General features: G+C 46.4%; 9 protein-coding genes and 1 pseudogene across 18 annotated transcripts; 3 read left to right on the top strand and 7 right to left on the bottom strand.

The window, feature by feature from the left end:
* Nucleotides 1-893: 893 nt before the first annotated feature.
* Nucleotides 894-3,221, bottom strand: LOC133359497 (aerolysin-like protein). The gene is made up of 2 exons (XM_061577912.1): nt 3,147-3,221; nt 894-1,844 (listed from the first exon to the last, which is right to left on the bottom strand). Exons 1-2 carry the CDS (start codon nt 3,219-3,221, stop codon nt 894-896), a joined length of 1,026 nt encoding a protein of 341 aa, XP_061433896.1.
* Nucleotides 3,222-7,947: 4,726 nt separating this feature from the next.
* LOC133359648 (aerolysin-like protein) lies at nt 7,948-8,890 on the bottom strand (annotated as a pseudogene).
* Nucleotides 8,891-15,155: 6,265 nt separating this feature from the next.
* On the bottom strand, nt 15,156-16,097 carry LOC133359729 (aerolysin-like protein). Its single transcript, XM_061578254.1, has one exon. It carries the CDS (start codon nt 16,095-16,097, stop codon nt 15,156-15,158), a length of 942 nt encoding a protein of 313 aa, XP_061434238.1.
* Nucleotides 16,098-19,052: 2,955 nt separating this feature from the next.
* On the bottom strand, nt 19,053-20,009 carry LOC133359622 (aerolysin-like protein). Its single transcript, XM_061578093.1, has one exon. The coding sequence runs from the start codon at nt 19,992-19,994 to the stop codon at nt 19,053-19,055; it is 942 nt and encodes a 313-aa protein (XP_061434077.1). The 5' UTR covers nt 19,995-20,009.
* A 7,215-nt stretch (nt 20,010-27,224) lies between these two features.
* On the bottom strand, nt 27,225-29,031 carry LOC133359621 (aerolysin-like protein). Its single transcript, XM_061578092.1, has 2 exons — nt 29,012-29,031; nt 27,225-28,207 (listed from the first exon to the last, which is right to left on the bottom strand). Exon 2 carries the CDS (start codon nt 28,196-28,198, stop codon nt 27,257-27,259), a length of 942 nt encoding a protein of 313 aa, XP_061434076.1. The 5' UTR covers nt 28,199-28,207; nt 29,012-29,031; the 3' UTR covers nt 27,225-27,256.
* A 5,585-nt stretch (nt 29,032-34,616) lies between these two features.
* On the bottom strand, nt 34,617-51,439 carry LOC133359395 (B box and SPRY domain-containing protein-like). Its single transcript, XM_061577801.1, has 8 exons — nt 50,371-51,439; nt 46,446-46,499; nt 46,014-46,080; nt 44,024-44,131; nt 41,410-41,523; nt 40,390-40,469; nt 38,914-39,232; nt 34,617-38,079 (listed from the first exon to the last, which is right to left on the bottom strand). The coding sequence occupies exons 1-8, from the start codon at nt 50,425-50,427 to the stop codon at nt 37,550-37,552; spliced, it is 1,329 nt and encodes a 442-aa protein (XP_061433785.1). The 5' UTR covers nt 50,428-51,439; the 3' UTR covers nt 34,617-37,549.
* Nucleotides 46,477-78,373, top strand: LOC133359393 (uncharacterized). 6 transcript variants are annotated; one of them, XM_061577795.1, is made up of 17 exons: nt 46,477-46,574; nt 51,996-52,237; nt 55,125-55,241; nt 57,632-57,708; nt 60,742-60,983; nt 62,569-62,613; nt 63,388-63,463; nt 66,058-66,189; nt 66,792-66,905; nt 68,933-69,046; nt 69,729-69,784; nt 70,697-70,834; nt 71,446-71,496; nt 72,006-72,324; nt 73,794-74,315; nt 75,234-75,629; nt 76,460-78,373. In XM_061577795.1, the coding sequence occupies exons 5-17, from the start codon at nt 60,936-60,938 to the stop codon at nt 77,005-77,007; spliced, it is 2,559 nt and encodes an 852-aa protein (XP_061433779.1). In that variant the 5' UTR covers nt 46,477-46,574; nt 51,996-52,237; nt 55,125-55,241; nt 57,632-57,708; nt 60,742-60,935; the 3' UTR covers nt 77,008-78,373. The 6 variants fall into 6 exon arrangements, with proteins under 6 accessions (XP_061433779.1, XP_061433781.1, XP_061433784.1 ...); XM_061577797.1 differs by lacking the exon at nt 46,477-46,574 and having other exon boundaries at nt 50,453-52,237; nt 60,804-60,983; XM_061577800.1 differs by lacking the exons at nt 46,477-46,574; nt 71,446-71,496 and having other exon boundaries at nt 50,453-52,237.
* Nucleotides 78,374-83,663: 5,290 nt separating this feature from the next.
* On the top strand, nt 83,664-106,852 carry LOC133359664 (tumor necrosis factor receptor superfamily member 6-like). 4 transcript variants are annotated; one of them, XM_061578149.1, is made up of 13 exons: nt 83,664-83,957; nt 85,541-85,585; nt 87,095-87,170; nt 90,395-90,529; nt 92,106-92,219; nt 93,209-93,322; nt 93,595-93,705; nt 94,748-94,861; nt 96,307-96,365; nt 99,501-99,819; nt 101,221-101,742; nt 103,063-103,458; nt 104,398-106,852. In XM_061578149.1, exons 1-13 carry the CDS (start codon nt 83,910-83,912, stop codon nt 104,943-104,945), a joined length of 2,601 nt encoding a protein of 866 aa, XP_061434133.1. In that variant the 5' UTR covers nt 83,664-83,909; the 3' UTR covers nt 104,946-106,852. The 4 variants fall into 4 exon arrangements, with proteins under 4 accessions (XP_061434133.1, XP_061434134.1, XP_061434136.1 ...); XM_061578150.1 differs by lacking the exon at nt 93,595-93,705; XM_061578151.1 differs by lacking the exons at nt 83,664-83,957; nt 85,541-85,585; nt 87,095-87,170; nt 90,395-90,529 and adding an exon at nt 90,551-91,244.
* A 7,452-nt stretch (nt 106,853-114,304) lies between these two features.
* Nucleotides 114,305-122,609, top strand: LOC133359616 (E3 ubiquitin/ISG15 ligase TRIM25-like). Of its 2 annotated transcripts, none has more exons than XM_061578086.1 (6): nt 114,305-114,905; nt 116,112-116,207; nt 116,451-116,684; nt 118,442-118,464; nt 119,660-119,775; nt 121,689-122,609. In XM_061578086.1, the coding sequence occupies exons 1-6, from the start codon at nt 114,597-114,599 to the stop codon at nt 122,270-122,272; spliced, it is 1,362 nt and encodes a 453-aa protein (XP_061434070.1). In that variant the 5' UTR covers nt 114,305-114,596; the 3' UTR covers nt 122,273-122,609. The 2 variants fall into 2 exon arrangements, with proteins under 2 accessions (XP_061434070.1, XP_061434069.1); XM_061578085.1 differs by lacking the exon at nt 114,305-114,905 and adding an exon at nt 115,017-115,201.
* A 5,980-nt stretch (nt 122,610-128,589) lies between these two features.
* LOC133359617 (NXPE family member 3-like) lies at nt 128,590-139,150 on the bottom strand. The gene is given in 8 exon segments (XM_061578087.1): nt 128,590-129,122; nt 130,401-130,613; nt 132,382-132,392; nt 133,559-133,606; nt 134,934-134,941; nt 136,348-136,941; nt 136,944-137,057; nt 139,055-139,150. Coding segments are annotated over 8 exon segments (1,602 nt in total). The 5' UTR covers nt 139,136-139,150.
* Between the last annotated feature and the right edge of the window lie 4,564 nt (nt 139,151-143,714).

The following is a 143,714-nucleotide window of genomic DNA, read 5'->3' as shown; positions in this document are numbered from 1 at the left end:
ACGTTGTGGTTTTAGTTGCCACGAAATGGCAGCAAGTGCAACTGTGGGATTGGTAGTGAAACTTGGTTGTGCAACTAATAGAAGGTGCATATTCACACCGAAAGTATTAGTCGATGTTAATCTCGTCATTTGACCATTGCGAGCATTTAAAATTCCTAATTGGTTAAGAATTGCAATCCAAATTGACGTGCACCTGATCACGTGACCATGTAGAGGCAACCGTTGTAAAATGCAGTAGACGTATTTATAAAGGTAAAAGTGTCAATCCAGCGAAGTTACAATTTTGAGCAACTAATGTAGCAACTGAAGTGTAACGCAGAGACAATTTTTAAAGGGAGAGTCACCATGCACTACATGACAATGTCTCACGTCAGGGCACAAGGTCATAAGGCAGAGCTGTACATTGTTAAAGAACGAGCAATGTTGTTGGTCATTCTTTGAAACCGCTTCCCTGCATAATTATAAATGAGACCTAGGAGCAAGAATAACGAAATGCCTTGTGACAAGTCAATCTTTACTATTATCCACCAACAGGCAGCCATTTTGGAATGTATTGCTCATCTCTAAATACAATCCTATTTTATAATGGTGCATAGCATGGTCATTTGACAAAGCAAAAATCCAGTGGCAATATACCATGCCACTAACCCACCATTTCAAGAATGGGGAACTGGATATGAAAGCTCAATGGAACTACAAAATAAGCCCTGCCAAGAACCACAGCAAATGGTGAAATAAAGGTCTGAAGTAGTCAATGAGTAAAAATGTAAAATCCTTACATGCAACCACAACCATGCAGAGAAAATTGCAGTGCAATGCAGAAGGCTTTTATTCGCAGTCAGCCACAATTATTCTTTCAGAACATCGGATCAAAAACGGTACAAAATGCTGCTCTATTTCTCAGTAGCACGGGCAGTCATTTTGGTGTAGGTGAGCCCCTTGTAGACGCCACGCAGGGGAACGTCAAAGAGAGCACCGTTCATGCAGGTGATGCGCAGCAGGGCCGTGTACGGGAGGTCGATGTTTGCACGCCCGATGTTGGCGACAACGGTAACAGTCTTGTGCGGAGGAACAGAGACGGGGAACGTGAGCGTTTCCATCCGCTCCTCCGTGTTCTCGATCTTGTACGTGCTCGAAGAGCCCACGGTGAAGCTGAAGCCCGTCTCCACCTCCACGACCTCAGGGATGCCTGCCGAGACAGTCAGGCTGAAGGTGAACTCGATGCTGTTGGTTGTCGACCACGATGACGTTTTGGTTATCTTCTTGGAGCTCTGGAAGGTGTGAGACTGCATGATGCTGGTGGCGTTTATGTACTCCATTTCTTTAATCTCCTCCATCTGCACGTTAGGCAGAACCTGGTGCATAGTTGGGTAGTTCATGTTCTGGATCACCGACGATTTTATATCATTGATGAAAAGGAAGCCCATGGAGTCGATGTCAGCCCCCTCTCGGCCCACAACACCCAAGCAGACGCCAGAGCCCACGTCGATCTTGTACTCGGTCTTGAGCCCCCAGTCCGTCATCTTGGCAAAGAACTCGCGGTTGCGGCTCGTTCTGAACTTGATGGCACCCAGACGCGTGCCGGCCCCATTGCCCCACAGGGAGAGCTGCGACATGAACTCGCCCGACTGGAATTCAAACTGCTGAGCAGAGAAGTCCACGGTGCCGAATGTCTGCCTACGCCCGTCAGTCAGCCACACCTCCACGCCCCTCACTTGCCAGCCTCCAACGCTCACGGAGAGTTTCTGCAGCGTGGCGGCATTGCTCCTCCCATCAAACGTGAACGCATTTCCACCTTGGCCTCCAATGATGTGCAGCGTAAGCGGGTAGGACATTATGGCAACCTGGAACAGACAAAGGATAGAATGGCAAGAATGTTTAAAGCCCAACGACATTATGGTTGTCCGAGTATAAACAAGCATTAGTACAGTGCGCCATAGAACGTACTATTTTCAAAGTTGAATATTTTGCAATTCAGGTCTGTAAACCATTGGGCACCATATTAATACCCAAAAGACATTCCTTTCGTGTTCATCATTATAGTTGTGGTTTCGCAATTTGGAAATTAAAATAAGCAAACTTCAGGTCAACCATTTGATTGTTATTTTGCTTATGCAAGATTGCTCTGCACAAAGTGCACGCGTGTGATCCCACAACTGAGCAATTAACAGTTAAACTTCAGCACAAGAGTGCATGCTCATGGAATTGTGGGGCATTATTGGTGGCCAGGAGTATCAAAAAGAATTAACTCTACCTCGTCTTCCTACATTAACCAGCAGGATATACAGTACAGGCCCATTCCACAACCTTCAAGCCACACGGCCACAGTAACCCATCTAGCATTGGCAATGTAAGAGGGCTGCACGTGTCACGTACAGAGCAGTAGCACAGATACCTTTTTCTTTCCACGAATAATCAAAAGCTCGGAGACGATCCAGGCACTTGGCTGCAGTCGACCTACACGGGTTGTAGCAACAGAAGCAGATGGGTTAAGGTGGGGAGGGGGGAACCGGATTAGTCCTATAATATAAGAACCAAATATCAATACGCAGATCGCCCAGACAAAACCCATCCTGGCTCAAAGATGCCTAGTAGAGGTCTTTTAGAGTGTAGGCACAATCCAGACCAGTCATTTAGGCATCGAATCAGATTAGGGTTAAGGCAATACAAGATAATACGGTTTGTAAACTTGTCAAATTAGAAAGTCTCAAACATTCAGGAGGCAGACCACAATTCAAAAAACGGAATTCGGAGAACTCCCATGAACTGCAATTCTAATGTTGCAGGGTTTTTAGCTTCCTCCATGAAACCCTCAGATTTCAGGTCAGTTTAAAACAAGTTTCCCCAGTGGATAGGCACACTATGCAAATGAACCAAATTACAGCAGATTCTCAACCGCGGAAATTATCCGTGGTAGGTGAGATTTAGAAACGGTACTGCAGGGATGGTTAGAGAAAAATGCAAGGAGAAAAACTGCGAATTTTTTAAAAGATCATGCAAACCATTAAACGGCAAACAGCACCCAGTTAATGTGTCTAAAGACAAAGAGGAGCAACTTACATTTTTCGTGAGCACTTTACAAATGGGTTGAAAAGGTCAAAGCAACAACTGCACCAAAATCGTATTCAGCGAGGCACCACACCTACCTCAAGAGTCAACTCCGTGAAGCGCAGATATTCTGTGTTGGTTCTGCCCTCCTTTATATACAATGGAGCACACATCACGTGGTACAATCACGTGGGCGTGCCTTCCCATCACTGGCCAATCGTGGGGGTGGGAGGGATAAGGCAATTATCGCGAGCCAATCAGCGCGAGGATTCACTAATTGGATGGGTGGCGCTTCCTGCACGGCGCGCCCATTTTGTGTGGGCAGCCGTTAATAAGCCGAGCCACGCGCGCTGACGCCTCATGAATGCAATCACAGTTCGCATATGAGTCTGTTGAGAGTCCATTGAGCGAGCTCATGTCACGTGGCATTATTACGCACGCGTTCCTCCATCCATCTTCCTCTCCAGGCCAATCACTGCGAGCCAATTACCACGAGGATTCGCTCATTGCATGGGTGGTCGTTCCGCGCACACGTGCCCATTGTGTGAGCCGCCGTTTATCAGCCGAGCTACTTACAAGCGCCTCTTTAATGCAATCACGGTCCCGATACGAAGCCTTGGTAGTCAATTGATTCAAGTTATTTTTAGAGTTTTTGTTTAAACTTTTTAACATGGCCCGAAAGTACAAGGTCAAATTAGCCTCACTATCATCGCCATCTTGAAATTCATAGTGTTGATGAGTGACATATTAAGTAATGACCTTAGAACTGTACGTGCCTTTGGTCACTTTATATCGTTACTAGTTTAACGTGTAGGCTTTCGTGACCAATACCATCCATATACAAGTTTTTTTTATTAGATTGCGTAAATTTATAAATGCGTCATGAAACCTGCCAGCATCTTACAAAGCCAATTATTAAGGTTTCTCACGTGAACACAACATGCCAATTCGTTACTCGTACAGCACAAAGGTGGATTGGAGAGCAACGCCACAACATTTACAATCCGAGTACAACGTTTCGCCAATCATTATAACTAGCTGCATCAGGCTGCCAGACAGATTTGTGGATAAATCCTCTTGTTTCGTTCCTTAAATAAATAGGTAGATGTGATGACATCACTTGTGAGCTCTTCTTGCGCGAATTTAGGGGGATGGGGTTAGGAATGCGTATAAATGATTACGGGTATCCATTACAAGTTGAGTTATTTATCTGCTACTCCACGTACATTAAGCATGCTGTCTATGCAAGCTCATTGCTCTTGTTCCTACTGTCGTTTGTGTGCACTAAATAGATGTCCCTGTTATTGTTCATCGGTGATCCCCGTTGAAGTATGGTGACCTGTATCGGCATGCATTTAAACAATGTGTTATTTGATTATTCGCTTCCAAGAAGCACTCAGTTTGTAGCTATCCGAACGGTTAAATTATTTTTACTTCTATCAATCTCTATAGATTCTTGAATTAGTCTTGGCCAGTAGTAACTAGTGTTGCACTCTTTTAACTAATTTGTCCAATTGTGGAACACTTTGATATTGTCTGCCGGCCGAGTTTCCCTCGAAAAATTAGTGGTGTTAAACCTTTATTGCTGGGATAAGTAGGCCACGCCCTTCAGGATAGACAGGCACGCGATTCAATTTGCAGTCACGTGACCACTGGACGGGGACTTTCAGGAGGAAGATTCTGTAGAAGGGCCAATCGTGACACCACCGTGTCGACATTACAGGAGTCCGTTGGTGTACTCGTGTGCCTCACAAATGGACAGATGCCCTTTCTGGATCCTCGTCAACCTCTCCAAGTCCTGGTGTGCATGTGGCCAGTGTTGGGAGCGAGAGGCATATCGCAGTTGATAAGATCACGCAGCAGAATCCGGGAAAACAAAGCAGAGTGCTTCCCGAAACGTTTATATCGTCAGTTGATGACAACCATGTCCTCAATAACAATTGCAGCCAGGAAATATCAAGGCACAGGTCACAATAGCCTGGTAAGGAAACCTGGTCACACTTACCATTCTAAAAGGTCAAGCATTGGAATCCCGATTGACGCGACCCCTGATCGTGACCATGGAGAAGGAGTCATTTAAAAAAAAAATGCAATCACTACGTTAAGCTCTGTACCAAGGTACTAATCCATGCGAGATCTATTTATGGAAAAACAATTGAGCAACAAATATGGTCAAGGTTGTAGGTAGAGGTGGTGTTAATGCCGTAACAATTGGAGGGAGCTCGATGCATTCTATACGTGCCTTGTTCAGACCTCTACAGGGCATAAGCCAGAGCAACTCAGTGTCAAAAAGCAATATGTTTGGTCGCCCTTTGGAGAAAGTATTTCTTTGCACAATTGAGACACGCATTGCTCCCCACAGCAAGTGTGGCCTCATAAGTCTTGCAAATGTTTGAACAGCGACGGTCCCATTCATTCTGTATGGTTATTTGCCAGGTGGGGTACAATGGCCGGCGACCGTTTCGTAATTTAATCCCGAGCTCCAAATGAAATTCTATTCGATGCTCTACATAGCATTGTAATTTGACAATACTGAAACCTAGTGGAAATACACCATGCCAAACCAACCCAGGTCAAGAATGGCAATGTGGGAGCTTGTGAGCAGCGTGGACCTACTATAGGCCTGTTGGCCAGTGAAATGCCCATGTCTGTAAACCCTTAAACCGAAAGAAAAAAGCAAAATAAATATTCCTTACATGGAGACCAAAAAACACGAAAAAGGCAAAAACTGCAATGCAGAAAGCATTTATTCGTAGTCGGCCACAATTATTCTTTCAGAACATTTGATCAAAACCTGTACAAAATGCTGCTCTATTTCTCAGTAGCACGGGCGGTCATTTGGGTGTAGGTGAGCCCCTTGTAGACGCCACTCAGGGGAACGTCAAAGAGAGCGCCGTTCATGCAGGTGATGCGCAGCAGGGCCGTGTACGGGAGGTCGATGTTTGTGTAGGTGATACGCGCTGACAGTAGGGATCGTGTGGCAGTGCGTGGTGATTGGCTGTGTCGGTGATGCGCGCTGACGGTGAGGGATCATAGGGCAGCGCGGGGTCATGGGTTATGTGGTGGTGATTGGCTGTGTGTTGGTGACGCGCTGACAGGGAGTGATCGTGTGGCAGCGCGGGGCGATTGGTTGTGTGGTGGTAACACGCGCTGGGAAAACAGATCGTAGGAACAGCGCGTCGTGATTGGTCGGCTAGTGGGTGCTCACATCGCGGTCCGCATAGACTCCGTCTCCTCGGGAGCGGAGGGCTATATAATGCGGTGCGCGCGGGCGCTCGAGGAGTTGGTGACCAGTGAAGACAGAAGACGGAGAAGGAAGAGGTAGGGCCCTGAGACCCCTAGTCCCGCTGTCCTTGTAAGGGCCGGGACCCTGTGTGGCTCAGAGGCGGGACCTTGGGACCCGGGGCCGGACGTCCGTGTGAGGGCCGGGCCGCGGGACCCAATCCCAAGCTGGGGTGGGTCTGTAGGTTCCCCTGGGAGCTACGGGGCTGGAGAGCCCGTGTGTGTGTAGCCGGGTGGAACGTGTAGCGTGAGCTGTAGTGTCCACACGTGTTATTGTGGCAAAGGAAGAGCTGTAGTGTTCCACACGTGTCATTGTGCCCAAGAGAAGAGTTAATAAAGTGTGCTACCCGTCAAGTGGTCTCCCGCTGTAATTTACAATACTACATTTGCACGCCCGATTTTGGAGACAACGGTGATGATCTTGTGCGGAGGAACAGACGGAACGTGAGGGTTTCCATCCGCTCCTCAGTGTTCTCGAACGATCAAGGAACAGAGGGCAAGGGTCACAATGGTCTAGGGTTAGGAAACCTGGTCACTCCACCCTTGCAAGAATTTACAATTCCTAACACAAGTTAATCATTGGAATCCAGATTGACGTGCACCTGGTCACAGTGTAGAGGACTAGTCGACAACATGACCATGTAGGGGAAACTGCTGTAAAACTGCAATCGCCATGCTAAAGTAACGAAGTGTCTATCCAGCAAAGTTGCAACCCCGGAAAACACAATTGCGAGCAACTAATGTTGTTACTGTGAAGTTTAACGCCGCGAAACATTTTTTTTAAAGGGCGAGTCCATGCACTACATGTGCCCTGACACGAGACCTTGGTCAAGGTCACAAGGCAGAGCTGCACATTGTTAAAGAATGAGCAAGTGTTGGTCATTCTTTAAAACTGCGTCCCTGCATAATTCTTAGCGATACATACATTGCTACCTGGGAACAAGAAAAATGTAGTGTGCTTCGTAACATATCTGTTAAATGGTTGGACATGGACATTTCAATCGAATCTGTACTGTTAACCACAGCAGGGCATGATAGCAGGCGGACGCTGAGAAATGTATTGCCCATCTCGAAATACAATCCTTTTTAAAAGGTGGTTGCATAGCATGGTCATTTGACGATCCTAAATCTAGTTAACAAGTTCCTTTGGAGTAGGCAGGTAGGACCTCGGTTGGATAGCGCATTCGTGCACGGCAGAAAGACAAATAATCCCTGGTGGGAAGTGTGGAACCTGTTGTTTCTACCTGTAAATCATACCATGCCACTAACCCACCGTTTCAAAAATGCAATGCAGAATAGAGGATATGACGCTCAATGCTTTGGTTCTTTCGGCAAAGTCACGGTGAAAAAAAAAAAAAAATCCAAAGAGTATGGATCCTTGCAGTCACGAAAACGTCTAATCTAGAACGATATGAAGCTCAATGCAACTACAAAAATCACTGCCAGCAAATGGTGAAATATCCATGTCTATAAAGATTAGAATCTCGTAAAAATGTAAATTCCTTACATACAAAAACACGCAAAGAGAAAATTGCAGTGCAATGCAGAAGGCTTTTATTCGTAATCAGCCAAAACTATTCTCAGAACATTTGATCAAACACGGTACAAAATGCTGCTCTATTTCTCAGTAGCACGGGCAGTCATTTGGGTGTAGGTGAGCCCCTTGTAGACGCCACGCAGGGGAATGTCCAAGCGAGCACCGTTCTTGCAGGTGATGCGCAGCAGGGCCGTGTACGGGAGGTCGATGTTTGCACGCCCGATTTTGGCGACAACGGTGACGGTCTTGTGCGGAGGAACAGAGACAGGGAACGTGAGAGTTTCCAGCCGCTCCTCAGATTCCGCCAATGCGTGCGTGGTCTCCGAACTCACGGTGAAGCTGAAGCCAGTCTTCACATCCACGACCTCAGGGATGCCTGCAGAGACCTCCAGGCTGAACGTGAACTCGATCTTGTTGGTTGTAGACCACGATGACGTTTTGGTTATTTTCTTAGAGGTCAGGAAGGTGTGAGACTGCACGACGCTGGTGTTGTTTGTATACTTTAGGTCTTTAATCTCCTCCATTTGCACGTTGGGGCGAACCTGGTGCAAAGTTGGATAGTTCATGTTCTGGATCACCGACGACTTTACATCATTGATGAAAAGGAAGCCCATGCAGTCTATGTCGGCCCCCCCTCGGCCCCCAACGCCCAAGCAGATGCCAGAGCCCACGTCGATCTTGTACTCGGTCTTGAGCCCCCAGTCCGTCATCTTGGCAAAGAACTCGCGGTTGCGGTTCGTTCTGAACTTGATGGCACCCAGACGCGTGCCAGCCCCATTGCCCCACAGGGAGAGCTGCGACATGAACTCGCCCGACTGGAATTCAAACTGCTGAGCAGAGGAGTCCACGGTCCCGAATGTCTGCCTACGCCCGTCAGTCAGCCACACCTCCACGCCCCTCACTTGCCAGCCTCCAACGCTCACCGAGAGTTTCTGCAGCGTGGCCGCATTGCTCGTCCCCATCAAAAGAGAACGCAGTTCCACCTTGGCCTCCAATGATGTGCAGCGTATATGGGTACGACATTGTCAACCTAGAACAGACACAAGCAAGGGAGAGCATGACAAGCATGTTTCAAGCCCAACCCATTATGGCTGCATTACTAGCATTTAAATAAACAGAATTACTGCAATTTACTAGCAACTGGAGTTCCGTGTACCAGTTTATATATTTAAATACTTTTGAAAAGTTGAAAAAAAAACTAGGGGGCACCAAAGTGCACAATAGCCATTTCACATGTATATCAGAGTAATTTATTGCATCAACTTTTTGCACGTTTGCAAAGTAAACCTAATTTTAACATCGTCAAAATCATTACCGTTCTAGATTTAATAATTTGTGTAAGCAAGACAGCAAAGTGCATCACAATTAACAATTAGGCCTTTCAGGCACAAGTGTGCGTGCTTTTGGAAGTGGGGCATTTTGAGGCAGGGGAGTAGCTAAAAAAACACAACTGCATCTTACTTTATAATCTACCTACTACAAAGTGGAATATAAATAAGTATAACCCGTAAAAACAAAGTTTTTTACTATAAATCCTTTATATGCGTGGCAGCGAACTTAATATAAAGGATTTAAAAAATATATATGCCTGTGGAGGACGCGGGGATCGATCCCGCGACCTTTGGCATGGGAAGCGAGGGCGCTACCAACTGCGCTACTCCGCCACGGCCTGTGGAGGGGTTACGCTCTGGGCTCTTATACTGTGACGTTCAGCCAAAGTGATAAATGTGTTATATTTGAATATATGTAAAATATTTTTTTTTGCCTAAAAAGTATACAATTTTGGGAATTTTTTTCACGAACATTGTCTGGCACAACGAGTCTGTGGAAAATGTCAGCTCGATTGGATCACGGGAAGTGTGTTAAAAAACGACCGAAAGATTTGCACGGTCGTAAGCAAGCGAACTTAATATAAAGGATTTAAAAAAGGTATGGAACGTTCCACACCACCACAGTAGGCCATCATGCAGAGGTGGCAATCCAAAAAGGGCTGCACGCATCTCATTGAAGAGTGGTAGCGCAAACCTTTTTCTCACTCCAAAAAACGAAAGCTCGGACAGGTGACCCAGGCACTTGGATGAAGCGGACCTGCATAGTTCGTAGGCACAGAAGCAGTTGGGTTAAGGTGGCAAGGAAACCAGATTAAAGCCGACAATCTAATGACAAACATAGAGTTGAGAATTCCCAGTAACTGTGAATCAAAGTTTAAAGGGCCGTCAGCTTCTTCCATACAACTCTGATGATTACAGGTCAGTAAAACGGAAATAGTTAAGCAATATTCTACGAAGCCATCTTTTTTTACATTAGACTGAACAGCCGGAATTATGGCAGGTGAGAATTTATAAACGGTACAAAATAGGCATGGGTATAAGAATATTGCAGGGAGATGAAACCGGCTAATACAAGAAAAATATATCGTGCAACCGACACAAGCCCACCTGTTGATAGAAGGGAAAATTAGGTAAACAATCGTTTCAATGCAAACTTTATTTGGCACAAAGTAGAAAACGTACCGACACCAAAATTAAAATCAAATGGTGTTTAAAAAGTGGTTGTCTTGCATAAAAGAAAACGTCGAAAAAAGGTAGGTGTCATTAATTCGTGTACATTTTAGTTTAACTGCGATAAGAGTACAATGTGCGGGACCTGGACAAGGTTTTTTTTTAAGGTAAACTTGAATAGTCATGCGCGCCGAGTGAATGTAGACATCTTCAGCCCGTTAGGCTTCAAAGATCAGAAGATACTAATGCTCAGTCAACTAAAAAAAAAAAGTCCATAAAAGACAAAACAGAATAAAAGTTAGAAAAAAAAGACAACCCACACGATCCCAACATGGCCTGAAAAGGGGTACAACTGTAAAACCTAACGCAAGCCGCGCACTCTAGACGCCCCACCCACCACTTACCTAAGCAGCCTACCCCGTGAAGAGCAGATTAAGCGCGCCATCTGCTCCGTCCTTTATATCGGGGAAGCCCACGTCACGTGGTACAATCACGCGGGTTTGCCTTCCTATCACTGGCCAATCATGGGGGTCGGAGGGAGAATGCAATCATCACGAGCCTGGCACTTTCTTCACGCGTTCCTAGTTTGCGTGAGACTCCGTTAACGAGATGAGCCACGCGCGCGAGAGCCTCATAGACGCAATCACGGTTACCATACGAGTCTGTTGATAGTCCATTGACGGAGCTCACATCACGTGACATAATTACGCGCGCGTGCCTCCGCCCATCTTCCCCTGCAGGCGAATCACCGCGAGCCAATCGCCGGGAGGATTCGCTCATTGCACGGGTGGCAGTTTCGCGCATGCGCGCCCATTGAGTGAGGCGTCGTTCATGAGCCGAGCTACTGGCACGCGCCTCGTTAATGCAATCACGGTCCCGATTCCAGGACGTGAGTCAATTGAGTTGTGTATTCAAGTGATTTTAAAGTTTGTTTCTCTTTAACATGGTCCATACGAAAAAGTTCAAATTAGCCTCGCTACCATCACCATCGATATTTCGTGTAGTTGATAAGTGCCTTATCGATTATAGACCTTTGAACTAAACGTGCCTCTGGATACTTTTTGGTAACTCATTTGTTCAATTGTGGATTGCTTTGATATGTCTGCTGGCCGAGTCTCCCTTGAAAATGAGCTTCTGAGTCAATGGGCTATTTTTGAAAATAAACTTCTCGTGCTGATTTGATGTGTTTTCTGATATCAAACACCTTCAAATGGAATGACATGAGCCAAAACTCCTTAATGAGGACGTGTGAAAGGTGTGTCCATCTTGAATGGATGTAATAGACGTAACAGATTAAACATACGATAATTTCTGGTCTAATTTATTGATTAGAATATGACTTTATAATGTCACTGTACTATTGCCTCCGCCCCCCTCTGTCTATTTAAGGCCACCCCACAGAGACGATCACCCCTCTCTGTACCTGGGTTGCTCTCTCTATGTATCTTGGTGATATCTGTCTGCTTATATGTCTGTCTATAGTTTTCTGGTTAGATTCTATGTCGCTATTTCATTATACCTGATGATGATTGCTTGTGTTGCAATCGAAACGTCGTATGCTATTATTTAATTTATTAATTTATCTTTATACGTGACTTTACCGAAAAAAACAAAGAATAATTCCCATAATAAAGCTTAATGATGGTTTCCTGTCTGAATAGGGTGGAGCGGGCATTCTTCACACCAACATGCAGACAGTTAAGGGTTCCGGTCCCGTTATTACACCATCACACATTGCTCCACTCGTTCATGTAAAGTTATCTCTCCATCCACAGCGCGCTCCTCTCTTTACTCTTGCCGGCGGCCCCTCTTTCATTCCCTCTCCTCACACGTCTCCTCAATCCCAGCCACCAATCTCCTGCCTTCACATCTCGGAGTAAGTCTCGGTAAACTCGGTACAGGTATTGATGTCAATGTTATTTATAATTAACCGCAATAGTAAGAAAAATACTATTCTTGGTTCTTTCGGTAAAGTCACGTATAAGGGAAATAATAAAATAATAAAAATATAAAACAATACAAATTCTCACGACGTTTCGACTGCAACACAAGCAATCGTCATCAGGTGTAAAATCCACAGCAAAAACTTTTTTCAAATTTTCAAGAAACGTTTTTCAAATTTTCTTGCTGTGGATTTCACACCTGATGATGATTGCTTGTGTTGCAGTCGAAACGTCGTGAGAATTTTTATTGTTTTATATTTATATTATTTTATTATTTCCCTTTTACGTGATTTTACCGAAAGAACCAAGAATATGAATCCCTGCAGTCACGAAAGCTTTAAATCAAAATTTTATTAAAAAATAATGTTCGGTCCCTTTTCGTTTGTGGGCTCAGTTGCCACTAAATGCCCGAGAGTGCAACTTTGGGATTGATAGTGTAACCAGTGCGGTTGAGTAACTAATAAATGGTTAATCTGAAATATTGTTAGTCGTTGTTAATGCTTGTGAATGTTGCTGGGTTAGGATTGACAGAGGATAAATGGGTGGTATGGCTAGGCCACGCCATTCAAACTTAGAATAGGCAGGCACGTGATTCAATCGCAAGTCACGTGACCATTGGACAAAGATTTTGAAGAGAAAATATCGGTATGGGGTAGTGGGCAATTTTGATGCCTGCACATCGATATTATAGGGGTCCATACTCTTTGGTTCTTTCTGTAAAGTCGCGTCGGTAGAAAAAATATACATCACGACGTTTCGATAGAAACACAAGCAATCGTCCTCAGGTGAAACAATACAGCAGAGCTGCTGAGGCAGGAGAAATGTAGCAAGAGAACTGCTGCAACAATAGGTTATACAGGTAGGAACAGTTCCACACTGCCCACCAGGGATTATCTGTCTGTCTGTCGTTCATAGCCACGCCCTCGATTTGTATTTCATAGAGTGCTTCGGGCGGGCTCAGCACCACGTGACACGCCGCCCCAGGCAGCTTGTGCCGCGTGACACGGATCGCACGAATGCGCTGTCCAACCAAGTTCCTACCTGCCCACTCCGAAGGAACGTGTACTCTGCTACAAGAGTGGCCATTGTATTGCGAGAGATTAGCATGTCAATCTGTTAATGCAAGATTAACCTGTCCGCTTGAGAAAACCGGGTGCCAGCTGAGCCTTGAGGGTGGCAATTGTGTTGTGAGAGATTAGGGATTAATTTCAACCGAGAAGATGGGTACAAACTGAGCAATCATTTGGAAGGACATCATGAACCAGGTAAAGTCATAACTCCGTGACATTTTCATCCTAACTTAGCCACCACTGCTCCCTTTTCCTCGATGAGGCCGCAGCTCACGTTTGTTTAATCGGCTGAATGTCTCACTGGCACAGCCACCGTTACATTAGTTATCTTGCGTTGACATGCTGGTATCTCAGTGCAGCGACCAACGCTGCTATATATTTTTCCACGAGGTGGCGTTTTACCCGTTTTTGTTACACTGATATGCCAATTTTCTCAAACAACTGCTACTGCAGCCGTCTCACATTTACATACTAATCTCTCAAACACAATGACCACCCTCACGGCTCCGCTGGCACCCGTTTTTCTCACACCGACAAGCTAATCTTACATTAACAGATTGACATGCCAATCTCTTGCAATAAAATGGCCACTCTTGTAGCAGCGTGGTCGTGGGGTCTTTATAACCTCTTGTTGCAGCAGTACTCGCTACATTTCTCCTGCTATATTTTTTCACCCGAGGACGATTGCTTGTGTTGCGATCATAATGTGATCAATAATTGTTTCTACTCAAGTGACTTTACCGAAATAACCAGAGTATAGATTCCTGCAGTCACAAAAGCTTCAAATCAAGATTGCAGAGGTTCGTTGGCATACCTGTGCCGAGCCAGACGAACAAAAATAAAGACGTGACCGCTCAACCTTTCAAAGTCCTGATCTGCACGTGGCCAGTTGTTGGGATCGAACGCCGTCACATTTGAGATCACGCAAAAGCAAGCAATGCAGTGCTACCAATACTGCCATTTTTCGATGACCACCCTTGTGGTTCTCTAACGCTCAAGGAACAGGGACCTCGGGTCACAGCCTGGTTAGGAAACCTGGTCACTCCACCCTTTCAAGCATTTACAACTCCTAACACCGGTTAGGAATTTGAATCCAGATCGTGAACCTGGTCACATGACCATGTAGAGGCAACCGTTGGTGCAATGAAATCGCCACTCAAGAAATGTAACGAAGTGTCAATCCAGCAACGTTGCAACCCGGGAAACCACAATTGTGAGCAACCAATGTAGTTCCCATAAATTGGAGCTGGTCAACGTAGAGAATTTAAGTAAAACTACCATGCATTTACAAGTTGTGACAGACCTACGTCAAAGTCATAAGGTTGAGCAGCACATTCATTTTTAACGAGACATGCATTGCTGCCCAGGAGCAAGAATAATGAAGTGTGCCTTGTGACAAGTCTGTTAGTGCTTGGACAGGGACATTTACATTCAATATGTACTGTTATCCACCAGTAATTCATTGCCCATCTCCAAATCAAATCCTATTTTAAGCGGTGCATAGCATCGTCATTCGACACCGCCAAAATCTAGTTGAAACATACCATACAATGGGGAATTGAGGATATAAAGCTCAGGTGAAAACACAAAATAAGCCCTGCCAACATCAACAGCAAAAAGGTCAAATAACCACATCTGTCAAACAATATAACCTATGAAGTAAATTCCATACATGCAAACAGAAAATTGCAGTGCAATGCAGAAGGTTTTTATTCGTAGTCAGCCACACTTATTCTTTCAGAACATTTGATCAAAAACGGTACAAAATGCTGCTCTATTTCTCAGTAGCACGGGCGGTCATTTTGGTGTAGGTGAGCCCCTTGTAGACGCCACTCAGGGGAACGTCAAAGAGAGCGCCGTTCATGCAGGTGATGCGCAGCAGGGCCGTGTACGGGAGGTCGATGTTTGCACGCCCGATTTTGGCAACAACGGTGACGGTCTTGTGCGGAGGAACACAGACGGGGAATGTGAGAGTTTCCATCCACTCCTCAGTGTTCTCTAGCTTGTGCGTGCTCGAAGAGCCCACGGTGAAGCTGAAGCCGGTTTCCACCTCCACGACTTCAGGGATGCCTGCCGAGACAGTCAGGCTGAAGGTGAACTCCATGCTGTTGGTTGTAGACCACGATGACGTTTTGGTTATTTTCTTAGAGGTCAGGAAGGTGTGAGACTGCACGATGCTGGTGTTGTTTGTATACTTTAGGTCTTTAATCGCCTCCATTTGCACGTTGGGGCGAACCTGGTGCAAAGTTGGGTAGTTCATGTTCTGGATCACCGACGATTTTATATCATTGATGAAAAGGAAGCCCATGGAGTCGATGTCGGCCCCCGCTCGGCCCCCAACGCCCAAGCAGACGCCAGAGCCCACGTTGATCTTGTACTGGGTCTTGAGCGTCCAGTCCGTCATCTTGGCAAAGAAATCGCGGTTGCGGTTCGTTCCGAACCCGATGGCACCCAGACGCGTGCCGGCCCCATTGCCCCACATTGAGAGCTTAGATATGAACTCGCCCGACTGAAATTCAAACTGCCGAGCAGAGGAGTCCACGGTGCCGAATTTCTGCTTTCGCCCGTCAGTCAGCCACACCTCCACGCCCCTTACTTGCCAGCCTCCAACGCTCACGGAGAGTTTCTGCAGCGTGGCCGCATTGCTCCTCCCATCAAACGTGAACGCATTTCCACCTTGGCCTCCAATGATGTGCAGCATAAGTGGGTACGACATTATGTCAACTTGGAAAAGACAACAGGGAGAGCATGGCAAGCATGTTTAAAGCATGAACCATCATGGCTGCCCAAATAGAAACAAGCATTAGTACCATTAATCTTAAAGTCATACATTTTGCAATTCAGAAGGGCTGAAACCATTGAACACCACATTTATACTCAATAGTCCTTTTTGGTCATAAATTATGGTTTCACATTTTGGCAAAATAAGCAAACTTCATGCCAACTATTTTACATGGAGCAGTCTTACACCAAACAAGTTCACTCTAGTGAACCCACCACTGAACAATTAAGTTACTTTTTAGGCACAAGTTGTCATGCCCATGGAACTACGGGCCATTATTGGTGGCCAGGAGTTTCACAAATAATTAACTTTACCTTCCCACATCAACCAGCACGATCTACAGTCCAAACCTCAATCCACACGTCACAGTAACCCATCGGAGCATTGGCAATACAAGAGGGATGCATGCGTCACGTTGTATGGAGTGGTAGCAAAAATACCTTTTGCTTTTCACGATCAAAAGATCGGATAGATGATCCAGGCACTTGGCTGCTGTCGACCTACACGGGTCATCGTAACAGAAGCTGTTGGGTTAAGTTACCGTGGGGAAACCAGAGACACCCTACAATTCAAGAACCACCAAGTACCAAAACATTAAAGGCCACACCACAATTCGGAGAACTCGCATGAACTGCAATTCAAAAGTTGCAGGGCTTTCAGCTTCCTCCATAAAACCCTCATGTGTCAGGTCAGTTTAAAAAGGAGTTTCCCCAGTGGATAGGCACACCATGCTAATGAACCATATTACGGCAGAGTCTCAACCACGGTAATTATTCGTGGATGGTGAGAAACATAAACAGCACAAAGCAGGAATGGATTAAGAAAAATGCGGGGAGAAAACCTGTAGTTTTTTTTAAAAGATAGTGCAAACCATATAACGGCAAAAGTGCCCAGTGAATGTATTTACGGACAAAGAGGCACAAGTGTAACTTTTCGTGAATGCTTACGACGTGGTTTGAAAAGGCCGAGGCAACAACTTTACCTAAATCGTATTAAGTAATGCACCGCATTCACCTCAAAAATCGACTCCCGAAAGCGCAGATATTCTGGGTGGGTTCTGCCCTCCGTTATATACAAAGGAGCGCACATCACGTGGTACAATCACGTGGGCGTGCCTTTCCATCCCTGGCCAATCATGGGGGTGGGATGTATACGGCAATCATCCTGAGCCAATCATCGCGAGGATTAACTAATTAGATGGGTGGCGCCTCCTGCACGCGTTAGCGCCTCATAGACGCAATCACGCCCCCCATATGAGTCTGTTGAGAGTCCATTGAGGGAGCTCACATCACGTGACATAATTACGCGCGCGTGCCTCCACCCATCTTCCCCTGCAGGCGAATCACAGCGAGCCAATCACCGCGAGGATTCGCTCATTGCACGGGTGGCAGTTCCATGCACGCGCGCCCATTGTGTGAGGCGCCGTTCATGAGCCGAGCTACTGGCACGCGCATCGATAATTCAAACACGGTCCCGATACCAGGCCGTGAGAGTCAATTGAGTTGCGTATTCAAGTGATTTTAAAGGTTTTATTTTTAACATGGCCCACACGTAAATGGTCAAATTAGATTTGCTACCATCGTCGGCTTGTAATTCCCATTGTTAATGTGCCTTATTGAGTATAGACCTTTGAACTGTACGTGCCTCTGGATATTTTTTTTGTTCAAGTTGAGGGGGAGGAGAGGGGGGGGGGCTCATCAGAATGTGGTAGCCAATGAATGGAACGTATCGGGAGGGAGGGGGGGCGGGGCTCCCGATACGTTCCATTCATTGGCTACCACATTCTGATTAGCTCCCCCCCCCCCCTCAACTTGCTTTTTAAGTGATTACATCTTGAATCATTGCCTCACTTGATGCAGCTAATCCGGCTGCGACGGTCCCACCTGATGACGGAGACTTGTGTTGCCTCCAAAACGTCGCGATTTTTGTTTTATTTATTTTTATTAATTTTGATGATTTACCTACGTGACTTTACCGAAAAAACTTAATACAAATCCTTGCAGTCACGAAAGCTTCAAATCTAGAATTTCCATCCAATTTGTAGTGTTATCCGCTAGGACGTAATGGCAAAAAAGCCGTTCAGGAATTTGTAGCCTCCAAATTAAATCCTATGTCAAGTTGTGCGTAGCTTGGTTATTTGACAATGTTAAAATCTAGTGAAAACATACAATGTCACTGATAGTTTCAAGAATGGCCATGCAAATGGTAAAATAGCCACGTATGTAAAACATTAAAGTTGAAGAGCAAAAGTAAAAACGTTAATTCCTTACATGTGTAGTAAGTATGTAGGAGGCTTGACGACAGGATCGGAGGCACACTTGTTTATTACACCAACTTGTGCACACAGTAATTACGGGTCACTTGGCTACAGGGATACACAACAGCTAACCCCGCTAACCTATGCCCAAGTCCTCCACTACGGAGCTAGGGGAGGCTATCTATCCCAGCCCTGGTCAAGCTGGGATCCCGGCACCCTGAGTCTCCAGACCGGCTCGTCAGTCTGGGCTCTCGGGGCCACGCCACCGGCTTGCCCTGGTCAGCCCTTATAAGGACAGCGAGCCAGGGGAGCTCTGGGGCCTATTCTAGCAGGTCTTCCGTCTTCTCTGGTTAAAGCTGAGCCCCGACCGAGCCCTCCGGCTCACCACCTTCTATAGGACTCTGGGCCCCCCCCCCGGGAGGGGCCCGTGGGGGATGCAGGTGCGGACGTCGGTGCGAGCACCTCCCCAGTGTACGGCCGTAACCCCGCCCCTTGTGTTTGTTGGCCAGCCACAATTACACCACTACACATGCAACCACAAAAGAGTAAATTGCATTGCAGAAGGGTTTTATTGCATAGGTCAGCCATAATCATTTCAGAACATTTGATCAAAAACGGAACAAAATGCTGCGCTATTTCTCAGTAGCACGGGCGGTCATTTTGGTGTAAGTGAGCCCCTCGTAGACGCCACTCAGGGGAACGTCAAAGAGAGCGCCGTTCATGCAGGTGATGCGCAGCAGGGCCATGTACGGGAGGTCGATGTTTGCACGCCCGATGTTGACGACAACGGTGACGGTCTTGTGCGGAGGAACACAGACGGGGAACGTGAGAGTTTCCATCCGCTCCACAGATTCCTCCAATGCGTGCGTGGTCTCAGAACTCAAGGTGAAGCCGAATCCGGCCTCCCCCTCCACGACCTCAGGGATGCCTGCCGAGACAGTCAGGCTGAAGGTGAACTCGATCTTGTTGGTCGTAGACCACGATGACGTTTCGGTTACCTTCAAGGAGCTCTGCAAGGTGTGTTCCTGCACGACGCTGGTGTTGTTTGTGTACTCCATTTCTTTAATCTCCGCAATCTGCACGTTAGGCAGAACCTGGTGCATAGTTGGGTAGTTCATGTTCTGGATTACCGACGATTTTATATCATTGATGAAAAGGAAGCCCATGCAGTCGATGTCAGCCCCCGCTCGGCCCCCAACACCCAAGCAGACGCCAGAGCCCACGTCGATCTTGTACTCGGTCTTGAGCCCCCAGTCCGTCATCTTGGCAAAGAACTCGCGGTTGCGGCTCGTTCTGAACTTGATGGCACCCAGACGCGTGCCGGCCCCATTGCCCCACAGGGAGAGCTGCGACATGAACTCGCCCGACTGGAATTCAAACTGCTGAGCAGAGAAGTCCACGGTGCCGAATGTCTGCCTTCGCCCGTCAGTCAGCCACACCTCCACACCCCTCACTTGCCAGCCTCCAACGCTCACGGATAGTTTCTGCAGCGTGGCCGCATTGCTCCTCCCATCAAACGAGAACGCATTTCCACCTTGGCCTCCAATGATGTGCAGCGTAAGTGGGTACGACATTGTCTACCTGGAAGAGACTGAAGGATGGGAGAGTATGGCAAGCAAGTTTAAAGCCCAACCACATTATGGCTGCCGTCGTATAATAAAAATACATAATTATTACACCAGCGCGTGTAACTGTAGTCAAGTGTCCCATTCGTGTCTTAAAAATGTGGCCATTCAAACACTTCGGAAGGGCTGAATATAGTGGGTTCCAAAGTGCACAATTGCCGTTTTACATGTTGTTAAATCAGAGTAAATAGCGTTTTAAATATTTGGCAAGTATTCTAAAAAAGTAAACCCAATCCTCGTCAAAATACCGTTTCAGATTTTACATTTGTGGAATCAATAATTACAGCTGAACGTGCACTACAATGAACTTGCTACTGATCAATTAACAATTAGTCCTTTATGCACAAGTGTGCGCGCTCATAGAAATGCGGGGCATTATTGGTAGCCAGGAGTATCGAAAATGATTGAATTTACTTTTTCCTCACAACAAATAGCAGGATGGAGTATGGCCCATTCCACAACCCTCGATCCACTTATCCACCATAGACCATCCAGCAGTGGAGAAATGCAAGAGGGCATCACGTGTCAAGTAGCGGTAGCACAAATACCTTTTTCTTTCCACGAACAATCAAAAGCTCGGATAGACGATCCAGGCACTTGGCTGCAGTCGACCTACATGGGTCATAGTAAACAGAAACAGTTGGGTTCAGGTAGTGTGGGGAAACCAGATTAACCCTTCAATCGAAGGCTACAAAGTTTGCATATGCAGATCACCCAGGCAAGAACCATCCTGGCTGAAAAATTCATAGCAGAGGTCTTTTAGAGAGCAGGCACAATCCAGTGGTCAAGAGGCGTAGAATCGTATTTAGCGTTGCAGAAATGTATGAAAGAACGGTTTGAAAAATGGCTCAAATTCGTTCGTCTTAATATCTTAAAATATTAACAAATAAAATGAATTGAGAATTTACATTAATTGTGAAGGTAAAGGGGCTTCCAGCTTTCTTCATACAACCCTCAGATTACAGGTCAGTCAAACGGAAGTAGCCAGGCACCATGCTAGGAACCCTTTTTTATAACATTAAAGTTCAGCCAGAATTGTTTAAGGTGAGAATTTGAAAACGTTACAGAAAAAGCATGGTTTAAGAAACTTGCAGGGAGATCAAACCTGCAAATACGGCGAAAATCTTTCGTTCAAACCACGACATCGGCACAAGCCAATTGTTGACGTAGGCAAGGGAAAATGGCTAAACAATTTTCGCAACGCACAGCAGAAAGTAGTCTTGATCCCGAAATTAACCAAATTGTGCCCAAGTAGTTGGCTTGTACAAAATCTAATTTAAACATGTCGCAGAAAATGTTATGTTATTTTTCTAGTTAAAACGCGATTAGTACAACGTGCAATAGCTGGACAGGGTTTTTTTTTTAAGGAAATATCGAATCGTCATGCCCAGTGAGGGAGTGTAAAAATGTTCCTTGTTAGGGCTAAATTCTAAAGATATTAAATCAAAGACTAAACAAGTAAACCCGTAAAAACTAAGTTTTTCACTATAAATCCTTTATATGCGTGGCGGCTAGAGTCTTCTCGTCCTCTGGCTTGAGATGGCTGCCACCTATGGGTCAGATGATTGTCTGCCAGTATTAAGCAATTGGTAGTTAAATATTAAATTTGTTTTCCCTAAACAGTGTAAAATTTTGGGAATTTTTTTTCACAAACATTAATTGTCTCGCACAAAGAGTCTGTGGAAAATGTCAGCTCGATTGGATCACGGGAAGTGGGTTAAAAAACGACCGAAAGATTTGCACGGTCGTAAGCAAGCAAGCACGCAAGCGAACTTAATATAAAGGATTTTTAAAAACACACACAACGAAAGCTCAATAAAAGTGTAAAAAAACGCAACCAAAACGTTCCCAACATGGTCTGAACTGGGGGCACAACAGCAAATCCTCCATCAAGGTGCCAGCCACAACTCACCACTTCTCTACGCAGTCAACCCCACGAAGAGCAGATGCGGTGTGCCGGTCACCCCCTCCTTTTTATCGAGGGAGTGCACGTCACGTGGTACAATCACGTGAGCGATCCATCCAATGTCCGGCTAATCATGTGGGTGGGGGAGGGGGAGGCAATGATCGTGGAGGATTCACCAATTGTATGGCCGGAGCTTCCTGCACGCGCGCCCATTTTGTGTCACCCACGCGTGCTGGCGCCTCATGAATGCAATCACCGTTCCCACACGAGTCTGTTGAGAGTCCATTGAGGGGAGCTTAAAGCCACGTGGCATAATAAGACGTTTGCGAGCCTCCGCCCACGTTCCCCTCCAGACCAATCAGCGCGAGCCAATCAGCACGAGGACTCGCTCGGGAGTGGGTGCAGTTCCGCGTGAGCCGCCGGTAATGAGTCGGCCTAGTGGCACGCGCCTCGTTAATGGAATCACCGTCCCCATACGAGTTCGTGGGAGTCGATTGAGTTGTGGATTCAAGTGCTTTCACGTTTTTTCCCCCCTTCAAACTTGAACATGGCCTCCTCGTACAAGGACATTAACAGCCTCGTATTGATGAGTACCTTACATCCAACAGGGTCTGAAAAGAGAGCACAACTGCAAATCCTAACGAAACCACTGCAACGTAGGTACACCCACCCCCCCATGAAGATGTATCCAGATTTGTGCAGGGGCGGTTTCTTCATTAGGGCGATTGGGCGACGCACCACCAATGGCATTGAACCACAGAGTCACGCTAGCCGTCACTGTCAGCCTCTGGATATAGTCCAATCAGCGTCATGTCACGTTCTGTGGAGTACCGCCTCTTTTTGGGCGATTTCACTCCGGCTGAGAATCGCCCCGAGTGGCCCCATAGACTTACATTGAAAGATGTTTTTTTCGAACGGGGGCGCTGCAATGCATTCTCTATGGCTTCCGGGAGGGCAAGCCCTAACGTGCTTACGTCATCATACGTGCTAACGTCATCATACGTAAGCACGTTTCATCCAACAATATAATTTATCGCCACCTAGTGGAATCTTCTTTTTGGTTCTTTCGGTAAAGTCACGTAGAAGGGAAGTAATAAAATAATAAAAAATAAAACATAATAAAATTATTCTCACGACGTTTCGGCCACAACGCAAGTTATTCTCACGACGTTTCGGCCACAACGTTCCACTCACTGGCATGGTGCAGTGTGCAGAGTAATGTATGGTGTCGTAATTGTATAGTAAATATATAGCAGTGTGATACACATTAGGGTGGGTAGAATAATACATAGTGTTATATTAAAATGGATAAGGCAGCAACTGCAGCAGCAGCAGCAACTGCAGCAGCAGCAGCAACTGCAGCAGCAGCAGCAGCAACTGCAGCAGCAGCAGCAGCAGCAACTGCAGCAGCAGCAGCAGCAACTGCAGCAGCAGCAGCAGCAACTGCAGCAGCAGCAGCAGCAACTGCAGCAGCAGCACTGCAGCAGCAGCAACTGCAGCAGCAGCAGCAGCAACTGCAGCAGCAGCAGCAACTGCAGCAGCAGCAGCAGCAACTGCAGCAGCAGCAGCAGCAACTGCAGCAGCAGCAGCAACTGCAGCAGCAGCAGCAACTGCAGCAGCAGCAGCAGCAACTGCAGCAGCAGCAGCAGCAACTGCAGCAGCAGCAGCAGCAACTGCAGCAGCAGCAGCAGCAGCAACTGCAGCAGCAGCAGCAGCAACTGCAGCAGCAGCAGCAGCAACTGCAGCAGCAGCAGCAACTGCAGCTCCCTTTGATGCTGTTAATCCTGCATAATGCACATGCATATGCAGTACTAATCACATTCCCGCATTTCCCATAAATATGCTAAATTCCTCTTGATATGCAAATTCCTTTGTCAAGGCGCCCAGCTTATATATATGCTCCAAGCTCGTGTGCTGTTTCATTCAGACTCTGTCGCCTCGACGGACCTGGTTTTCACCTGAGGACGGCTGCTTGCGTTGTGGCCGAAACGTCGTGAGAATAATTTTATTATGTTTTATTTTTATCATTGTATTACTTCCCTTCTACGTGACTTTACCGAAAGAACCAAGAAGATGAATCCCTGCAGTCACGAAAGTTTTAAATCAAAATCTAGTGGAATCTTTAATAAAATAAACTTGAGTGGTTTGTTTTAATAGTGAGTATAGAAACAAACAAGATGTATTGTAAGAGTCACTTTATTTTTCATTAATATTAAAGAAGTGAAGTTGCCTTTACATGCTTAAGCTGTTAATTTATCCATTGCATGGGTGGACCTTATCCTTATCAATCATCCAGACATTTGCCCCCCCTGAGAGATTTTGCAGGAGCCGCCACTGGATTTGTGGATACATCTTTCTGTTTCGTTCCTTAAATAGATAGGTAGATGTGATAACATCACTTGTGAGGCCTTCTTACGCGAATTGAGGGGGGGGGGTTAAGGAATTCGTATAAATGACTATGGGTATCCATTGTAGGTTGGGTTATTTATATGGTACTCAACGTACATTGATAATGCTATCTATGCAAGCTAAATGTTCTTGTTCCTCCTGTCGATTGTGTGCACTAAAATAGACGTCCCTGTTATTGCTCAACGGTGATCCCCGTTGAAGTATTGCGACCTGTATAGGTTTGCATTTAAACAATGTATTATTTGTTGATTCGCTTCCAAGAAACACTAAGGCGGTAGCTTGCCGAATAGTTACAATTATTTCTATTTCTCTATTTTGATAGATTCTCGAATTAGTCTTGGCCAATAGAAACTAGTTTTGCACCCTTGGAACGAATTTGTTCAATTGTGGAATGCGTTGATGTTGTCTGCCGGCCGAGTCTCCCTTGAAAATAACGTGTCACCTCAGGGTGTTTTACTCGGGAGCTAACCAACTGATTCAAATGTGTTTTTTGACATAAAATACATTCAAATGGAACGACATGATCCAAAATCGAAGTATTGAGGATGTGGGAAAGGTGGGTCCCTATTGTATGTAGTTAATCAACTAAACAGATGAAACATACTTTCATGTCTGGTCTCATTTCTTCATTACGTGACTTTCTAATGTCACTGTACAACAATTGCGAAACCATAATGCGTAATAATCGTTTCCAGTCTTAATGGGGTGGAGCGGATATTCTTCACACCAACACGCAGAGACAGGGAAGGGTTAGTCCTTTTATTCCACGACCATCCCACACAGCTCCCTCCTTCATGTACCGTTCTTACTCAATCCACAGATCTCTGCTCATGTCACTCTTGCCGACATCCCCTATCATCTCCATGGCCCCTCATTCCCTCCGCTCACACCTCCATTTCTCAGCCACAATTCTCCGTCTTCACATCTCAGGGTTTAATCTCTGTTAAACTCGGTACAGGGATTGACGTCGTAGATGCGATTTATAATTAACCACACCAAAAGCAGTCGAATAGCGTCCCTTTTTAAATCCTTTATATTAAGTTCGCTTGCTTGCTTATGACCGTGCAAATCTTTCGGTCGTTTTTTAACCCACTTCCCGTGATCCAATCGAGCTGACATTTTCCACACAGACTCGTTGTGTCAGACAATGTTCGTGAAAAAAAATTCCAAAAATGTTACACATTTTAGGCAAAAAACATTTATTTTACATATATTCAAATATAACTCATTCATGGCTTTGGCTGAACGTCACAGTGTAAGAGCCCAGAGCGTAACCCCTCCACAGGCCGTGGCGGAGTAGCGCAGTTGGTAGCGCCCTCGCTTCCCATGCCAAAGGTCGCGGGATCGATCTCCGCGTCCTCCACAGGCGAATATAGTTTTAAATCCTTTATTAAATCCTTTATATTAAGTTCGCTTGCTTGCTTAGGACCGTGCAAATTTTCCGGTCGTTTTTTAATCCACTTCCCGTGATCCAATCGAGCTGACATTTTGCACACAGACTCGTTGTGCGTGACAATTAATTTTCGTGAAAAAATTTTTCCTAAATTTTACACTGTTTAGGGAAATTTTTTTTAATATTTAATTACCAATTGTTTAATGCTGCCAGAGGACGAGAGGACTCGCCGTCCCGATGCCACGCATATAAAGGATTTATAGTGAAAAACTTTGTTTTTACGGGTTTACTTCTTAAATCCTTTATATTAAGTTTGCTTGCTTACGACCGTGCAAATCTTTCGGTAGTTTTTTTAACTCACTTCCCGTGATCCAATCGAGCTGACATTTTCCACACAGACTCGTTGTGCGTGACAATTAATGTTCGTGAAATTTTTTTTCCAAAATTTTACACTTTTTACGTCAAAAATATTATATTTAATTACCAATTGCTTAATGGTGCAATGAAATCATCCGACTCATAGGTGGCAGCCATCTCAAGCCAGAGGACGAGAAGACTCTAGCCGCCACGCATATAAAGGATTTATAGTGAAAAACTTCGTTTTTACGGGTTATACTTGCTGCATTTAATTGCAACTGAGCCCACAAATGAACAAGCGCAATGGTGGAATTAAGTGTAACCAGCGTGGTTGTCTTGTATTTTGCCGTCTTTTCTTGGATTCTGTTTGCACTTAATCACATATTCACTTTAAGATGTTTTCTTGTTCATGTTTTTTGCGGTTGCACCCGATTCAAGAGCCGAATGGCTCACAGGGCTATACCTAATAAATGAACTTGTCTTACAAAACAAGTTCCTTCGGAGTGGGCAGGTAGGAACTTGGTTGGATAGAGCATTCGTGCACGACAGACAAGTCCCTGTTGGACAGTGTGGAACCTGTTACTACCTGCATAATTGTAGCGTAGTGTCGTGTATAGTGTAGTGTGTAGGTTAAACGTCGAGTTTTATAAGGGCACCACGGGGTGAGTTTTATAAGGGCATCCCTCCCCACCCAGCCCCACCCCTCACCAGACACGCATTGCGCACACAATAAATGTCGCTTGGACACCTTTGTTAATGCTTGAACAGGGATGTTTCCATTTAATCTGTACTGTGAGGTATTGCGGGCTATCGTTTTAGAATCGACTCCCGAACACAATCCTATTCCAAGTCTTGCATAGGATTGTAATTGATAATGCTGAAAATTGTGGAACCATACTATGCCACCAACCCAGTTAAGAATCGCAATGCAATGGGGGAGCATGTGGGCACCTGCCAAAGGCTTGCTGACAAGTGAAATGGCCATGTCCGTAAACCCCTAAACTGAAGGGGAATACAAAACGCAAATCTATTACATGCAACAACAAAACATGGAAAGAGAAAACTGCAGTGCAGAGGGCTTTTATTCGTAGTCAGCCACAATTATTCTTTCAGAACATTTGGTCAAAAACGGTACAAAATGCTGCTCTATTTCTCAGTAGCACGGGCGGTCATTTTGGTGTAAGTGAGCCCCTTGTAGACGCCACTCAGGGGAACGTCAAAGAGAGCGCCGTTCATGCAGGTGATGCGCAGCAGGGCCGTGTACGGGAGGTCGATGTTTGCACGCCCGATGCTGACGACAACGGTAACAGTCTTGTGCGGAGGAACACAGACGGGGAACGTGAGAGTTTCCATCCGCTCCACAGATTCCTCCAATGCGTGCGTGGTCTCAGAACTCAAGGTGAAGCCGAATCCGGCCTCCCCCTCCACGACCTCAGGGATGCCTGCCGAGACAGTCAGGCTGAAGGTGAACTCGATCTTGTTGGTCGTAGACCACGATGACGTTTCGGTTACCTTCAAGGAGCTCTGCAAGGTGTGTTCCTGCACGACGCTGGTGTTGTTTGTGTACTCCATTTCTTTAATCTCCGCAATCTGCACGTTAGGCAGAACCTGGTGCATAGTTGGGTAGTTCATGTTCTGGATTACCGACGATTTTATATCATTGATGAAAAGGAAGCCCATGCTGTCAATGTCAGCCCCCGCTCGGCCCTGAACGCCCAAGCAGACGCCGGAGCCCACGTCGATCTTGTACTCGGTCTTGAGCCGCCAGTCCGTCATCTTGGCAAAGAACTCACGGTTGCGGCTCGTTTTGAACTTGATGGCACCCAGACGCGTACCGGCCCCATTTCCCCACAGGGAGAGCTGCGACATGAATTCGCCCGACTGGAATTCAAACTGCTGAGCAGAGAAGTCCACGGTGCCGAATGTCTGCCTACGCCCGTCAGTCAGCCACACCTCCACGCCCCTCACTTGCCAGCCGCCAACGCTCACGGAGAGTTTCTGCAGCGTGGCCGCATTGCTCCTCCCATCAAACGAGAACGCATTTCCACCTTGGCCTCCAATGATGTGCAGCGTAAGTGGGTACGACATTACGTCTACCTGGAAGAGACAGAAGGGCGAGCATTGCAATTAAGTTTAAAGCTTAACCTCATTGTGGCTGCCTCAATATCATGCAAAGGCCGATGTATTACTACAGTTTACGATCTACTAATTCACGGTGCCATTCGGGTCTTAAAAACGTATATGTTCAAGTATTTCAGAAGGGCCGAAAACACATTGGACACCAAATTGAAACGCAATAGCAATTTCGTAGCATGTTAATCATGAGTTTCCCATAAACGCTGCATTCCTTGGGCGAGCAGCCATTTTTGGCAGCATCACGGTTGTGGAATTTCCTACTCTTGGAAATTAATTTATCCGACAATGCGGATACGTTAATTAATCGTAATTCACAGCAAGTCGGTTAAAACCTATTTAGTCTTTCCCTTGACCTTTCCCCTTATCCTTACCAGGGCACCTTACAAATTTAAAATTTATATTTACGGCAAAGAGGCGTTTACATTTTAGCAAAGATACAAAATAAGCAAACTTAATCCTAACAAGGAAAACGCCATTTTTTTATTGCCAATTTTGCAGAAGTAAGCGAATAAAATGCACACATACAATTAACCCACCACTGAATAATTAATAGTTAAGCCTTAGGCACGATCCGAGTTGCAGGGTATTGTGGCAGAATAGAAAAGCAGCTTCATTTTTGCTCAACACCTGTAAAGCCACATCAACAAGTGGGATATAAAGTACGGTCCATTTCACAACCCACACGGCCACAGTAGGCCATCATCCAGCAGTGGCAATAAATGAGGGCTGCACGTGTCAAGTTGCAGGGAGCGGTAGCACGAATACCTTTTTCTTTCCACGATCAATCAAAAGCTCGACTAGACGATCCAGGGACTTGGCTGCAGTCAACCTACAGGGTTCGTATGAACAGAAGCAGTCGAATAAAAAAAGTGGGGAAACCAGATTAACCCAGCAATGCAAGGTAACCAAGTTAGCAGACGCAGATCCCCATGCAAGAATCAGCGACTGAAAAGTGCACAGCAGAGGTCTTAAGAGCACAGGCACAATCCGTATGGTCTTTAGACGTTGAATCCGAATAGGTTTGCGCTATAGGATGGTTTGCAAACGTGTCACAAAATACCCATCCGACAAGATTCTGGCACAATAAAAAATGAATCAGAAATTTGCCATAAATTTAAAAGGGCGTTCAGATTTTGCCACAGGACCCTCAGCTTTTGGGTCAGTAAATGAAAGTAGTGATCCAGTAGTTAAGCACACTATGCCAAGAAGCCAATTACACCACAATATATTTATCAAGCCTGCGTACTTAACCGTGGCAGTTGAGAATATAAAAAAACGCTACCCAAATTAGGTACTATTTAAGAAAAGGTTGGGAGATCAAACGCTATTGTGCAAACTAATGCACAACGGCAGAAGGGTACACAGTTAATGCAGGTTAAGAAAGAAAAAAAAAAGACGCAACCAAAATGTTCCAAAAAAATAAAACACGGTCAAAAAAGGATCACAACAGCAAATCCTATAGACAGCACTGCGATGTAGGCACACCTCTCACCACGTAAGCAGACAACTCGATGAAAAGCCGATATCTAGTGCAGCTTTGCTGCTTACTTTATATAGAGGGAGCACATGTCACATGGTACAATGACGCGAGCTTTCCTTTCCATACCTGACCAATCATGGAAGGGGGGGGCAATCATCGCGAGCCAATCAGCGCGAGGATTCACTAATTGGATGGGTGGCGCTTCCTGTACGCGCGTTAATAAGCCGAGCCACGCGCGCTGACGCCTCATGAATGCAATCACGGATCCGTTATGAGTCTGTTGAGAGTCCATTGAGAGAGCTCACGTCACGTGACATAATTATGCTCGCGTGCTTCTGACCATTTTCCCCTCCAGGCCAATCATCACGAGCCAATCACCGCGAGGATTCGCTCATTGCACGGGTGGCAGTTCCGCGCACGCGCGCCCATTGTGTGAGGCGCCGTTCATGAGCCGAGCTACTGGCACGCGCCTCGTTCATGCAATCACGGTCCCGATACCAGGCCGTGAGAGTCAATTGAGTTGTGTATTCAAGTGATTTTCAAGTTTATTTTTTTTAACATGACCCACACGTAAATTGTCATCGCCATCTAGAACTTCACTGTGTTGATAAGTGACGTATTACTGGTAGGAACGAAGTGGACCAGACCACCAATAGATTAATGTGTCCGTCCGTCCGTGTATCAACATCGCCCCCTACTGCAAACACTTGGCATGACCTTACAAAAACCTTTAGACTCAGTGACGCTATCCTGTCTAAACAAGTGTAACATTCCGTTATAATTCCCTCAGATAGCTTTTAATTAAAACATTTAAATTAATGAGGCTTCCCTGGCTAAACACGTGTAACATTCCCTTATAATTCCCTGAGATGGCTTTTAATTAAAACTTTGAAATTAAATAAAAAAACTCACAGCGCCCTAAAGCCTAAAGCTAGGCCTAAAGCCTAGAACTAGGCCTGAAACTCTCCCTTCGTATCGTACCCCCGCGTGTGTGAAAGGGAGTTATGTTTAACAATGTTACATTCCCTCATGTTTTTAAATAGAAACATTTAAATTTAAAGCTTTTACATAAATCATTAAAACATTTAAATTAAAAATTAACTCACAGCGCCCTAAAGCCTACAGCTAGGCCTAAAGCCTAGAACTAGGCCTCAAGCTCTCCCTTCGTATCGTCCGATTTGGTGTAGCAACATCGCCCCCTACTGCAAACACTTGGCAGGACCCTACAAAAACCTTTTGACTCAGTGGGGCTTTCCTGGCTTAACAAGTGTAATAATACATTATGTTTATTATCTTTGGTTATTCGTTCCTACCAGCCCACCCCGCAGGGTCCTGTTATGTGTAGACATTTGAACTGTACGTAGCTCTGGTCACTTGATATCGTAACTAGTCTAACACGTAGGCTTTCGCGACCAATGTCCATAATGCATGTTTATTTTTTTGGAGAAACAACCATTTGAGAATCCAATCATAACCATCACTTTACCATACATAACAGCTGTTAACAAAAACATTTCCCAAATCTTAAAACAAACACAAAATCCAGGTCTGATTTAATAAAGTACACAAGATCCCATCTGTGAAGGAGGTCATTCCTGACATGCAATACCCTGCCGACCGAGTCTCCCTTGAAAAAAATGCTTCTCAGCTTAATGTGCTTTCCTCGGAAAATAAACATCTGATTCTATTAGAATGTTTTCTGACATCAAATACCTTCAAATGGAACGACACGATTCAAAGCAACGATTGTGAAAGGTGTATCTGTATAGCACGCATTTATTAGACTTACAAGATGAAACTGGTCGCATTTTTTATTTGAAGCGTTCGTGACTGCAGGAATCCCATACTCTTTGGTTCTTTCGATAAAGTCACGTAAATAGAAAATGAAATAAATCACGACGTTTCGGGCGCAACACAATCGTCTGCTTCTGTTCCTATGATCCGTGTAGGTCGACTGCAGCCAAGTGCCTGGATTGCCTGTTGGAGCTTTGCTTTTTCGAAGAAAAAATGTATTTGTCCTGCTTGTCACAAATGTAGCGTGTGGCCCACTCGTTCTGCCGCTACTGAATGATGACCTACTGTGGTCGTGAGGGGTGTGGAATGCACCATGCTTCATATCCCACTTGATTGTTGCGGCTTTTCAAATGGGGAGCGAAAGCAACAAATGAAGCTGCGTTTTGCTGCTCCTCTGCCTCGCAGTTCCAAGAGCATGTGCGCACTTGTGCCTAAAGCTTAATTTCTAATTGTTCAGTGGTGGGTTGTGACGTGTGCACTTTTCTCAAATATTGCTATAAAGATATTGCCAAATCCTAAAAGGCATTTGATTGTACTATCTTGGCGTGGAGTTTATTTTGCATACTTACAAAAGTGTAAAATCACATTTATCACGATTAACTTCTAGAAGGTGCCTTCCATTTAAGCTCAGTGGAACAATAAGTTCTGCCAACAGCAAATGGTAAAATACCCACGTCTGTAAAACATTAAAAGGCTAATTTCTTACATGCAACCACAAAGAGAAAATTGCATTGCAGAAGGCTTTTATTGCATAGTCAGCCATAATTATTATTTTTAAAACATTTGATCAAACACGGTACAAAATGCTGCTCTATTTTTCAGTAGCACGGGCGGTCATTTTGGTGTAAGTGAGCCCCTTGTAGACGCCACACAGGGGAACGTCAAAGAGAGCGCCGTTCATGCAGGTGATGCGCAGCAGGGCCGTGTACGGGAGGTCGATGTTTGCACGCCCGATGTTGGCGACAAAGTTGTGTTCGTGAACGCGACAAAGTTGTGTTCGTGAACACAACTTTTTTAATCTCCTCCATCTGCACGTTGTGTTGACAGGTGGCTTATCTATATATATAAAAGCAAAATTTGTGAATATGTGTGTCTGTTCAAAATGTTTAACATACTTCCCGACATGCAACAAACTTGAAATTTGGCAAGTGGGTAGCTTCCAGACTGTACACAATGCTAAAAGTATAGAAATAGACTTTTGTATTTTGGTGGGCGTGGGGGGCGCAATAATGGATATATTTTGCATGGCAAGTGAACGGTGACGTCACATCTCTATAATGTCACCCGCATGCGGCAGCGTTACGCAGTGTGCCTGCTAACGTCACCCATCCCCCCCACCCTTCCGCGTAGGCCGTATTATAATCCAAGACAAGAATCCAAGTCCCGGGCGAAGCCGGGTAGTAAAGCTATTTAAGTATAAACCGCTCAACTGCACGTGCCTCTGGATACTTAATTTGGGAACTAATTTGTTCAATTGTGAAATGCTTTGATGTTGTCTGACGGCCGAGTCTCCTTTGAAAAGAGCTTCTTAGCTCAATGGGACTTACTCGGAAAATAAACTTCTCATTCTGATATAATGTGTTTTCTGATACCAAACACCTTGAAACGGAATGACATGAGCCAAAACTATGTATTGAGCATGTGTGAACAGTGTGTCCGTATTGCGGGTATTTATTAGACTTCATAATTATTCTTGAAATGACATACTGATGCAAACATTTCCTAAATGTGACACCTCTTTGTTGCTGACAACATGACACCACCAGAAATACTTCATACATTTGCGTCTGAGTGTCTTTGCACAATGTTAGTCTGTGGGTCACTGGTGGAGTCGTTTAGTGTCAATAACGTGGTAAGCCTGAATACCCCCAAAACTGACCCTTTTTTATCATTTGAGCGGACAAATCCTCCCCCATATATTCTGAAAGCTCAGAATCTATATTTATGAAAATGTCTGGAAGACTGGTAACAGATGGAACAATTTCTTTGGCAATACTGCCTTAGTAGTGCACATACACAAACAACAGAAGGCTAATTTTGGGTGAAAATTAAAAAATAAATTTCGATTTAAAGCTTTCGTGACTGCAGGGATTCATCTTCTTGGTTCTTTCGGTAAAGTCACGTAGAAGGGAAATAATAAAATAATAAAAACAAAACATAATAATTCTCACGACGTTTCGGCCACAACGCAAGCAGCCGTCCTCAGGTGAAGAACAGATCTGTCTCTCTTTCCGACAGAATTATTTTATGTTTTATTTTTATTATTTTATTAGTTCCCTTCTACGTGACTTTACCGAAAGAACCAAGAAAATTGAAGAATAATTTTATGTTTTACATGAACTGTAAGTTACTCAATTCAAGCTACTAATAGCTACATTTAAAATGACAAAATCCGCCGGGGACTTTATATCTAATGCAAATTATTATTTAGCTCAAGGCTGTAAAGTGCAGTCGCGGCAGGCGGCATGCGTTCGTCGGGGCCCAGACTTGGGCCCCTGGTCACGTGACCGTTTAATGGCCGGGTCAGCCATTAATCAAAAAAAGCGGTCGCCACGTTTAGTCTCTGTGAATACACGCTACTCCAGCCGAGTAGCAACCCTGGAAACAACAAATGTGAGTAAACCATGTTGTGACTTCCCGTAGACGACTAAACAAGTGTAATGTTGATAATTGGTTCTTTACCCTTCTATCTGGCAACAAAACTGACACCTTTTTACTTCTAGGACAGTGCACATTATCAGAGTTACGTCTTTTGTTTGTATTTATGACTGCAGGTATTGCGGTCTATGCAAACATGACTCCTTGTAAAAAGGTGTCAGTTTTGTTGCCAGATAGAAGGGTAAAGAACCAATTATCATATTTTTACTGGCAAATGAGGTCCCCATAGTGTAAGTGTAATGTTAATATGCCAACGTGACTAGCATTAGAGAGAAAGTTAAAGTATTTCACATGCGCCCCGATATGAGTTCTACTCGCCTCATTTTGTAAATAAAAAAAACAAGAGACTCTACCCGATTTCCCATGTATCCGAGGGGGCGCTTTGTGGGTTATGAAACACCCCCCCCCCCCCCAAAAAAAAAGAGGCCAAACGCCAAGTGCATTAAAGCGAATATTTTTATTTAATTTTAAAAAGCCGCAGGCATATTTAAAACACGCGATATTTAAAACACGCGATAAGCGCTTTGGCTCCTTTTGCGCAAAAGGCCAACGCTGTGTAGCGTGGATAAGAACATTACTTCGGGAAAAAAATACGCGACAAAATGCTCCATCCAACAAAGCTATAGACTAAATTTAACAATTATTCAATGTAAATTGGAAAATAGCTAATCATAGAAGGCGAATTGGACTTATTTTTTACATTTAGAGAAGCTTCTACAATATGTGGTTGTCTCTCGTGGTGTGCCTGGGTTTTCTTGCTGACATAGACATCTGCGAACAAGAGCTTCATAGCTCACAGGATTCATCCTGATAATTGTTTTTTTACCCTTCTATCTGGCAACTTAACTGACACCTTTTTACAAGGAGTCAAGTTTGCATAGACCACAATACCTGCAGCCATAATGCATACAAAAATATAACTGATAATATATGAAATGTCCTTGAAGTTGATTGGTCCATACCCGAGACAGCTTTCCTTAGAGCCTAGTATCACATGGGTTTGACCAGATGACGCCAAAAGGTGCACAACTCAAAGACAATGCACCATCAGAGTATCTGGGTAAGCATTTACACCATTGGAACCTCATTTGCCAGTAAAAAATATGATAATTGTTTTTTACCCTTCTATCTGGCAACAAAACAGACAATTATCATATTTTTTACTGGCAAATGAGGTTCCAATGGTGTAAAAGGATTCATCCTCCCTCCTACTCTTCCCTACTCCCTTCCTCTCCCTCCTTCCTCCTGCAGTCGAAAAAAGATGGGGATTTTTGGAAACTGGGTAGTGTTAGTCCATGGGCAGTGTTGAATCTACATGGACAGTGTTAGTCTATTGGCAGTGTTGAATCTATATGGGTAGTGTTAGTCCATGGGCAGTGTTGAATCTACATGGGCAGTGTTAGTCTATTGGCAGTGTTGAATCTATATGGGTAGTGTTAGTCTATTGGCAGTGTTGAATCTATATGGGCAGTGTTAGTCTATTGGCAGTGTTGAATCTATATGGGTAGTGTTAGTCTATGGGCAGTGTTGAATCTATATGGGTAGTGTTAGTCTATTGGCAGTGTTGAATCTATATGGGTAGTGTTAGTCTATAGGCAGTGTTGAATCTATATGGGTAGTGTTAGTCTATGGGCAGTGTTGAATCTATAAGGGCAATGTTAGTCTATTGGCAGTGTTGAATCTATATGGGTAGTGTTAGTCTATGGGCAGTGTTGAATCTATAATGGCAATGTTAGTCTATTGGCAGTGTTGAATCTATATGGGTAGTGTTAGTCTATGGGCAGTGTTGAATCTATATGGGTAGTGTTAGTCTATGGGCAGTGTTGAATCTATATGGGTAGTGTTAGTCTATTGGCAGTGTTGAATCTATATGGGCAGTGTTAGTCTATTGGCAGTGTTGAATCTATATGGGCAGTGTTAGTCTATTGGCAGTGTTGCATCTATATGGGCAGTGTTAGTCTATGGGCAGTGTTGAATCTATATGGGCAATGTTAGTCTATTGGCAGTGTTGAATCTATATGGGTAGTGTTAGTCTATGGGCAGTGTTGAATCTATATGGGCAATGTTAGTCTACTGGCAGTGTTGAATCTATATGGGTAGTGTTAGTCTATGGGCAGTGTTGAATCTATATGGGTAGTGTTAGTCTATGGGCTGTGTTGAATCTATATGGGTATTGTTAGTCTATGGGCGGTGTTGAATCTATATGAGTATTGTTAGTGTATGGCAGTGATCGCTGAGTCTGTACATGCGAACAAACATCCGGCGGTATAACTGGTCAGTGAGCAGTTGCTTGACCTATAGCTGCAGCGTGCTGGGCCCACCTGCGTGTGGACATGTCCCGATGCTCAGCAACAGCTCCCTCTGCTCTGAGGTTAACGGAGCAGCCGGGTAGCTGGCTCAAGGAAACCCAACATCGAAGTCTCCCAGCTACCTATCCTGGCCTCCCGGCAAGAGACCGGGGGAACACAACTGCCAAGAATTCCCCCACGAGTGACACGACCAAGTACATCTTCATGCCGCATTGCCAGTTGCGCGGGTCAACAAGGAGCGCAAAGTCTGGTTTTCACCAGCCAGCTGTGACGAGTGCGCTACACTAGCCCTGGAGATCATGCATCGTGAAACCATCCCATTTGGCCTGGAAATAAACTGGAGCTAAAAAACTAAGAATACAGACCACTGATGAACCTTCACACAGATTGCCTGAGGTTACAAATAGCGGGCAACAACGTTAAATTGGTAAAATCGTTCATCTATCTCGGCTGCACTATTCAACGAGATGGAACTTGAAAGGAGAATCTCGATTGCACGCGAGTGCATGAAACAGCTCGACGGACACATCTTGCGCTCCAGTATTACGACAGCAACACATATTCGACTTACACAATGCATCCCTTACAACTGTACAGCTCAGAGACGTGGTCAATGACGGCGTCCCTGAGCAGGGAAGCTGGATGCCTTCGACCAGTGGGTGCCTGCGATGGACACTCCGTGTCCACTTCAGTGAATGCATCGCCAATGCTGGAGTCCGCCTTCGCACGGGATGACCAGCAGTGCATGAAACGGTCAGAGCCAGAAGACTTCAGGCTCTGTGGACACACTGCTCGGGCGTATCACGCCAGGGCCCTTCGCGCAATCATCGATGGCCCACTGCTGGACTTGAGGCGCACCCGGGGCAGACCACGGCTGACGGGGACATGCACAATCGAGGCTGATCTTCGACACCACGGCTTTGGCTCGCGTTCAGCGTGGCGGCTGGCACAGGATAGGATTGCGTGGTGGCGGCTCGTGGGGACTGCTACGCCCCGAGGGGCATGCACAGGATGATGATGATGGGGCTTGGAGCGGGGGGGAAGGAGAAAGGTTGTCTACGTCTAACGCAAGTCGATGCACGTCACCGATCCGTCGTGCAGGTGGACCGCGAAACACAGGGGCCTGGCGAAATTGGCGTGGAATGAGTGGAACAGCCGCCTGGGCTCGGCGATGTAGAATGCCACTACACCCTCGTCGCAGTTCACGTAGACGCCCACCCTCTGTGGAGCCTCGTGCACCACGTGGCACACCGCCAGCCTCCCGTGCATCGCGATGCACCTGGCGCCGTCCTTGCGCAGCGCCCAGGAGTCGCGGTTGCAGCCCAGCGCGCAGCCGAGCTCCGCCCCCTTCCGCGAGATCGTCTCGTAGGCCACGCCCACCCGGCAGTCCCACGAATTGCTCACGTCCACCTCCCAGTAGTGCTGACCCGTCGAGAAATAGTTGGAGCACAGCGCCTGGTGCCAGTGGTCGAACCTGCCTTCGTGCGCTCGGCACGGTTGAGCCTCTTCCGTCTTCGTCGCCATCTTCAGGTCTTCGGAGATCAAGAGGTTTGGATGGGCGGTGCTTTTGTTGAACGTTATTGAGCAGCCATCTGTCAGCATAGACACATTACTTGTTTGTTAGATCGTTTTCTCTTCACGCGTGTGTTATATATATGTGTGTGTAGAGGCAGACTTCGTTTAGTGTGACCCTGTGTAAAGCTGATTCGTTATAGCACTCTTTTGTCATTGATATTATTTTTTACAAACCAAAACAATAAAAAACGAACTATCATAAAAAAACTCTTACGAGTGAAAACACGCAGTGGCAGCACTGGCCGAGCAAACGTTCCCACCCCCATCATTCGCTCGGCCAATGAGAGAGCGGCGCACTCTTGACAACCAACCAGATCTCACCTCACTCCCCCACCACAATTCGATCATGAAAATTCGTGGTCACGATTATTATTATTTTAAATATATAAAAATCTATTTTTCTTTCCGTTTCAACATTAACCAGGGCGAATTTGTTCCATTGAAGGGGGGCGGGCAAGAAGAGAAAGAGAGAACGAAAGCATGGATTAAGCGCAAGGAAAAACAGAGAGACAACAAAGATTGAGAATGTAGAGAGGGAGCGAGAACGCAACGCGTGGAGAGATGGCAAGATACGGGCGGGGCAAGACCACGGAGGGATGTGTAGACCCCCCCCCCCCCCTCCACGGGTCAGCTCAGCGCAGCTTTACTTATGTAGGGGTGTCGGGAAGGTTTCCCACCAATAGGAGGGTTAGTGGGAGGGGTAATCGAGGAGATATAAGGGGAGAACGGGCAGGAAGAGGGGGCTTTTAGCGGGAACGAGATTGGGACGGCTGGGGACAGGTGTGGAGAAGAGGAAATGATTAAAAGACGAACCCCCCTGCAATCTTGTGTCGGCTCTCCTTTACACTTACATCGAGAGGCGAGCGCTTGCATGGCCGACGCCTGCTCCCTCATGATGCCGGAGAACATGTCCAGGAGCTTCTGCGCACTTGCCTCCCCTCTCTCCACGACGGTCTGCAGGATGTAGTCGGTGCGCCGCCACACGTTGGACTGCGCGGCCGCCACGTCGCGCGCTTCTTCCGTGATGATGCCCTGGCCGCACAGCCTCTCCGTGAACAGCTGAGGACCCAGGTCGATGCATTCCCGGAGCTGCGGCAGGTTTTCGCCCATCGCTTTCCACACCGCCGCCTCGCTCGCGTCGATCTTGCCCTCTATGATTTCCTTAACGTTCTTCGGTGTTTCGAGTTCGTACCGCAGCATTGGGGGGGGGGGGGGGGGGTCAGACAGCATTCAATAATAGTTCAAGGCACTGTATAGGCATCGCACATTGATGCTGCAAATAACCCCAACTTCTTAATCTGCTGCAGTAATCGGAAAAAATCTAGCATAAACCACGACACGCAACAACCAAAATACAAAGATCCCCCATACAGCCAGAACAGACTCTTGGGGTAAGTGCTGTTAGCGAGTAGCACTTATGAAGGCCGCACTGTGGCAACACGAGGCGATTTGGGAGGCCAGCATCACGCCCGGCCGCCTTTGTCTCCTGGGTGGCGATGCTTATTACACACTGCACCAGGTACTCATTTGAGGCCGAGTCGACCTTGGGGGGAGGCCCGGGACCGATTCAGATAATCGCTAAACACTGCTGTTGGCATGCACGTACAGTGCTAATACTTACGTGATCCGGGGGTATAAATACCCACGGGATCCCAAGTTACAGTTAAGAAGACGTCACGGGGGCGTGAGAGAGAGAGGGAACGCACAGGGAGGGGAGCGGTGACGTCACTGTATGAGGCGGGGCGATCGGGGCGGGTTCCTGGAGGGATTAAGGAGCGGAGTGGTCCATCCGCAGCGTGAGCTTGTGCGATGAATAAAGAAGCATGTGTCATCCTTATCTTCGTCTGGTGGACTAATTAAACACGTATCAATATGCTGCATTGGCGATATGTTAACTACCTCGTCGAATCTGACGCCTGCTGTATAGTTTGGAATCTGCATCTCCTCACGTGCCCTCTCTCTGCCCGTCAACGGGACCATGGCCCTCTCGGGCCTGCTTCCCTGCCGTGCCTATGCCTGTGCCAGAGGCACAAGATGCGCAGTTACAGGCTTGTGACCCATAGATGGCGTACACGCCGTAGAGACGCCATTAATGTATTCTAGATTTGAAGCTTTCGTGACTGCAAGGATTCATATTCTTAGGTTTTTTCGGTAAAGTCACGTAGGTAAAACATTAAAATTAATAAAAGTAAAATAAATAAAAAAATAAAAAACGTCGTGATTTTTATTTTTTATTTTATTTTACTTTTATTAATTTTAATGTTTTACCTACGTGACTTTACCGAAAAAACCTAATAATATCTCAATTAATGTCTCTATAAATTTACCCCAGAGAGAAATTCCTTCTTCAGCGGTGGATCCTTTGGCAAAATCTCTTCACATTGCACTTCCGTTTCCATCGGTCTCCCTGTTGGGGGAGGGGGGAATTAAATAAATAAATATATGCACCTTCAGTTTTTTATTTATTCCTTCCAAAAATATATAATTTATTGTGGTGTTTGAACATTTTAACACAACGCCGGTTTTGTTACTGCAACACAGGGTAAAACTAAAATCCTGTTCTTATTATTCCATAATTTATTTTTGAATGTTTTAAATGTATTTACCATATGAAATTGGCGTAAACAATGACACAAATAAACCCCAAAAAATAAACACCCTATTTCAACAAAAGTTAACGCGCTTGCTGTACCGTGCTTACCACTCCAATCTCGAAGTCTCACGAGCCGTGATGCGTACACACATGGGAAGTACTTTCGTTGTTTTGCATTGCATGTAGTGTACAATGTAACGTATGTAATATTTGTCGCCGTGGCGAATCTCGGTACAGGACTTGCATCTTTGTACACAAATGATTCAGCCGGTGCAAGAGTTTGCGGACCAGAGAGACCGTCAAAGCCACCCAGAGTACTCTCGCATGCTCATTGAACTTGCAGTCGATTGCTTTTGCCACAAATATAACTATGTCAGATGCAGCACATATTGACCCTAGCGGCTTCATCAATTAACATGAATGCAGGTTCTGGGGTTCATACGTAATGATATCAGTGTTGAGTGTATGGACAGTGTTGAATCTATATGGGTAGTGTTCGTCTATGGGCAGTGTTGAATCTATATGGGCAGTGTTAGTCTATGGGCAGTGTTGAATATATATGGGCAGTGTTGAGCCTATGGGCAGTGTTGAATCTATATGGGTAGTGTTAGTCTAGGGGCAGTATGTGTGTGTGTATGTTGAACTTCTTTCGCACCACCGTACATGCCAACCGTGTGCCGATCAGAGGTGCAGTGTCGGGTAGTGAAACGGTCACGGATGATGAAATGGCAAATCGGCAATGGACCACACTTACGTCGTTTGCGTTGCTGGTTGCGCCGCTTGCGATAGCAACAGAAGGCGGCAAGCGATGCAAGGACGACAACTACGGTCCCGCCACCGACGGCCCAGAAAATCCAACCGTTCACTCCTAAAATAAAAAAATTAAACAGAACACAGCAGTGATAACAAACACAAATATCATCCCACTCTCTCCCACTCCTCCCGTCCCGTGTAGCCTCTAAGGGACAGTCAGCGGCAAGTGTTGTTAGTAGAGAGTAACACCACCTGTAAAGGCCGGTGATGTGGCACACACAGAGAGGGTGGGTGGCCAACACCACGCCCGGCCGCTTTTGTCGATACTATACACAACACTACTATACACTATACTACTATACATTACTATACACGACACTACTATACACTACACTATACGCTACACTATACACTACACTATTAAACCCTACAGGTAACTCATTTGAGGCTGAGTCGACCAAGGAGATGGCCCAGGACGGGTTCAAACAATCGCTATCACTGGTGTTGGCCATGAGTGGGAATCGAACTCAGGTCTCTGCCGGGTTCGTAGCGCAGCGCTGACCGCTTCACTACCACGAGACGTCAATTCTAAATGTGGAGACAAAAAACCAGGATGACCCCCCCTCCCCGACCAGCAATCGTTATGCAACCACGTGGGGGAGGGAGGGGGGGGAGAGAGGAGATACACAAACTCTCCAAATGTCCGGCAGGCGTCGTCAGTCAGTGTAATGGCCGAACCCACCACCGGAGAACCGTCGCCCACAATCTGCTGTCCTCCTGCAGTGCGGCGGTAGTGGTAGTGGTCGCGTTCCCCCGAAGAACGCCGCGTTATGGTGAAAGATCGCACCGTGAAGTACCAAGGTAAATGACGTACCACTTGAAGCGCGGTCCGCCGTTTAACGAGTGTGATGATGGCGTAACGCGGGGTCTGAGTGAAGGCCGAGGTGCGCGGTGGGTGGCGTCTACTAGAAGCATCCAGCAGCATCCCAGCGCCTCGTGCGATGATGACGAGGATAATGATGACGATGAGGATGATGATGACGACGATTATATTGATGACGATGATGATGTTGATGACGACGATGATGATGACGATGATGACGACGACGATAATGATCATGATGATGATCATACTTGATTTGAAGCTTTCGTGACTGCAGGAATTACTCTTTCGTTCTTTCCGTAAAGTCAAGTAGAAAGAAAATAAATTAAATATTAATTAAAGAAACGAAATTAAATATTATTTAATTTATTTATTTTCTACGTAACTATACCGAAAGAACCAAAGAGATGATGATCATGACGACGACGATGACAACAACGATAATGATGATCACGATGATGACGACGACGACGATGATGATGATCACGATGATGATGATCACGATGATGACGACAACGATGATGACGACGCCACGCCGAGTCAGCCAAACTACAAACCACCGCATGTTCCTAACTTGCACTGCGACGCGGTTCTGTTCACTCGATCGCATTACATATCTTCAATTAGCGTCGCACGTTAAGACAACAAGAAAAAATGTGTTCCCTCGCACAGGGACCCCTCTACTTACGAACATTTGACTTTCAGAGATACGAACAAACCTGGTCTGTTATGTCCAGTTGCCCATTCGGACCGAGGGCTGTAAATTCAACTGCCGCACAACATATGCCGATGGTGGAATCGACATCTTCAGAACGTGAAGAACCAGTGGCACCTACATCTGCATAACGTGAAGAACCAGTAGAATCTACATCTGCAGAATGTGAAGAACCAGTGGCATCTACATCTGTAGAACGTGAAGAACCAGTGGCGTCTACATAACATGAATAACCAGTGGCATCTACATCTGCAGAACGTGAAGAACCAGTGGCATCTACATCTGCAGAACATGAAGAACCAGTGGCGTATACATCTGCATAACGTGAAGAACCAGTGGCATCTACATCTGTAGAACGTGAAGAACCAGTGGCATCTACATCTGCAGAACGTGAAGAACCAGTAGCATCTACATCTGCAGAACGTGAAGAACCAGTGGCGTCTACATCTGCGGAACGTGAAGAACCAGTGGCATCTACATCTGCAGAACGTGAAGAAGTAGTGGCATCTACATCTGCAGAACGTGAAGAACCAGTAGCATCTACATCTGCAGAACGTGAAGAACCAGTGGCGTCTACATCTGCGGAACGTGAAGAACCAGTGGCATCTATGTTTAAAGCCATTCCCCGTGTTTAGTGTAAATGCCGTTACATTGCGTTTGGAATTGACGGGAGTAACTTTGGACTTACGAACATAATCGACTTACAAACACAGACCTCTGGAACCTAACTGGTTCGTAAATAGAGGAGTCCCTGTATAGTGTAGTAGTGTAGTGTTTATAGTAGTGTCGTAGTATATAATGCAGTGTAGGAGTGTATAATGTATAGTAGTGCTTTAGATGCCATGCAGCATGTGAGGAATCGACGGGAGTAAAGTTGCACTTACGAACTGACCTCTGGACGCCAACTCGTTCGTAAGTAAGAGGAGCCCCTGGCAGACATTCATCCAAAAGTCCGCGCCATTAAAAAACCTCCACGGCGGCGTTCACCCGGAGGGACGGAATCGTTGCGCCTCTGACCTGTGCCTTGCTCGCTGCAGGGCCGGTCGGGTTCGAGGCGCCCGTATCCCTCCTTGCACCGGCACACAGTGGCGGTCTCTGCCGTGCATTCGCTTACGACGTCTTCGTCTACACGGCGGTGAGGTGGGGGGGGGAAGAGACCACATGGACAGCCATCCCCAACATTTCCCGTGTACTGTTGGGGCGAGGGTTCCTCACACAGCCCCAGCAGACAGCGCTGCCGCTTCTGTTCCCCTCACAGCCCCAGCTGAGTGAAGTAAATTATTTATATTGCCAATTTGTACCCCTTTTATGGTTATTAATGCCATTGGCCATGATGACCTCTTGACCTTCTCCAATATAAACACTGTTTCATTCCTGTCATGGCTACTCAGGTGGATACTGCGTGAGAGGAGACAGAGCTCACCTCAGTACATGAACTCAAAAAAGTTCCAGAGTCCGTGACCCCAGCCGAGTGAAGTCAATTATTTCTATTGCCAATTTTTACCTCTTTTATGGCATTAATGGCATTGGTCATGATGACCTCTTGACCTTCTCCAATATCAACACTGTTTCATTCCTATTCCTTGTTTTACTGATTTCTGACCTCTTAAACTATATTTTATTTTATTAACTATTTAAATAACCACATTTTTATTTTACCAGGTAAGACAGACTGAATGGTATAGCTGTTTTTCAGACGCGACTTGGCCACAAATGATTGCTCAACGAAGTGGCTTATCACGTGGAATGTATAGCAGCCAAATACTCTGAATTCACGTTTCTAGATGTGGATGAAAAATACAGAGAACCCGGATAAAAATCCAAGTGAAAACTTGGATCTTTCTCCAACATGCAAACTCCAAATATACAGGCGTCAGGGTCGAGATCGAACCCACGTCCTCCTGCATACCAGGAGAGGGGGTTAACATATCGCCACCGTGCAGTGCCGCAGTGGCAAGATATTATATCATTCCTCTTATATCACTCCTTTCTCCAGCTCTTCAATATTCTCTGTCTTTCTAAAGAACTTTTCTCATGTTGAAGAATGCTGTTCGTAGCGAGTGCCTGTTCATCGTGAGTGTTCGTGGCGAGTGCCTGTTCATAGCAAGTGCCTGTTTGTAGCGAGTGCCTGCTCATGGCGAGTGTCTGTTCGTGGCGAGTGCCTGTTCATGGCGAGTGGCTGTTCGTAGCGAGTGGCCACGCCTATGACGGCTGGCACCGGTTTGTGTTGGAGAATTGACTCGATTTGTAAATGTTGCGGTGGGGTTTACTTTCCAACACACAACAACCGGTTTAGCGCTGTACCATTCAACGAATTGGCACCACGTTTTGTTTACGTGACGCAAACCTCCTTACTGATTTGCCGTTTCGGGTGGTGGCGGGTTTAACGACACATTTATATTCACGCGATCTAACACAAAATACCTTCAATTACGGATAAAATTGTCCGCAAAGGCCACCTACTGAGTGTTAAACTCAAAAACGAAATCTGTTCAAGAACGGCCTTCTCTCATTTTAGTTTTATTTTTTCCCAAAAGCCTTGAACTCGCTCATCGTTAACTATTTTACACCCTTTTCCCATGCGTAGCGCCCTGACAACGATTGTTTGAGGGCGCTTTATGAGTTAAAATCATTATTATTATCACTACTACCAGCGGCATTCGAGTCCAAAATGCATTTTGTGGGGAGGCGGTGGTGTTGTAGGGGTTAGCGCTACATTGCGAACCCGGAAGAGATCCTAGTTCCATTCCCGCTCACGGCCACCAACACCAGTGACGATTATCTGAACCGGTCCTGGGCCTCCCCTAGGTCGACTCAGCCTCAAATGAGTACCTGGTGTAGCGGTGTGTAGTAAACATCGCCAGTACTGGGGAGACAAAGCTGGCCGGGCGTGGTACTGGCCACCCACCCCCTCATGTGCCGTGCCGGCATTCATAGGTGCTGCTACTCGCTAACAACACTTGCCCCAACAGTCTGTTAGAGGCTATACGTGGTGGATCTTTGTTACCTGGCGAACAAAGCGCACAGCAGAAGCCGGCCGCCGACTTGTACCGGCCCTGAGTTTGGCACTCATCCTGTGCATCCACACGATGAAGGTTCAACGAGTTAACAACACAACAGTGTGAGGGGGGCGGGGGGTAGCAGTGGCGCAACGGTTAGCACTCCACATTAACACGAAGGCTTTCGTGACCAATATTATTCATAATAAAGATTTTTGGGTCAGATTGCATTATTTATAAATGTGTCGCAACCCTCCACCACCCGACACGGCCAATCACTAAAAAATGTGTCACGATGACAAAAGACAAAATAGTTCACTACTTTAGCCCACCGGTGTGTTGAAGAGTGAATCCACAACATTTACAATTTTTGACTACGACGTTTCGCTGGGCGGGCGGGGGGGACTGTTGCCTAATGAGCCATGCGGTGTGTTTCTTGCCTGATTTGAAGGCGAGGGTTGACCGCAGCTCACATCGGCCATCCGTGATACGATCTGGGCGGCAACAAACGGGAGGGAGGAAGGCAAAGCATCGTCAACGTGCCACAGCAAGTTACGAACGTGTTGGCGGTAACACCCGGTGGCAATTTCATTGTCTTATCTAGGATTTTATGTAAGGCGCTTTTACCAAAGCTTTTACCAAAGCGCCTTATGGGAACTATGATGACGGCACCTGTGGTCATGAGATAACCCTCCGACGACGACCAAAATTCCTCAAATCCCGGGTTCCGATGTCTCGTTTTCTATGTGCACCTGGCCACATCTAAACCTTATGGCGGGTCCCCGGAGTCCCGAATAAACGGAAGTCGAAATCGTGATTAATTAGATAGAAAATTAATAGATCACGATGTTTCGATCGCAAGCAACCTGTTGTGTTTGTCTCACTTGATGACGGTTGCTTTTGTTGCGATCGAAACGTCGTGATCTATTAATTTTATACCTGCGTGACTTTACCGAAAGAACCAAAGAGTATGGATTCCTGCAGTCACGAAAGCTTCAAATCAAGATCGTAATTAATTTATTTATTTTTGGCGACTCCATCCCCACCGCGCACACAAACGCCGTGATCATTCTGTTGTCACGTCGTCCAAGCGCAGCGAGGACGAATGCCACAGTGATAAACAAAACTTTTAAACTTTGATTGGCGCATCGCGAATAGACTGCCTTCAACGGACATAAAATGAAGTCGCAAACGCAGTTCACGCGAGAGTCGGGGGCTTATGGGACCCCGGAGATACGCCCCAAGCTTTGTCGCTCCCCCAGCCCTACTCTGCCTTCCTCCATCGGCTCAACTGTCCGGCCACCAGACCTCTGCTCCCCTACCACCCTCCACTTACCCTCGTCCGTGCCCATTTCGCAACTTCACGTTGCACCCATCGGACACCATCAACTCACCATCACACTCCACCTTATTCCGCCTTAACCTACCCATGCAACATCAGCAGCTCCATTCCCAGTCCCTGTCCCTCCATAGTATTGTATATAGTAGTGTAGTGTGTAGTGTATAGTGTAGTGTATAGTAGTGTAGTGTATAATGTAGTAGTGTATAGTAGTTTAGTGTATAGTAGTGTAGTGTATAGTAGTGTAGTGTATAATGTAGCAGTTTATAGTTTTGTAGTTTATAGTAGTGTATTTTATAGTCTAGCATGAACAATAAGAATAGGTTTTACCCTTTCTGGCAATAAAACGGATGTTAAGATGTTCAACACCTGTTTTATTGCCTGAAATTGTAAAACCTATTCTTATTTTTTCAAACGTTGCTGCTCGAGGGCGGATGGGGGATTGAGGTGCCGCCCGGCCTCAAGGGCAGAGTGCAGCGACGCTTGCTGCAGGTAGGGAAGGGTTAAGATGCGGGCTCGCAAGCAGATTTCAAGGATGCCAGTTGCAGGTGATGAAGACTCGAGTCAGACTCGAGTCATGAATTTGATGACTTCAGACTCGACTTGGACTTGCATAACAATGACTTTGTCCCACCTCTGGCAGGTGATGAAGTGCTGGGGTTTTGGCAAAAACTGTCCCACTTTGTAGCTGCTCACCCCGAGCTATACGTGTGGCATTGCCCTTGTACTGTTCGCCTTTTGGCGTTCTCTGGTCTGACACTGGTGAACGATGCCATAAAGAAGGATGTCTCTGGTGCAGGCCAATCAGTTTCAAAGGCAATGCCATATATTAATTACCAGAGCCATGTTTGTTTGCAAGTTCACCACAAGTAATGTGTGTGGTTAATGCGAACTTTATTCCTTGCAAAATGTTTCTATCTGGTGTTTGAACACCTTAACACAATTGTTTTATTGCAAGAAAGGGTAAAGTATATAATTATTTAAATAATAGTGTAGTAATGTATGGTAGTGTATCGTGTAGTAGTGTGTAGTAGTGTAGTGTATAGTAGTGTTTAGCGTAGTGTATAGTGTAGTTATGCACAGTAATGTATAGTGTAGTAGTGTGTTGTGTACTGTATAGTGTAGTAGTGTATAGTAATGTATTGTGCTGTAGTGTATAGTAGTGTAGTGTATAGTAGTGTGTAGCGTAGTGTATAGTGTAGTAGTGTGTAGTAATGTATAATGTAGTAGTGTATAGTTCTGGTAGTGCCGGGGTCTGTCGCCAGGGTAAAAGGAGGTCTGGACCACCACTCCTCAACACGCTGCTACCGCCGCGACCCTCGCCAGGACAAGCGAACTGAGAAATGAACGGACGAGCATTCGTTATTGGCCAATAGGGGAGAGGGATGGGATTGGAGTGTTGGGGAAGGGAAGGGATCGCCCCGGGTTGTTGATGGAATTGCCGGCGAAACGTCGCGGTGTTCAAATTGTAAAAATGTTGTCGTGGTGGGTTTACTCTCCCACACACACAGCTGCTTTAGTGCTGTACTAGCATAATACACTATATACTACACGACTATACACTACACTACTATACACTACTATACTATACAATACACTACTACACGACTATACACTACACTACTATACACTCTCTTGTTCGTCCATCATAGTTGATGATGACCATGGCACGTTTGTCATTTTGTTGGGTTTTGATGAGTGCGCAGATGGCTGAACAGGAAAATCCGAGCCCGGAATTATCTGTGGCACACTGGACAGGTCAGGGAGGATGTAGAGCTCTGAGGTGAAGCCACCAGTCCTTCCTTGGTAGATTTGCGCTGCTGCCTCTTCAAGATAGCACAGGAGCTTCACTACTATACAATACACTACTACACACTACACTATACACTACACTATTATACAATGCACTATACACTACTATACACTACACTATAAAATACACACTAGCTGTAAGTGTAAATGTGTGTAGTGAGGTTTAACGCTCCAACACACAACCGCTTTAGTGCTGTATCAGTAACTAGTTGGCCACCACATTTTGTGGTTACGCGACAACACAACCCTCGCTGGCGATTGGACCGTGTCGGATTGTGGTGGTGGCGGATTTAACGACACACACAAACACATCACATTAATACATTGACGCGTATTGTAACCCGACTCCCCCCCAAAAAAAACCTTTGTTGTGGATAAATATTACGTTGACAAATGTCTCTCTCTCTGTCTTGAGGCCTGGGGGCTTATGCCGTGGTAGCGAACAAGGAGGCCCTAACCCAAATCAACTTTTATTTTCGATAATAAAACTCAAATAAGTCCGTAAACTAATTATGTATCTCTCCCTTCTGGCCTCCCTATTGAATTTATAACGGTAGCCAAATTCTCGAAACTCATTGAGATGCATAGAAACACTCAGAGACCCAAAGACTGAACAATTTATTTATTTGTATTTTACCAAGTAAGGCCCCACTGGTCAGAAGCGACCCTGGCCATAGCAGCTCAACCAAGTGGCTGATGATATCATCATCACGGTGTGGAAATTTATAGCAGCGAAATATTCTAAACACGTGGTGATGTTAATTCTAAATCTGAAAGGGAAAAACAACTGAAGAGGAAACAGAGACAAATCCACGCGACCACGGAGAGAGACGCAAACTCCAAATATACAGCAGGAGTCAGCATCGGGATCGAACCCACGACCTCCTGTAGACCAGGCGAGGGAGTTAACATCTCCTAGCCACTGTGATGATGATGAGAGAGACACGGAAACTCCGAATATAAGCCAGCAGGCATCGTCAGGGTCGGGATCGAACCCACGACTTCCTGTAAACCAGGCGAGTGAGTTAAAATCTCACCACCGTGATGATGAGAGAGAGAGAGAGACGCAAACTACAAATATACAGCAGACATAAGTGTCGGGATCGAACCCACGACCTCCTACATACCAGGCGATGTAGTTAACATCTTGGTGCCACGGGTACCTATATATGTAATAAATAGTAATTTAATATACAAAAAAATATCCCACTCACCAGAACTATTAGCAGTCGGGATGTCGCGTCCTTAAGGAGTCCCATTCTGATGAGCATGCCTTGAATCGACCCCAACGCACCCCTTGGGCTGGTACGAGCGAGGTGTGCGCGTGTGGCAGTAACGCGACGGATATTCCTACGCCTTCACGATCTCCAAGAAACTCGATAAATCCACGGGGCTGCCTTCCCTCTCTCCCTCCCCACTTTCCCTTTCCCCCTTTGTTACATCAACACGCAAAACAACCCCGCAACCGTTCAGTAAGGTGACTTATACGACACGGCTCCCGGGTCTGTGTGTGTGTGTCGGGTCGGGTGGCGTGGAGTCAGAATGATTTTTGTGTGTTTCCTGGCACCCACGGGTACGACCAACCCTGGGAGGGTAAGGACCTTTGGCCAGTGGGAGCGGCTGATCAGAGGAAATTACAGAACGGGAGGTGCCCTTTGCCCCATAGGCAGGTTACTCAACTTGAATGTAACAGGCAGTTTAACCCTCAGCAGGAGGCTTTGTCGCGACCAATGTAATCCATAGTATAGGTTTATTTTTTATTGGGTTAGATTGTGTAAATACAAATGTGGTGTTGAACCCACCACCACGCGACATGGCCAATTAGTTAGAGGGTTTGTCACGTAAACTGAACGTGCCAATTCGTCACTAGCACAGCACAGCGGCTCTGTGTTGGGGAGTAAATCCACTACAACATTCACAATTTGAGTACTCTGCCAACTCGCTGCGTTTTAGCCGCTCGTTGTTGTGAGCGCCGCTCCTCTGCCCCTCGTTGTTGTTGCTGGAGGACGGCCACCTCCAACTGGCCAGTAGCAGCGTCCTCAACGTGCACCTAGCCTGGTACTGCCCAGTGTCGTCCTTCACGAGCCTCCTCCATAGAGGCAGAGATTGACACCGCTGGTACCAATCTATAAACTAATTACTAAAGTATAATTATTTTACCAGTTAAGGCCCACTGACCTATGTAGTAGCTCTTTTTAAAAAGCGACCGGGCCATACGTGATAGCTCAGCCATCATCATCATCATGTGGAATTGTATAGCAGTAGCCAAAACACCCTAAAAAGCGTGACGTTGATTATAAATGTGGAAGGAAAAACACGGAGAACCTGGAGAAAAAATGCACGCGACCACGGGGAAAGAGAGACGCAGGCTCCAAATATACAGCAGCAGTAGGCGTCAGAGTCGGGTTCGAACCGACGACCTCCTGTATACCAGGTGAGTTAGTTAACATCTCCTATCCACCGTGATGATGATGATGAGAGAGCGAGACACACAGACTCCAATGATAAAGCAGGCATCATCAGGGTTGGGATCGAACCCACGACCTCCTGCGTACCAGGCGAGATAGTCAACATCTCATCACAACAGGACGCACGAGAGGGAGCATCGAGAGAGGCCCTCCAGTGGGCATTTTTGGGTCTCCTCTTCCACGCTGCACCAACGACGTTGTAAGAGGCGGGGGTAGCCAAACCTCACACCACCGTGCGGGGGCGTGGACCTGGAACGCAACTTTAATGGTTTTACAACACTGCTGTGCCTAGTAAACTCCGCGAGCTCTCTTTCTCTCTCTCCCTCTTGTGTGAGTTCACAACGAATCGATCGCTGCCCTCTGGCTCAAAGGTCGCCGACAAGGCACAAGACGACGACGACGACGATGGAGACCATTCTGGCCATTCTTTCAGCTCTCTCTTCAGTCGGCGCCACTTAAGCGACCTCACGGGGAGTGTTCCAGAGCGGTTTGGCGCGACCGACAGCGAAGAAGCCGCAGCGCAGAGGAAAAAAAATCACCGACGTGGGGCTGGCGGGCGTAAAAAATGAATATTCCGTCGTGTTTCATCGCCCTTCAATTGTTCACGACGCTGGTGAGTGAACTTACGCGCGGCGCCTTCGCAAACCGGAGGACGCCTGGTGTGGTCTGGGGCTGTTGTTGTTGTTGTTTTGGTGTGGTCTGGGACTGTTGTTGTTGTTGACTTGGGTGGTCTGGGACTGTTGTTGTTGTTGACTTGGTGTGGTCTGGGACTGTTGTTGTTGTTGACTTGGTGTGGTCTGGGACTGTTGTTGTTGTTGACTTGGTGTGGTCTGGGACTGTTGTTGTTGTTGACTTGGTGTGGTCTGGGACTGTTGTTGTTGTTGTTGTCTTGGCGTGGTCTGCGACTGTTGTTGTGTTGCCTTGCCCCAAGCTTGCATTTAGTGTTGATAAACCGCCACTAATTTATATCCAGTAGACTCTCGTTTCTTCGCGCGAATTTTCCCCAGATGTCTATGTCAAGATGACGGAGACTTGTGTTGCCTCCGAAACGTCGTGATTTTTATTTTATTTTTATTAATTTTAATTTAAACTTTTTACCTACGTGACTTTACCGAAAGAACTAAGAGTATGAATCATTGCAGTCACGAAAGCTTCAAATCTAGAAAGAAACAAATAATTTAGGGTTATAAATTATTTTTAAGCTTCTCTGCCATGTCAAAGTTTAAAAAAGTACAAACTCACAATTTGAATGACCGGATAAGTCGCTCACAATGAAGCACAACTGATGACGATTTCAATTGTTACTCTTTCGATTGAAAATGTTCGACCGATGGATGATGCACATGCTCAGTGATAATATAAATTTCCTGTCACCCACCCAGCAGAAGATTCGGCCCCCTAAGTCGATGATAGCAGAGCCATAACCAATCAACATCAATCAAACTCAACCCCACTAAGTGGATGATAGAGCGACATCCAATCAACGTCAATCAATCTCAGCCCACTGAGTGGGTGATTGCAGAGCCATAGCTAATCGATATATGGGGAATCCTGGTGGTAGCTATGAAAATGTTGACTACCTAGCCGGGTATGCAGGAGGCCATGGGTTCGATCCCGACCCTGACATCACGGTGGCTAGATGTTAACTATCTCGCCGGGTATAGACGATGTTGTGGGTTCCATCCCAGACCCTGACGCCTTGCTGCTGCATATTTGGAATGTCTCTCCCCGTGGTCGCGTGGATTTTTCTACAGGGTCCTCCAGTTTATCCCTGCCACATTAAGAATCAACATCACCATGCGTTCCGAGTCTTTGTTTGCTGCTATAAATTCCTAAGTGACGATTATATCATCCACTTCGTAGAGCTGCGATCATTTGTGATGGCGAGGGTCGCTTCTTAAAAAGAGTTACACAGCTCAGTGGAGCCTTACACCTGGTACGTAAAATTGTTTAGTTTATGGGTCTCTATGGATCTCTGTGTGTCTCTGTGCACTTCTATGTGCCCCTATGGTTTTCTATGTGCCTCTGTGGGTCGCTATGTATCTCCATGAATCTCTATGCGTCTACATTTTTTGGCTGCCGCTATAAATGTCCACGCTGTTCGTAGCGAGTGCCTGTTCATTGTGAGTGTTCGTGGCGAGTGCCTGTTCATAGCAAGTGCCTGTTTGTAGCGAGTGCCTGCTCATGGCGAGTGTCTGTTCGTGGCGAGTGCCTGTTCATGGCGAGTGGCTGTTCGTAGCGAGTGGCCACGCCTATGACGGCTGGCACCGGTTTGTGTTGGAGAATTGACTCGATTTGTAAATGTTGCGGTGGGGTTTACTTTCCAACACACAACAACCGGTTTAGCGCTGTACCATTCAACGAATTGGCACCACGTTTTGTTTACGTGACGCAAACCTCCTTACTGATTTGCCGTTTCGGGTGGTGGCGGGTTTAACGACACATTTATATTCACGCGATCTAACACAAAATACCTTCAATTACGGATAAAATTGTCCGCAAAGGCCACCTACTGAGTGTTAAACTCAAAAACGAAATCTGTTCAAGAACGGCCTTCTCTCATTTCAGTTTTATTTTTTCCCAAAAGCCTTGAACTCGCTCATCGTTAACTATTTTCCACCCTTTTTCCATGCGTAGCGCCCTGGCAACGATTGTTTGAGGGCGCTTTATGAGTTAAAATCATTATTATTATCACTACTACCAGCGGCATTCGAGTCCAAAATGCATTTTGTGGGGAGGCGGTGGTGATGTAGGGGTTAGCGCTACATTGCGAACCCGGCAGAGATCCTAGTTCCGTTCCCGCTCACGGCCACCAACACCAGTGACGATTATCTGAATCGGTCCTGGGCCTCCCCTAGGTCGACTCAGCCTCAAGAGAGTACCTGGTGTAGCAGTGTGTAGTAAACATCGCCAGTACTGGGGAGACAAAGCTGGCCGGGCGTGGTACTGGCCACCCACCCCCTCATGTGCCGTGCCGGCATTCATAGGTGCTGCTACTCGCTAACAACACTTGCCCCAACAGTCTGTTAGAGGCTATACGTGGTGGATCTTTGTTACCTGGCGAACAAAGCGCACAGCAGAAGCCGGCCGCCGACTTGTACCGGCCCTGAGTTTGGCACTCATCCTGTGCATCCACACGATGAAGGTTCAACGAGTTAACAACACAACAGTGTGAGGGGGGCGGGGGGTAGCAGTGGCGCAACGGTTAGCACTCCACATTAACACGAAGGCTTTCGTGACCAATATTATTCATAATAAAGATTTTTGGGTCAGATTGCATTATTTATAAATGTGTCGCAACCCTCCACCACCCGACACGGCCAATCACTAAAAAATGTGTCACGATGACAAAAGACAAAATAGTTCACTACTTTAGCCCACCGGTGTGTTGAAGAGTGAATCCACAACATTTACAATTTTTGACTACGACGTTTCGCTGGGCGGGCGGGGGGGACTGTTGCCTAATGAGCCATGCGGTGTGTTTCTTGCCTGATTTGAAGGCGAGGGTTGACCGCAGCTCACATCGGCCATCCGTGATACGATCTGGGCGGCAACAAACGGGAGGGAGGAAGGCAAAGCATCGTCAACGTGCCACGCAAGTTACGAACGTGTTGGCGGTAACACCCGGTGGCAATTTCATTGTCTTATCTAGGATTTTATGTAAGGCGCTTTTACCAAAGCTTTTACCAAAGCGCCTTATGGGAACTATGATGACGGCACCTGTGGTCATGAGATAACCCTCCGACGACGACCAAAATTCCTCAAATCCCGGGTTCCGATGTCTCGTTTTCTATGTGCACCTGGCCACATCTAAACCTTATGGCGGGTCCCCGGGGTCCCGAATAAACGGAAGTCGAAATCGTGATTAATTAGATAGAAAATTAATAGATCACGATGTTTCGATCGCAAGCAACCTGTTGTGTTTGTCTCACTTGATGACGGTTGCTTTTGTTGCGATCGAAACGTCGTGATCTATTAATTTTATACCTGCGTGACTTTACCGAAAGAACCAAAGAGTATGGATTCCTGCAGTCACGAAAGCTTCAAATCAAGATCGTAATTAATTTATTTATTTTTGGCGACTCCATCCCCACCGCGCACACAAACGCCGTGATCATTCTGTTGTCACGTCGTCCAAGCGCAGCGAGGACGAATGCCACAGTGATAAACAAAACTTTTAAACTTTGATTGGCGCATCGCGAATAGACTGCCTTCAACGGACATAAAATGAAGTCGCAAACGCAGTTCACGCGAGAGTCGGGGGCTTATGGGACCCCGGAGATACGCCCCAAGCTTTGTCGCTCCCCCAGCCCTACTCTGCCTTCCTCCATCGGCTCAACTGTCCGGCCACCAGACCTCTGCTCCCCTACCACCCTCCACTTACCCTCGTCCGTGCCCATTTCGCAACTTCACGTTGCACCCATCGGACACCATCAACTCACCATCACACTCCACCTTATTCCGCCTTAACCTACCCATGCAACATCAGCAGCTCCATTCCCAGTCCCTGTCCCTCCATAGTATTGTATATAGTAGTGTAGTGTGTAGTGTATAGTGTAGTGTATAGTAGTGTAGTGTATAATGTAGTAGTGTATAGTAGTTTAGTGTATAGTAGTGTAGTGTATAGTAGTGTAGTGTATAATGTAGCAGTTTATAGTTTTGTAGTTTATAGTAGTGTATTTTATAGTCTAGCATGAACAATAAGAATAGGTTTTACCCTTTCTGGCAATAAAACGGATGTTAAGATGTTCAACACCTGTTTTATTGCCTGAAATTGTAAAACCTATTCTTATTTTTTCAAACGTTGCTGCTCGAGGGCGGATGGGGGATTGAGGTGCCGCCCGGCCTCAAGGGCAGAGTGCAGCGACGCTTGCTGCAGGTAGGGAAGGGTTAAGATGCGGGCTCGCAAGCAGATTTCAAGGATGCCAGTTGCAGGTGATGAAGTGCTGGGGTTTTGGCAAAAACTGTCCCACTTTGTAGCTGCTCACCCCGAGCTATACGTGTGGCATTGCCCTTGTACTGTTCGCCTTTTGGCGTTCTCTGGTCTGACACTGGTGAACGATGCCATAAAGAAGGATGTCTCTGGTGCAGGCCAATCAGTTTCAAAGGCAATGCCATATATTAATTACCAGAGCCATGTTTGTTTGCAAGTTCACCACAAGTAATGTGTGTGGTTAATGCGAACTTTATTCCTTGCAAAATGTTTCTATCTGGTGTTTGAACACCTTAACACAATTGTTTTATTGCAAGAAAGGGTAAAGTATATAATTATTTAAATAATAGTGTAGTAATGTATGGTAGTGTATCGTGTAGTAGTGTGTAGTAGTGTAGTGTATAGTAGTGTTTAGCGTAGTGTATAGTGTAGTTATGCACAGTAATGTATAGTGTAGTAGTGTGTTGTGTACTGTATAGTGTAGTAGTGTATAGTAATGTATTGTGCTGTAGTGTATAGTAGTGTAGTGTATAGTAGTGTGTAGCGTAGTGTATAGTGTAGTAGTGTGTAGTAATGTATAATGTAGTAGTGTATAGTTCTGGTAGTGCCGGGGTCTGTCGCCAGGGTAAAAGGAGGTCTGGACCGCCACTCCTCAACACGCTTCTACCGCCGCGACCCTCGCCAGGACAAGCGAACTGAGAAATGAACGGACGAGCATTCGTTATTGGCCAATAGGGGAGAGGGATGGGATTGGAGTGTTGGGGAAGGGAAGGGATCGCCCCGATGATGCCGGGTTGTTGATGGAATTGCCGGCGAAACGTCGCGGTGTTCAAATTGTAAAAATGTTGTCGTGGTGGGTTTACTCTCCCACACACACAACTGCTTTAGTGCTGTACTAGCATAATACACTATATACTACACGACTATACACTACACTACTATACACTACTATACTATACAATACACTACTACACGACTATACACTACACTACTATACACTCTCTTGTTCGTCCATCATACTTGATGATGACCATGGCACGTTTGTCATTTTGTTGGGTTTTGATGAGTGCGCAGATGGCTGAACAGGAAAATCCGAGCCCGGAATTATCTGTGGCACACTGGACAGGTCAGGGAGGATGTAGAGCTCTGAGGTGAAGCCACCAGTCCTTCCTTGGTAGATTTGCGCTGCTGCCTCTTCAAGATAGCACAGGAGCTTCACTACTATACAATACACTACTACACACTACACTATACACTACACTATTATACAATGCACTATACACTACTACACACTACACTATACACTACACTATTATACAATGCACTATACACTACCATACACTACACTATAAAATACACATTACCTGTAATTGGGAATGTGTGTGTGAGGTTTAACGCTCCAACACACAACCGCTTTAGTGCTGTATCAGTAACTAGTTGGCCACCACATTTTGTGGTTACGCGACAACACAACCCTCGCTGGCGATTGGACCGTGTCGGATTGTGGTGGTGGCGGATTTAACGACACACACAAACACATCACATTAATACATTGACGCGTATTATAACCCGAATCCCCCCCCAAAAAAACCTTTGGTGTGGATAAATATTACGTTGACGAATGTCTCTTTCTCTGTCTTGAGGCATGGGGGCTTATGCCGTGGTAGCGAACAAGGAAGCCCTAACCCAAATCAACTTTTATTTTCGATAATAAAACTCAAATAAGTCCGTAAACTAATTATGTATCTCTCCCTTCTGGCCTCCCTATTGAATTTACAACGGTAGCCACATTCTCGAAACTCATTGAGATGCATAGAAACACTCAGAGACCCAAAGACTGAACAATTTATTTATTTGTATTTTACCAAGTAAGGCCCCACTGGTCAGAAGCGACCCTGGCCATAGCAGCTCAACCAAGTGGCTGATGATATCATCATCACGGTGTGGAAATTTATAGCAGCGAAATATTCTAAACACGTGGTGATGTTAATTCTAAATCTGAAAGGGAAAAACAACTGAAGAGGAAACAGAGACAAATCCACGCGACCACGGAGAGAGACGCAAACTCCAAATATACAGCAGGAGTCGGCATCGGGATCGAACCCACGACCTCCTGTAGACCAGGCGAGGGAGTTAACATCTCCTAGCCACTGTGATGATGATGAGACACGGAAACTCTAAATATAAACCAGCAGGCATCGTCAGGGTCGGGATCGAACCCACGACTTCCTGTAGATCAGGCGAGGGAGTTAACATCTCCTAGCCACTGTGATGATGATGAGAGAGACATGGAAACTCCAAATATAAACCAGCAGGCATCGTCAGGGTCGGGATCGAACCCACAACTTCCTGTAAACCAGGCGAGGGAGTTAAAATCTCACCACCGTGATGATGATGAGAGAGAGAGAGACGCAAACTCCAAATATACAGCAGACATAAGGGTCGGGATCGAACCCACGACCTCCTACATACCAGGCGATGTAGTTAACATATTGGTGCCACGGGTACCTATATATGTAATAAATAGTAATTTAATATACAAAAAAATATCCCACTCACCAGAACTATTAGCAGTCGGGATGTCGCGTCCTTAAGGAGTCCCATTCTGATGAGCATGCTTTGAATCAACCCCAACGCACCCCTTGGGCTGGTACGAGCGAGGTGTGCGCGTGTGGCAGTAACGCGACGGATATTCCTACGCCTTCACGATCTCCAAGAAACTCGATAAATCCACGGGGCTGCCTTCCCTCTCTCCCTCCCCACTTTCCCTTTCCCCCTTTGTTACATCAACACGCAAAACAACCCCGCAACCGTTCAGTAAGGTGACTTATACGACACGGCTCCCGGGTCTGTGTGTGTGTGTCGGGTCGGGTGGCGTGGAGTCAGAATGATTTTTGTGTGTTTCCTGGCACCCACGGGTACGACCAACCCTGGGAGGGTAAGGACCTTTGGCCAGTGGGAGCGGCTGATCAGAGGAAATTACAGAACGGGAGGTGCCCTTTGCCCCATAGGCAGGTTACTCAACTTGAATGTAACAGGCAGTTTAACCCTCAGCAGGAGGCTTTGTCGCGACCAATGTAATCCATAGTATAGGTTTATTTTTTATTGGGTTAGATTGTGTAAATACAAATGTGGTGTTGAACCCACCACCACGCGACATGGCCAATTAGTTAGAGGGTTTGTCACGTAAACTGAACGTGCCAATTCGTCACTAGCACAGCACAGCGGCTCTGTGTTGGGGAGTAAATCCACTACAACATTCACAATTTGAGTACTCTGCCAACTCGCTGCGTTTTAGCCGCTCGTTGTTGTGAGCGCCGCTCCTCTGCCCCTCGTTGTTGTTGCTGGAGGACGGCCACCTCCAACTGGCCAGTAGCAGCGTCCTCAACGTGCACCTAGCCTGGTACTGCCCAGTGTCGTCCTTCACGAGCCTCCTCCATAGAGGCAGAGATTGACACCGCTGGTACCAATCTATAAACTAATTACTAAAGTATAATTATTTTACCAGTTAAGGCCCACTGACCTATGTAGTAGCTCTTTTTAAAAAGCGACCGGGCCATACGTGATAGCTCAGCCATCATCATCATCATGTGGAATTGTATAGCAGTAGCCAAAACACCCTAAAAAGCGTGACGTTGATTATAAATGTGGAAGGAAAAACACGGAGAACCTGGAGAAAAAATGCACGCGACCACGGGGAAAGAGAGACGCAGGCTCCAAATATACAGCAGCAGTAGGCGTCAGAGTCGGGTTCGAACCGACGACCTCCTGTATACCAGGTGAGTTAGTTAACATCTCCTATCCACCGTGATGATGATGATGAGAGAGCGAGACACACAGACTCCAATGATAAAGCAGGCATCATCAGGGTTGGGATCGAACCCACGACCTCCTGCGTACCAGGCGAGATAGTCAACATCTCATCACAACAGGACGCACGAGAGGGAGCATCGAGAGAGGCCCTCCAGTGGGCATTTTTGGGTCTCCTCTTCCACGCTGCACCAACGACGTTGTAAGAGGCGGGGGTAGCCAAACCTCACACCACCGTGCGGGGGCGTGGACCTGGAACGCAACTTTAATGGTTTTACAACACTGCTGTGCCTAGTAAACTCCGCGAGCTCTCTTTCTCTCTCTCCCTCTTGTGTGAGTTCACAACGAATCGATCGCTGCCCTCTGGCTCAAAGGTCGCCGACAAGGCACAAGACGACGACGACGACGATGGAGACCATTCTGGCCATTCTTTCAGCTCTCTCTTCAGTCGGCGCCACTTAAGCGACCTCACGGGGAGTGTTCCAGAGCGGTTTGGCCCGACTGACAGCGAAGAAGCCGCAGCGCAGAGGAAGGAAAATCACCGACGTGGGGCTGGCGGGCGTAAAAAATGAATATTCCGTCGTGTTTCATCGCCCTTCAATTGTTCACGACGCTGGTGAGTGAACTTACGCACGGCGCCTTCGCAAAGCGGAGAACGCCTGGTGTGGTCTGGGACTGTTGTTGTTGTCTTGGTGTGGTCTGGGACTGTTGTTGTTGTCTTGGTGTGGTCTGCGACTGTTGTTGTTGTCTTGGTGTGGTCTGGGACTGTTGTTGTTGTCTTGGTGTGGTCTGGGACTGTTGTTGTTGTCTTGGTGTGGTCTGGGACTGTTGTTGTTGTCTTGGTGTGGTCTGGGACTGTTGTTGTTGTCTTGGTGTGGTCTGGGACTGTTGTTGTTGTCTTGGTGTGGTCTGGGACTGTTGTTGTTGTCTTAGTGTGGTCTGGGACTGTTATTGTGTTGCCTTGCCCCAAGCTTGCATTTAGTGTTGATAAACCGCCACTAATTTATGTCCAATAGACTCTTGTTTCTTCGCGCGAATCTTCCCCGGATGTCTATGTCAAGAAACAAATAATGTAGGGTTATAAATTGTTTTTAAGTTTCTCTGCCACGGCAACGTTTAAAAAAAGTAAAAACTCACAATTTGAATGACCGGATAAGTCACTCAGAATGTAGCACAACTGATGACGATTTCAATTGTTACTCTTTCGATTGAGAATGTTCGACCGACGGATGATGCACATTCTCAGTGATAATGTCACTTTCCTGTCACCCACCCAGCAGAAGATTCGGCCCCCTAAGTCGATGATAGCAGAGCCACAAGCAATCATCATTCAAACTCAGCCCACTGAGTGGATGATTGCAGAGCCATAGCTAATCGATATATGGGGAATCCTGGTGGTAGCTATGAAGATGTTGACTACCTAGCCGGGTATGCAGGAGGCCATGGGTTCGATCCCGACCCTGACATCACGGTGGCTAGGAGATGTTAACTACCTCGCCGGGTATAGACGATGTTGTGGGTTCCATCCCAGACCCTGACGCCTTGCTGCTGCACATTTGGAATCTCTCTCCCCGTGGTCGCGTGGATTTTTCTATAGGGTCCTCCAGTTTATCCCTGTCCCATTTAGAATCAACATCACCACGCGTTCCGAGTCTTTGTTTGCTGCTATAAATTCCTAAGTGACGATGATATCAGCTACTTCGTAGAGCTGCGATCATTTGTGATGGCCAGGGTCGCTTCTTAAAAAGAGCTACACAGTTCAGTGGGGCCTTACACCTGGTACGTAAAATCGTTTAGTTTATGGGTCTCTATGGATCTCTGTGTGTCTCTGTGCACTTCTATTTGCCCCTATGGGTCTCTATGTATCTCCATGAATCTTTATGCGTCTACATTTTTTTGCTGCCGCTATAAATGTCCACGCTAATTGGTTGAGCTGCTATAATTGGGTGTAGTGGCCATGGGTCGCCTCTGAACAAACATAGCAGTTGAGTGGTGGCAGCCTTGCACATGGTTAAATAAATGCAAATGTTGTTTAGTTTATGATTCTCTAAGTATATCAATATCTATGGATTCACCACTTTCTCATTTTCCGTTGTGCATTTTTGGACCAAATTTTATATCTTTGGAATTTCAAATCGACGTAGTTTTCGTTTAAATGGCGTGCTCAGAGTGTGTTTTTTTACATTTCCTGTTGTCTGCAGATACTTCCCTCTGAAAGTGTGACGATCAGCAACGTTCTACGAGAGGTAAGGTGCAAGCAAAAATGTGTGGCCACCAGGAATATTGTCGGTCTCATTAATTGCCCCCCAGCATCTCCCAGCGCCCTGGATAACTTTTCAAGTGGGACGATTCACGTGAACATTATATCCAACTCAGCAATTACACCCTTTCCCATCCACCCCACTGTGTGCGGAATTTTTTGAAGTGGGGTGGGTAGGGTTATAGCCAATTCCAGTACCCGCCATTAGCCACGAAGTGACGGTGACGTCACCATGGCGCCTGTGCCAGGCCAGGTGCACTTTGAGGCCACGGGAATTGTCGAAGGCTCGCTGCTGACAGGAGGTCTCGGGAGAGACCCAGCAGGTGCCATGGGTTGGCTGACTGAGATGACCGGTAGATGCTCCACCACCAGATGTGCCCCCTACTGTACCAGGCTAGGTGCAGGAGGTCACAGACAGATCCAGCTAGTGCTATGGGTTGGCTGACTGAGATGACTGGGCGACGCACCACTAGCTGTACCCCCTACTGTGCCAACTTGCAGCACTTTATCCGTCCTTTTCTCCACTCGTTGTTATGAGCGTTGCTCCTGTGCCCTCAGTTATTGCGCACACGTAAACACACACATACATGTACTGCCTTCAAAAGTGAAGATTCCTCCATTTGAGGCTGGGTCGATCTAGAGGAACCCCTCAGCCCCTGGGTTGCAGATCATCGTCCTGTAACTCGATGGCACGGGTGAAGGCAGAATTCTTTGGTTGTTACATTTTTCCTCGTCTTTAATGTTTTTTTTCTCCACACAGGTTATCAAAGGCGGATGTAACGAAACGACGCACTACTTGTCAAGACATGGAATCTGTTGTGAGCTCTGCCAAGCAGGTAATATGCAAATATATAAAGGCCTGACTCAAATACCACTATTGAAAGGTTTTAATGTGGGCACGTTGAACTTCTTTCGCACCGCACGTAGCCAACCGTGGCTAATCGGAGGTGCAGTTTTGAGTCGATAGGCAGTGTTTAATATATATGGGTAGTGTTAGTCTATGGGCATTGTTGAATCTATATGGGTAGTGTTAGTCTATGGACAATGTTGAATCTATATAGGTAGTGTTAGTCTATGGACAGTGTTAAATATATTTGGGAATGTTAGTCTATGGGCAGTGTTGAATCTATATGGGTAGTGTAAGTATAATGGCATTGTTGAATCTTTGTGGGTAGTATTAGTCTATGGGCAGTGTATATGTTGAACGTATTCGCACCGTGCATAGCCAACCATGGCTAATTGGAGGTACGGGATGAAAGACAACAACACTGAACACAACAACAACAGCACTGAACACAAAAAGAATACTGAACACAACAACAAAAACAAGCAGCAGTTATTAAACGAAATGACGTTTCAATCTGGATGATTAAATGGTGAATTGCATAGCTTCAAGTTACCAGATTCGAGTTAATACTTTACGTGAATTGAGCACGGGTTTGGCAAGCATAAAAAATGTTGAAGGAAAACACTCAAATGAGTGCAGAAATACAATCGTTTGAGCTGCTGATCTGGTGGTGGTGGTTGGTAGCTGCTCGTGAATGACGCTGCTGCTGGGCAGTTGGAGGCAGTCGCCCTCCAGCAACAACGGAGGGCAGAGGAGCGATGCTCACAACAAGGAGCGGAGTGAACAGGTGGCTAAAACGCAACAAGTTGGCAACAGTAGGGGGGTAGAACTGGTGGGGCATCTACCGGTCATTTCAGTCAGCCGACCCATGGCACCATCTGGATCTGTCCCGTGACCTCCTATCAGCAGTGAGTCCTTCGACCTCAGTGCACCTGGCCTGGCACAGGCGCCGTGGTGACGTCACCTGGCACTTAGTGGCGAATGGCGGCGGCTGTATTGGTATTGGTTGGGAGAGCAACGTGAGTGGAGCAATCAGTGAGCGAGCGATTTCTGGATTAGAGGCGTCCGTGCGCTCACCGCTTCGCCACGGCCGGCATTGTCTAGTTTTGATTCGGGAAACAACAACGAATGACAACGACCATTGTTTTGTACTCGTGATGAAATGCCAAGGAAATAAAGTTGCAGGCTACTTGTCAAGACATCGGTGTCCCTGCAAATCGAGAGATGACAATGATTTTGGAAGCGAGGAGTGGGGGACTGTAAATGTAGAGGCACGTGGGGACCTTCGACCGGGTTTATGAAGGCAGAGCAATAACTGCAAGCTATTGCACTTTGAAACAATCAGTACTCTGCTCTTGTAGACTATTACTACTGCTCATGAATAGAGGATTTTTGGTTAGATCACATACATGTAAATGTGTGTCGTTACACCCGCCACCACCCGACACACCCAATCAGTGAGGAGTTTTGTGTCACGTACACAGAACGTGGTGCCATTTTGTTACTGGTACAGCACTAACCCGGTTGTATGTTGGAGAGAAAACTCCACTACAGCATTTACAATTATGGTGTAGTATATAGTAGTGTATAGTGTAGTGTTTAGTGGAGTGTATAGTAGTGTAATGTGTAGAAGTGTAGTGTATAGTAGTGTAGTGTGTATTGTATAATATTGTAGGGTACAGTGTATAGTAGTGGATGGGCAGTCCTCGGATTATTCATCTAATTCGTTCCTGAGATCCGTTCGTAAGTGGAATGGTTCGCGAGTCTGGAACACATCAAGGCGGTGAAGGGCAACAAACACCAAAACCTTTTTTATTAAATCCTTTATATTAAGTTCGCGTGCTTGCTTGCTTAGGACCGTGCAAATCTTTCGGTCGTTTTTTAACCCACTTCCCGTGATCCAATCGAGCTGACATTTTCCACACAGACTCGTTGTGCCAGACAATTATTGTTCGTGAAAAAAAATTCCCAAAATTTTACACTTTTTAGGCAAAAGAAAATGTATTTTACATATATTCAAATAGAACGCATTCATGGCTTTGGCTGAACATCACAGTGCAAGAGCCCAGAGCGTAACCCCTCCACAGGCCGTGATGGAGTGGCGCAGTTAGTAGCGCCTTCGCTTCCCATGCCAAAGGTCGCGGGATCGATCCCCGCGTCCTCCACAGGCGAATATATTTTTAAATCCTTTATATTAAGTTCGCTTGCTTGCTTAGGACCGTGCAAATCTTTCGCTCGTTTTTAACCCACTTCCCGTGATCCAATCGAGCTGACATTTTCCACACAGACTCGTTGTGTGTGACAATTAATTTTCGTGAAATTTTTTTTCCAAAATGTTACACTGTTTAGGGAAAACTAATTAAATATTTAATTACCAATTGCTTAATACTGGCAGACAATCATCTGACCCATAGATTGCAGCCATCTCAAGCCAGAGGACGAGAGAACTCTAGCCGCCACGCATATAAAGGATTTAGAGTGAAAAACTTTGTTTTTACGGGTTTACTTGTTTGTATTCTCGTTCAGTCGGTGCGTCTGTTTCCCTCCTCCCTGCCACCCCCCCCCCCTGCTGCCGCCTTGCAGGTAGCAGGAAGGTGATGGATTGCGAACCAAACAGCGGCACGTTTTGCACGAGTTGCGAGCAAGGACAAGACTACACGGACGAACCGAACAGCTACAACGAGTGCAAGAAGTGCACCGTTTGCAACGTGAATTGTAAGAGGGGTGGGGTTGTTTGTGGACACCACGTGAATCAATTAACAAAATGGACGGGACGGGTTTGGAAGAATTGGGTGGTGTACATGATTCATGCACCGCTCGCGATACAAAGTCAAATCTCGCCACTGTTGGTGCCATTGCAGCAACTACCTCGCCTGGTACACGGGAGGTCGTGAGTCCGATTCCCAGCCTGACGACACCTGCTATATATTTGTAGTTGGCATGTCTCTCTTTCTCATCATCACAGTGGCTAGGAGATGTTAACTACCTCGCCTGGTATGCAGGACGTCGTGGATTCGATCCCGACCCTGACGATGCCTGCTGCTGAATATTTGGAGTCTACGTCTCTCTTTCTCATCATGATCACGGTGGCTAGGAGATGTTAATTACCTCGCCTGGTACGCAGAAGGTCCTGGGTTTGCTCCCAACCCTGACGATGCCTGCTGATGCACATTTGGAGTTTGCGTCGCTCTGCATCACCGTGCGTCCGAGAACGCTCCGTTCTGTATGTCCGCGTACGCGAGCAGCTCTGCTGCATGCGCAGACGCTGCCCAAATGTACTACACACGTGCGGTGGTGGTGGTGGTGTTGTTTTGCAGCCGAGGACACCGAGAGCAGATGCACCATCATGCAGGACACTCGCTGTCGCTGTAGAGATGGCTTCCAGAGGGCTGCCCCGTCGGACCCCTGCACGGAAGCGAAGGGAGCCGCAGGTTCGGACGACCGGTCGCCACACCCACGCGGCTCTAACGCGCTCACGGGTCGGGGAGGGTAAGGGGGACACGCTCGGGGATCGGGAAAGCTGCGCTGGAAAGATGAACGTGATGAGAAGTATAGTGTACAGTGTAGTGTGGAGTTTAGTGTATAGTATAGTGTATAGTAGTGTAGTGTATAGTGTAGTGTATAGTAATGTAGTGTATAGTGGTGTAGTGTATAGTGGTGTAGTGTATAGTGTAGTGTAAATGAGTGCAGTTTATATTGTAGTGCATAGGAGTGGAGTGGAGGGTGTAGTGTATAGAAGTGTAGTATATAGTGTAGTGTATAGTGTCGAGTAGTATATAGTGTAGTGTAGTGTGTAGTGTAGTGTTTAGTGGAATGTATAATATAGTAGTGTAGCATAGTAGTGATGTGTAGTGCATAGTCGTGTAGTGTGTATAGTGTAGTGTATAGTTTAGTATTTAGTGTAGTGTATAGTGTAGTGTATAGTGTAGTGTAGTGTATAGTGTAGTGTATAATAGTGTAGTGTATAGTGTAGTGTATAGTAGTATAGCATGTAGTGTAGTGTATAGTAGTGTAGGGGCTTGCACGAGGAGGAGGGATCCGAGGAACTATGAAGCTCTTTGTTCACAGACGTCCCGGTGAGGCGCACGCGGTGAGCGAGTTACACGAACGAGCACACAAACACACTATAGGGGGCAGACCAGAGGACAGTCCCAGACCACACCAAGAAAACAACAACAGTCTCAGATCACACCAAGACATCAACAGTACCCTCGATAAAATTGCACATTCGAATGTAACTATCGGTGATGCACGCGTGGCCAATGATCAACGTTACAAATCAGATTTGCCAATGCGATTTGGAGCATCATGGGACCTCCCTTGCCACTATCGAAATCTAAGAAGAGGTTTTAATCTTTCTGGCAGTAAAACAGGAGGTGTGTTAAGATGTTAAAACATGTGGCCCAATAAGTTTTAAAGACAATAAGTACATTACCACAGCATGTTTTTGTTTGCATGCTCACCACAAGTATATGTGGTTAATACAGTAATTTGACTCCTTGCATAAGGTTTCTGTTTGGTGTTTTGACATCTTAACACCTGTTTTATTGCCAAAAAGGGTAAAACCTATTCTGCGATTTGTAGCGTTGATCATCCGTTGCCTATGTCGGTTTTAGAGCAGGACACCCTACCCCCAATTCGTTGCCATCTCTCGCGATCTACCAACAACAGCATCTGCTCAATTCTAAGTGGCAGTGACGTACCCACTGCGCCTGTGCCAGGCTAGGTGCACTCTTCGGGCCACGTGAGGTGTCGAAGTCTCCCGTGACCTCGTTGCTAAGTAAGAGAGAAACTGATGGCAATCGCACCGTGACAATTCACTGCAACCAGTGGTGGTTCTTAGCCTGGAGTTTCCCTTTCTGGGGGGCTGGGGGGGTGGCGGGACCTGGCCATACTTTTTTTAGAAGGTGAATCATCAAAACATACAAATTAAGCACCGGGCAAGTGAAGTTACAACTTACTTTGTTTCGTCAAATCGTATGTGTTTATTACACTACACTATACAACTACACTACTATACAACTACAATACACTACTATAAAACAATACACTACCATACAACTACACTACACTACTAGACACTACACACTACACACCATACTGCTATACAATACACACTACTATACACTACACTATACAACTACACTACTACACTACACTACTAGTCACTACACTACTAGATACTGCACTACTATACACTACACTACTATTCACTATACACTACATACCACACTACTATATACTACTGCACACTACACACCACACCACACTACTATACACTACTATACACCACACTACACATTACACTGCACACTTTCCCATTGTACACTACACTACTATACACTACACTATACACTACACACATCGCACACACACTACACTATACACTACACTGCTATACACTACACATCTATACAGTACACTATACACTACTCTACTATATGTGGACGATCCTCAGACGTTGCTGGACGTATCACCGCTGTTGTCATCGGTGCTGTCGTGATCATCATTCTACTTGTGGTGACCGTGGGCCTCCTTCTCTACAGAATTCGCCATAAACACTTTCCATGGGGTAAGTCGCGGTGGCTTGCCTGGACGATGCCTGCTGCTGTATATTTTGAGTATGCATGTCTCTTTCTCTCATCATCATCATCATCACAGTGTCGTGTGTAGTATAGTATGTAGTCGTGTATAGTGTCGTGCACATTGTAGTGTATAGTGCAGTGTGTAGTGTAGTTTGTAGTGTAGCATATAGTGTAGTTTGTCGTGTAATATATAGTGTAGTGTAAAATGTAGTGTATAGTGTAGTGTGTATTGTATTGTGTAGTATGCTACTTCAGCCCACCGGTGTATTGGAGAGTAAATCCACAACATTTACAATTTGAGTACAGTGACGTTTTGCTGGTAATTACATCAACCAGCATCATCACGGTGTAGTATGTAGTGTAGTATGTAGTGTAGTATGCAGTGTAGTGTATAGTGTATTGTGTAGTGTATAGTGGTAATTACATCAACCAGTATCATTGGGCCATTTGCCAGAATAGTAAACTTCCTTGAGTGGGTGTGATATTACACTTCACATTAACCTTTTAAGCCATATGAAGAAAAGAATAATATGATAATCATCGTGATCATCAACATAAGCCCATCACGACAGTTCTATAAGATGTAATGTATAATTCTCCAACATATATATCCAACAATGCTGTATAATTATACATTATTATAATAATGTATTTTTCTCTCTTATATAGGAAGAAATCCTGTTACAAGTGAGAACATAGCTTTGAATAATGGAGAGCGTTTGAATGTAAGTCATTCCACCTCGCCAAGTCTGTGAGCTGACCAAAAATCACTCCTGTTATTGGTGTCACTGCTGAATGAGAACATCAGCAGATCGCGTGAGTCGCCAGGGTCATTTGCCCGTCCTGTATCGCGATGGTCAGCGTGGGTCGGTGAAGCATTAGCCGTGGCAGCACTCGTATTTATAATCAGCAGCAACCGGTCCATGTTGACTCTCCAACGAGGTCCCTTCAGATGTTCGGATCGCCTTATTTCTAAGGACTCTGAGGTCAAGGCTCTGATCCTGGGGTGATCAGGCCTAGTGAGTGGATGTGTGTGTGGTTGAGTGGGTGACTGGTTGACAAAGGCGGTCGGGCGTGGTGCTGGCCACCCACCCCCTCGTTCGTGTACCGTTCCGGCCTTCATAGGTGCTCGCTAACAGCGCTTGCTCCTACAGTCTGTTAAGGCTATACGGGGGATTTTATCTTTGACTGGTTGAGTGACTGGGTGAGTGAATGGGTCAGCGAGTGAGTGGTTGAGTGAGTGAGTGGTTGAGTGAGTGGGTGAGTGCGTGAGTGAGTGGGTTAGTTAGTGAGTGAATGGGTGTGTGGTTGAGTGAGTGAATGGTTGAGTGAGTGCGTGAGTGGGTTAGTTAGTGAGTGAATGGGTGTGTGGTTGAGTGAGTGAATGGTTGAGTGAGTGCGTGAGTGGGTTAGTTCGTGAGTGAATAGGTGTGTGGTTGAGTGGTTGAGTGAGTGAGTGGCTGAGTGGGTAAATCAGGATTTACCCACCTAATTCTGGCCATCTACCCTGCATGTTCTGTATGTTTCCTGTTTTCCATACACGGGGTTGCATCGGGATTTATGGAGTAAATGCGCCACTTCATGTGTAGTGTTAATACTCACACGATTCTGGGGTAAAAACACCCACGGGATCCCAGGTTACTGTTACAGATGACGTCACGGACGAAGGGAAAGAGGAGGCGGGGCGTGAGAGAGAGGGAACGCCCACGAGGGAAGTTGTGACGTCACCGCATGAGGCGCGGCGATGGGGGGCGTCTTTCCGGCGGAGTTTGGAGGTGAGTGGTCCGCACCTGGGGTGAGCTCGTGTGGAAAACAAAGAGGATCTGTGTCGACTCAACATTCGGCTGGTGGACTTATTCCACGTGGAATGTATTAGCATTGCCTACTTTTAAAAGGCAGTTAGCCTTCGTTGTTCATTCCGTTAATATCCAATTAAAAACATGTTTAGCTAAAACGTGCGGTTGTATTTTCCTGTATAATCAAAGTACACGCCATATCTTCACGCGAGCATCTTTCCTGTCACGGTGTGTTCAGTGATGATGGAGCTATGCCACGCAAGTGGCAGCTGATCACTTTGTGTGTTTGACCGGTGGTTCTCGAAACTGGTAATAAAAAAACAGTCTGCCATGCGGTAGCTACAATACACAGCAGCAATGTAAGATCAACGTTTACCAAAACGTTTGGAACCAAAAACTAATCCTTCAAAAAATTACATATGAACCTTACGGTTCATATGTAAATTTAAAATTGACTACGGCAATTTTAAATTTCGAGGTTACTACTGCATGTAGAATGCATATTAATTATGAAGTGCCTTGATTGCAATTGAAAAGTTTCTATTTTTTGTTATCATTTACTCCCACCCCCCCTTTTCATACACTTGCAGCCGTTGAGAAATTCGCTGCGCAGTAGTGTCTCCAGTCATGATGAAGTGAATGTAAGTCATTCCACGTTACTAAGACTATCCTACTCTCTTGTTGTGTTTTTCATTATGGCGGTAAGCGTGCAAGCCCTAACACAACGGGTCCATGGTTTTCTGGAGGAAGCTGGGGGGGAAGCTGGGGGGGACAGGGGAGGAGTGGAAGGGGACTTTAGGTGCTTGAAGTGTTGTCTAGGTGCGGGGAAGGAATTCTCGGTGTCCATCCCTTGAAGTTGTTTTCTGATGGTGGTGTAGAGTGGTTGCTGTTATATATATAAATGGATGGGGGGTGGAGAAATTGTTCAGCATTCTAGGGGGAGATCAGTTGTGGAGAGAGTGGAGAGGTTTTCCGTACCTGGGCATTCCATGGCTGTACCGGAGGAATTCCCATCTGGTAAAGGTAAAATTGGAGGCTGATCGATGCTCGGGTGCAGTCGAGGGCTGGCTCCTTATTGGTCAGCCGTGTTGTGAGAGATGATGATCTGACGATTGCTGCTCACTCACTTGACGTGCCTTTACTCTAACAGAGCGCAGAGGATTTCATCAGTCAAATGATCGCATATGACAAAAAATGCAACTGGAAGGACGTCGAGAGGGAGTTGCCAGAGTTGCGAGAGTGGATCGGCAAAACTCCCTCCCTTTTCCTGCACGAGCTTAAGAGGAGAAATGTGGTTACGGAACAGGAGTACTGGAGGGCATTTACAATTCCCGACGCCACCAAGCGCGTGGACTCAATCCTGTTGCCCGTCATGAGACGAGGGGACAGAAAACGCCGAAAGCTGCTGGAGATACTTGAAGAACAGCGGAGCAGGGAACAGAATTTCCTGGACATGCTGAAGACGAGCCGTGCGTAGACTTTACACACTCGTCAGCGTTGCAATCCATGAAACGGAGCCTTTTTTTTCTTTTCCGGCCAGAGGACTTCATAATAATACGCTTTAATAAAGCTACATTTACGCGAATTATGTCTCCACAGCACTTTACAAATCCTATTATATATATCAATTACCGATCATATGAACTACCTTAGAAAGTTAAATAATAGTAATAAAATACATAAATTTTACCAAAACTAAAGAGACACAAACAACAACGACAAAAAAGTTATCACAACAGAGAAATGAGTCCACTAAGTCTCAGCATCGCAGTCCCACAGTCCAAACGTCTCTCTCAGGCAGGAAATCCTTCACAGGAAGGGCAATGGTGGAGTGGCCAAAAATAGTTGTGACTAATTTAGGCCGATCTCAGTGGACACTGGATACATATCATAGTCATCGCCTTTTCATCATCATCATCAGCCAAGGTTAACTAACTGTTGGATGAAGACCTCCCCAAGCCTCCAATACCTCTCACGACCCTGCTATGCAACGATCCACTTAGCACTCGCTCGCTAGCTGATTTAATCGCCCGCAGTAGCTCCATGCGTATATAAACATACATCCGCAATTCGATGTAGCTTCGGGAAATGCAATAGTTTGAATACATTTATGAAAAAGTAAGCGTAGTATTCCTCAATTGTCTGATTGCATTCCGGGGAGCCTCGGGAATCAATGTTTGAACAACACGGAACGGCACCACGTGCTCCGATGCTGCCGCAGTGTAAAGGTTTGGTACACGAGGAGGCAATACTGCTGGCTACAGCATAATGAGTGATCACTGGTAGTTGAGTAAAGTAAACTAAAACAATTTTTTTTTAACTAAGCTATTTAATTTTACTGGATGAAGCCCTCTGAGCTGCTATGTAGTAGTTCTTTTTCAGAAGCGACCTGGCCACAAATAACAGCTCAAGGAAGTGGATTATCCATGATCACCATGTGGTCATTCATAGTAGAAGCCAAATACTCTGAACTGAGCTATCTAACTATTTTTCAGAAGCGAGCTGGCCATCACAAATGATAGATCAACCAAGTAGCTGATATCATCATCACGTGGAAATTTATCGCAGCCTAATGCTCTAAATGCGTAAATGTGGAGAAAATCCACGGGGAGAGAGAGACATAAACAGACTACAAATATAAATTAGGAGTCAGGGTCAGGATTAAACACGCGACCTCATGCATACCAGGCGAGGTAGTTACCATCTCCTAGCCACTGTGGCATTTGTAACCAGCTGGGAAGGGAGGGCCAAATAACCTCAAGAAGGGGGCTCTAAAGCTGCTTCTAGTCGAGAGCCTTCCACCAGCAGTGGCATGGGCAAGATATTGCCAGGTGCAGCTTTGCCTCTCATGGCGACCCCTTAATCATGACTGACGATAATGAGCATTAAACTGAGTCTTGATTGTGGATATTTACTTGATGATTTGCTTATCTTGCAGATGTGTGCTCGCCCACTCTGAACCCAAACTCGGCACATCGACAGCTTCAAATTTCTGCCGATCTCAGCACAGTGACGTGGAACCGGGAAGAGCAGCCTTACTCTGATCACGCAGAGAGGTTTGAGTGGTGGGAAATAGTCCTCTGCTTCGAGACCTTCTCGTCGGGTGACCACTACTGGGAAGTGGACGTGAGAGCCTCGGAAAACTGTTCAATAGGCGTCGCACATGGGTCGATTGCAAGGAATTGTCAAGAAAAGTCTGGCAGGCTGGGCTGGAACGAGTTCTCTTGGGCGTTCATTCAATGGGATTTTAATTTCAAAGCAGCACATCACAAACAACGCAAAACCATTACAGGTGTTCAGCATTTGCAGAGAGTCGGCGTTCGCTTGGACTTTAACGCAGGAAAGCTTTCGTTTTACAACGCCAGCACCATGGAGCTGTTGCATTCATTCGACGACATTCCAAGTGGGCCGCTCTATCCGGCTATGCAGGTGAAGTCGGGCTCAGTCGCGATTTACGAAGGTGAGTACAAGGGCGTGTCACGCATAGGGAACCCTTGGCACTTACTTGGAGTGTATTCATATCCAGAAGGAAAAACGAATCAGAATCGTCGCCACCGAGTGTGCATGCAGATGATGTAGCCACAGCGGTAGAGCACGTGAACATCCCCTTTGTCAATCCACTGCTGGCTGAGTGCCCACCTACTTCCTATGGGTGGGTCGTGAAGGGTATTTGGCGCAATCTTCACCTGCTATGTCAGTGTGCAGCAGGGGTAGTGAAGGCGAGGGAGTCTAGACGCGAGGTCATAGCAGTAGAGTGTGGAGCTGGGAGCGAGAGTATCTCCGAGCTCTGTGTTTCTGCAGAACGTAAACACAGCGGTGGTTCCTGAAACACTGCAACAGTGTTCGTGTCACCGCTTGGGAAGCGAACATGGCAGATGGTCTCATTCTGAAACAAACAAACAACTACAACGACATCCAATTGTCTGAAATTTCGTATCCAGGCTTTATTTTCGGATTTTCTCATTTTTAAAATGTAGTCTAAAAATCGGGAACACAGATGCCGAATGATGACCACTGAAATTAAGCAAAAATCCAAAAAGTGCATAATGGGATAGAGAAGGTGGCTGTTCGAAATTATACTGGGAGATATCAATAGAATGTACAAAGCAAAGAGTGGTTGTGGACACATTGATAAAAGCAGTGGTGGCCGTTGGTGACAGAGACGAGATGGAGTGATATCAGTTAACGTGCAGAAATATTTTGTGGGAGTGAAATGATTTGTCAGTACAGGGCCATAATTAATGGTCGTGGCTTGGGGTGACCTCCCAATGATGAATTAAACATAACGTATGATGATGATAATAATAATCGTGACGAAGGTATTGATTGCAATTTTAGAACTAATTTTTTTTGTTTATTCTTACAAATATTTTAATAGCTCAATTATTCAAGAACCTGAATGTGGATGAGAGCAGAGAAGACATTCAGATTTTTTATCACTTTGCAAATGGTGAATTTAATCTAACAAACAACACCGATGCAGAGAAGGGTGACAGCGAAGATGCATTGCTCAGAATGGGAACGGAGGAGCCTCTGGTGGCACGAGATTTTATCGGTAGGATCCCTGCAATGCTACACCACGAGTTGCTCATTCAGGGTTTCATCACGCAATCCGAGCTCTCAGAAGTCTATTCGATGCCCCGCGCGTCAGCACGAGCTGACTTCATCATAAGCCGCCTCGATCGCAAGCAGGAAGAGAGCCCGCAACTCCAAGAGATTCTGCGTGAACATTGTGAAAAGCAAGAGGCATTCCTGAAAATGAGGAGCGAGTCGAGTACGTGATATGCTGTACACGCCACACAATTTGCATTGCCGAGTGTATTGATGCATCATCTTTGTCGCCCATCTGTAATGCTGATGTACGATGAGGAAAGATATCCGTATGAGATATGAACCCTTAATACAGTGCAATAAGTAATCGTTTAGCACAGTAGATGCGTTGCTGCAAAAGCGGTCGCGTTAAGCAAAAATGCGTTCATGCATTGTGGCAGTAAACATGGAAAAAATCCACGAGTATCAGAATCTGTATCCTGGATGAGGAATCCGATGAGCTATGACGCTCTTTTTTACAGACATTCAGTAGGGACACGGGGTCAACACCAAACAATAAGTATGAAGCAGGTAACACGTAATCCGTAATCCCCGTATAGATGGATTCCAGATGAAGATTAATCCACTTGCTGTACTGTCATACCCTGGTATGGCAGCAGGTGGCGACTTCATCACCCTTGCGTAGGGAGATTCACGAATTTGTGTGATCTACCAACCCTCGCCTTTAAAGTGCTGGATTACAGGCGGCGCCATTGGTAACGACCAGACGTGTCCTGAAGCCATCAGACAGCTTGGTGGACAGTTTACTGAGAGTGAGATTGGGTCAGTCGGTTGACACATTGGGCTCTAATTGATTTGTCTTTCATAGTCAGGGCAGGAACCTAGGGCAGAAGCGTAGGAACCCCTGAGAAATACTAATCAGCTGTGTGAAGTGCAGCTCGGTACGCTAAAACTTTCAGCAAATGTTTGTACTTCTTACTGACATATTGCAAAGTTTATTTCTCAAAAGTATACGATGTTCGCTTAACACAATATTTGTATTATCGTTTACAGACACTTGCTCGCCGACTCTGAACCCAAACACGGCACATCGGAACCTCCATATTTCTGCCGACTTGAAAACCGTCAGGACTTCCTCACGCACCCAACCTTACCCTGACAACTCAGGAAGGTTTGACCACTACCAAGTGGTCATTTGCTCTGAGAAATTCTCATCGGGTTGCCACTACTGGGAGGTGGACGTGAGAGGTTGTAAGAAATTCATCATCGGTGTCACATATGACACGATACCACGGAAAGGTGATGACAAAGCCTGTAAAATTGGGTTCAATGAAGTTTCGTGGAGCCTTAAGAAATGGAATAACGACTACACGACGCTACATAACGAGACAGAAAAAAACCTGTCGGTGCGAGATGCTCCCAAAAGAGTTGGGGTTCACCTGGACTGGGAGGCGGGCGTCTTGTCATTCTACAGCGCCGACTCCATGTCGCTGCTGCATCGATTTCAAGTAAATTTTTATCGAGAGCTGTACCCTGCAATGGCCGTGCTGCGTGAAAGTCTCTCAATATGCCCGTTGCCGTACGCAGACGCTCGCTGTTAGAGATGAGAGGCGCCTATCAGAGCGGACGTCCATGCGACTCTGTATGTATGTAGAGTAACTCCCTGGCCAACCGCGAGGGTTCAGGTTCCTGAAAAACCTCTAGGTTGGTAAAGTTACAGGGGGCCTATGGGTAGTAGTGGGGTAGGGGAACCATAGCGTGTGGTTAGACTCGTCATAGTTAAAATACGTTGCCTGTTTATTAACTAAACTATATTACATAATAAAAAAATAAACACGGACATTAACTTTACATACCCTTTAATATTAGCGATGATTAAAATTAAGAAGTATTAACGATCTTGATTTGAAGCTTTCGTGACTGCAGGAATCCATACTCTTTGGTTCTTTCGGTAAAGTCACGTAGTTATAAATAAAATAATATGAAATAAAACAAATCACGACGTTTCCATCGCAACACAACCAATCCTCATCAGACTCGCCACAGCTGTTTAAAATTAAGAAGTATTAACGACGATGATGACGATGACCATGAGATGATGGGGGGGAGGGCTGGTTAGAAGGAGGAGAGGCTCAACCCAGCCACGCCGTCTTCCCCTGGGCCACAGACTCAACACCCTAAAACTCTTACCACTCGCTGCACGCTTGGGTCAATAATTAAGGGCAAAATGAATGTGCACCATGGAGTACTGTACAACAAAACAGACGGCCAGCTGATCAGTTGAACAGCGCCACGGCCCCACGGAATTTGTTTTACATTTCGCGGCAGAGCATACAAAACATCTGTATTGATGTCAGGTTTTGACATATTTTTCCTTAACGATTTTACTTAACTTGATTCCTCTGTCGTGGTCAAATCTTGTAATCAAAATTTCGTCCTCTTCCCGTTGTCCAATCAATTCCACATTTTGCACACGTACTCACATCCGGTTGCGATGAATGCCTGTATCAAAATCGGCATAAATTAATCAATTAATTCGATACTTTAAAGCAATCTACATTTTGTATGGGACACCGTATTTTATTTAGATATTTGTGTAGGTCAAAAACGCCACGGTCCCTAAACTGTGAAATCGGCTCGCACAAAACGCAGGTGCCGCGTGTCTCAGGCGCCATTGACTTCTCGATCGTGAGTTTAACGAAGTTGTTAATATACTTGTTTTTAAAAAACTTTTTTAAACGAGTTTATTTATATTCATCTTTTCATATGGTCGATCATACTGCTATGTTAAGACGCTGTGTAAAATGTGTTTGTTTTATGCTTATGAATCAATGTCATGCTAATGATTGATTTTATCATGTATGCGATTCAGTGTATATACGGTATTCCGATGTCCTACTTCGTCTTTAACTTGATTTTGTGTCATATTTTGTATTAAACTCCATACAGTGAGTGCAAACAAAACCATTGCATTCCCATGGCGTACATAATCTTAAACTTGACTGTGAATGAGCAGCTACAACATGGGACCTTTTTTGTGAATATTAAAGTATGAAAAAATAACAAGAGGTTTTAACCCTTTCTGCCAATAAACCGGTCGTGTTAAGATGTCTAAACATCAAATAGAAACATTCTCCAAGGAACAGTGTCACTGCGTTAACCACACACAGGGTAATTATAGTGAACTTGCAAATATGCTGCTCGCCTTTTGGCGTTCTGTTGTCCGACACTGGTGAGACTCGGCGCTAAAGAAGTCTGCTGTCTCTGGTGTGGACCAATCCGTCTTAGAGACAATACCATTTATTATTATCAGAGCATGTTTTTGTTTGCATGTTCACCACACGTTCCGCGTGTGGTTAATGCAGACACGATTCCTAGCAAGAGGTTTCTATTTGGCGTTTGAACATCTTAACACCTACGTGACTTTACCGAAAGAACCAAGAATATGTATCTTAACACTTGTTTTATTGCCAGAAAGGGTTAAACCTGCTCTTGACTGTGAGTGTCCAATCTAATATTGAACTTCATTCAGTGATTCCGCAACCCACATTTGGTTGGAAGGAAGCACGCAGGGACATCTGCAGACTGTCAGAATCCTATCGGCTCCAGGGAGAAGGGGGGGGGGGGTACCAGACCGGTAACCAGAAACTCTGGAATGGGTTTCATGTGGAACGACTTCGCTCGGCAGAGCTTGGCACAAATCTGGCGAGCCCCAAACTACGGTCCAGGAGCTCCCTCACTTAAACTCATCCAGTTGCAAACGACCGAACTTGAGAGGCACTCACCCCAGGCCAATGTGCAGCAGATTGGACTTTCAAAAAGTAGCCCAGGGGCCTCTGGTTGGCGAAAAGAGGACTCGATGATGGGTCCGGGAGGCGGAGGGGGGTGGATTGACCATAAGGGAAATATTTGAACCGAGAATAAAAATCTGGAAACGCAGTCGAGCCGGGAGGTGATGGAAAGTTATTTAAAGGTGGCTCCGAGGAGCATGAAAGGGGGTAGAGCACGAGGAGTGGGGGATGCTCGAGGGAAGGGGAAACTCCGCGGAGTATAGAACCAAGTCCGGGCCGCGTGCAGGTCACTCTGTGACTTCAATAAAGAGACTCCGAGTACCCAGCCGTCGGTGTCACTTCACACAGACCAACGAAAACGTGGGCGAAATGTATGAAGGTGTCACCGGACTGCCGGCACAACGCAAATCTATCACCCACGCTGCCCAGACATTGAGAAACTTTACCGTGATGTCATAATGTTTTTTTGGGGTTTTCAATAAAAATGTGAGGCACCTACCTTGGGCCCGTCAACAGATAGAGGAGAAACCGCGATTCCCCTTCCAGTCGTGGATTCATTCAATGAACTGAGATAGCCAACGACTATCCCGTAGCGCAATATCTAGCAGAGACGGCAGCGACGAAGGCAACGAGACGAGTCCACTCCCAGAACCAGCAGCCTCGAGCCCCGCGCTCTGGTCTCCTTTTATTCTACTAACGTGACCTGGCTCCGCCCTGACCGCACCTCCCTTCTCTCGAACCCGCTATTAGGTTCCAGGGGCCTCCAGATGGGGTCCTCTGTGACCCTTGCCCTAGTTCTTCCGCTCTGCCAACAAGCACCGTGCTCACGCCCTCACCGGCGTGTGCGCTGTATGTCCACCACAGTTGCTGCTGCGGTCCACCAGTCGGCACTATTACACTACGTATGTACGTTGAACTAATTTTGGTGTCGTACGTAGCCAACCGTGGCTAATTGGTCGGTGCGGGAGGAAGGACAACAACACTGAACATTAACACGCTAAATAGGTCTATCATTCATCTTCTTTAAATATATTTTTAAATAGCCTTTTCTGAAATATTTTTAAAGAGAATGGAGACACCCGAACTGGAGTTGCCCAAATCCCTGACTGGTGTCACTGTCGTGCTTGATAATGACAACAACAAACACAACTCTACAAAGTACGAGTTGAGATTTCAGAATGTTTTCCACGGACAGATAAATAGGCAGACAAACAGGCAGAGAGACAGGCAGAGAGACAGGCAGACAAACAGACAGATGGACAAACACGGAGGCGTGGAGTTGATTCACAACAACAACAAAACGCAGACGTGATGGGTAACTTCACTTCACATGTTATGCCTGCGACAAAGATCTCACGTGTAGCCTTATACAGACTCGTTGCGTGCTGTGAGCGAGCAGACACACATACGCAACGACACACACAGATACACAAAGACCAACATACCCCGTGTAGCCTTTAACAGACTTGTAGAGGGCAAGTGCTGTTAGGAGCGAGTCGCAGCACCTATGAAGGCTACCGCCACTGTGGGACACACGCGGGGTTGGGTGACCACTAGGTTTGGAGAAAATATCTAGATTGGGAGAAAATATCTAACTGCGATTTTTCTGACAGATGTTGCGATTGCGATTTGATTTGCGATAAAAACAAATGTAAGTCAAGCTTCAGTTCAATATTGACTGTGTAATAGATTTAAAACGTGTGATGGAGCATTACCACATGGTAACATCAAAATATGAACTGCTCTATATATTATAATGCAAGGATGAGAACTTAAAATATAATAATTGCTTCCAACACGTATTTATTAAAATGTTTTAATTGAAATAGAAGCATCAAACATAGAACAATTGTTAAGCTAAATACATACAATTATAATCAAAAACATAATTATAATAAGAAAGTAATAGGACTTTTCAAATCGCAGAAAAATCGCAGCCTTTGAAATATGCTAATAGCATTATTTCAAATTGCGATTTCGATTTGAAATCGATTCATCGTTGAGCCCTAATGACCACAGCCACCACGCCCGGCCGCAATTGCCTCCCCAGTGGCGATGTTTACCACACACCACCGCACCGGATACTCATTTTGAGGCTGAGTCGACCTAAGGAGGGGGAGGAGGCTCACTCGGAACGGGTCAGATAATTGCTGTCACTGGTCGTGGTGGACGTGAACGGCAATCGAACTCGGGTTCCCGGGTTCGTAACGAAGTGCGTTAACTGCTACTCCACCGCCCCCTCAAATCCACACACATGCAGGCACACACAGAGACACACAGACACACACACACAGGCACACAGCCACAGACAACAACAACCGCCATTCGCCACTACGTGACGGTGATGTCACCACGACGCTTGTGCCAGGCTAGGTGCACGCCAAGGCCACGTGAAGTGTCAAACGCCCGCTAGCAAGAGGAGGTCACGGGGCAGACCCAGCAGGTGCCACGGGTCGACTGACTGAAATGACTGACCGATGCACCACCTGTGCCCCCTACCGTGCCAACTTGCTGCGTTTAATCACCCGGCGCTCCGCTCATTGTTGTGAGCGTCGCTCCTCTGCCCTCTGCTGGAGTTTCTGGAGGGCGACTGCCTCCAAATTCCCCAGTCGCTTCCTCAACGTGCACTTAGCCTGGCACTACCTATTGGCGTTCTTCACGAGCCTCCTCCACAGAGGGCGCTCTTGACACTGCTTGTAACCGGTAACCCGGGACAGGTGACTATAAACAATCTACTAGCAGAAGTACCCGGCGTTGCCCGGGTGAAAAATATATTTGTTAATAACCTTACATATATACACAGATGGGCTGCTACCCCTGCCCCCCCTAGCCACGATCTCCTCGGCCGCTGTGCAGTAATATGTACGGCCTATAGTGTGGTGGGGTGTCGAGGCCTAGTAGCGTGCAGAGCCTCCGGTCTCGCCTAAATTGCCCACCCGGCTGAGGCTGGGTACCGGGGCCGTTACCCCCCCCCCCCCGCGCTACAATAATACTGTGTAATCACTGTAATTGTATTATCTACCGACCCTATAATAGTAATTGCACACATTGGGGTGGCGGGGGAGTGAAGAGGACGTGAAACTTTGATGAATTTACCTCAGAGTCGTGTGGTGGGTGTCGAGGCCTAGTACCGTTCAGAGCCTCCGGCCTCGCCTAAATTGCCCACCCGGCTGAGGCTGGGTACGGGTGCCGTTCCCCCCCCCCCCCCCCCCCGCGCTACAATAATACTGTCTAATCGCTATAATTTTATAATCTACCGACCCTATAATAGTAATTGCACACATTGTGGTGGGGGGGGAGTGAAGAGGACGTGAAACTTTGATGAATTTACCTCAGAGTCGCGTGTTAATGCGTGCGCCTATTTTTAACGGGAATTAAAAATGGCGTCCACCCCGCGGCGAATGCGTCGCTACCCGTTGCCAGGGGCAACCGCCGGACCAATCGTGTCTCGCAAATCCCTGACATTTCGTCCAATGAAACTGCGTATGGTCCGATACACAGACACACACACAGACAGACGGACAGACAGACAGATTTGCGATTTTATATATATAGATAAACTATTATTTGGTTCTTTCGGTAAAGTCATGTAGATCGAAAAAGAAAAGTGATTAAAAAAATACGGTCTACGTTTGTGTTTTTTTAAATTTCTATCTACGTGACTTTAACGGAAAAAAAGAATATGAATTCCTTCAGTCACGAAAGTTTTAAGTCAAAATGTAATCTATAAACTAATTACTAAGCTATTATTATGTTACCAGGTAAGAACCTGCTGTGCTACGTCATCATCATCATCGTCATCGTCGCGGAAACAGCGGCAGACAAAGACTCTGGACGCGTGGTGACGTTGATCGTAAATGTGGAGGGGGAAACCGGGAGGACCCGGAGAAAAATTCCACGCGATCACTGAGAGAGAAACGCGGACTCCGCATATACAGCAGCAGGCATCGTCAGGGTTGGGATCGAAGCCACGACCTTCTGTATACCAGCCGAGGGAGTTAACATCTCACCAACGTGATAGTGATGATGAGAGAGGGAGACACACACACAGACTTCACGTTGACAACAGGCATCGTCAGGGTCGAACCCACAACCTCCTGTATACCAGGCGAGGTAGTCAACATCTCATAGCCACCGTGATGATGAGAGAGAGAGAGAAAGACGAAGACTACAACTATACAGCAGCAGGCATCGTCATGGTCAGGATGGAACGCACGCCCTCCTGTATACCAGGCGAGGTAGTCAACATCTCATCACAACAGCCCTGCACGAGAGGGAGTATCGAGAGAGGCCCTCCAGTGCAGGGCATTTTTGGGTCTCCTCTTCAACGCTGCACCAACGACGTTGTAAGAGGCGGGGGTAGCCAAAGCCTCACACCAACTTGAAGGGGCGCGGACCTGGAATGCAACGTGACAGGTTTTACAACACTGCCGTGCCAAAAAACACCGTGCGCTCTCTCTCTCAGGTGTTTGTGTGACTACGCATCGCCTCTATCGCTGCTTTCTGTTGTAAAGGTCTCAGACGAAGGGGGTGACTTAACCACTTCGGTCGTTCTTTCAGCTCTCTATCTCTCTCTCTATTCAGTCGGAGCTGCTTAAGCGACCTCACGGGGAGTGTCCCAGAGCGGTTTGGCGCGACCGACAGCGAAGAAGCCGCAGCGCAGATGAAGGAAAATCACCGACGGCGGACGGGCGGACGGACGGACGTAAAAAATGAATCTTCCATCGTGTTTCATCGCCGTTCAATCGTTCGCGACGCTGGTGAGTGAACATACGCACGGCGCCTTCGCAAACTGGAGGACTCCTGGTGCGGTGTGGGTCTGTTGTTGTATTGGTGTGGTCTGGGAATGTTGTTGTTGTCTTGGTGTCGTCTGGGAATGTTGTTGTTGTCTTGGTGTGGTCTGTGACTGTTGTTGTTGTTGTCTTGGTGTGGTCTGTGACTGTTGTTGTTGTTGTTGTCTTGGTGTGGTCTGGGACTGTTGTTGTTGTTGTCTTGGGGTTGTCTGGGACTGTTGGTGTTATTGTTGTCTTAGTGTGGTCGTGACTGTTGTTGTTGTCTTAGTGTGGTCTGGGACTGTTGTTGTTGTTTTCTTCGTGTGGTCTGGGACTGTTGTTGTTGTCTTGGTGTGGTCTGGGACTGTTGTTGTTGTTGTCTTGGTGTGCTCTGGGACTGTTGTTGTTGTCTTGGTGTGGTCTGGGACTGTTGTTGTTGTCTTGGTGTGGTGTGGGACTGTTGTTGTTGTTGTCTTGGTGTTGTCTGGGACTGGTGTTGTGTTGCCTTGCCTCAAGTTTGCATTTAGCGTTGATAAAGCGCCACTAATGTATATCCATTTGACTCTCGCTTCTTCACGCGAATTTTCCCCAGATGTCTGTCAAAAAAAATACTAATTCAGGGTTATGTTTTTAAGTTTTCTGCCGCGGCAGATTTTTCGACGATTATAACTCACCAATTGAATGATCGGATAAATCGCTCACATTGCCGCACATCTGATGACGATTTCAATGATTATCACTGCGCGTGCTCAGTGATAACATAACTTTCCTGACACCCGCGTAGCAGAAGATTCAGGCCACTGAGTAGATGACAGCAGAGAGAGAAAAACAAGTTTTCGTTTCGTCTATTTGCCTCCTATATGTCACTATCTACCTCTGTTTGTCTACATGTATCTCTTTGAGTCTCTTTATATGTCTGTGGGTCTCTATGTGCCTCTATGGGTGCCTATGTAGCTCTGTGGATCTCCATGTATCTTATGGTTCTCTATGTATCACTGTGGCTAGGAGATGTTAACTACCTCGCCTGGTATGTAGGCGGTCGTGGGTTCGATCCCGGCCCTGTCGCCTGCTGTATATTTGGAGTCTACGTCTCTCTCTCTGTGGTTGTGTGGATTTTGTTTCCAGGTCCTCCGGTTTTCCCCTCCACCTTTAGAATTAAAGTCACAACACGTTTAAAGTATTTGGCTGATGCTGTTAATTTAAACGTGGTGATGACGATGATCATGACGATATCAGCCACTTGGTTGAGCTGCTATCATTGGGTGTGGTAGCCAGGGGTCGCTTCTGAACAAACATAGCAGCTCAGTGGTGGGGGCCTTATATCTGGTTAAACAAATACACATTTCAGTTTAGTTTATGAGTCTCTAAGTATCTCTATGTGTATCTATGGATCTCTCTACAGATTCACCACTTCCTTATTTAACGTTGTGCATTTTTGTCCTCATCTTTTATCTTTGGAATTTGAAATGGACGCAGTTTTAGTTTAAATGGCGTTTTAAATTATGTATTTTGAGAACGTGTTGACGGACGCATGCTCAGAGTGTTTTTTTCCCGGTTCCTGTTGTTTGTAGATACTTTCCTCTGAAAGTGCGACGATCAGCATCGGGCTACAAGAGGTAAGGTGCAAACAAATTTGTGTGGCTACCAGGAATATTGTAGGGCTCATCCATTGCTCCCCAGCATCTTGAAGCCATGGGTTGGCTGACTGAGATGACTGGTAGATGCACCACCAGCTGTACCCCCGACTGTGCCAACTCGCAGCAATTATACGCCCGGCGCTCCATTCGTTGTTGTGAGCGTCGCTCCGTTATAGTGCACACTTAAACACACAGACATATACCACCTTCAAAAGCAAAGAATCCCACATTTTAGGCTGAGTCGACCTAGGGGTGGCCCAGAACCGGTCAGATAATCGCTGTTTATGGTCTTGACTGTGTGCGGGAATCGAACTCTGGTTGCCAGGTTGGTAACACGTGGCACACAAAGGCAAAGAACCCCATGTAGCACTAGCAGACCGCAGGGGTTGTTAGCTAGTAGCAGCACCTAGGAAGGCTACCGGCACTGCGGCACACACAGAGGGGGGGTGGCCAGCAGCACCACCCCGCCCGGCCGCCTTTGGGTCGGCCTTGGGGAACCCCTCAGCACCCGGGTTGCAGATCCTCGTCCTGTAACTCGATGACAGAACGGATAACGTGAAGCGGAGAGGACGGAGTGTGGCTAGGAGATCTGCAGTTTGTCCCCACCCAAAGCGGCCACTGTTGGCAGATGAATTCACAGTGGGTGAGGACGCTGAGCATTGGGGCATCCCGGTGGTGGCTAGAGAGATCTCGGTTCGATCGTGACCCTGATGACGCCTGCTGCTGCTGCATATTTGGAATCTGAGTCTTTATTTCATCATCATCACGGTGGCTAGGAGACTGTTAACTACCTTCCTGGGTTTGCAGGAGAGCATGTGTTCAATCCCGACCCTGACATCACGGTGGCTAGGAGATGTTAACTACCTCGCCGGGTATGGACGATGTTGTGGGTTCGATCCGAGACCCTGATGCCTTGCTACTGTATATTTGGAATCCACGTCTCTCTCCCCCTGGTCGCGTCGAGTTTTGTACAGGGTCCTCCAGTTTATCCCTCCCACATTTAGAATCAACATCACCACGCGTTCACAGTATTTGTTTATATAGATTTCTCAGTGACGATGATATCAGCCTCTTGGCTGATCTGCTATCATTTGTGATGGCCAGGGTCACTTCTTAAAAAGAGCTACACAGCTCGGTGGGGCCTTACACCTGGTATGTAAAATAGTTTAGTTTATGGGTCTCTATGGATTTCTGTGTGTCTCTTTGTATCTCTGTGTCGCTGTGGGTCTCTATGGGTCTCTATGCACATCTATGTGTCTCTACTCATTTATATGCGTTTAGAGTATTGAGCTGCTGATATAAATGTCAACACATTGATGATGACATCAGCCACTTGGTAAAGCTGCTATAATTTGTGATGTTCAGGGTCGCTTCTGAACAAAACACAGCCACTACACAGAGCAGCTCAGTGGGGCCTCGTTACACCTGGTAACATAAATTACTTTGGTTGTTAAATTTTCCGCGTCTTGAATGTTTTTTTTCACTCAGGTTAACAAAGGCGGATGTGATGCAACAACGCACTACTTGTCAACACGTGGCATCTGTTGCGAGCTCTGCCAAGCAGGTAACGCCCAGAGAGTGAAAGGCCTGACACAAATACCACCATCAAAATGTTTTAATGGAGGTCAGATGAACTTTTTTCACACCGCACATAGCCAACAGTGACTAGTGCAGTGTTGGAGCCAGTCAACTGACTATAGCAGTATCTACTAACTTTATAGTAGTTTATACTGACTATTGTAGTATCTACAGACTCTACATTATAATCTACCGTCTCTACAGTAGACTCTACAGTAGACTCTATAGTACTATCTACTGACTCTATAGTAGTATCTACTGACTCTATAGTAGTATCTACCAACTTTACAGTAGTATCTACAGACTCTACAGTAGTATCTACTGACTCAACAATAGTATCTACTGACTCTACAGTAGTATCTGCCGACTCTACAGTGGTATCTACTGACTCTAAAGTAAGATCTAGTGACTCTACAGTAGCATTTATTGACACTACAGTAGCATATACTGACACTACAGTAGTATCTACTGACACTACAGTAGTATCTCCTGACTCTACAGTAGTAAATACTGACACTACAGTAGTATCTACTGACACTACAATATAATCTACTGACTCTACAGTAGTATCTACATATTCTACAGTAGTATCTACTGACTCTACAGTAGTATCTGATGACTCTACAGTAGTATCTACAGACTCTACAGTAGTATCTACTGACTCTACAGTAGTATCTGATGACACTACAGTAGTATCTACAGACACTACAGTAGTATCTACTGACTCTACAGTAGTATCTACTGACTCTACAGTAGTAACTACTGACTCTACAGTAGTAACTACTGACACTACAGTAGTATCTACTGACTCTACAGTAGTAAATACTGACACTACAGTAGTATCTACTGACACTACAATATAATCTACTGACTCTACAGTAGTATCTACAGATTCTACAGTAGTATCTACTGACTCTACAGTAGTATCTGATGACTCTACAGTAGTATCTACAGACTCTACAGTAGTATCTACTGACTCTACAGTAGTATCTGATGACACTACAGTAGTATCTACCAGAGGTGTGGACTCGAGTCATGTGACTTGGACTCGAGTCAGACTCGAGTCATGAATTTGATGACTTCAGACTCGACTTGGACTTGCATAACAATGACTTTGTCCCACCTCTGGTATCTACAGACACTACAGTAGTATCTACCGACTCTACAGTAGTATCTACTGACTCTACAGTAGTAACTACTGACTCTACAGTAGTAACTACTGACTCTACAGTAGTATCTACTGACACTACAGTAGTCTCTGACACTACAGTAGTCTCTACTAACTCTATAGTAGCTCCTCTTCTTGGTTCTTTCGGTAAAGTCACGTAGAAGGGAAGTAATAAAATAATAAAAATAAAACATAATAAAACAATTCTCACGACGTTTCGGCCACAACGCAAGCAGCCGTCCTCAGGTGAAAACCAGGTCCGTCGAGGCGACAGAGTCTGAATGAAACAGCACACGACCTTGGAGCATATATATAAGCTGGGCGCATTGACAAAGGAATTTGCATATCAAAAGGAATTTAGCATATTTATGGGAAATGCAGGAATGTGATTAGTACTGCATATGCATGTGCATTATGCAGGATTAACAGCATCAAAGGGAGCTGCAGTTACTGCTGCTGCAGCAGTTGCTGCTGCTGCTGCAGTTTCTGCTGCAGTTGCTGCTGCTGCTGCAGTTGCTGCTGCTGCACTTGCTGCTGCTGCTGCACTTGCTGCTGCTGCTGCACTTGCTGCTGCTGCTGCAGTTGCTGCCTTATCCATTTTAATATAACACTATGTATTATTCTACCCACCCTGGGTAAGGCAGCAATTATTCTACCCACCCTGGGTAGAATAATACATAGTGTTATATTAAAATGGATAAGGCAGCAACTGCAGCAGCAGCAGCAAGTGCAGCAGCAGCAGCAAGTGCAGCAGCAGCAACTGCAGCAGCAGCAGCAACTGCAGCAGCAGCAGCAACTGCAGCAGAAACTGCAGCAGCAGCAGCAACTGCTGCAGCAGCAGTAACTGCAGCTCCCTTTGATGCTGTTAATCCTGCATAATGCACATGCATATGCAGTACTAATCACATTCCTGCATTTCCCATAAATATGCTAAATTCCTTTTGATGTGCAAATTCCTTTGTCAATGCGCCCAGCTTATATATATGCTCCAAGGTCGTGTGCTGTTTCATTCAGACTCTGTCGCCTCGACAGACCTGGTTTTCACCTGAGGACGGCTGCTTGCGTTGTGGCCGAAACGTCGTGAGAATTGTTTTATTATGTTTTATTTTTATTATTTTATTACTTCCCTTCTACGTGACTTTACCGAAAGAACCAAGAAGATGAATCCCTGCAGTCACGAAAGCTTTAAATCGAAATCTATAGTAGCTGACAATAAAGCCAACACTGGAATAAACATGGGCATTTTCGTTCTTTTCTATCATGTGTATCAACAGGTGCTTGTACATATACATGTACACGTACACTTACACCCCATACTCTCTTTTAGCCCCCCCCCCCCCCTCCTCTTCCAATACGTTAGCATGTGCAACAATAGTTACTTGCACACAAATACGTCCACGTCGCCGACGCCTACGTAGCACTTTGTGCCTTCTTTTAGCCCCCCTCCCTCCCGATACGTTCCATTCATTGGCTACCACATTCTGATAAGCTCCCCCCCCCCTCTCCTCCCCCCAACTTGTATTTAAGGGCTTGCATCTTGAATCCTTGCCTCACTTGATGCAGCAAATCTGGCTGTGACGTTCCCACCTGATGACGGAGACTTGTGTTGCCTCCGAAACGTCGTGATTTTATTGTTTTATTTTTATTAATTTTAATTTCATTTTTTACCTACGTGACTTTACCGAAAGAACTACGAGTATTTAATCAGAGGTGCGGGTGGAGGGGACAACAACTACACAACAACAAGCATCGGTTGTAAAGAAAACATTTTCTAACTAATACTGTAGTGTACAGTGTAGTGTATAGTGTATTACATAATAGTGTTGTGTATAATGTATAGTAGTGGACTGGCATTCCTCGGATTGCAAACCTAATTCGTTCCTGAGACCCGTTCGCAAATGGAACAGTCCGCGAGTCTGGAACACAGCAAGGCGGGGAAGGACAACAAACACCAAAACCTTTTGATTTGTATTCTCGTTCATTCGGTAAGTCTGTTTCCCCCCCACTACCCCCCCCCCCCCCACCCCGATGCCGCCTTGCAGGTAGCAAGAAGGTGATGGATTGCGAATCCAACACGAGTGGCACGTTTTGCACTGCTTGCCGCGCGGGACGAGGCTACATGGATGAACCGAACAGCTCCACGGAGTGCAAGAAGTGCACCGTTTGCAACGTGAATTGTAAGAGGGGTGGGTGGTTGTTTGTGGACGCAAAGTGAACCCAGGAACAATAAGGAGGGGACGGGTTCAGGGGAATCAAGTGGTTTGCGTGATTCAAGCACCGCTTGTGATACAAAGTCAGTCTCGCCACTGTGGGCACCACCGCGGTTCGATCACGACCCTGATGGTGCCTGCTACTGTATATTTGGAGTCTTTGTCTCTCTCATCATTATCAGCGTGGCTAGGGAGCACAACACTAAAAGAATGAGACTGAAAGAACACTACAAAACACCAAAAAAAGATTAAATACTCCCAAATACAATTGTAAGCAGTAGCAGAAAATGCGTGCCAACAAAGGCACTCAATTTATTTTGATGATTTTGAAGTTCTGTGCAAAACAATTTACTATTGGCCAAGACTAATTAGAGAATCCATCGAATTTTAAAGACGTAAAAACTATTTAACCGTTCAGATAGCTACCGACTTGGTGCCGATTCGAAGCGAATCATGAAATAATACAATGTTTAAATGCTTGTCAATACAGACCACCATACTTCAATAGGGATTACTCTTGGTATGGCTATTTTAGTCACCACAAGGGACAAGTAACTCGCATGATGCACATGCATAATGTATGTTGACTCATTAATCCTCCGCCCCCCTCCCCCCCCACTTTGCGCAAATAGAGCACACAAGTGGTCACCTCATCTACGCCTCTATATAAGGAACGTAACAGGTGGACTTCTCCAACATTCTGGTCGCCTAATGAAGCTGGTTGTAATTACTAGCAGAACGTCGTACTCAGATTGTAAATGTTGTGGCTTGGCTTTCCAACACACCGGTGTGCAGTATACTAATACAGCACACACTGTACACTATACACTAAACTATACACTAGTGCTGTACTAGTGACAAATTGGCATGTTCTGTTTACGTGACAACCCTTACTAGTTGGCCATGGCGGGTGGTGACGGGTTTAACGACGCATTTATATATGTTCACGCGATCTAACCCAAAAAACCTCTTATGGATGATATTGGTCGCGAAAGCATACGAGTTTAACTACTATACAATACTGTACACTACACTAATATACACTACACTACTATACACTACACTACTATACACGACACTATACACTACACTATACACTACACTATACACTACACTATACACTACACTACTATACGCAACACTATGCACTACACTTTTATATCTCCCTTTTTGGAAGCTTCGCTCACCCCACTCCTTTCAGCCAATCCACGTCCTCCTCCTCCAATGGCTGTCAACCGTCGCCCCCTACAGTCGACCCTCGTTACTCCCCTTTTACGTTTGAATCTCTCAGCTCTGCATCACTCAGAATCACCGCATCGCCTCGTGTCACCGCGTTCGTCCTAGATAACTGAGTCACTGCACTGCCCGGATTACAACTGCAGGCACGCGTTCTGCCTCACATCCGCACGTGAATTGATGACTCGCTGTGCGTCAGAGACCGCTCAATTCCATATGGCCGCGTACGTGGCTGTACGGACGCTCGCCAAATGTATTACCCACGTGAGGCGGTGGTGATGGTAGTGGTGGTGCTGTTGTTCTGCAGTCGAAAAAACCGAGAGCAGATGCACCGCCAGGGAGGACACTCGCTGTCGCTGTAAAGACGGCTTCCAGAGGGCTGCCTCAACGGACCCCTGCACGGACGTGAAGAAAGAAGCAGGTGAGGACGACCGGTCGGTGCCTCCACGTGGCTCTAACGCGCTCACAGCATTGATCCTCGGTGGCGTATGTCTGTTTTAGACCAGCACACAACATAAACGGAGGTGACAGCTAAAGAGTGGAAGGCAGAGACCAAAAGTCAGTCGTGGCGATGTAGCAATGGAATAATCTTTGTTATGCAAGTGCTAAGTGTGAAGGCCTATCACCCACACCCCTACCCCCAATCCATTGCCATCGCTCCCATTTGGACGAACAACAACAGCAGTAGCCAATCACCACTAAGTGGAGGTGATGTCTCCAGGACGCCTGTGCCAGGCTGGGTGCACTCTTAGGACCACGTGAAGTGTCAAAGGCTCCGGTGACCTCTTTGCCACACAAAAAAGAATCTGATGGCAATTGCACCATGAAAATTCACCCCACGAGTGGTGATTCTTCGCCTGGGGTTGCATTCCGCACCCCTGGGGGGTTAGGGGGTGGCAAGATGTGCCCAGATTTTTTTTATGTGAATCATCGAAGCACACAAATTAAGCACAGGGCACATTAAGTTTCAACTTACTTAGATTTTATTACACTAAACTATACACTACGCCATACAACTACACTACTATAAAACTACACTAATATACACTAACACTATTATTCACAACACTAGAATACACTAAACTACTATACACAACTATACACTATACACTACTATACACGACACACTACTTTACACTACTCTACAATACACTACACTATATACTACTGTACACGACACACTACACTATCATACACTACAAAATACACTATACTATTATATACTACTTTACCCTACACGATACACTACTATACACTACACTATATGCAAACTACTATACACTACACTTTGCACTAAACGAGACACGACACTAAACACTACTATACACTACACTATATACGACACTACTATACACTCTACTACTATACACTACACTATACACTACTGTACTATATGTGTACAATCCTCAGACATTGCTGGAGCTATCGCCGGTGCTGTCATTGGCGATATCGTGATCGCCATTTTACTTGTGTTGACCGTGGGCCTCCTTCTCTACAGAATCCGCAATGGACACTTTCCCTGGGGTAAGTTGTGATGGCTAGGAGAATGTTGACTCTCTCTCTTGGTACGCAGGAGGTCGTGGCTTTGAAGCTAGACTATACGCTACACTATTATACACTATACAATACTATATTATATACTACTATATACTTGTATACACCACTTTATACACTACTATACACTACTCTAATATACACGACACTATTATATGCTATACTACAATCAACTACACTACAGTAAGTTACACTATATACTACACTATACCACTACTCTACTGTATGTGTACGATCCTCAGACGTTGCTAGGGCCATCAACGGTTCTGTCAACATTGCAGTCGTGGTCATCCTCCTTGTGGTCATCATGGGCTTGCTTGTCGACAGAATCATCCAAAAACGCTTCCCCTGGGGTAAGTCGTGCTGGCTAGGAGGATGTTGACTCCCTCGCCTGGGACACAGGAGGATGTGGGTTCGATGCCAGATTACAGATAGTCCCCGAGTTACGATGGTCCGACTTACGATATTTCGATCTTACGATGGCGATAGCGATACGACAAGTATGCAGACGACGGACAGAATCTTGGTGAGTACGGTACAATATGATATGTTACGATACGTTCAATGCATGTTAAAAGTTTTTATAGCAGATAGGATTGTTTCCTGAAAAAACTTTATTAAATTGCAGTTCTTATAGGCAGTCAAATAATTTACCTTGTTTTTTTACTTTACAGTTTTCCTTTGCAATACAGTATTGTAATTAATAAAAACATACAGTATATAGTTTATACAGTATGGTACTGTAAATTACCCTGTTTTGCTAAATTATCACCATAATTTAAGACTCCTGGGTAGGCTAAGCCATCTTCGACTTAAGATATTATTGAATTACGATGGGGTCGTCGTAACGCATCTCCATCGTAAGTAGAGGACTACCTGTATATGCTACGCTACTATACACTACTATACTGTACACCACACGCTACACTACTATACACTACTATACTTTACACTACACGCTACACTACTATATGCTACACTACTATACACTACTATACACCACCACTACACTACTGTACACTACACCACTACATTACTATACACTACACAATACACTACTATACACACTACACTATACACTACTATACGCTACAATATACACTCCTATACTCGACATTACTCTACTGTACACTACACGCAACACTTGTATACACGACATTATACAAGACACGACTATACACTACACTACTATACACGACATGCTACACTAATATACCCTACACGACTCTACACTACACCACAACACTACTATACACTACTATACACTACACCACTACTCTACAATACACTCCACTATACAGTACTACACACACTACACTACTACACACTACACTACATACTAAACTACTATACACTACGCTATACACTACTCTACTATATGTGTACGATCCTCAGACGTTGGTGGACCTATCTTCGGTGCTGTCATTGGTGCTGTCGTGCTCCTCAGTTTAATTGTGGCGATCATGGGCATTGTTCACTACAGAATCCACCATGGACACTTCCCCTGGGGTAAGTAGCCGTGGCTAGGAGCATGTTGACTCCCTCGCCTGGTATGCTGGAGGTCGCAGGTTCGATTCCGAACCCTGATGATGCCTGCTGCTATATATTAGGAGTTTGCATGTCTCTCTCTCATCATCACCACAGTGTAGTGTATAGTGTAGTGTAAAAATCTTGACTTAAAGATTTTGTGACTGCAGGAATTCATATTCTTTGGGTCTTTCGGTAAAGTCACGTAGATAGAACAATAAAATAAAATAAATAAATAAAATACCAAAGTGAATATATAAGAATAAAAATATCACGATGTTTCGATCGCAACACAAGCAATAGTCATAAGGAGAAAAAAGAGGGGGAAAGCTGCTGAGGCAGGCTTTTTTAAAGGTTTCAAATGGGTGTAGCCCAAGGGTCATAAACTAAGTGGGCGGGGCTAGTGATGTTAAAGTGAGAGAGATTAGCATGTCAATGTAAGAGATTAGCATGTCAATGTAAACGACGGCTGTGTTAGTGTGAAACTGTTAATTTAAAATCAGAGAGTCAAAAATAACTGGTAACATGGAAGGTAGGATGGGAACATCACAGCCAGTTATGACTTAAACTGGTGAATAAAGTCCTTCCAATGAGTGCTCAGTTTGTACCCATCTTCTCAGTTGAAATTGTGTCTGTGCCTATATATCTGGATGGCTTCATGAACGAATCATTGTTGATAGCCAGTGGGTTTGCAGAGTAACTTCGTTTTGGATAAATCAATTTCATGTGAGCCCACCACATTCAAACAATAATCAGACACGGCTGAGGTATTAGTCCTACCGTGTTTAGATCTGCCTCATGTTCACTAACACGGTCCGAGATATGTTGCTTAGTTTCCCTAATGTAACTACTGCCGCAGATACAGCTTAGTTCGTAGACGCCAGGGTATTGCATGTCAGGGATCACATCCTTCACAGATGGGATCAGATCACGAATTTTATGTACTGTGTTAAATCTAAACTGGGTCTTTTGTTTGCTCATGATTTTGAAAATCTTTTTGGTGACCCCTGCTATGTATGGCAAGGTGATGGTTTTGATTGGGTGCTCAGATGATTCTTTCGCAAGGGTTGGGGTGATAGCTTTACGGATTGTGTAGTCTGAATATCCATTCCTCTTGGGGCTTGGTGGACGTGTTCCAGTTCACTGGCTAGGTGGTGATGGTCGGAAATACAATGAGCTCTATGGTGTAGAATTTTGATGAAGAAAAATAAAGTGGGTAGTGTACATTGTACTCTCTTGTATAGTGTAGTTTTTCGTGTCGTGTATAGTGTATGTGTATAGCGTAGTTTAGAAGATAATACTATGATAATCATCGTCATCAACAACATAAGCCCATCAAGACAGCTCTATATGATGTAATGTATAATTCGCAAGCATATATATGTAAAACAAAGCTATATAATAATGTATATTCATCTCTTATACAGAGAGGCGTCGTGGTACAAGTCAGAACATACCTTTGAATACGGCTGAAGAGGGTGTGATTGTAAGTCATTCCACCACGCCAAGTCTATGTGACCTGACCAAAACACACCCCTGTTATTGGTGTCACTACTGAATGAGATCCTCAGCAGACTGCGTGAGTCACCAGGGTCATTTGCCTGTCCTGAATCGTGATGGTCAGCACGGGTAAGTGAATCATCAGGCGTGGCAGCACTCGTCATTCAAATCTGTGGCAACCGGTCCATGTTGACTTTCCAACGAGGTCCCTCAGATCTTCAGATCGCCATCTTTATAACGACTCGGAGGTCAAGGCTCTGATCCTTGGCTGATCGGGCCTAGTGAGTGGTTGTGTGTGTGTGTGGTTGAGTGAGTGGTTGAGGGGTGGTTGAGGGGGTGAGTGAGTGGCTGAGTGATTGAATGTGTGAGTGAGTGGTTGAGTGAGTGAATGGTTGATTGAGTGAGTGGCTGAGTGAGTGGTTGAGGTGGGTAAATAAGGATTTACCCACCCAGTTATGTCCAAAACACCCTGCATGTTCTGTATATTTCCTGTTTTCCATACACGGTGGTGCATTGGGATCTATGGAGGAAATGCACCACTTCATAAATGTGTGGCGTTAATACTCAAACGATCCAGGGGTCGAAATAGTCACGAGATGCCAGGTTACTGTTAAAGATGACGTCACGGATGACGTCACGGATGAAGGGAAAGGGGCAGGGCATAAGAGGGAACGCCCACGAGGGGAGTGGTGACGTCACCGGATGAGGCGGGGCGATCGGGGGGGCGTCTTCCTGGCGGAATTTGGAGGTGAGTGGTCCGCACGCGGCGTGAGCTCGTGCGGAAAACAAAGAGGAGCTGTGTCATCTCATCCTTCGTCTGGTGAACTCATTACACGTGGAATGTATTATCATTGTCTTCTTGTAAAGGACAATTAACCTTCGTTGTTCCTATCAAGAATATCCTTTAAAAAAAGGTTGAGCCAAAACGTACGGTTGTATTTTCGTTTATAATCAAAGCACTCGGCATATCTTTACGTGAGCATCTTTCCCGTCATAATGTTCAGTGATGATGGAGCAATGCCATGCAAGACGCAAGATGCACAATTGGCATCTGATCGCTTTGTGCATTTCACCGGTGGTTCTCGAAGCTGGTAGTAGAAAAAAAGAGCCCGTCGTGCGGTAGCTACTACACACAGCAGCATTGTAAAATCAACGATTACCAAAACGTTTGGAACAATAAACGAATCCTTCAAGAAAATGAACTTCATGGCGGGACCCCGGGGTCCCGAATACACGGAAGTAAAAATCGTAATTAATTTATTAATTTGTTTTTGGCGACTCCGTCCCACCGCACACATAAACGCCGCAACCCACCAGAAATCTATCATCTCATTCTTCACCAAACACCCGTCGTTGCCAAATAGCCGTAGTCATAAACAAAACTTTTAAACTTTGATAAGCACATCGTGTAGAGCTCATCGAGAGGAGGAATCGATTACCGTATTGTTCGCCTTTAACAGACATAAAATGACATCGCAACGCAGTTCATGCGAGAGCCGAGGGCTTATGGAACCCCGGGGTCCCGCCATGAAGTTCATATATCACGCAACAATGACCGAGTGGTTGAGGGGTGGGGGGGGAAGAGACGAGGCAGGGTACCAATGGAGACCGTTACGGTCTGGGGGTGGGAGCAGGCCGGAAGTGTGGGGTGGGCGTGGACGAGACAGGTGAGCGAGGAGGACAAGGAGGGTTACATGTGTAGTGACATCGTGGATGGCACGGCGTGCGATGTACTCACATCGCGGACACCACGTATATGTGTGTGTAGTACCGGCCCTATTTGGGCTCGTTGAGCACTGAGTCATGGCGCTGAGTGGCACCACGCTCGGCGTGCAGTGCTGACCCCTACTGGATGGGGTGTGAGAGTGTCAGCCATGGAATGGGGTTACTTTCGGTCATGGCACTCTGGTTGACCCCAGAGGACACGTGACTGGTAAAGTCTACACATAGGCCCCCAATTGGGGAGTTGGGAGTGGTCACGTGTTGGGGCGAGATCCTGCTAGAACATTCCAGAAAGTGGTCGTGGCCAAGGGCGGAGCCAGCCACGATCAGTGAGGATTTCCGCTGGGTCTCCAGAGTGACCAGGGTTCAGCGTTTCTGTTGTTATCCTGAAAATCTACGTTCTATGTCCGAGAAGAGTCACCAACATGTGGACCTGGACCCAAGCCGGGGTCCTGTCCATTGTAGGTACTCCCAGTGTGATTAGTGTAGCTAGCCTGGTGGTCCACCACCATAGGTTGTTATCTGGTAAAGGGGCAGTTACCCCTTTGTGTTGGTATCAATAAATGTGTTGCCTCCAAAGAGTATGTCTGCAACTCAGTTGAATCCACTACACAAGGCTCGAGAATGGAGGAGGACAGAGAGAGAGAAATAAGTGGCTGTAATTGTTTGTTACGTTATTTATGAAAGTTGATGTGTTGATACGGGAGACCGGGGAATCAATTGAGTATTTTTATTGAGTGAGAAGTCGGGTGAGCGGCTCTGATCGGAATAAATGTTCACGTGATATTGCCGACGAGCAAGACACGGTTGCTACTACTTGTTGAATGCATGTTCATTATGAAGCGCCCCCTCTTCATATGTTTGCAGGGGTTGAGAAATATTTCACTGCGCAGTAATTTCTCCGGCCATGATTAAATGAATGTAAGTCATTCCACGTAATGGTAAGCACGCAAGCCCCAACACAACGGGTCCATGGATTTCTGGAGGAAGGTGGCGGGGGGTACAGAAAGACCGTGGGGGAGGGGAGGAAGGGGACTTGAGGTGCTTGAAGTGTTGTCTAGCTGCGGGGAAGGAATATGCGGTGTCCACCCTTGAAGGTGTTTTCTGACGGTGGTGTAGAGTTGTAGGTTTTATATAAAAAAAATATATATGGGGGTGGGGTCTGAGGAAGTAACCAGCATTCCACGGGGAGATCAGTTGTGGAGAGTGTAGAGAGATTATCCGTATCTGGGCATTGCATGGCTGTACCGGAGGAATTCACACCTGGTATAGGTAAAATGGGAGGCTGATCGATGCATTGGTGCGGTCGAGGGATGGCTCCCTATTGGTCAGCTGTGTTGTGCGTGATGATGATCTGGCGATTGCTGCTCACTCACTTGTCGTGTTTTTACTCTGGCAGAGCGCAGAGGATTTCATCAGTAAAATGATCACGTCAGATCAAGAGAGCAATTGGAAGGACGTCGAGAGAGAGTTGCCAGAGTTGCGAGAGTGGATCGGAAAAACTCCCTCCCTTTTCCTGCACGAGTTGAAGAGGAGGAACGTGGTTACGGAAGAGGCGTACTGGAGGGCGTTTACAATTCCCGATGCTGCCAAGCGTGCGGACTCAATCCTGTTGCCCGTCATGAGACAAGGGGAAGGCGAATGCCGAGAGCTGCTGGAGATACTCGAACAACAGCGGAGCAGGGAACGGCATTTTCTGGACATGATGAATAAGAGCCGTGCGTACTCTTTATACACTCGTCAGCGTTGCAATCCATTAAAAGTATCCTTTTTTTACTTTTTTCAGGCCGGAGCACTTCGTAATAATAATTTTATTCAATATATTCCACGGCGTTGTACAGATCCTATTATATTTTTTGCAATTACCGAGCATTTGAACACCCGCAGAAAGTAAAATAATAATTCTAATCAAATGCGTAAATGTCACCAAATATAAAGAGACAAACGACAACGACAAAAAAAGAGAAATGAGTCCACTAATTCTCAGCATCGTAGCCCCACAGTCCCAGCGTCTCACTTAAGCGGGAAATCCTTCACAGGAGGGGCAGTGGTGGAGTGGCCAAAATAAGTTGTAGCTATTTGAGGCCGATCTCAGTGGACACTGGATACATATCATACTCATCCGCTTTACATTATCATCAGCTAAGGTTAATCCACTGCTGGATGAAGGCTTCCCCAAGCCTCCCTTACCTCCCACGACCCTGCTATGCAACGATCCACTTAGCACTCGCACGCTGAGCTGATTTAATCACCGGCAGTAGCTCCATGCGTATATTAACATATATCCGCAGTTCGATGTAGCTTAAGGCAAAGCAATATTTTAAACGAATTTTGGAAAATGTAAGCGTAGTATTCCTTACGGAAAGAACCAAAGAGTATTCCTAAGTTGTCCACTTGCATTCCAGGGAGCCTCGATAATCAATGTTTGAGTATCACGGCACGGTTCCACATGCTCCAATGCTGCCGCGTTGTAAAGGTTTGGTACACGACAAGGCAATACCGCTGGCTACAGCACAATGAGTGGTCACTCGTAGTAGAGTAAACTAAACTAATGTTTTTTGAACAAAACTAATTACATTTTTCTGGGTAAGGCCCCACTGAGCTGCTATATAGTAGTTCTTTTTCAGAAGCGACCTGGCAATCACAAATGATAGCTCAACGATGTGGATTATCCATCATTATCATGTGGAAATTTATAGCAGGCTAATGTTCTAACCTCATAATATTGATTCTAAATGTGTAGAAAAAAACCCGGACGACCCGGAGAAAAATCCATGCGATCATCACTGGGGAGAGAAAGAAAGACGAAGACTCAAAATATAAAATAGGAGTCAGGGTCGAGATTGAACGCACGATCTCATGCATACCAGGCGAGGTAGTTAACATCTCCTGGCCACTGTGGCAGATGTAACCAGCTTGGAATGGAGGGCCAAATACCCTCAAGAGGCGGCTCTGAAGCTGCTTCTAGTCGAGATCCTTCCACCAGCAGTGGCATGGGCAAGAAATGTCCAGGTGCAACTTTGCCTCTCATGGCAACGACTATATTATGGCTGATGATAATGAGCAAAAAACTGAGTCGTGATTGTAAATATTTACACGATGATTTGCCTATTTTGCAGATATGTGCTCGCCCACGCTGAACCCCAACTCGGCACATCGACAGCTTCAAATTTCTGCCGATCTCAGCACAGTGACATGTAACAAGGAAGAGCAGCCTTACTCTGATCACGCAGAGAGGTTTAAGTGGTGGCCAATAGTCCTCTGCTTCGAGACCTTCTCGTCGGGTGACCACTACTGGGAAGTGGACGTGAGAGCTTCTAAAAACTGTTCTATAGGCGTTGCACGTGGGTCAATTCATAGGAATTGTCAAGAAAAGTCTGGCAGGCTCGGCTGGGATGAGCTGTCTTGGGCGTTCGTTCAATGGGATTCAAATTATTCTGCAAGACATGGCGACCAATGCATTCCTTATCCGGAGATTCAGCATTTACAGAGAGTCGGCATTCGCTTGGACTTCAACGCAGGAAAGCTTTCGTTTTACAACGCCATCACCATGGAGCTCTTGCACTCAGTCGACGACATTCCAAATGAGCCACTTTTTCCGGCTTTCCAGGTGAACTCGGGCTCAGTCGCGATTTACGAAGGTGAGTACAAGTGCGTGTCACGTATAGGGCATCCTTGGCACTGACTTGGAGTGTAATCATATCCAGAATAGAAAATCGATTCAGAATCGTCGCCACCGAGTGTGCATGTGTAGTGACATAAGAAGGGAGGGGCTGCTGGGGGCTCTGGGACCCTGGGCGGGCCAGACGCTTAAGCCGCTTGGCGCCACCAACGGGGGGGGCTGTGTGTGCTCTGTGGGAGATCTGGGGGCGCACACGGCCCCACCCCTCGTTGGGGACTGGGCATAAAAGGGGAGCTCCCTGGACGATCAGGGCCAGTCGTAGCTCAAGACCCAAGACCCAAGACCAGCCATCGGAGGACTCTGGGACGCTGTGAGAGCCAGTGGTGGGACTCTGGAACTCCCGACTCTACGTCCTTGTGAGGGCGAGTTCCAGAGCGTAGCCAGAGTAGAGTATCTAGGCTGTGTACTTTGGCTGTGTACCTGGGAGTTGTTACAGAGTAGTTGGACTGTTGGACTGTTGGTTTGTAATAAAGAAGTTACCTCTATAAGTGTCTCCGGAAACCGTTACACATGCAGGCGATGTAGCCACAGCATTAGAGCACGTGAACACCCCCTTTGTCAATCCACTGCTGGCTGAGTGCCCACCCACATCCTATGGGTCGGTCGTGGAGGTTATTTGGTGCAACTTCATCTGCTATGGCTGTGTGGCGGGGGTAGTGAATGTGAGGGAGTCTAGACGCGAGGTCACAGCGGTAGATCGTGGAGCTGGGAGCGAGGGTATCTCCGAGCTCTGTGTTTCTGCAGAACGCAAACACAGCGGTGGTTCCTGAAACACTGCGGCAGTGTTCGTGTCACCGCCCGGCAAGCGAACAAGGCAGATGACAAACAAACAATCAACGATAACAATTTACAATTGTCTGAAATTTAGTATATTTTCTCTTTCAATAAAATTCTAAAATCGGAAGAACAGATGCCAAAAGATGAAAGTGGAAATAAAGAAAAAAAAAGCCTAAAATTTACAAGAAGTGATGGAGGAGGTGGCTGTTCTAAAATATAATGTGAGATATGAAGAGAATGTACAAAGCATTAAGTGGTTGTTTGCACATTGTTGGTTGTCGGTGACAGAGACGGAGATGGAGTAATATCAGTTAACTTGCAGACATATTTTGTGAGAGTGAAGTTGATTGTCAGTGTAGGGCCATAAAAAATGATAGTGGCTTGGGGAGACCTCCCAACAACGTATGATGATGATAATAATAATAATCGTGACGAAGGCATTAAACAATTGCCAAGTTAGAACTCAAATGTGTTTTGTATATTCTTACAAATATCTTAACAGCTCAATCATTCAAGAACCTGACTGTGGATGAGAACAGAGAAGACATTCAGATTTGTGATCACTTTGCAAACAGTGGAGTTCATCGCACAAAAAACACAAATGCAGAGAAAGCTGACTGTGAAGTTACACTTCTCAGAACGAGGACGGAGAAACCTCCGGTGGTACAAGATTTGATCGGTAGGATCCCTGCAATGCTACATCACGAGTTGCTCGTCCAGGGTCTCATCACGCAATCCGAGCTCTCAGAAGTCTATTCGATGCCCTGTGCGTCAGAACGAGCTGACTTCATCATAAACTGCCTCGATCGCAAACAGGAAGAGAGCCCGCAACTCCAAGAGATTTTGAGTGAACATCGTGAAAAGCAAGAGTCATTCCTGAAAATGAGGAGCGAGTCGAGTACGTGATATGCTGTACACGCCACACAACGTGCATTGCTGAGTGTATTAATGCATCATCTGTGTCACTCATCCCGAATGCTGATGGATGATAAAGAAAGATATCCATATGAGATGTGAACCCTTAATACGGTGCAATGAGTAATCGTTTAGTGTGGTAGATGCGTTGCTTAAAAGCGTCACGTTAAGCAAAATGCGTTCATGCATTGTGGCAGTAAACATGGAAAAAAACCCACGAGTATCAATCTTTATCCAGAATGAGGAATCCGATGAGCAATTAAGCTCTTTTTCACAGATATCCAGTGGGGACATGGGGTTAACACCAAACAGTAAATATGAACCAGGTAACGCGACATCCCCGTATTAATGGATTCCGGATGAAGATGAATCCAGTTGCTGTACTGCCGTACCCTGGCATGGTAGCAGGTGGCGACTTCGTCGTCCTTGCGTCGGCAGATTTATGAATCTGTGTGGTCCAGCAACCCTCACCTCCAAAGTGCTGGATTACAGGCGACGCCACTGCTAACGTTCAGACAATTTGGTGGACAATTCTAGATTTGAAGCTTTCGTGACTGCAAGGATTCATATTCTTAGGTTTTTTCGGTAAAGTCACGTAGGTAAAAAAATTGAAATAATTTTTTTTTTACCTACGTGACTTTACCGAAAAAAATTAAGAATTTGGTGGACAGTTTACTGAGAGTGAAATTCGGTCAGTCGGTTGATACATTGGGCTTTATTTGATTTGCCTTCCATAGTCAGGGCAGGAACCTAGGACAGGAATGTAGGAACCCCTGATAAAGACTACATCAGCTGTGTTAAGTGCAGCCCGGCACGCTAATGTTTATACTTCTTACCGACATTTTTTGCAAATTGCAAAGTGTGTTTCTCAAAAGTAATCAATGTTCGCTTAACACAATATTTGCATTATTATCGTTTACAGGCACTTGCTCGCCGACTCTGAACCCAAACACGGCACATCGGAACCTCAAGATATCTGCCGACTTTAAAACCGTCAGGACCTCCACACACACCCAACCTTACCCTGACAACTTAGGCAGGTTCGACCACTACCGAGTGGTCATTTGCTCAGAGAAATTTTCGTCGGGTCGCCACTACTGGGAGGTGAACGTGAGAGGTTCTGATAAATTCAACATCGGTGTCACCTATGACGTGATACCGCGGAAAGGTGATGACAAAGCCTGTAAAATTGGGTGCAATGAAGTTTCCTGGAGCCTTAAGAAAAGGGACAACGCCTACACGGCGCTACATAACGAGACGGAAACAAACCTGTCAGTGCGAGATGCTCCCCAAAGAGTCGGGGTTCACCTGGACTGGGAGGCGGGCGTCCTGTCATTCTACAGCGCCGACTCCATGTCGCTGCTGCATCGATTTCACGGAAAATTTGATCGAGAGCTGTACCCTGCAATGGCCGTGCTGCGTAAAAGTCTCTCAATATGCCCCTTGCCGTACACAGACGCTCATCGTTAGAGATGAGAGGTTCCTATCAGAGCGGTCGCCCATGCGACCCCTCTATGTATGTAGAGTAATTCGCTGGCCAACCGCGAGGGTTCAGGTTCCTGAAAAACCCTCGTGGTTGGTAAAGTTACAGGGGGCCTATGGGTAGTAGGGGGGTAGGGGAACCACGGCCGTGGTAATATTCCTCATAGCTTAACTAAGGTGCCTGTTAATTAACTAAACTATGTTGATTTGAAGGTTTCGTGACTGCAGGAATCCATACTATTTGGTTCTTTCGGTAAAGTCACGTAGGTAGAAAATTAGAGATTACGACGTTTCGATCGCAACACAAGCAATCGTCATCAGGTGAGACGGATACAGCAAAACTGCTTCGACGTTTCGATCGCTTGTGTTGTGATCGAAACGTCGTAATCTATTATTTTCTAACTAAACTACAGTGTTCCATTATGAATAAAATATAAATAAACATAGCATTAACTTTACTTACCTTTAACATTAAAGATTATTAGAATTAAAAAGTATTAACGATTATGATGACGATGACAATGAGATGATGGGGAAGGGCTGGTTAGAATGAGGAGGGGCTCAGCCCAGCCATTCTCTCTTCCTCCAGACCACAGAAGCAACTCACTCTCACCACTCGCTGCATGCTTGGGTCCATGATTAAGGGCAAAATTATTGTGCACCATGAAGTACTGTACAACAAAACAGACGGCCAGCTGATCAGTTGAGCAGATTTGTATTACATTTCGTAGTTCGCAGAGCTTACAAAACAACGGTATTGAAGTAAGTTTTTTACATATTTTTTTTATATTAATCTGCTCATGTAGTATATCATACTGCGATGTTAAGCCACTATGTATAATGTAGTTTTTATGCGTTTGTAACCCGCGCGCACTGCCTCGGTTCTTCCTGACCGTGATCGTCCTCTTGGGCACAGTGGGGGTGTTCAACAATAATTAACAAAATAACAACCGATAGAGGAACTCACCCCAGGCCAATGGGCAGCCGATTAGACTTTAAAAAGTAGGACAGGGGCCTCCGGTTTACGAAAATATTGCTCGTCGATGATGGGTCCGGGAGGTGGAGGGGTTTGATCCGATCGTAAGGAAAAGATTTGAACTGAAAAGAAAAATCGGGAAACGGAGTTGAGCCGGGAGGCGACGGAAAGTTTTTTAAAGGTGGCTCCGAGCATGAAATGGGGTAGAGCACGTGGGGGACGCTTGAGGGAAGGGGTAAGCCATGGAGTGAAAAACCTTGTCCGGGCCGAGTGCAGGTCGCTATTATTGCCAGTGTCCAATCTGATATTGAACTTCATTCAGTGATTCCCCACCCCACATTTGGTTGGCAGGAAGCACCCAGGGACATCTGCAGACTGTCAGAAGCCTCTCGGCTCCAGGGAGAAGGGGGGAGGGGGTTCGTACCAGACCAGTAACCAGAAAACTCTGGAATGGGTTTCGTGCGGCATGACATCGCTCGGCAGAGCTGGGCACAAATCTGGCGAGCCCCAAATTATGGTCCAGGAGCTCCCTCACTTGAGCTCGCCCAGTTGCAAACGACTGAACTTGAGAGACACTCACCGCAGGCCAATGTGCAGCAGAGTGGACTTTCAAAAAGTAGGCCAGGGACCTCTGGTTGGCGAAGATAGGACTCATCAATGATGGGTCTGGGAGGCGGAGGGGGGTTGAACCGACCGCAAGGAAAAGATTTGAACCAAAAATAAAATTCTGTAAAAGGAGTTGATGCCTGGAGGCGATGGAAAGTTATTTAAAGGGGGCTCCGATGAGCATGAAAGGGGGTAGAGCACGAGGAGTGTAGAGGGTGGACGCTCGAGGGAAGGGTCGACTATACGGAGTGAAGAACCAAGTGCTGGGCCGAGTGCAGGTCGCTCTGTGTCTTCAATAAAGAGGCTCCGAGTTCCCAGTCGTCGGTGTCACTTCACACGGACCAATGAAAACGTGGGCGACATGTATGAAGGTGTTACTGGACTGCCATAGATGCCGCACTCATCCGGCACAACGCAAACCTATTCCCCCACACTGTTTGGTCCTGACCAGACATTGATAAACTTTACTGTGATGTCACGATGTATTTTTTTTCAATAAAAATCTGAGGCATCTACCTTGGGCCCGTCAACAGATATAAGAGACACCGCGATTCCCCTTCCAGTCGTGGATTCATTTCGTTCCAGCGCAGCCACATCCAACCCATCCATACATGGGCATTCAATTAACATATGTGTATGTGTGTCAGTGTGTATCTGTGTCCCGTCATCTGTAAGATGCGCCTGCCATTCTTCCATTCCGGTGGTGGGTATACACCCAGGACCCCATTCCAACCTAAAGTGGCCTGGTCTCAGCTAGCTGATGAAAGTTGCAAGCAAGAATTTCATCATCGCTTGCAGCTGGGGTTGGCATCGTCCCCCACTCCTCCTGATGTCGAGGGTAAATGGGCGAGGTTTAGGACTGTGATTCATGCAGCTGCAATGGCTGCTTTGGGTACGCGGTCCAGACCTCCCCAGAAACCCTGGCTGACAGAGGAGGTGTTCAGGTTAGTTGAGAAAAAGCGACAGGCCCACTGTCATCAGCTACAGCATCCCACGTCAGAGAATGAGGAGGTTTACCGCAGCCTTCGCTCGGAGGTTCGGAGAGCCGTAAGGCGCTGCAAGGATGGGTGGTGGTCGCGGGTTGCTGAGGAGATGGAGTCTGCCTCAGTGGCCCGCGATCACAAATCACTATTTAACTCCATCAAAAAAGTAACCTGCAGCGCCACACCTATTACCATCATTGGGAAAAAAAGGGTGATCCAATCTCCAGACCCCTCGGAACAGGTTTGTAGATTTGCTGAGCATTTCTGTGAGGTCCTGGGGGAGGGGAAATCCCTCAGCCAGGAAAACATCATAGCACAAAGTGGGGATAACCCTGCTGAGGCTGCGGTGCCTCAAATATTGGAAGAAGTCACCCCTTGTGAGTGGCTGGCTGAGGTGCCATTTGTTGAGGAAGTACTGAAGGCGATCCGGAGTCTGAGACCAGGAAAGGCACCAGGCAGAGATGATCTCCCAAGCGAAATGCTGAGGGAGGGTGGCATTTGTGCACAGACTGCCCTATATGACATCAAAACAACAGTCTGGACCACTGGACGGGTTCCGCAGGATTGGAAGGATGCCCTGGTGGTCCCCCTCTTTAAGAAGGGGGACCGCACAGACTGTAACAACTGCAGGGGCATCTCACTCCTCAGTGTGCCGGGAAAGGCCCTGGCAAGGATTATTTAACATCGCCTTGCTAGGCACGCTGAGGAGAGGCTTGCGGAGCCCCAATGTGGTTTCAGGAAAGGGCGGTCCTGCACAGATGCCATATTTTCTGTCCGTCTGCTACAGCAGAGGTGTAGGGAATTTCAACAAGACCTAGATCTCTGCTTTATTGACCTGGTCAAGGCCTATGATACCATCAGTAGGCCTGGGCTCTGGGTTGTTCTTCGTGCTTTCGGAGTCCCTGACCCTCTGCTCACGATCATTAAGGACCTTCATGATGGTGAGCGGGCCCGGGTAAAACTACGTGGCCGGGAGTCAGAGCCTTTCCCTGTGTAATGTGAGGACATATCCGGGTTGCTGTTGGATTACACCTCGTACGATGATTGGCTCTGCCGGTCCTGGCCCATATCCAATGGGGAGAAGTCTAGGGGCGTGGCCCTGACGTAATGGGAAGGTGACATCTGTAAGTAGAGGATTGGTTCTGCTGGCTTTAGCCACAGCCAATGGGGGGACGAGTCAGGGGCGTGGTCCTGTGCCGATTGGCAAATCGCTCCCGGACGTCCGCTTGCGCCGTCAATTTGTCCACCCGGCAAATCTTTGTTTTCATGTCAGTGTTTGTTTCCTGGACCGGTTCAAAATGGGCACACATAACGCCGCTGCTGAGAGGGAAAAATAAGTTTTGCTGAAGCCATGGTGACACGACACCCCGCCCCGCAAGCTCCAATCGCCCGATCTCAAAGCTGAGTACGATTTCTAAGGTCGTAGGGGCACCCGTGTCCCCAAGCGGTCGCTCGCCAAAACCCGCGAACTTCATGAGACAAGTTTGCGAACGCTGCTGCCACTATGCCATTGTAATGCGAGCGTAAACGGGCTCGCTGGATGTGACGTAACAAGTGGGAGGAGTTAGGGTCACGTGGGGGAGAGGATTTAGGGACAGGAACCGGAAGGGTTCGGGGAGAGAGTCAGAGTAAAGACAGGGGAAGGCCACGCGGGGCAGGAGGAGGAAAGTGGCGCGATCGCCACGAGTTGGAGACTCGGCACCGTCGGCCAGCAGTGTCCGGGCAGCAGTGGGGCTGCAGATCGGGCAGCAGTGGGACTGCATGGTGGAGCAGCAACGGGGCTGCAGGAGCAACGGCAGCGGTGTGGCTGCCAAGCGGGAGACAGAGGAGACACTGAGCGAGGATGCCGTGCGGGCAAGGTTGTACGAACCAAATAAAGGACAACGGAGACAGACACGGTGCAAGAGTCCTTTATTACACCATCATGCTGCAAAACGTGCCCAAAATCGCCCTCCAAGTCGGCATCTGTGCACATTCCTACAGAATACAAAATGGTACCGGAGCATAGAACAATGAAAATGTTTTACTTTTAGTTGACAAGGTAAGGCCCACTGAGCTGTTTAGCTCTCTTTCAGCGACTTGGCAATCGCAAACAATAGCTCTGCCAAGTGGCTTGTGGACATTTATAGCGGCCAAATACTCTGAAACACAATGTTGATTCTGAATGAGGAAAACATCGGAGCGCCCGGAGACAAATCCGCGCGACCACAGGGAGACACGTGCACTCCAAATATACAACAGCCGTTGGGATTTAACCCTTGAACACCCGCATAGCAGGTGAAGTAATTAACATCTGCCAGCCACCTTGGCGTGAAGACCTTGGTAGCAAACAAAGACTGAGCCGAATAAAGTGCAACTGCGTGCAACGAATATATGGTGTTAACAATTTTTTTAAATGAAATCGATAAGTAGAGAAACCGTTTTTTTTAATGGGTGCAAGTGTTGGGCAACTTCTCATGGTCGGAATGACATTTGTGAGTGAGGTGGGTAAATGTGTGGATGAGTGAGTAGCTGAGTGAGTGCTTGAGTGGGTGAGTGAGTGAGTAAGTTGGTGAGTAAGTGGGTGGGTGGGTAGGTGGGTATGTAGGTTTACGAATGGGTGGGTGAGTGAGTACGTGATTAGCTTAGTGGCTAAATCACCCTTTATCACTCCCTGCCAAGCCCTGACCGTCTACGCTGCAGGCTCCGTCTATTTGCTGCTTTACATACGCGGAGCGCATTGGTGGCGGGACCCTACGGATGCAATTCACAACTTCAAAAGTGTAAATTATTGTTGTCCCTATAATGTACACAACATCATTTACAGCAGGAAAAAAATATAAATAGCAGAAGAAAACAAGTCACCTTGTTTTGAGTTTCGTTTTGACACTCGCATGACGAAACTTCCGCTTTTTAAAACGCAAACAACGCCTAACCCTTTATATTTATTCTTTTCACTTGCAGTTACTGGCGAGTTAGGACAACTCACAAAATTGACAATTGGTTAAAAAATATTGAGAATAGGTTTTCCCTTTTTTCTGGCAAAAAAAACTGCTGTGTTTAGGTGTTAAAACACCAAACTGAAACCTTTTACAAGGAATCATGTCTGCATTAACCACAAATACTTGTGGTCAGAATGCAAACAAAAACATACTCTGGTCTAACACCGTTTGAGACGAGGCTCAAAAGAAAGCTGTTACTGGTGTGGATCAATCAGTTTCAAAGACAATGCATATACTATCAGAGTGTTTTTGTTTGCATTCTGACCACTAGTATATGTGGTTAATGCAGACACGATTCCTTGTAAAAGGTTTCAGTTTGGTGTTTTAAAATCTCATATTTTGGTACTGGAAAAGGAGGTCCCGTGATAATATTCGGGCAACTTCACCTGTCCTCTGCCTAAAATATCGCTTGGAAGTCCTCCCTTCATCAACTCTGCCTCGGTAACCCCCTTGGCTTCTTTCGGATCGTCACCAGGTGGGTACGTGAATTTGGTATTCAACGTTCTTTGGTTCTTTCGGTAAGGTCACGTAGATAGAAAATAAAAAAATAAAAACTCACGACGTTTCGATCGCAACGCAAGCGGTGGTCATCAGGCGCCTGATTTATTTCATAAAATAGGACAAAAATTCGCGGTGTCATTTTTGTCATTTCGAAAACGACACTCGTGCACAGCGGGGCCCACCCTTGCGAGTGATGTCCGAGGATGGTGAACGTCGACCGTGCAGTAGACCGAGCAGTGACGATAAGTAGCACCCGCGGTCGTGGAACCTCTGAAACGAAATGGCAGGCACTGCCGCAAGGCCACCTCCTCGCTGCACAAACACCGCGGTAGGTCAATCGATCGTTATTCTATGTGTAAAAATCGCCCTCGCCAAAGTAGGCATCGTGACACGTTAAAGCAGGACGGAGACGATACCGGCGGGGGCCATAGAACAACAAGAATGGAAGAAAAAAACTAAAACCCGTCACGACCACAGCGGATAACACTGAAAGGGAAAAACAAGTATAACCCGTAAAAACAAAGTTTTTCACTATAAATCCTTTATATGCGTGGCGGCTAGAGTCCTCTCGTCCTCTGGCTTGAGATGGCTGCCACCTATGGGTCAGATGATTGCATGGCACCATTAAGCAATTGGTAATTAAATATAATATTTTTGTCCTAAAAAGTGTAAAATTTTGGAAAAAAATTTTCACGAACATTAATTGTCACGCACAACGAGTCTGTGTGGAAAATGTCAACTCGATTGGATCACGGGAAGTGGGTTAAAAAACGACCGAAATATTTGCACGGTCGTAAGCAAGCAAGCAAGCACGCAAGCAAGCAAGCACGCAAGCAAGCAAGCAAGCGAACTTAATATAAATGATTTAATAAAGTGCAACCATACGGAATCAATATGTGGCGTGAAAAATACACTCTTCGTAAATCAAATGAATGATAAATAGCTAAACCGTTGAAAAACAATAAAATTGGGATGCGAGTGGTTGGGCGAGTTCTCTTTGTTGGAACTGCATTTGCTCCCATCGCGTAATCCTCTCCTCCTTAACGGATGTAATTTGATTTGGCACAAGCCGAGCCGACTTGGTGTTTTTGGTCCCGATGCGAGTTCACCGCGAGATGTACGACCGCCGTTTTCAAAGCATTTCAGGGTGATACAAATATTCAAGTACCAGCTTGTTTGCCCGTCCAATGACGGGTGAATATTGCAGTCAATCTGAAATATTCAATAGAAAAATTGTTCAGCTCATGATTATTAATGAGGGGGGGGGGGGTGGAAGGTTGCCCCTGTGGAGTGACGTCACCTGCTCATGATTATTCATGCGGGGGGGGGGCTCATGTGGAGTGACGTCACGCGTGGGACACACAGACATTCTCAGCTTATTATATTCAAGTGTTTCACCTGGGAAATGTCCTCCCGAGACTGGAACCTCTCGTTAGCAGGAGAGGGTGTCCAGGGCGCCGATTGACGCGTGGCATAAAAAAAAAACACCCCCACGTACAGAAAAACACAGGTCTCGCCGGTTCTGCCACTCATACAAGCCATGCACAACGCATCCGGTTCAGTCTTTAAGGCACTGGAGCTTTGCACTTTCAAATAATCTAAAGTGACAAGTTCATTTCTTTAGAACCGCTTCTTTTTGTGTTTAGATTGTTACCCTTCCCCCACGCCTCCGATGAGCACGATTGGCTACGTACGATGTGAAAGAAGTTCAACACACGTACATACACATACACGTCTCATATTCACATGCATTGTGGCGGCTCTTGAAATCAATCTAGAGTTGAAGTTTTCGTGACTGCAGGGATCCATACTCTTTGGTTCTTTCGGTAAATTAAATAAATTAAATCACCTTCTTGGTTCTTTCGGTAAAGTCACGTAGAAGGGAAGTAATAAAATAATAGAAATAAAACATAATAAAACAATTCTCACGACGTTTCGGCTGCTTGCGTTGTGGCCGAAACGTCGTGAGAATTGTTTTATTATGTTTTATTTCTATTATTTTATTACTTCCCTTCTACGTGACTTTACCGAAAGAACCAAGAAGATGAATCCCTGCAGTCACGAAAGCTTTAAATCGAAAATTAAATCACGTTTCGATTGCAACACCAGCAATCATCATCAGGTGTGAACACCACAGAAAAAATGTTTTGCTGGAGTATTGAGTGTTTTGCTCTTGAAATATTGAGGGTTTTTTTTTACAGAATTCAAAAAAAATGTCTCTTCTTGTTATTTGGTTGCCCGAGTCTCTCGTGGCGGGCAGAGAGTTGGAGAGGGCCACCAACGATACAACTTGGCCACATCTGCCGGCTGGGTCGTCCTTTAAACAGAGCTTCGTAGCTCGGTGGGCTGTCGTCAGCGAAGTAAACTTCTGATTCTTATGATTCTGAAGGGTGTGTGGGAGAGTGGGGCAGTGGATGAGAGAGTTTGTGTATTAGTGGGTAAGTCGGCGAGTGCATGGGCGAGTGAGTGTGAAGTTGGTGTAGAATTGTCGCGGTTTAATTCCCGCTCGCAGCCAACACCAGTGACGATGATCTGAACCGGTCCTGGGCCTCCCCTTGGTCGACTCAGCCTCAAATGACTACTTGGTATGGCGCGTCAAAACATCACCACTAGAGAGACAAAGGCGGCCGGGCGTGGTGCTGGCTTTCCACCCCCTTCATAGGTACTCGTTAACAGCACTTGCCCCAACAGTCCGTAAAGGCTACACGGGGGGTCTTTGTCTTTGTGTAATTGTGGATTGCTTTGATGTCCGCCCTTGAAAAGTAACTTATATATTGCAGCCACATTTTTGAAATGTGTGATGTTCATTCTAAATGTTTTAGGGGAAAACCGGACGAACCGGAGAATAATTCAGAAAATCATGGAGAGAGAGAGAAAGATGCAAACTACAAATATACAGCAGGTGTCAGGCTCAGAATCAAACCCAAGACCTCCTGTATACCGGGCGAGGCAGGTAACATCTTGCCAACGTGGCACCTAATGCATTGCTCTGCCTTACCATAGACACCAACTTGTGTGCTGAGCTGTGGAAGGATGAGTTTATCTCTCGATACTCATCTCGTAAATGAGCCACCGTGGCTCAGCCTCACTGATTTACATTAACAACGCTCATTCATTTAAATGTATATATATTTTTAAAGAGTAGTTTCCTTCGATAAAAAAATGCATTTAAAGGTGTGTATATGTAGCCGTGTTCACCTTAAGGCTGCTGTTTGCACACCTAGGGGCGTGGCTTTACATTTCAGGCAGTATCTCGTGATGTCAATGATGATTTAAGAGAGACATCCTGGTTCAGCGTCTCTCTGAGCCACACAGCGAGCGATCCCAGCGAAGCCCATGGGTCACGACAAGCGCGACTCCCAGTGAGAGTGTGGATAGTGAGCTGCGCTGCTCCATCTGCCTGGGCACGTTCGTCTGCCCCTCCACGCTGAACTGCAGCCACGCGTTCTGCCTGCGGTGCCTGGAGGCCGCCTGGGAGACGGCGAGCGGCTTCAGCTGCCCGCAGTGCCGAGCAACCTTCCCTGTGCGACCCCAGCTGAAGAGGAACGTGGCCCTCGCCAACTTGGCGGAGCGGCTCAGAGTTGGAGACGGGATGGCCACGGCCGTCGTGTGCGACAACTGCCGTGGCGGCCAGACCCCTGCAGTGAATACCTGCCTGAGATGTGGTATATCCTTCTGTGCGACGCACTTGAGGCCTCACGTGGACAATCCCAGGCTGAGTAACCACGTCCTGGTGGCTCCCATCGCGAACCTGGCGGAGCGACAGTGCCAGACGCACAGAAAGGAGCTGGAATTCTACTGCACAGTAGACAGCAGACTGGTCTGCTCAAATTGCACCATCGCAGGTGAACACACAGGACACATGGTCCTGATGCTGCAGGAGGAGCAGGAGACACGGAAGGTGAGGCCCTCAGAGCGAGACACCACAACACGATCTGACCAATGCTGTCACCGGGCTGCACAACATGTCATGAAACAAACTTAATTTTGCCTCACGTAGAGAATCCCAGGCTGAGAGATCACGTCGTGGTAGCTCCCATCGCGAACATGGCGGGGCGACAGTGCCAGCAGCACAGACAGAAGCTCATTCTTTACTGTGAACAAGACGAGAGCCCCGTCTGCACACTCTGCACCGTTGCTCAGGAACATAGAGGACATGAGGTCGTTCCAGTGGAAAATGCACAACAGACAAGACAGGTGAGATATAAATTGCTGATAATCCAATTTCCTGCTACTAGAGAGTCTGTATTTTATAATTTATATTTGCACATTATTAGGCAAGTCCTGTTGTGTCAGCATTGTGACGGCCAATCAAATCACTTTGGGCAACACTGATTGTGAAAAACTGGCACAAGATAGACAGCAAAGACACGGAAGGTGGCCATGTTGATTTGAACGGATGGCAAAGCTGGGTGTTCCATGGTTTAGTCATAAGACAGAGCGCTTTGTGGCATGGCTGGCAAAGATTTAAAATACACTTGGCGTGATAAGATTCGTACGCAGAGAGTACCAATGAGAGAAATTTAGAGTAACGCGAGATGCTTCACACGCGAGACGCCTCAAAAGTGCACTGACCGTGGACTTACAAAGAGGCAAACGGTAGGCCAATTCAGTGGGAGAGGCGAGGCCGTCGGGCACGGTTTGATCGTCGATTGGGGCAGATTTAGATTTTATTCTGTTACAAGAGTTCGTGTAAAAAAATGAAACCGCCTCTAACAGACGCCGCTTATTTGCATTGCGTGACAGAACGTTGGCATGCAAATTGCTCTGTGGATATATCGGGGGGGGGTGGTTATGGTTATCGGTTCCGCTAGATTCCATTGTTTGGCAAAACTGGAGAAGACTCGAGCGTGCGAGTGGGGCACCCCTTCAATAAACCTCGCTGTGATCCAGCCACCTACCTGGGACAGGAGTGTTGTGCTGCCCACCGAAGACCACCTCGTCAGCCTGGGAGGTTGGACGTTTCAAAGGGGCGATGATGATTATCTCTGGGCGATCCGGGAAACCGGCCTGCAAGGCTCCGGGTTGAAGACATGGGCCAGATGATGATGATGATGACAATGATGGGAGTCACCAAACACCGCGTATTTGTCTACCCCGTAAATAGAAGGCGCTCAGACGCGAGATGAGGAAGAGAGAGAAGAAGAAGACTGCGGCAGAATCACGGACACAGCAGCTCAGGGGCGCCTACAATCGCGTGCAGGTACAGAGAGACACACAGACACGTGCAGATTTAGACAGACATGCAAACAATATAGGTACTTAAGATACTTGGGTGACCATGAATATTCTCGCTAAATCCTCCTCCTTTCGTTCTCAAACATTACATCACCTGCCTCTTCGTACGGAGTCACGAGACCGTGGCCGTGTCGAAGTCTTTCATGAAGTTGCAACGCGCTGCGTCGCGTTGTGTTTCGAGAGCGCGCCGTCGACTGTCTCCGCGTAGGAGTCTCTGCCTGGGACCAAGGCGCGGATCAGCCGAGAGTTTGAGCGCCGGAGGGAGCAGCTGAGGCAGGAGGAGAGGGAGGCGCTGAAGCGCGTGGACGAGGAGGGCCGCTCTGTGCTGTCCCGCATCCGGGCGGACATCGCTCACTACGAGATCAGAGCACACGACTTGGAGCGGGAGATCAACCAGTTGCTCGCCGCACTCGCCGTGCAGGACCCTTTCACATTCCTGCAGGTGGCACCACCTCCATTCACTCGCCGCGGTGGCTATGAGATGTTAACTACCTCGCCTGGGATGCAGGAGGTCGTCGGTTCGATACCAACCCTCACGCCTGCTGTATATTTAGAGTTTGCATGTCTCTCTGTCTCTCTCCTCGTAGATGCATGGATTATTTTCTGGGTCCTCCGGTTTTTCCCTCCACATTTAGAATCGACGTCACCACGAGTTTAGAGTGATGTTGCTGCTTTAAATTTCCACGCGATAAGCCACTTTGTTGAGTTACCATTTCTTTCAAGGTTACTTCTGAAGCAGAGCTACATAGCTCTGTGGGCTTTACCTGGTAAGGTAAAACATATTTTTTATAATATATAATAGTTTATACTCACAGCCTTGGTTCATCAGAGGGTTTAGCTACAACCAGCAGAGGAGCGCCTCCCTGTGAGACCTTGACACTGTTGGTAATCTTACTTCAGCGTTTTATCGATCTGGGAGGAAGCGGTGGTCTCAAGAAATAGACGCGCGTTTGCTTTCCTTGTGACATTCAGACCTGGACTTTTCCAGTACAACATCGCCATTTACCTCGCCTGCTATGCAGGTCGTGGGTTCGGCCCCGACCCTGGCGATGCCAGCAGTATACAGTCGACCATTCTGCATCGCGACTTTCTCCATCGCGGTTTCGATATATCGCGGGGTCGGCATAAGAAATAAAATGGGAATTTTTGGGGAGTTTTTGGGAGTTTTTCGAAAGCCGCAGACAACACACAAAAAGTTTAGTAACTCATAAATTAATAAAATATATGTACAGTACTGTTTAATATGAATCTTCTTTTATATTTTAATACCATAAATATACCCAATTCTCTTTTTTAAAGTTACATTTTGTAAAAAGTCAAAGTTTGCGAAAAGAACGCGAAAGCCAGCAGATGACACGCAGCGGTTGGAAATGTAGAGGTAACTGGAGGTGCTCGCTTCGCTCACAAAGGGGACTAAGGTGACCAAAAAAACTACGCGTTTTTTCCAGATCGCGGGGGGCCTGCGCCCCTAACCCCCGCGATGTGGAAGGGTCGACTGTATTTCGAGTTTGCGTTTCTCTCTCTCCCCCCGTGGTCGCGTAGATTTTGTCTCCGGGTCTTCTGATTTTTTTCCCCTCCGCATTTAGAATCAACATCAGGCGTTTAAAGTATTTGGCTGCTAATGCAAAAGTCCACGTGATAAGCCAATTTGTTGAGCTATCATTTGTGGCCACGTCGCTTCTGAAAAATAGCGACACGGCCAAGTGTGCCTTATCTGGTAAAATACAAAGTTGAGTTTATTCAGAGTTCGAAACAGAAGTTGTCGAACTTTTTTTTAACTATTTGTTTAGGTGCTAGAGTGGCTTTGTCATTTGTTGGGGTCTGTCCTTGTCCAGTTAAACGAACCCTGTTTTTTGATGAAAAAGCAGGAATAGGCTTAACAGTACAAAGGCTGCAAGTTTCAAAGATTGAATATCTCTGGTTGAGTAGTGATGCCTTGCAATAGGTATCTGTTTGGTGTTTGAACATCTTAACATTTCGTTTAATTTCCAAAAAGGATAAAGCCTCTTCTTTATTTTTCAAAATTTCGATATTGGAAATTAAGTTCCATAGATAACCCTATTTTTGCACCATTCTCCGTTTCTAGGTATTTGTAAATTCCTTGATGTCAGGCTCTACCGTAAACAGGTGACTGTGTGGATGTAGGGCATCTGTTTAGGATGTCTATGTTAATGTGAAATGCGGGTTTGTGTTTTTCAGGATCCCCTGCATGAGAGTCTCAGGTCAGTACCAACCCAGACTTAAACTCGAGCTCTGTCTGCCACCTGGTGGACAAATCAGTTAACGGTCGTGATGTGAATCCTAATAAACCCAAATGTATGCAGTTGTAATCACATATGGTCAATTGCATCCCATACAGGCAGTCCTCGGGTTACGCACATAATTTGTTCCGGAGAATCGTTCGTAAGTCGAACGGTTCGTAAATCGGAAAACAGTAATGCACCGTATTTAGATGCCGACACGATCAGTGTTATAAAAGGTGTTACGGTTCAACAAAAAGGGAAGCATTGTGAAACTCATGATTTAAGAAGAAATGTTGTACATGTTCATCTAACACTGTAAAGAAATACTGTATAGGAAATTAAACGTACAATAAATTAACATAAATAGAAAGCGAAAATGTATTTTCGATTACATTGATGCGAGCTTGCAGTTGGAAGCTGGCGGGGGGAAATTAGTCACCACAACAAATGGGGCACGCACGCACGCACACACAAAGACAAAGATCCCCCGTGTAGCCTTAACAGACTGTAGGGTCAAGTGCTGTTAGCGAGCACCTATGAAGGCCGGTACGGCACACGAGGGGGTGGGTGGCCAGCACCACGCCCGACCGCCTTTGTCTCCCCAGTGCTAGCTGTGTTTACTACACACCAAACCAGGTACTCATTTGAGGCTGAGTCGACCTCGGGGAGGCCCGGGACCGGTTCAGATAATCGTGATCAGTGTTGGCCGTGAGCGAGAATCGTACCTGGGTCGCCACTTTCATCCGTAGCGCACTCACCGCGACACCACCGCTCCCCACAAACTCAAGGTTTCACATATACACACACGTCCGCACGCACACACACACACGTAAACACTCACTCCAAGCGCGAGTCCGACTCATTACATTGCGTGGAGGATCGCTCATCTGAACAAATTAGTTCTGCGGTTCAATTTGCAATTGCGAGTTCGTGTTTTAAGTAAAAAAATTTTCATATTTAATGGAATGTGATTCATAAGTACGGACGTTTTTTCAGTCAAGGACTGCCTGTCTTGCCCGTGTGTAAAGAGACATGGACCCTGATGATACTGCGTGTCCTGTCCCGTATGTGTAGAGGAACATGGACCCTCATGAGACTCTGCGTGTCCTATGCTGTGTGTGTAGAGGAACATGGACCCTCACGAGACTGTGTGTGTCCTGTGGTGTGAGTGCAGGAGGAGCTGCATCTCCCAGGAGACTCAGGATGACCCAGCCCCCGGCTCCCACAGTTTGAACCTCGCAAAAGTCATCTCAGTGGGCGGCGTCCAAACTAAACTTCTGCCATTTCTCGGTACGTCCCTCTGCCACGTGGAACTTCGTTAGACTCCATCACAGACTCCGGATTGCCGACAAATCCTACCCATTTGGAGGTAGTCCTTTATTTTACCCTTGGCTTTAATCCATTCATGCAGCGTGACCCCCTTGGCAAGGAAAACCTGTGTATATTCAGGTCATTAAAACCGCACCAAGGTTCTGTGTGAAAGATGGGTCTCGCTCATCAAGAGGTGCAAACAATAACAGCAACATGACATTGCGTTTTTTGAGAGCAAACGGGCGACTTTGTAAGCTACGGTCGAAGCACGTCCCAGTCCTGTCACCTTCATTCAGACGCTGACGATCACGCGTGGGTGCAGTGGGTGCACGGTTCGTTGAGGAAAGTGGCCGCTAGGTGAGAATTAAGATGAACGTGAGCCCAAATGTTAAGTAACCTCGACTGAAAGCTTTCGTGACTTCAGGAATTCATATCCTTTGGGTCTTTCGGTATAGTCCCGTAGATAGGTACAAATTAATACAACTAATAAATATGTTTACTTTATATTGATCATTTTTACAAAGAGGTTTCATGTCTATCTAATAATAATAAATATGTTCATTTAAAAAAACTATTTTTATTAATTTGTACCTATCGACGTGACTTTACCGAAAGACCCAAAGGATAAGGAACCTATTGCTTTTAGGACGCTCACTAGCCGGCAAATTTGGGATTAAACTGTGAACATGAAACGAAGTGCAGGATGGAGACTGCATCTGTTTCATTGTCATCGCGATGGCAGCCTTCACAACCGGGGACTTAAAAAGGTGCCACGGAATGTCAGTGATTGGGGTCCCAGAGTTCCACTGTAAGAATCCCACCCACCCATCCACTCACACTCTTACTCGCCCACTCACTTTCCCACCCATCCACCCACCCACCCACTCACACTCTCACTACCTCACCAACTCATTCTCTTTCCCACTCACATACTCAACCACTCGATCACCCACTCACTCACCTACTAACCCAAAAGCAAAGAACCCCGTGTAGCCTTAACAGACTTTTGGGGCAAGTGCTGTTAACGAGCAACTATGAAGGCCGGCACGGTACACGAGGGGGTGGGTGGCCAACACCACGCCCAGCCGCCTTTGTCTCCCTAGTGGCAACGTTTACACACCGCATCAGGAACTCATTTGAGGCTGAGCCGACCTAATGAAGCCCAGGACCGGTTCAGATGATCGTCACCGGTGTTGGCCGTGAGCCGGAATCGAACTCGGATTGCCGGGTTCGTAGCGCAGTGCGTCTATCGCTACGCAGAGGCTGATATCGTCGTCATCATCATCATCATTGCGTGGACATTTATAGCGGCAGCCGAGTACTCTGAACGCGGGTTCCTAAATGCGGAGGGGCAAAAGCAGAGGACCTGGAGATCTTCGAGCATCGAAATTAATTTAATTAATATAAAAACCTTACACCGTTGCGATGGGGTGGGCAGCAGAGGGCAGCGCAGCGTGATCCACTGTTGTACTGCACCTCTACGCTTCTAGTATGTGTACACTAACCCTAACTAATATTAGTATGTGTACACTAATACTAACGAATATTAGCATGTGTACTCTAACACTAACTCATATTAGTATGTGTACACTAATACTAACGAATATTAGTATATGTGCACTAATAGTAACGAATATTAGTATGTGTACACAAATACTTACGAATACTGTACGCATTTGTCATACCCGTGAGGATCACAGTGTTACGTATAAACGTATCACGTACTGCGGTATGACCACAACATCACAACAGACAACACAACACCAGCGTGTCTGTGTGTGTACACACCACGTGTCTGTGTGTGTGTGTACACGCCACGTGCACTGCTCGTGCCGCTACTGCGCACGCGTCGCGTGACCACTGTGCGAGCGTCGTCGCTGTCCTCACCACAGATGGACGCTCGCCGACTCTGGACACGAACTCAGCCCACGACCGCCTCCAGATTTCCTCGGATCTCAGGACGGTGACGTGGAGCAGGCACCCCCAGAGTCGCCCCGATCACCCACACCGCTTTGATGGCTGGCGACAAGCCCTGTGCTCTGAGAGCTTCTCGTCGGGTCAGCACTACTGGGAGGTGGACGTGGGGAGCTCGTGGTCGTGTGATGTTGGAGTCGCGTACGGGATGATCCCACGGAGAGGGGGTGGTGATAAGTGCGGCCTGGGAGGGAGTGACGTCTCGTGGTGTCTACGTAAATATGGCGAAAGCTTCTCAGTGTGGCATGGCGGGGTAGAGACGTCACTGTCGGTGAGGGAGCCTCTGCGGAGAGTCGGGGTTCACCTGGACTGGGACGCGGGGCTGCTGTCGTTTTACAGCGCCGACTCCATGGCGCCGTTGCACTCGTTTTATAAAACTTTCACTCAGCCCCTACATCCTGTGCTGGGAGTGGGGCTGGGAGTGGGGTGGTTGGGGTTTGTGATTTCGTACTATACATTTGGTGAGTCAGTGAGGATCGTGGATCTGAGTGGTGCGTCCTGAGGGAGGTGAACGCGAACAGCGCAGAGGGCAAACGCCACGACGCACGGCGCTCGCCACCCTCGTCACCATCACTCGACTGGCTTGGTGGCTGCCCGTCAGAAAGGGGGGGAGGGGGGTCTGAGCGTAAACAATCATCACAACCTTTTTAGGGGGGAGGGGGGGGTTGATAAAATAAGTACTGCTCTGTGTGTGTGTGAAGCCAACGTGGATGTATTCACCCTGCCAGAGGAGTGTGACTGTAGTGTAGAGGAGCAGTGATTATCAATGGTGAACTGGGATGTGTTTATACACTGGAGGGTGTAATTGATAGTGGTGCAGTGATTAGCAATGGTAAACTTGGATGTCTTTATAAATTCGTGGTGTCATGGGTTGTGGGAGATATACAACAATAATAATATAAATTTTTAAAAGTATAAATGTACGACAGTGGTATCGTAACACTTGTATCGTCGATTCTACAATAAAAAATAGAGAACACAAACAACAGCAATGCAGTTGTGCGATTTGATTTGCGCTAAAAAATATTTAAGTCAATCTGCAGTTCAATATTCACTGCGTAATAGACTTAAAACTTGTGATGGAGCATTACCACGTGATATCATCAAAATATGAATTGCTCGAAATATTCGAATGCAAGTGTCGATGTATTATTGTGCACTCCCACTGCTGTCAGCTGGTAGTATCCCACATGTGTCAATAGGGGGCAGAAGAGTGACTTAGCCCAGTGTCCAGGGACTATGGCCGAAAGGGCCAACGGTAACCCCTATGGGATAGCGGAACCAGGGACGAAGACCCCTGCCCCCAGTAGGGGGTTGGAGGATGATGTCACCCTCCCAAGACCTGGTGGAAGGGTCTGGAAGGAAGGCGTGGCCGGGGCGGAGCAAGCCACGGACTTGTATAAAAACCCGGACCTCCGAACGGTCCTGGCAGTCGTCGTCTACCCGAAGATCAAGAGCCTCCTGAAGAGAAGAGCCCAATGGGCAGAACCGTACCCCTGGCAAGGGTGGGCTAAAGCTTATATACCAGTGAAGACCCATCTTCACTCAAGAAGGGTTAGAATAGCCAGTGTGAGGCGTATTCATTCTGGCGGAACGACCTCCATAGTTATCAGGTGTGAGGGGCCGTTACCCCTCTGTGTTAAGCGGTTACTGATAAATAATCACGTGTTGCCTCAGAAAGAGACTCCTCTAGTTATTGACCCACTACACAAGGATGATAACTTGAAAGATATGAATTGCTTCCAACACGTATTTATTCAAATGTTTCAATTGAAATAGAACAATGAAATATAGACCAATTGTTAAGTTAAATAAATAGAGTTATAATAATAAAACGTAAACAATTACAATAAGAAAGTAATATGATTCATCTTCTTGGTTCTTTCGGTAAAGTCACGTAGAAGGGAAGTAATAAAATAATAAAAATGAAACATGTTTAATTATGTTTTATTTTTATTATTTTATTACTTCCCTTCTACGTGACTTTACCGAAAGAACCAAGAAGATTAATCCCTGCAGTCACGAAAGCTTTAAATCGAAAAGTAATAGGACTTTTCAATTCGCAAAAGATCACAGCGTTTGCGATTTGTTAATCGCATTTTGTCAAATTGCGATTTCGATTTTAAATCGATTCATCGTTCAGCCCTACTGTGAACGCAAAGAGCTTCATAGCTCATCGGATTCCTCCTGCACTACAAACTTCAGATTCTGAGAAGGGAGGGTGGGGGGGTGGTGGATCAGGCACTGACGCTGCCGTGAACTCCCCGCGAGGGCGAGTCGACGAGGAGCCACGTGGGCCTGGTGCTCGCCAGGAGAAGGCGGTAGAACAGCAACAACAACCACAACAACAACCACCATCACAACAACCACCACAACAACAGCCACCATCATCACCACAACAACAATAACCATCATCACAACAACAACCACAACAACCACCATCATCACAACAACCACCACCATCATCACAACAACCACCACCATCACAACAACAACCACCGTCACAACAACAAACACCACAACAATCACCACCATCATCACAAAAACAACCACCACCATCACAACAACAACCACTACAACAACAACCACCACCATAATCACACAATAACGATTACAACAACCAGCACAACAACAACCACCACAACAACCACCAACATTATCACAACAACCACCATCACAACAACCACCACCATCATCACAACAACCACCATAATCACAACAACAAACACTACAACAATAACCAGCACAACAACAACCACCACCATCAGCATCTAACAACCACCATCATCACAACAACATCAACCACCGCAACAACAACCACCATCACAAAAACAACAACAACCACCACCATCACAACAACCACCACAATAGCAACCACCATCATAATCACCACAAAACAACAACCACCACAACAACAACCACCACGATTATCACAACAACAATAACAACAACCACCATCACAACAACAACAACCACCATTGCAACAACAACCAGACCCCGCGGCAGATCGCGCTGCCTGCCTGGCCTGGGACCCACCGCGCCTCACTGAGCCGTCTCTGCCGCCGCTGCCGTTGCACCGAGGAGTGCGCCGTGGTCATCGCGGGGAACGCCCCCCACCCACCCACCCTCCACTTTGCTCGCAGTTGGCAAGTGGCAACCTTGCGGCAGAAGAAAGCTTTTCAAGAGCAGTGCCGCGTTTTTTGTCCGACTGTAAGGGAAAGCGGACGAGTCCAGAGGCCGCGCGCGTCCAGTCGAATTCTGGTCGGGTTTTCCCACGGGTCGAACTCGGGCGTCGAGTCAAAGGCATCCGGAATCTGTGCTGCGAACAACCCGCAGAGCCCAGAAGAGCGCCCCGGGTTCAAGCAACGCGTTTAGAGTGCCGGTATTTAGACGATTCGGCTGCCGTTCAGTGGAATTCAGGTCGGGTTTTCCCATATTCCATAAAGATTTTGTAGGCCCCCTGGGCTACAGGTGTAGAGGAGTATTGTGAGTAACCAATGAGGGGGGCGAGCGGGTTGAGAGTCAGGGATGACGTAACGTCACGGGTTACGTAAGGGGCTTTCGGAAATCACTTTCGGGAACGTGGGTGGTGCCGAGCTGGGGGGGAGGAGCCGCCCAAGGGGTTCTTAAGAGGGAGCCCTGACGGGGGCGAGGTCGTCGTTGGGGGACAGGGTAAGGAGCGGCTAGATTCAGGGTCCCTCTCCTCGTCGCTGAGCGGTGTTGGCTGATCCCCCGCTCTGGTCAGACGAGCGAGAGAGCCGAGGGTAGTGTCCAAAGAGTCTTCGGTGTCCGGGTGAAGGATCGAGATAGAGTGCACCTACACGGGTGTGAGTGTTGAATGCCGAGTGTGAGAGTGGTTTAATAAACGGCAACAGCCCTTATAGTACTGCACAACACAGGTACGCCTAGTCTCACATGGTGTTGGACCATGTGAGACTAGGCGCTAAAGAAAGCTGTCTCGGGTGTGGACCAATCAATTTTAAGGACAGTGCATACATTATCAGAGTTATGTTTTTTGTTTGCATTCCGAATGCAGGTATTGTGGTCAATGCAAACATGACTCCTTGTAAAAAAAAAATGGGGTCAGTTTTGTTGCCAGATAAAAGGGTAAAAAACCAATTTTCATATTTTTCTACTGGCAAAGGAGGTTCCAATGGTGTTAACACAGGTACGGTGAGGCCCCCCCCAGTAATATTTTCAAAAGGAAAACAAAGTTAAAGAAAAATAAAATGTATTTTTTTACAAGGGTTAACGACAAAAAAAATTCAGCGTTCACAAATGAAGTAACTTTTCACTTCATCTCTGGAGGCCCTTCAGCTGTCCCCTGTGCTTGCAGCCCCTAGAGCCCCCCACTCCTTAATCCGGCCCTGATGCCATATCGTAAAGACTTCAACATGCACGCATCACACCACGCATCTCTCAGACTGCTCTCACGCACGAAACGCGTTGTGCTCTTCCTGCCTCGAGTATGAGCGGAGATCCTGGACGGCTCGGGGGCAGGGCCAGGCGTTCCAACAAGGCACTGGAAGAAATGAAAATGAATACATAACGAAGAGAGAAACAATATGAAATTGTAAACCAATTGTAATGCAAGCAAGGAAAGGGTGGGCGCTGCCTTCGCACCACTCACGCGGGCTGGGGTATTAGGGGAGGTGGAGCCTGGTTGCGGGGTGAGTGGGGGCGGGGTCAGGGTCACGTGAGGAGGAGGAGTCAGGGTCACGTGAGGAGGAGGATATAGGACGAGAACCGGAAGGGGATCGGGAGTGGAGAGAGAGTGAAGATAGGGGAGGCCACGCAGAGTGCTGGCGAAGGAGTGGCACGAATTGCCCCGCGGTTGAAGTCACGGCACCGTCGGCCAGCGGTGGACGTGGAGCAGCGGAGTGGCTGCAGAGTGTGCGGGGCACACGGGCAGCGTTGTGGCTGCAGAAAGAGAGAGCGGAGGAATCGAACGGCTTGTGGGGGGCACGCGACGGAAGAGGTGCGGGTCCGATCGGGGACATCGCGGGGTGCGAGACAAGAACCCAATAAAGGACAGACGGAGACCAATATCGCCTAAGAGCCCTTTATTACACAATCACGTAATGTAGAGTATATTACGAAATTATATATTTAAATACTTAACTAAATTAAGGATTATGATTAAAGAAAATATTTGCAAGCAAGGGATAAAAACGCAACTGTTACGTAAACGAAAGCCTCACGTGTTAAACTCGTAAAATAGTTTCCCCGAGAAACATCACATTTCAAGTTACATCGTGAATTACAACGATCACGATATTGCGCCGAGTAAAATAATGCCACGTCCATACATCACGAAGCGCGGTGTGTAAAGTCCTCCGATTGTTTACGCCGTGGAGGCGTGGCCGGAATTCACTTGAAAAGGAGCGATTAGAGGTGCCTGAGTGACGGAAGTGACTGCAAGTCAAGTCTGGCAGAGCGAGAGACTGTACCGTGAGAAGTGGTGATGGCTTGGAGAAGTCTTCACCCAGCAGTGCAACGTTTGCTGCTGTTGCTGATGTTGATGATTCTGTAAACCTCCGATAAGCCTCGGTTGGCTAGGTACGGTGCGAAAGACGTTCACCATGCATACATACATACTGCCCATAGACGAAAACTACCCATATAGATTCAACACTGCCCATATAGATTCAACACCGCCCATAGACTAACACTACTCATATAGATTCAACACTGTCCATAGACTAACACTAATCATATAGATTCAATACTGCCCATAGACTAACACTACTCATATAGATTCAACACTGCCCATAGACTAACACTACCCATATAGATTCAACACTGCCCATAGACTCAACACTGCCACGGTTCACTATGCACGGTGCGAAAGAAGTTCAACGTACCCAACAAACATTCCGAGTTTCGCTTCCGCTCAAACACCCAGGCGGCTATCCAACCCGATTTTTCCAAGGCCCCGCTATTTCGACCGGCCCATTTAAAACTCTGTACAAAGTGGCCCACCTGGTCTCGAGCTCCCCCAAACTCCTTTTCTCGAAATATTACGTCTAAAATGCTCCATGCTTGCCCATTGCGCTGTGCCACTGCTTCTATGAAGGGGTTGGCCTCATGATCCTTCCAGTTAACCAGTTACAGTCTTCCTGGCTATGATGACGATGATGTAAAAGGTCTACGAGCAGGGCGCGTCGATGTCTCGTTCCATGCCCCGTTTCAGATCCTCCCCCAAGGGGTCTTTTCTGCCGACGTAGGGGGGGAGGAGGAGGAGGGGTTTTGTGCCACGTGGATCGTTAAGGATTTCGCAACATCTGAGGGCACAGCCAGAAAGGGATGAGGGCACGATGAGTTTGCACCGTGCCCGGAAGGAGACACCCTGGGGCAGTCCGGTGACAACTGCGGGGAATTCCCGCTCTTCTTGTCACTCGTCAACGTGTACGCTCCGTGCATGATTTTTTTCGTGTCAAACTGGACATAGTCGCGCGGTGGTGGTATTCATGTTTTTTTAATGGGTAAATAGTGGAACAGCCACGCGGATTCGCACAGACGGGAACTTCAATGCACCGCTTCCTGCAAATTGTTACTCTTAGCAACCGCCCTTTCAAAATCTGCGTACCCGCCTCCTCTCTGAGCTATTCCCTATAGCCGCTCCCCTCTGGCCCCTAGTACTCACCCGTCCCTGATCTATCCCGTGTAAAAAAAATCAGCAATTTAAAATGCCATAATGATTTTTCACGACTACAAGATTAACCCATTTTTCTCTCCCCCATTTCCAAAAAACCCAACTTTAAAACCCCCACGAAAAAAAACGATTTCCCCCGGCGATTCTTCGACCGAACTCAAAATCTAACAAATGTACGACAGAAACAGGTCGACTTGGTTCTTCACTATCGCCTCGACGGGGTGAATTTTAGCGGAGTTAATCGACGCGGTCATGTCCCACGCGTCCACGAAGGCCACGTTCATGCCCTTGAACACGTCCAGGGTGATCTCGTTCATCCTGAACGTGCTCCAGTTGTTGAATATCTCAGGGTTGCGGACGTCTCGCGTGTTGGCCAACTTGACGATGACCCTCGTCTCGGGGCTTCTCAGCAACAGCTTCCTCACGGCCTCGCCAATGTTTCGCATTCGCGTGCGGAAAACCACCAGCGGGAAGACGGTGAAGTGAGCCCCCAGGCAGATGCCCACCGCCACGTGGCTCCCGCCGGATATTTCGTCGATGCGTCGGGCGATGTGCCGGACGTCTTCCTTGTATGTGTACGACCCCGTGATGAGCGGGTAGGCGTGGCAGAACCACTCCAGGATGATGTTGTTCTCGTTGTCGATCGCCAACTTCGGTTGATGTGTCCCGGGCTTGTGGAGGTCGAAGCGTTTCAAAGCTGCGCGAGAGAACAGACGAGCGCGCGAATGCACCTCTGCGTCACGCGTTTGGTTGTGCACATTCGTACGCACGTGCCCGAGTGTGCAATAGTGAAGCGGCGGTGCGAAATCGGAACGTTGTATCGAAAGCGAGAGAGGTAACAAGTAATAATTGTAACCGTTCGGACAGCTACAGGCTTTCAGTGCCGCGTGGAAGCGAATCAGCAAATAACACATTCGTACGCACGTGCCCGAGTGTGCAATAGTGAAGCGGTGGTGCGAAATTGGAACGTTGTATCGAAAGCGAGAGAGGTAACAATTCATGATTGTAACCGTTCGGACAGCTGCAGGCTTTCAGTGCCGTATGGAAGTGAATCAGCAAATAATGCATTGTTTAAATGCATGTCTATACAAGTCACCATTCGTCAATGGGGATTAACCTGTGGGATGCTCTGTTTACGTGACATCCCTTACTAATTGGCTGTGTCGGGCGGTTGCGTCTTTAACGAAACATTTATATATATGTACGCGATCTAACCCCAACAAAAGAATCTGTATTATGTTGTAAAGTTAAACAAGAGAAGAGCTTAAACATATTAGCCTATGAACGATACATTGCGATCGTATAGTGGTTAGTGCTGCACTACGGACCTGGCGACCCGAGTTCGATTCCCCGCTCACAGCCCCCAACACGAGTGACGATTTATCTGAGCCGGTCCTGTGAGTTTAACGCGCAGTAGGCTTTATCCATGATAGAGGTTTTTTTGGGTTAGATCGCGTAAAATACAAACTTTAAATGTGTCGTGGGTTTAATCTCCAACACACAACCTTTTTATTGCTGAACTGGTAACGAACTGATAATTGGATTTTTACCCTTCTATCTGGCAACAAAACTGACACCTTTTTACAAGGAGTCATGTTTGCATAGACCACAATACCTGCAGTCATAATACAAACAAAAGACATAACTCTGATAATGTGCATTGTCCTTGAAGTTCATTGGTCCACACCCGAGACAGCTTTCCTTAGAGCCTAAGGAAAGCTGTCTCGGGTGTGGACCAAAAAAAAACAATTATCATATTTTTACTGGCAAATGAGGTTCCCATGGTGGTAACGAACTGGCCCACGTTTTGTTTAAGTGACAAACCTCTTGCTGATTGGGCTGTGTCGGGTGGTGGCGGGTTAAACGACACATTCAGATTCACGCGATCTAACCCCGACAAAACAAACAAACACAAACAACCCACCGCCTTTGTTACGAACGAACGACGACGAGCACCATCTAGCCGCCCCCTTACCTTTGACGAACTTGTTGAGGTACTCCCAATACTGCCTGATGGTGGAATCTCCAAACAGGTACACCTCCTTGTGCCTCAAGCAGTCGGTGACGTTCGCCGGCGTGTCGAAGCGCCTCATGCCGCACACCGTCGACTGCCAAGCGCCCTTGAAGTAAAAGCCGCTGGGGCTTGGCAATCCTAACCCGGGCACGCACCTCGTTGTCGCGACTCCGACTGGACACACGTGGAGGGGAAGGGGGGGAGGGGGGGAAGAGGGAGATTGGAGATCCATGTCGCACACTACATCTCACCCGGCACTGCGCAAAATTGTCCGCCTGCTTCCAACGTCATTATGTCCAAGGTGGGTGTTGAAACAAAAAAAAATAACCCGTAAAAACAAAGTTTTTCACTATAAATCCTTTATATGCGTGGCGGCTAGAGTCCTCTCGTCCTCTGGCTTGAGATGGCTGCCACCTATGGGTTAGATGATTGCATGGCAGCATTAAGCAATTGGTGATTGAATATAATATTTTTGTCCTAAAAAGTGTAAAATTTTGGAAAAAAAATTTCACGAACATTAATTGTCACGCACAACGAGTATGTGTGGAAAATGTCAGCTCGAATGGATCACGGGAAGTGGGATAAAAACCAACCGAAAGATTTGCACGGTCGTAAGCAAGCAAGCAAGTGAACTTAATATAAAGGATTTAAAAAGCGTGAGCGGTGCTACATAACATCGCCCCGCGGAACGGGAGTCTTCGAGATTTTTGAGTGGTAAGTACGGTGCAGTCAATACGGTAACTTTTTAACAGTCGGATGAACATTATAATTCGTCTATTTGTGTGTTCATGCCAATTTCATAGAGTAAAGTAATTTAAAGCACTCAAAAAAACGTACACGCAGCACGTAACAAATACGCAATGTCATGCAAGAATGTGCAAAAAATAAGCCATTTAAATACCGATTTGGTAGTGATTATCTGACGTTTTTTAAAAACCGACGCCCCCATCTCCCCAAAGCCACCGGATAACCGACGATCCTGAAACGTCGTACTCAGATTGTAAATGTTGTGGCTTGGCTCTCAAACACACCGGTGTGCTGTACTAGTATACTACACTATACACTACACCAGTGGCGGCTCCTGCAAAATCTCTCAGGGGGGGCAAATGTCTGGATGATTGATAAGGATAAGGTCCACCCATGCAATGGATAAATTAACAGCTTAAGCATGTAAAGGCAACTTCACTTCTTTAATATTAATGAAAAATAAAGTGACTCTTCCAATACATCTTGTTTGTTTCTATACTCACTATTAAAACAAACCACTCAAGTTTCTTTTATTAAAGATTCCACTAGGTGGCAAGAAATTATATTGTTGGATGAAACATGCTTACGTATGATGACGTAAGCACGTATGATGACGTAAGCACGTTAGGGCGAGCCCTCCCGGAAGCCATAGAGAATGCATTGCAGCGCCCCCGTTCGAAAAAAAACATCTTTGAATGTAAGTCTATGGGACCACTCAGGGCGATTCTCAGCTGGAGGGAAATCGCCCAAAAAGAGGCGGTACTCCACAGAACGTAGCATGACGCTGATTGGACTATATCCAGAGGCACAGTGACGGCTAGCGTGACTCTGTGGTTGAATGACATTGGTGGTGCGTCGCCCAATCGCCCTAATGAAGAAACTGCCCCTGCACTACACCACTATACACTACACCACTATAAACTAGGCTACAATACACTACACTACTATACACTACACTATACATTACACCACTATACACTCCACTATACACAACACCACTATACACTCCACTATACACTACACCACTATACACTACACCACTATACACTACACGACTATACTACACTACTATACACTACACTACTATACACTCCACTATCCACTACACTACTATACACTACTACACTATATACTACACTACTATACACTACACTACTATACACGCCACTATACTCTACACTTTACACTACACGACTATTCGCTACACTACTATACACTCCACTATACACTACACTACTATACACTACTACACTACACTACTAAACACTACACTACTATACACTCCACTATACACACATTGATATATTTACATGGCGATCTGAACCAAAAAAACCTCTTATGGATGATATTGGTCGCCAAAGCCTATGTGTTAAACAGTGTCTCGTAATCTATAGCAGTGTATAGTAGTATATAGTGTAGTAGTGTATAGTAATGTATAGTAGTGTATAGTAGTATATAGTGTAGTAGCGTATAGTGTCATCTATAATGTAGTAGTGTATAGTGTAGTATTGTATAGTGGAGTAGTGTATCGTAATGTTTAGTAGTGTATAGTAGTATATAGTGTAGTAGTGTTTCGTGTCATCTATAATGCAGTAGTGTATAGTGTAGTGTATCGTATAGTGTATTATTGTATAGTATAGTAGTGTATCGTAATCTATAGCAGTGTATAGTAGTATATAGTGTAGTAGTGTATAGTAATGTATAGTAGTGTATAGTAGTATATAGTGTAGTAGCGTATAGTGTCATCTATAATGTAGTAGCGTATAGTGTAGTATTGTATAGTGGAGTAGTGTATCGTAATGTATAGTAGTGTATAGTAGTATATAGTGTAGTAGTGTATAGTGTATTCTATAATGTAGTGGGTGTATAGTAGTATATAGAGTCGTAGTGTATAATAAAGTTAACATTCTACCACCATGACCCTCACCAGGGCAAGCGGATTGAGAAATGAGCCAACAAACGAAGTGGCTTATCGCGTGGAAATTTATAGTAGCAGCCAATTACTCTAAATGCACTATATGTTGATTCTAAAGGGGGAGGGAAACAACGGAGGAGAGACACGAAACCTCCAATAGATACAGCGGGCATTGTCAGGGTCCTGGATCGAATCCTCGAACCTCCCGCACACCAGGCGAGGTAGTCAACATCTTCCTATCCACTGGGGTGTCTTTCCAGTGTGTTTGGCCAACCAAATGAGTTTAAAAAGTCCAATTCGTACATCACCTTCCTCCACTCCACCCCGAATGTGAAACGATCGCAGTTGGCTAGAGAGAGAGATGAGTATGTGCTGCATAGTTTAAACAAACTTGGTTTTGATTTATGATCGTTATTAAATTAGTTGATGTATAATTATAACTTACCAGTTGCTTGGCTTAGCATGCAACATGTATCTTATTGGTATGGGTTCGTGAAGCTTCCCACTGTGAATGACAACGAAGATTGTGTTAGTGGAAGAGGGCGCCTCAAAACATGAACAGGGTGACTCAAAAGTCAGAAGACATGACTCTCCTTCCCATAAAATGTATAATATAAAATAAAGCTGTCTCTTTTTGCTTTTCATTAATAGTTACAGTGATACCTCGGTTCACGAACGCTTCTGTTCACGAACAACTCGGTTCACGAACAGAAAAGTTCATAAAAATATGCTCCGGTTCACGAACTCCGCTTCTGTACACGAACAGGAGCCGCGGCCATTTTAATGCTATTTCCAGGCTGTCACATGGTCGTGACTTCCTGTAGGAAGATCGTGGAGAGAAGAAGAGACACAGAAAGAAGTACTGTGAGTACTGTGAAGACACTTTCAGTGACTTTTTGCTTTTTGGTGTGCTTTTTAGCACATACAGTACTGTACTGTACTACTGTACTGTACAATACTGTACTTACTGTATTGTACAGTTCACCCGTTTGAGTGCTTACTGAAGTCATCTCAAGCAAGGTTAGTGTTCTCTCTTTATACATTACTATACTGTACAGTACCAATGTGTATTGTAATTTGTTTCATATTTTTGTGCTTCAAAAACCAAAAAAAAATGTCAGAACGGATTAACCGGATTGACATTGAACCCTGTGGGGAAATGTGCCTCGGTTCACGACCAATTCGGTTCGCGACCAGTCAGTTCACGAATTAAGTTCGTGAACCGAGGTATCACTGTATTTATTTGTATTTGCTACTCACCTCTCTTACGCTATTCGTTGCGCGCAGTCGCAAATGACTTTGCTCGGTCGGTATTAGCCACCGAGATTGTGACGGGTTTCTGTCTTCATTCCTGTGGCTGCTCTATGCCCCCTGTATCGTTCCCATTCTGCTGTAATGGTGCACCGATGCACCATTTTATGCAACCTGATTGATCGATTGCACGCACGTAGAGCTTATTTTGCACCACCGTACTTAGCCAACCGTGGCTGATCGGAGGTGCGGGGGAAGGACAACATCCTGAACAAAACAACGAGTTGCAAACTCAACACCAAACAAGGATTTCCTGAACACGGGCCAGAAGTGAGATTTTGTTCTTAACAAAATGGGTCTAGAAATATGTGATTTTAGTGAAATACACATGAAGTACTAAACATTCTTACTGCTATGAAGTGGCATAAAACAGTTGGCCTAGCGCTATCCAATGTGACAGGGCCAAGAGTGCCGAGTGTACAGCGCAGAGCTTGCACGTGACATTTTCTCTTACGTTACTGAAATTGTCACGGATAAATTCGTTCTTCTTAAATAAATAAATAAAGTGTTTTTCTCCTTACCCCTTCTTCTTCCTTTTGCCGCACAAGTGACATGAAGAGAAGAAAGAAACAGAAAATGAACACCATCAACAAGGCCACTGACTTTCCACTCGAGATGCCTCGCCATTCAAACGTGTACCGGAGTCGCAATGGAAAGATGGGGGGAGGGTGTCATAAGAGAAAGCTTTCCCCGTACTGGAAATCGATCCAACGGTGACCATTATACAGGCTAACTCCTCTACTTACGAACGTTCGACTTACGAACTTTCATACATACGGACAAAGCTGTCCCGTAATGTCCAGTTGCAGCTTGTTCGGACCGAGAGTCGTAGTTCAACTGCTGTGCAAATATATGGCGGTGGTGGCATCTACATCTACAGAACATGAAGATCAGTGCCATCTACATCTGTAGAACGTGAAGAACCAGTGCCATCTACATCTGTAGAACGTGAAGATCAGTGGCATCTACATCTGCAGAACGTGAAGAACCAGTGGCATCTACATCTACAGAACATGAAGAACCAGTGGCATCTACATCTGCAGAACGTGAAGAACCAGTGGCATCTACATCTGCGGAACATGAAGAACCAGTGGCATCTACATCTGTACACCATGAGCAACCAGTGGAATTTACATCTGCAGGACATGAAGATCAGTGGCATCTACATCTGCAGAACGTGAAGAACCAGTGGCATCTACATCTGTACACCATGAAGAACCAGTGGCATCTACATCTGCAGGACATGAAGAACCAGTGGCATCTACATCTGTACACCATGAAGAACCAGTGGCATCTACATCTGCAGAACGTGAAGAACCAGTGGCATCTACATCTGTACACCATGCAGAACCAGTGGCATTTACATCTGCAGGACATGAAGATCAGTGGCATCTACATCTGTCGAACATGAAGAACCAGTGGTATCTACATGTGCAGAACATGAAGAACCAGTGGTATCTACTTCTGTGGAATATGAAGTTACCAGCAGCATCTACATTTGCAGGACATGAAAAACCAGTGGTACCTACATCTGCAGAACACTTACGTACGTGTATGTACGTGTACACTTACGTAAACATGTACATTCATGCACGTCATTGGAACCGGGAAAGGGTCAATTGGCTGCGTCAAGTGGTCGAGGGTTCACGACCCCCCAACTGTACACAATCAGAACCCAACAAACAGTTGGTTGTGTCGGGTGGTGGCAGGTTTTAACGACACATTTATATATTTACGTGATCTAACAAAATAAATAAACAACCTCAATTATCGATTATATTGCTCGCTAAAGCTTACGTGTTAAAAAGCAAATCGATCTTGAATCCCATTTGGTGGGCCCACGACGAAAACCATCGCAAGCCGACGCTGAGACTGGTAGAAGGGGTGGAGGAGGGGGGTAAAAATCCGATCTTTCCAACCCATCCGATTTCTCACCTCGGAGAAGAGCTGGCGCTCCACGGCCGTGAACAGGCGCGCGTACTTGTTGTACGACGAGTAGCCCTGCAGCGAGTAGCAGGGCAGCTCCCTCGGCCTCGCGCACGACCACGACTCGCTGCGCTCCGCGTCCCCGAAGTCGCACAGCTCGCCGCCTCCCGCCGTCGCGTTCAGGAACACGTGGCAGGCAGACCGCTCCTTCTGCCCACCGGACACGAACGTGCCCCAGAAGCTGACCTTGTCAGGCACGGCCTCGCGCACTCTCTCCAGCACAGCGACCTGCTCGCTCGAGTGCACGAGCGCCACCTCGGGACGGCTCTCGCCGGGCCACGAGACGCGGAAGGTCACGAGGTACGTGCCGTCGCCGCGGTCGGTGACCGCGCCCGAGACGGCAGCGCCGAGCCGCGTGTTCGAGAGCCTGGTGAGGAGGAAGTCACCGCCGTGGCGCTTGGGACGCCCGGCGAAGTCGCGCATCTGGACCTCGACGAGGAGGACGTCGCCCACAGCGAACGACGTCCCCGAGTTGCCGTTGATGACCGTGGCGATGCTTTTGGAGGCCGACGAGGCGAGGGTGACGTCCTGCGGTGGCGCCGGTCGGCAGGCGGCGGCCGTGGGTTCGCGGGGCCCGCCGTGGTTTCTGTCGCCGGGCGGAGGCGATCGCTTTGCTGATAGTGCAGCTTTGGCGCCACGTGCTTCTGCTGGTTGTTCGTCTTGACGAGGAGAAAAAAAGAAAACGGGCACATTGTCAGAAACGAGCGATTGTTTTGCTTCGTTAGTAAATAGTAGCAAGTGGATTTGTGCACGGCGTCTGCAGCCGGTGTGTTAGCTCACCAATGATTAATGACGCGTATAATTGCGCTAGATTGGACGAAATCACTTCTATAGAACCGCTTGTCGTTGTGAGTCTGTCCCAGTGGATGAGAGGGTCGCCTCAATGAGACTTTTGCGTCTCAGAAAGAAAAACTCTGCCCCGGTTGTTTGTGTTTATGCACCAAACGGCAGTTCAGAGTTTTACGGCCTTCTTGGAGACGGGTATGGTGCAGTGCTCGACAAAGCTGCCGCCTACCGACTCCACAGTCTTACTGGGCGACGTCAATGCTCACGTGGGAGATACCTAGAGAGGCGTGATTGGAAGGAATGGTTCCCCTGATCTGAGATGTTATTGGAATTCTGCGCTTGTCACGGAATGTCAATAACAAACACCGCATTCGAACACAAGGATGCTCATGAGTGTACTTGGTACCAGAGCACCTTGAGCCGAAGGTCACTGATTGACTTTATAGTTGTATCATCGGACCTAAGTCCGTATGTTATGGACACTCGGATGAGGAGAGGGGCAGAGCTGTCGACTGATCACCACCTGGTGGTAAGTTGGATCTGACGCTTTTGGGGCACCGACCAGATAGACGTGGAAGCCGCAACCGAATAGTGCCGGGTTTTTTGAGAACGTCTGGTAGAAGACCCGGTGCAGAAATATTTGAACTTCCACCTCCGGGAAAAGTTCTCCTGCACTCCAGGGGAGGTCATGGACATTGAGTCGGAGTGGAAAATGTTCAGAACCTCGATTATGGATGCAGCTGCAAAAAGCTGTAGCCTGAAGGCATTTGGTGCCTGTCATGGCGGCAACCCTAGGACCTGCTGGTGGCCTCCGGTGGTGAGGGAAGCTCCCAAGTTGAAGGAGGAGGCTTTCCGATTGAGAGACACCGGCCTGCCAAGAGGACGACAGTGGTTGCTGTCGCTGAAGAGAAAGCCCCGGGGCATGGGAGGAGATTGGAGAGGCCACGAAGAGGGCCTCAAAGATGTCCTGGCAAAACCATTCAACGCCTTGAAGGGATCGATGGGACGTGGCCCAGGCAGTTCTCAGTAAGGGTGGTGGCGTAACATCGACCTCAACTGAGAAGGTAGTGGGGAGGTGGAAGGGACAATTTAAGGCACTCCTCAACCAGGTGGACGTGCTCTCTTCTCAGGAGGCAGCCTTGGAAACAGCTAGATGGACAAACTTATTTGTTTAGTTTTTTTGCTTCCCCAACACCTCTGATTACCATGGTTGGCTATGTACGGTGCGAAAGAAGTTCAACATACGTACACACACTATGTACGACACTACTCCACACTCCAATCTACACTACACACAGTATGCTACACACTACACTATATTACACTGCACTACACACTACTATACACAACTACGATACACTAAACTATACACTACACTATACACTACACTATACACTACACTACAATAGACTACACTATACACTACACTACTATACAGCACTACTATACACTACACTATATTACACTGCACTACACACTACTATACACAACTACTATACACTACACTATACACTCCACTACGATAGACTACACTATACACTACACTACTATACAGCACTACTATACACTACACTAAACACTACACTATACACTACACTACTATATACTACACTATACAGCACTATTATACACTACACTCCTATACACTACACTACTATACACTACACTACTATACACTACACTGCTATACATCACTGCTATACACTACATCACTAAAGTACTGTAAATTGAAAACTAATTTCAACAGAAGTGTTCTTTGTGTGTAGTTTGTTGTCCTTCCCCGCACCTCCGATTAGCCACGGTTGGCTACGTTTCTGTGGTGCGAAAGAAGTCAAACATAGGTATGTACGCTATGCGTCCGAAAGCGTACCTTTAAGTATCCCGAGGAAAGGAAAATCATGACCAGAAATGAAATAAACACAAAGACGGCCGTCTTTATTTTCGAGCCCATGACACTCTCTTTTGATGACCCGTTCAATCTTCCCTGCAAATTTGAAATTCAAACAAACAAAAATGCGTTACACACTTTAGGCGAACCCTACAAAAAAAGGCAACACCGAACAACAACTTTGTTTGATGAGTTTAACATGCAGCAGCAGCAGGAAGAGAAGGAGTCTTTCGCGACAAATATTACCCGCATGCAATGAAGATCGACACCAGTTTCTTCAATAGTGAATCTTATGTTGGGACCCGGGGTCCCCATAACCCCCCCGGGGCTCTCGCATGAACTGCGTTGCGACATCATTTTGTTTCCGTTGAAGGCGAGCGATACAACGATCTATTTCCTCCTCTCGACGAGCTCTACACGATGCGCTAATCAAAGTTTCAATGTTTTAAATCTCGACTTAAAGCTTTCGTGACTGCAGGAATTCATATTCTTTGGGTCTTTCGGTAAAGTCACGTAGATAGTTATTAGTTGGTTCTTTCGGTTAAGTCACGTCTAAAGATAACATAATAAATTAAATAATAGCATATTACGACGTTTCGATTGCAACACAAGCAATCATCATCAGGTATAATGAAATAGCGACATAAAATCTAACCAGAAAACTATAGACAGACATATAAGCAGACAGGTATCACCAAGATACACAGAGCGGGCAACACAGGTACAGAGAGGGGTGATCGTCTCTGTGGGGTGGCCTTAAATAGACAGAGGAGGGGCAGAGGCAGAGAGAGGGAGGGGTTAGAGAAAAAATAGCATATCAATGAGTGGACAACAAACGTGATGCTGCAAGTGCGATGACACGGCAAGCAAGCCTGAAAATCAGGAGGACACACTAAAAAAATCTTTAGACATGACTTAACCGAAAGAACCAAATAATAATTCCTGCAGTCACGAAAGTTCTAAAATTAAGATTCACATAGATAGGTTCAAAGAAAATGACAAAAAAAACTCACGACGTTTCGATCGCAACACAAGCGGTCGTCTTCAGGAAGAAAAAAGAGGGGGAAAGCTGCTGAGGCAGAACGTTTCAAAGTTTCGTCTATGACTACTGGCAATTTTGGCAACGACGGGCACTTGGTGAAGAACGAGAGGATCGAATTCTGATGGGGTCGTGTCGTTTGTGTCACGCGGTGTGGGACGGAGTCGCCAAAAATAAATTCATTAAACTAGATTCGAAGCTTTTGTGACTGCAGGAATTACTCTGTTTGTCTTGGTGTGTGTCTCGCTCTGTGTCTTTGTGTGTGTCTCTCTCTGCATGTCTGTCTGCCTATGCTGTTTCCCAGTCTGTGTTTTATCATTCATTATTACCTGATGATGGTTGCTTGTGTTGCAACCGAAAGGTCGTATTCTATTATTTCATTTAATTTTCTACGTGACTTTAACGAAAGAACCAAAAGATTAATTCATTCATTGCGATTTTGGCTTCCGTTTATTCAGGACCACCCGGGGTCCTGCCATAAGGTTCATATTATTGAGAGCCTTTAGTGTCGACACGAACACTGCCTTCAAGCACGGCTGGTGTCTCTTCTCCAAGCATCCCCATCCACCCCGTGCTTCCCCTTTTCATATCCCTCGAGCCTCCAACTTTTCCGAAGGTTCCCCAACTTACTTTCCAAAGCCCCCCCCCCCCCCCCCACCACTTTCTGCTCTAACGTTTCTCAAACCCCTCTCCTGCCAGTCAACCTTCATTTCCCGCCCATTGCGTTGTCATCTTTCCCCCAATCCCTTAAATTCTCAGTCTTCAGCCAATCCCCTTCCAGGCCTCTCTCTTCAAACCCCTCCCACCCCCCTTACTATGTCATCTACCCCACGTGGCCCTCACCAGATTAGGGGAACCAATCAGAGGCCTCGGTTCGCTTCGTGACCGCCCGTTGGTGCATCGGCCGTTGCACATATATGAGAAGGTTTTGTCGGTAAAGATCGCGAAAATGTAAATGTTGTGTCGTTAAACCCCCCCGCCACCACCACCACCACCGCCAGACAGGACCAATTAGTAATGAGTTTGTGACTTGCAGGCAAAACGTTGTGCCAAATTCGTTAACTAGTTTAAGACCGAAACAGGAGGAAGGAGGATGTCTCCACAACTATGGCGGTCCGCCTGATGATGCTGGTTGTCGTTTTTGTGATTATCGGCGAAACGTCACAGCTACTCCAATTGTAAATGTTGCAGTTGGTTTACTCACAACAAGCCGGTTTATTGCTGTACTAGTATACTACACTATACACTTTACACAATACACTACTATACACAACACCATACACTACACTATACACTACACTATACACTACACTATACAACTATAGACTACACTTTTCACTACTATACACTACACCACTATACACTACACTATACACAACACTTTACACTATACACTACTATACACAACACTATACACTACACCGTACATTACTATACACTACTACACTATACACTACTATATACAATAGCTAACACGTAGGCTTTCGCGACCAATATCAGCCATGATACAGGTTTTTTTTTAGATCACATAAATATATAAATGTGTCGTTAAACACGCCATCATCCGACACAGCCAACTAGTTAGGGTTGTGCCACGTAAAGAGAACGTGTCAATTCGTCACTAGTACAGCACTATAGTGTAGTGTATAGAAGTGCAGTGTATAGTGTAGTGTTTCGTGGTGTAGTGTATAGTGTAGTAGTGTATAGTGGTGTAGTGTATAGAAGTGTAATGTATAGTGAAGTAGTGTATAGTGGTGTAGTGTATAGTGGTGTAGTGTATAGTGTAGTAGTGTATAGTGTAGTAGTGTATAGTTGTGTATAGTGTAGTGTATAGTGTAGTGTATAGTGTAGTATACTAGTACAGCACACCGGTGTGTTGGAGAGCAAAATCCACAACATTTACAATCTGACGTTTTGCCAGTAATTACAAACCGCCACCATCAGGCGGACAGCCTTGATGTGTGCAGACATCCCCCTCCCTACTCATCAAACAGATGGCTACATGTGATCACGTCACGTGTGAGCCCTTCACGTTAGAGTGCATTCGTGGGTTGGTGCGTGGGTGGGTTGGGATTAACAAATCCGTTAACATTTGCAATGGGCATCCTTTGACGGGGTTGGGTTATTCACACGGCAAGTCGGCGAACATTACGCACGCGGATTTGTTCTCGTATCTCCTGCCGCTTGCACTAATCACAGCAATCACAGCAGAACCGTCTGTTAACAGGTGATCCCCGTCTGAGTGTGATGACCCGGGACGCATTACACTGTGTAACAATTTTTTTTTTCCTGGGTAGTAAGTGTTATTTTCTAATTGCTTATGCCTCAAAAGTACAGACAATGGATATTATTCCCCTCAAACTTTGCTTTTGTGACCAGGACACAAAGGCAAATGTAATAATCCACTCCATTAATAACACAATGTAACACGATTTTTGTCCCTGGGTAGTAAGTGTTCTTTCTTAATTGCTTATGCCTCAAAAGTAGAGAGAATGGCAATTATTCGTCACTAAACTTTGCTCTTGTGACCAGGACAGTGACATTTTGAAAAGTACCTATTTTCAATGAGAAAACGGGCGCATTTGTGTCGTTCCTTCGCGTAAAGTCCTTGTCACAAAAGCAAAGTTTGTGGGAAATAATAGCCATCTTTTGAGGCATAAGCAATTAGGAAATAAGACTTACTACCCAGGGACAAAATCGTGTTACAAAGTGAAATAGGTCAATTTCAAAATATCACTGTCCTGGTCACAAAAGCAACGTTTGTGGGGAATAAGAGCCATTTGATGTACTTTTGAGGCATAAGCAATAAGGAAATAACACTTACTACCGAGGAATAAAAATTGTGTTTCACAGTGTGATCATATCCATCCAACGCACGAGGATTGTAAAGGGGAGGAGAATGGGGTTGGCGGTGGTTGGGGTTCAAGTTCAAGTTCAATTATTAGGTATAGAGCCCTGTGAGCCATTCGGCTCTTGAATCGGGTGCAACAAACAAAAAACAAAAACATGAACAAAAAAACATCTTAAAGTGAATATGTGACTGATTGCAAACAGAAAATCAAAGAAAAGACAGCAAAATATTGCAGAAAAAAACACCGTTACACACCAACGCTGTGTGCAAAAATCCCAGTGGGATGCAAGTCAAACAACCAACAACAACCACAAGACAACTTAGATTAAGGCCATCAGTCTAACTCTGTACTACAACAAACAACAACAACAACCACAAGACAACTTAGATTAAGGCCATCAGTCTAACTCTGTACTACAACAAACGCAGAGCAGACCGGCTAGAGCCTTTCCCCCAATCTCGCCTGAGATTGGGGGGGGGGGGTGGTCAAGGTTCCACCCTTCGAGCCTTCTAACGCTCTCAATGTTTCACTCGCAGGTGCTGTTTTAATATGGAGGTATTTTGGAGGGCGGGGGGCTTGATCGCGTAGGTATACAAATGTTGTGTCGTCGTTGAAAACCCCACCACCACCCGACACAGCCAACAAGTAAGGGGTTGTGTCTCGTAAACAGAACGTGCCAATTCATCACTGGTACAGTACTCGTGTATAGTGTAGTGTATAGTGTAGTGTATAGTGTAGTGTATAGTGTAGT

Source organism: Lethenteron reissneri, chromosome 65 (assembly GCF_015708825.2).
Source record: "Lethenteron reissneri isolate LAM-NWPU_2019-01 chromosome 65, ASM1570882v1, whole genome shotgun sequence".
In the NCBI taxonomy this organism is placed as follows: domain Eukaryota; kingdom Metazoa; phylum Chordata; class Hyperoartia; order Petromyzontiformes; family Petromyzontidae; genus Lethenteron; species Lethenteron reissneri.
This window is presented reverse-complemented; position numbering and strand designations above follow the sequence as displayed.

Excerpts from the sequence above, each read along its gene's own strand:
- LOC133359395 (XM_061577801.1), bottom strand. The coding sequence starts at position 50,427 with ATGCTCATCAGAATGGGACTCCTTAAGGACGCGACATCCCGACTGCTA. Across the intron at positions 46,081-46,445 it reads AACCCTCGCCTTCAAATCAG|GATGAGTGCCAAACTCAGGG; the intron begins GCAAGAAACACA and ends GTGGATGCACAG. Across the intron at positions 38,080-38,913 it reads GCAAGCGCTCGCCTCTCGAT|ATGGCTGCTCAATAACGTTC; the intron begins GTAAGTGTAAAG and ends CTATGCTGACAG.
- LOC133359393 (XM_061577795.1), top strand. The coding sequence starts at position 60,936 with ATGAATATTCCGTCGTGTTTCATCGCCCTTCAATTGTTCACGACGCTG. Across the intron at positions 71,497-72,005 it reads CCAGTCATGATGAAGTGAAT|AGCGCAGAGGATTTCATCAG; the intron begins GTAAGTCATTCC and ends TTACTCTAACAG. Across the intron at positions 75,630-76,459 it reads GAAAATGAGGAGCGAGTCGA|ACACTTGCTCGCCGACTCTG; the intron begins GTACGTGATATG and ends TATCGTTTACAG.
- LOC133359621 (XM_061578092.1), bottom strand. The coding sequence starts at position 28,198 with ATGTCGTACCCACTTACGCTGCACATCATTGGAGGCCAAGGTGGAAAT.
- LOC133359622 (XM_061578093.1), bottom strand. The coding sequence starts at position 19,994 with ATGTCGTACCCACTTACGCTGCACATCATTGGAGGCCAAGGTGGAAAT.
- LOC133359729 (XM_061578254.1), bottom strand. The coding sequence starts at position 16,097 with ATGTCGTACCCACTTATGCTGCACATCATTGGAGGCCAAGGTGGAAAT.
- LOC133359616 (XM_061578086.1), top strand. The coding sequence starts at position 114,597 with ATGGCCACGGCCGTCGTGTGCGACAACTGCCGTGGCGGCCAGACCCCT. Across the intron at positions 114,906-116,111 it reads AGGAGCAGGAGACACGGAAG|AAGGCGCTCAGACGCGAGAT; the intron begins GTGAGGCCCTCA and ends CCCCGTAAATAG. Across the intron at positions 116,685-118,441 it reads ACCCTTTCACATTCCTGCAG|GATCCCCTGCATGAGAGTCT; the intron begins GTGGCACCACCT and ends TGTGTTTTTCAG.
- LOC133359664 (XM_061578149.1), top strand. The coding sequence starts at position 83,910 with ATGAATCTTCCATCGTGTTTCATCGCCGTTCAATCGTTCGCGACGCTG. Across the intron at positions 94,862-96,306 it reads CCATGGACACTTCCCCTGGG|AGAGGCGTCGTGGTACAAGT; the intron begins GTAAGTAGCCGT and ends TCTCTTATACAG. Across the intron at positions 99,820-101,220 it reads GGACATGATGAATAAGAGCC|ATATGTGCTCGCCCACGCTG; the intron begins GTGCGTACTCTT and ends CCTATTTTGCAG.
- LOC133359497 (XM_061577912.1), bottom strand. The coding sequence starts at position 3,221 with ATGTGTGCTCCATTGTATATAAAGGAGGGCAGAACCAACACAGAATAT. Across the intron at positions 1,845-3,146 it reads TCACGGAGTTGACTCTTGAG|GTTGCCATAATGTCCTACCC; the intron begins GTAGGTGTGGTG and ends TGTCTGTTCCAG.